The 101,163-nt window shown below is 47.6% G+C and overlaps 7 protein-coding genes across 7 annotated transcripts in view; 5 read left to right on the forward strand and 2 right to left on the reverse strand.

Annotated features, from left to right (window-relative positions):
• LOC116411042 (vomeronasal type-2 receptor 26-like) overlaps positions 1 to 5,302 on the forward strand; it is a 9,559-nt gene extending 4,257 nt beyond the window's left edge. The window contains exons 3-5 of the mRNA XM_031902815.1: positions 1,976 to 2,170; positions 3,428 to 3,551; positions 4,404 to 5,302. Coding sequence (XP_031758675.1) covers positions 1,976 to 2,170; positions 3,428 to 3,551; positions 4,404 to 5,302 — 1,218 coding nt within the window. The remainder of the gene's footprint in view (positions 1 to 1,975; positions 2,171 to 3,427; positions 3,552 to 4,403) is intronic.
• Positions 5,303 to 28,482: 23,180 nt separating this feature from the next.
• LOC100493400 (olfactory receptor 2D2-like) lies at positions 28,483 to 29,418 on the forward strand. Its single transcript, XM_002938170.5, has one exon. The coding sequence runs from the start codon at positions 28,483 to 28,485 to the stop codon at positions 29,416 to 29,418; it is 936 nt and encodes a 311-aa protein (XP_002938216.2).
• An 11,103-nt stretch (positions 29,419 to 40,521) lies between these two features.
• Positions 40,522 to 44,927, forward strand: LOC100493556 (zinc finger protein 135-like). Its single transcript, XM_002938171.5, has 4 exons — positions 40,522 to 40,673; positions 41,905 to 42,018; positions 42,154 to 42,254; positions 44,034 to 44,927. The coding sequence occupies exons 1-4, from the start codon at positions 40,537 to 40,539 to the stop codon at positions 44,561 to 44,563; spliced, it is 882 nt and encodes a 293-aa protein (XP_002938217.3). The 5' UTR covers positions 40,522 to 40,536; the 3' UTR covers positions 44,564 to 44,927.
• Positions 44,928 to 45,769: 842 nt separating this feature from the next.
• Positions 45,770 to 49,308, forward strand: LOC100493719 (fucolectin-4). The gene is made up of 4 exons (XM_002938172.5): positions 45,770 to 46,337; positions 46,715 to 46,786; positions 48,000 to 48,300; positions 48,840 to 49,308. Exons 2-4 carry the CDS (start codon positions 46,717 to 46,719, stop codon positions 49,009 to 49,011), a joined length of 543 nt encoding a protein of 180 aa, XP_002938218.3. The 5' UTR covers positions 45,770 to 46,337; positions 46,715 to 46,716; the 3' UTR covers positions 49,012 to 49,308.
• Positions 49,309 to 52,864: 3,556 nt separating this feature from the next.
• Positions 52,865 to 58,828, reverse strand: LOC100493885 (fucolectin). The gene is made up of 4 exons (XM_031901875.1): positions 58,725 to 58,828; positions 56,468 to 56,549; positions 54,921 to 55,221; positions 52,865 to 53,343 (listed from the first exon to the last, which is right to left on the reverse strand). Exons 2-4 carry the CDS (start codon positions 56,544 to 56,546, stop codon positions 53,181 to 53,183), a joined length of 543 nt encoding a protein of 180 aa, XP_031757735.1. The 5' UTR covers positions 56,547 to 56,549; positions 58,725 to 58,828; the 3' UTR covers positions 52,865 to 53,180.
• A 2,309-nt stretch (positions 58,829 to 61,137) lies between these two features.
• Positions 61,138 to 64,246, reverse strand: LOC116410804 (fucolectin-like). The gene is made up of 4 exons (XM_031901876.1): positions 64,022 to 64,246; positions 62,938 to 63,010; positions 62,529 to 62,829; positions 61,138 to 61,446 (listed from the first exon to the last, which is right to left on the reverse strand). The coding sequence occupies exons 2-4, from the start codon at positions 63,005 to 63,007 to the stop codon at positions 61,278 to 61,280; spliced, it is 540 nt and encodes a 179-aa protein (XP_031757736.1). The 5' UTR covers positions 63,008 to 63,010; positions 64,022 to 64,246; the 3' UTR covers positions 61,138 to 61,277.
• A 12,481-nt stretch (positions 64,247 to 76,727) lies between these two features.
• Positions 76,728 to 97,233, forward strand: selenoi (selenoprotein I). The gene is given in 10 exon segments (NM_001004832.3): positions 76,728 to 76,901; positions 88,708 to 88,776; positions 89,789 to 89,897; positions 90,216 to 90,290; positions 91,090 to 91,352; positions 91,433 to 91,541; positions 92,684 to 92,732; positions 93,307 to 93,487; positions 94,958 to 95,140; positions 95,220 to 97,233. Coding segments are annotated over 10 exon segments (1,203 nt in total). The 5' UTR covers positions 76,728 to 76,847; the 3' UTR covers positions 95,331 to 97,233.
• Positions 97,234 to 101,163: the final 3,930 nt, after the last annotated feature.

Here is a 101,163-nt window from a genome sequence, read left to right on the forward strand (position 1 = left end):
TGGCAGGTACGTTCCTTTGTACAGTCATTATACATTAATACCTTAAGACCTATAACCCAGCCTGTAAGGGTCACTTGTACCCAGATATAATGGTACCCACGTGTAGTACCTCGGCTCAACTACTTGTTTTAACACTTTCCCACTGGAGGTTAAAGATGTAGTTAAGAATGCTTATTTTTGTACTGATGGATTGAAATTACCAACTCAACCCCAATCACAATGGCAGGAAGAAGGTGGGTGTTCCTTGCACCCAAAAGTGTTGGGATCCTTATAGTTACTGGGACCAATTATAGGTAAGAAGAATTGAATGACAGAAGGGTGAGTAGGACAAGATGGTGCCAGAAATACTTTATATCAGTGCTCAACTTGTGATCTTTCAGTTTTTGTTGGAGTATCACCATCTAAGAACCAAAGAACTTGTTCTTAATTTTTTTCATAGCTTTGTAATTACACAACACTATTATGTTCTTTTGGCAAGTTTGTAGCCCCACTTTGCATTTGTCTATGTGTCTTTCAGTTTCTTTATCCAACACACCTGTAATATCTAAGCCACATGTTTCTTCCAGAACACTGGGGATTTTATGTAAATATATTACTGTATTTAAGCACCTATCCCTTGTAGGCAGGTCAGATGCCTTGTAATTTCTTGGGAAGATCCGACTTGTCCATTTATTTTTAGTGAATGACAATGATAGACCTTTAGATTAGGGAGGGAACAAGCAGGTGTTTAGTTTTCATCCCACACAAAATATAAAGGTGTTAAAGAGCATTTGCATCATTTTTAACGGGAATTAGTAGACATGGCAACCTCGGGGGTTGCTCGGGGGAGCATGTGGCTCGCCAACCCTTTGGATGTTGCTCTCAGTGGCCTCAAAGAAGGAACTTGTTTTTGAATTTCTGGTTAGGATGCAGGTTTGATTACATAAAAACATAAAAAGTTGCCAAACAGGGCCTTCTGTAGGCTTCCAAACAACATAGGGGCCATCAAACAGACAATTATAACTCTCATTGGCACCTCCAGGAACTTTTTCCATACTTGTGTTGCTCTCCAAAACTTTTTCCATTTAAATGTGGTATAAAAGTTTGGGGTCCCTTCTGTATAGGAATAATATAATATTTTTTACAGAAATGACATATGTATTTTTATATATTTTAAGCTAAATGCATTGATGCGGCATGTGGCATTCAGAACGTCTTCTGGGCACAAAATATACTTTAGAGACAATGGAGACCCACCAGCCAATTATGATATTCTGAAATGGTACTTCTTTGGAGAAGAAAATCTACAGAGCATAAAGGTTGGGAGCTTTGACACATCCAGATCTGATGGGAATCAATTATTTATCAATAACAGCGCCAATCTCTGGGGCCCGTACTTTTCAGAGGTAACATCTCAGATGAAGTCTGGTTCCTTTGTGTTTTGAGTTCATGGGATCCAACATGGGATCAGGAACCCTTTTTTTTTTCATTTGGTGGTTTGGCAACAAATTTGAAACAAAAGATTGCCAAGGACACAATACCCAAATATAGGTCTTACTCTATGAGTTTCTGGTTGCACCTAAATTGCTTGAACTTGTGCTTGGCTGCAATCACACACATGTTGTTAGCTCTGTGAGCAATGGCATCCTCAGTCGGAGCCTCCATAGAGCAGGGCTGTTTTAAGGTACCAGCAGGTCCAGAGCAAAGGTCTCAGCAGTCAGCCCCCTGCAACCGTACCAATAAATTTGTGATAGTACTACCCTTAAACAGGTGGTCCAAGTACACCATCCTGGACCTGGAATAAACCATAATAGGAAAGCAAAATTCAATAAAGAACCTAAAAATGATGTTGTGTTGTAGGGCTCTTCCAGTGCAATAAGTATTTCAGAGGGATGCTTCAGTTAAAAGTTATAGTAGATGCTTGTGATTGTGATTGTGGGCCTCTTGCCTTGGTGGGCCATGGGCAAAAGCCCATTTTACCCATTTATATATACAGCCTAATCCCTGTCAGGAGTGCCCACCACCGCTCCTGTCTTCTCTGGTACATAATCCAAAATGGTGTCACCCATGGCCACCACATGACCATGCCAGTACTGCATCCCACGTGGTGGCCGTGGGCACCACCATTTTGAATTCTGCACCAGAGAAGACAGGAGTGCCAGTGGACGATCCTGACAGGGACCCCCTTCTGGTATGTGCTGGCCAACCTGGAAGGTATTTCTGGATCACTGTTTGATCAGTCGAAGCTGAGCTGATCATTCTCTCCACCTTATCTGGTCTGGTCTTCTTGATAAGGGGATTTTTTAAATCTCCTCTTGTTCCTTCATGTCTGAGTATTATGTTAACCAGCCTGTTGTGGTCCCATCTTTATGTCCTAATCTGAAGAATGCCATGGAATCTAGGCTTCATTTATTGGATGTTGACAATGGTCTGAGGAGGACTTCTTTGTGTAGACAGCCTCAAGTCTCAATTTGCAATACATTTAGGCTCAATGAAAGAAGATTCTGCAACAAAAACAAAACTCTCTAGATGGATCAGAGAAACAATTCCTCAGGCATATATACTGTAGCTCTTGAAAGGGATCCCCAGGGCGATGTCAAACAGACATTTAATTGCTTCTTGGGCTAGGAGGAATAAGGTTTCTGCAGATTAGGTCTGTGTAGGTCTCCCACATGGTCTTCCATTCACACATTTGTTAAGTTTTAGAGATGTTCTTCTTAGAGAGCAGTTTTGGCAGGAAAGTTCCGCAATCAGTTGTATCTACAAGGAAGACTATGTCTTGTTTCTCCCTTTGCTTCCTATTTTACTTGATGGGACTGCTTTGCCCACCAAGGATGTTAAAGAAAGATTTTTTGTATAACTTAATATTAAATGTACTTTTCTCTAGTCACTCGGGGGGCACTGGACCACCCTCCCTGAAACATTGTCCCCCGAGTAATTGTGAGTTTTTTGTTATGGTTTGTGTGTGTTTCATTTGTTTTGGACTTACTATTCGAAACTGACTTAGGGCTTTAATCAGGAAGGATATACAGTAAAAGGAAGGAGGAGGAGTCCTTTCTATCTTTAGTGTCCTGCCTCCTATAAGGAGGAGCTCTAAGTGACTAGAGATTTAATGGTACGTAATACCAAAAACTTCTTGCTCCACATAAAGGAATCTCCAAGAACAGATTCTCTTGTTGTCCCAGAATTGTTAGTTTTCCATAAATCTTTTCCAAGAGATTGCTGGGGATAGGTCAATAGGTTCCACCATTAGTGATGGGGAGTAAAAAGAAGCCATTTGTACATGCGAGGGCCTCAACTGCAACGTTGCAATGTTAATACTATTGTTTTTTGCAACCGAGCCAATATGGATTCTGTCACTTGCTTGTACTCATAGCATAATATTGGATTTATTTATTTTAACATTTATTTTATATGCTATAAATTCATGTCTCTATTCTAACCCCAGTTTGCCCATTCTCGCTGTAGCGAGCCCTGTAAGCCTGGATTCAGGAAAGCTAAAGTAGAAGGGGCGCCAAGTTGCTGTTATACCTGTGTACTGTGTGCCGATGGGGAAATGTCTAACATAACAGGTACGTCTCATAATAATGGCAATGTGGGTCATCGTCAAATAACTCCGACAGAGAACTTCAATGCCACTCCAGTTGTTAAAAGGTTAATAGTAAGGCTACAGCATCCCTTTAGTCACTTAGGATTCCTTCTCCTCCTGTAACTCACTCGGCCCCCTCCCAGCTTTGGCTCTTTACTACTGAGCATGCTCAGTTCTTCTCAGGTTACCAAACACACCCTCTAGTCTAGCAGCCAATCGGGATATGGCACTTCTCCTAAGATCAGTTTAACAATTGCAGTACACAATCCAAGCAGGACTTTTTTTTAAGTAAGATCTGCCTGTGTAAGCCTGCATTCTTCATTGCATGAACTTTACAGAGCACATGTCCTTTAATGACTCTTAAACCATACACAATTTGAGGAGGTAACACAATATCAGAAGGATAAAGGGTACAATTGTCATTGTCTTGGACCTATGCTCTTCATAGTTATGTCTGTTTCATTATTTGAACTTAAATATATCCATGGCCACTTGTTTCCCATGATGTCAGTCTTAGTAATGAAATAACTCAATCACTGTTAATAACATTTCCCAGTTATTCATGTGTGTAACACTGGGGAGAGAAACCTTAATGTATTTGGTTCCTGAGTTACACTTGACCTTGTAGAGCAAAGGATTGGCTGTTGGGACAGTTGACCCGCCCTTGTTCTTCTGCTGCACAATGGAGAGTGAGATGTAAGGATGGATGAGAAAATAATTTCTGTGTGGAACAAGGTTCCTGTATTTCAGCTTTTTCTTTAGTTTAATAAGTTGGGCAACTGAGTTGTACCCCAGAATCTAACAACTTATTTTCCCTTTTTCAATGTTATTACAGATGCCCAGAGTTGTACAAAATGCTCTAAATATGAAAAGTCAAACAGTGGAAGAACCAGCTGCATCCCGAGGGATATAAATTACCTTTCCTATGATGACCATTTGGGTTCTACTTTATCCTCCATCTCTGTAACATTCTCCATCTCTTGTGCTGTAATCCTGGGAATCTTTATAAAGTACCGCGAGACTCCTATAGTGAGAGCCAACAACCGATATCTCAGCTGTCTCCTCCTCATCTCTCTCATGTTGTGTTTCCTCTGCACTTTATTATTCATTGGGCGCCCAACTCAGATATGTTGTCTCCTCCGACAAGTAACATTTGGGATTGTATTTACTATTTCTGTTTCTTCTGTGTTGGCTAAAACTCTCACAGTTATTATTGCCTTCAATGCCACAAAGCCTGGGAGCAAGCTGAAGAAGTATGTAGGAACCCAACTGGCTACCATATTAGTCATTGTATGTTCTTTGGGTGAGATTGTTGTCTCTGCTGTATGGATGGCCTCCAACCCCCCATTTCCAGAGGCTGATACTCTCTCTGACCCAGACTATATTATTCTCCTGTGCAATGAAGGGTCAGGCTTTTTCTTCTTCTGTATAATTGGATATATGGGAACGTTGGCCCTACTAAGTTTCATTGCTGCATTTCTAGCCAAGGATTTCCCTGACCGATTTAATGAGGCTAAAAACATCACTTTCAGTATGTTGGGGTTCTGTAGCGTGTGGGGGGCATTTGTCCCTGCATACCTGAGCAGTAAGGGCAGTAGAATGGTGGCAGTTGAGATATTTGCCATCTTATCCTCCAGTGCTGGGTTATTGGGCTGTATATTCATTCCCAAGTGCTATATTATTTTCCTATGGCCTGAGCTGAACACAAGAGTCACAGTTATCAGAACATATTAATGTAAGAGATACACCATAAACCAACATGGAGGAACGAGGGTAGATAGAGTGCGCACTGATGGGAAGATCTTTATTCCTTTAGGTTACAATAAGTGTAATAGTAGTAAATCTAAATCAGCTGGAATTTACACCCTTAAGGGTAAAACAATCATCATGAATACGGCCCTGTCAAACACATGGAATTCCCTTGAACAGAAGAAACCACAGATCCTTCAGCAAGTCCAGTTGCTTTAGTTTTCTAAATGTCACAAATATGTAATAAAACTTCCCCCTGCCTTTAATACCTCCATTGTGATATCGTTCATGAATATATTGTGCAACAAGGCATATCCCATTACTTGGCACTATTTGCTCGCAGAGGAGCCTCCATCACACTCCAGTATATACTGGGGGCCTACATGGTGGCAATCCGGCAACCTGGGAACCATGGTCATTACTAGAGACTGGTGAACCTGGTACTTAATTCATAGGTGCCTACGGGCTAAGGGCTACACCTCAGGGCTAAGGGCTACACCTCAGGGGGTTCCACTAGGGCAGGGGGTAAGTATAGGACCCCCTTGTGGCTCACACTCACTGCCACTCTCTAGCTTGCAGGTCTGAATGATGTGCAAGGGGCAGGAGACGATAGGTCTACACATCCCCCAATCCTTATGAATACAGTAGTGCTATATGCAGGCAGCACTGTATTCATGGGGCTAAAACAGTGGCCAGTGGTAATTCACTTAGGCAGGAAGGCTAACCTGCCCTTGTTCCTGCCCTTGCCCCAACCTCTCAATGATCATATGCACCCAATATGTGTGCCTTTATATGTCTAGTGTGAGGCAGTAACTAAGGTCTATTTCCTATAGAGACAGGGTAAACCATCAGGAGATCTAAAGGCAGTAGACATTCCTATATAGAGAAGTGCTCTGCTCCCTTAAAGGGAAACTACACCCCCAGAATGAATACGTAACCAACAGACAGTTTATATTATGTTAAGTGCCTATTAAAGAATCTCCCCAAACTGGAATATATATATCAGTAAATATTGCCCTTTTACATCCTTTCCCTTGAGCCGCCATTTAGTGATGGGCTGTGTGCTCCCTCAGAGATCAGCTGACAGGAAGTGATGCAGCTCTAACTGTAACAGGAAGTAGTGTGGGAGCAAAAGGCAGAGCTCTGTCCATTCATTGGCTGATGGGGCCTAGCATGTATGTGTGCCTTGGCTTGTTTGTGTGCACTGTGACTCCTATGATCCCAGGGGGCGGCCCTTAGTACATAAAATGGCAGTTTCCTATTTAGGATTACCCAATGGCACATACTGCTAAAAAAATATATTTATATGAAAATGGTTTATTTAGATGGAGCAGGGTTTTACATATGAGCTGTTAATGCAATATATTTGTATAGAGACCTACATTGTTTGGGGGGATAGTTTTCCTTTAAGAGAAAAAGAAAGGACTACAGAAGAGAGATGAGCGCCACCTACTGATGAAAGAAATACTAATATTTATTTGAGACATCCGTTCCCTGCATAAAAACACAAAATCCATAAACTCCATAGAAACCAACAATAGGACTTTGTGCAGCAAAGAAAAATAAGGGGAAAAGCCCAATAACAAATTGGTGGTTATGGTCTTACACTTATAGCAATAATTTCCTACACATATATGCACCTGTAGGGGACACAAGGGGTTAATTGCCCTACTAGCTCAGGAAGTCCCAGTAGCTGTTACCTATGCCCTGGTGGGGGAGGTGTCCCCATAGGCCCAGGGGTAGCGTCACTTGTTCCTGCTATAGTTTATTTATGGGGATGGAGCACAAGGGGCTTCCTATTTAGACTCCACCTGGGGCTGGGGGGGTGGGTTATGCATTGAGGAGTGTGGAGAGAAGTGGAGTTGGGAAAATGGACCCTATGAAGGAGATATAGACTATATATAGTGTATAGAACATCCTGTATAATGCCCTGTTAGCAGCGGAGAGACAGGGTTAATATAGAGAGCAGCAGGGGAGAAACAGGGTTAATATAAAGTGCAGCAGGGGAGAAACAGGGTTAATATAAAGTGCAGCAGGGGAGAGGCAGGGTTAATATAGAGAGCAGCAGGGGAGAGACAGGGTTAATATAGAGTGCAGCAGGGGAGAGGCAGGGTTAATATAGAGAGCAGCAGGGGAGAGGCAGGGTTAATATAGAGTGCAGCAGGGGAGAGACAGGGTTAATATAGAGTGCAGCAGGGGAGAGACAGGGTTAATATAAAGTGCAGCAGGGGAGAGACAGGGTTAATATAGAGTGCAGCAGGGGAGAGACAGGGTTAATATAAAGTGCAGCAGGGGAGAGACAGGGTTAATATAAAGTGCAGCAGGGGAGAGACAGGGTTAATATAAAGTGCAGCAGGGGAGAGACAGGGTTAATATAAAGTGCAGCAGGGGAGAGACAGGGTTAATATAGAGTGCAGCAGGGGAGAGACAGGGTTAATATAGAGTGCAGCAGGGGAGAGACAGGGTTAATATAAAGTGCAGCAGGGGAGAGACAGGGTTAATATAGAGTGCAGCAGGGGAGAGACAGGGTTAATATAGAGTGCAGCAGGGGAGAGACAGGGTTAATATAAAGTGCAGCAGGGGAGAGACAGGGTTAATATAGAGTGCAGCAGGGGAGAGACAGGGTTAATATAGAGTGCAGCAGGGGAGAAACAGGGTTAATATAAAGTGCAGCAGGGGAGAGACAGGGTTAATATAGAGTGCAGCAGGGGAGAGACAGGGTTAATATAGAGTGCAGCAGGGGAGAGACAGGGTTAATATAGAGTGCAGCAGGGGAGAGACAGGGTTAATATAGAGTGCAGCAGGGGAGAGACAGGGTTAATATAAAGTGCAGCAGGGGAGAGACAGGGTTAATATAGAGTGCAGCAGGGGAGAGACAGGGTTAATATAGAGTGCAGCAGGGGAGAAACAGGGTTAATATAAAGTGCAGCAGGGGAGAGACAGGGTTAATATAGAGTGCAGCAGGGGAGAGACAGGGTTAATATAGAGTGCAGCAGGGGAGAGACAGGGTTAATATAGAGTGCAGCAGGGGAGAGACAGGGTTAATATAGAGTGCAGCAGGGGAGAGACAGGGTTAATATAAAGTGCAGCAGGGGAGAGACAGGGTTAATATAGAGAGCAGCAGGGGAGAGACAGGGCTAATATAGAGAGAAGCAGGGGAGAGACAGGGTTAATATAGAGAGAAGCAGGGGAGAGACAGGGTTAATATAGAGTGCAGCAGGGGAGAGACAGGGCTAATATAGAGAGAAGCAGGGGAGAGACAGGGTTAATATAGAGTGCAGCAGGGGAGAGACAGGGTTAATATAGAGTGCAGCAGGGGAGAGACAGGGTTAATATAGAGTGCAGCAGGGGAGAGACAGGGCTAATATAGAGAGAAGCAGGGGAGAGACAGGGTTAATATAGAGAGCAGCAGGGGAGAGACAGGGCTAATATAGAGAGCAGCAGGGGAGAGACAGGGCTAATATAGAGAGAAGCAGGGGAGAGACAGGGCTAATATAGAGAGAAGCAGGGGAGAGACAGGGTTAATATAGAGTGCAGCAGGGGAGAGACAGGGCTAATATAGAGAGAAGCAGGGGAGAGACAGGGTTAATATAGAGAGCAGCAGGGGAGAGACAGGGTTAATATAGAGTGCAGCAGGGGAGAGACAGGGCTAATATAGAGAGAAGCAGGGGAGAGACAGGGCTAATATAGAGAGAAGCAGGGGAGAGACAGGGTTAATATAGAGTGCAGCAGGGGAGAGACAGGGCTAATATAGAGAGAAGCAGGGGAGAGACAGGGTTAATATAGAGAGCAGCAGGGGAGAGACAGGGCTAATATAGAGAGAAGCAGGGGAGAGACAGGGTTAATATAGAGAGCAGCAGGGGAGAGACAGGGCTAATATAGAGCAGCTTGTGCTCCTTCGGGGAGATCTGGTGTGGGGTATCTCCTCAGGTGGTACCAAGTGTAGGGAATCCAGTGGGTCGGGTCTCAGTGAATTCTGTGTGTGAGTGCACCCTTGAGACCGCTTGAGACACTAAGAGACCTACAATGTGAGTGAGCCCCAAGAGAAGTCCCTGTGAGCCCCTGTACCTGATTTATTGAATGGGTTGAGCTGCATCTGCTGCTGCCTGTAAATACATTTATATTTCATTCAAAAACCACTGGCACCCAGCATTGTTTCAAGCACTGTGTGTGTGTGGAGAGTTACAGTTCAGCCTCCTCTGAGCCCTTCCTCCACCTACTCCGAGGGTTTCTCTGAGAGAGACAGTCCCAAATATCCCAGTGTTCTGCCCGGGAGCCGCTGGATTTAGGCAATACCGCCAGGAAAGGGTTACACACCTTAGAGAGTATATCTGTGGGACTGATAACTTGGTAGTTGAATAAATAACTGAGTAAGGGGGTGCCCCCCCATACCAGCCCCCCCCCCTGCATTGTATCTCTCCTGCCTGGATACCATGTTACCCACTGACTCCATAGACTTTGTATGCAGAGGGCACACAGGGCGTTCTGACTGGCACTTTGCCCTGGGGGCAAATATCCACAGGCCCCTCTGCCTCTCACCATCATCCCATAGAGATACATGGCAGTGTGCTGCCCAAGGCAGGAAGATTGGTTGAGCAGTTGTGAGATTCAATAGCTATCTGGTTGCTAGAGCTTCATTATCCTAGCAACTGGGCAGCCCTGAAGAATATTTTTAATTCAAGGTTCTGGAGCTTTGCAATGAAATCCATTGAACTCATTAACAAGAAGTGATGCTGCCATCTAGTGGGAGATTTGGTAACTGCAGGTGCTTCATGAGCTTCAACTAAAAACCAAATACACTGCTGGTTTGTATCACGGACACAGAATAAAAGAAGTGAATAAGTGAAACCCTACATGGTACGATCCATAGCCCAGCGAGGATTATGGGCTTTATTCAAATGCCCCAGCGCATATATATATATACTGGCACAATGATAAAGCGACCCTTAGCAACACATATTAATACAATTATGGCCCAGGTCAGAGCACATTAAAGGGGGAGTTCACCTTTAAATTATCAGACAGACAGTGATATTCTGAGACAATTAGCAATTGGTCTTAATTTTTAATTTTTTTCGGTTATTTAGATTTTTGATCAGCAGCTCTCCATTTGGTATTTTAGCAGCTATCTGGTTGCTAGGGTCTTTTTTTACCCTAGCAACCAGGCAGTGGTTGAAATGAAAGATGGGCATAAGAATAGAGGGAGGGGCTGAATAGAAAGATAAGGAATAAAAAGTAACAATAACAATAAAACTGGAGCCTCACAGAGCAATAGGGTTTGGCTGCCGGGGTCAGTGACCCCCATTTGAAAGCTGCAAAGAGTCAGAAGGGAAAGACAAAAAAAAAAAATATATATAATAAGAATAAATAGTGAAGACCAATTGCAAAGTTGCTAGGAATTGGCCATTGTATCACGTACTAAACCCTTTGAATATGTGTGAATACTTTGTTACATATCAATATTTATATGCAGTTTAATGGATTTTACTAAATAGAAACGATTCCTTTAGCAGCGGGGAGTGGGCATTTATCCTCCTGTACGAGTCTCCCCCATTGGCCCCCGCCATGAACTGTCGCTATAATCCAGGTGCAAAAGAAAAGGGGGTTATTTCTGCAAAAGAAGTCCCTCCCCATTTCTGCCCCTCTGCTTCCCAGAGAATCTGAGCTCCCCCTAGGGTTGCCTCCTGTCCGGTTTTGTCCGGGGCAAAACTTCCAGCCCGGTTTTCTCAATTGGGATTCTCCAAGATTGACGTGGGGGTTGGCCTATCACTGATTAACATGTCATAGTCCCACCCATGTGATGGCAGCATTCCGTGCTCGGAGTTTCGCGCAGGAGAGGTTGCAATCATTGCCCCCCAACTATCCCATGGGGGACTACAAGTCCCAGAATCCATCACTTCATCCAGAATGGAACAAGGTGAGATTGTAGAGTGTAAGCTCTTTTGGGCAGGGCTCCCTTCCCCTCCTGTATCGGTTACTGATTGCTTTATATGTTACTCCTTGTAGATTGTAAGCTCTTTTGGGCAGGGCTCCCTTCCCCTCTTGTATCGGTTACTGATTGCTTTATATGTTACTCCTTGTAGAGTGTAAGTGTAAGCTCTTTTGGGCAGGGCTCTCTTCCCCTCCTGTATCGGTTACTGATTGCTTTATATGTTACTCCTTGTAGAGTGTAAGCTCTTTTGGGCAGGGCTCTCTTCCCCACCTGTATCGGTTACTGATTGCTTTATATGTTACTCCTTGTAGATTGTAAGCTCTTTTGGGCAGGGCTCCCTTCCCCTCCTGTATCGGTTATTGATTGCTTTATATGTTACTCCTTGTAGATTGTAAGCTCTTTTGGGCAGGGCTCCCTTCACCTCCTGTATCGGTTACTGATTGCTTTATATGTTACTCCTTGTAGAGTGTAAGCTCTTTTGGGCAGGGCTCCCTTCACCTCCTGTATCGGTTACTGATTGCTTTATATGTTACTCCTTGTAGATTGTAAGCTCTTTTGGGCAGGGCTCCCTTCACCTCCTGTATCGGTTACTGATTGCTTTATATGTTACTCCTTGTAGAGTGTAAGCTCTTTTGGGCAGGGCTCCCTTCACCTCCTGTATCGGTTACTGATTGCTTTATATGTTACTCCTTGTAGAGTGTAAGCTCTTTTGGGCAGGGCTCCCTTCACCTCCTGTATCGGTTACTGATTGCTTTATATGTTACTCCTTGTAGATTGTAAGCTCTTTTGGGCAGGGCTCCCTTCACCTCCTGTATCGGTTACTGATTGCTTTATATGTTACTCCTTGTAGAGTGTAAGCTCTTTTGGGCAGGGCTCCCTTCACCTCCTGTATCGGTTACTGATTGCTTTATATGTTACTCCTTGTAGAGTGTAAGCTCTTTTGGGCAGGGCTCCCTTCCCCTCCTGTATCGGTTACTGATTGCTTTATATGTTACTCCTTGTAGATTGTAAGCTCTTTTGGGCAGGGCTCCCTTCCCCTCCTGTATCAGTTACTGATTGCTTTATATGTTACTCCTTGTAGAGTGTAAGCTCTTTTGGGCAGGGCTCCCTTCACCTCCTGTATCGGTTACTGATTGCTTTATATGTTACTCCTTGTAGATTGTAAGCTCTTTTGGGCAGGGCTCCCTTCCCCTCTTGTATCGGTTACTGATTGCTTTATATGTTACTCCTTGTAGAGTGTAAGCTCTTTTGGGCAGGGCTCTCTTCCCCTCCTGTATCGGTTACTGATTGCTTTATATGTTACTCCTTGTAGATTGTAAGCTCTTTTGGGCAGGGCTCTCTTCCCCACCTGTATCGGTTACTGATTGCTTTATATGTTACTCCTTGTAGAGTGTAAGCTCTTTTGGGCAGGGCTCTCTTCCCCACCTGTATCGGTTACTGATTGCTTTATATGTTACTCCTTGTAGATTGTAAGCTCTTTTGGGCAGGGCTCCCTTCCCCTCCTGTATCGGTTATTGATTGCTTTATATGTTACTCCTTGTAGATTGTAAGCTCTTTTGGGCAGGGCTCCCTTCACCTCCTGTATCGGTTACTGATTGCTTTATATGTTACTCCTTGTAGAGTGTAAGCTCTTTTGGGCAGGGCTCCCTTCACCTCCTGTATCGGTTACTGATTGCTTTATATGTTACTCCTTGTAGATTGTAAGCTCTTTTGGGCAGGGCTCCCTTCTCCTCTTGTATCAGTTACTGATTGCTTTATATGTTACTCCTTGTAGATTGTAAGCTCTTTTGGGCAGGGCTCCCTTCCCCTCCTGTATCGGTTACTGATTGCTTTATATGTTACTCCTTGTAGATTGTAAGCTCTTTTGGGCAGGGCTCTCTTCTCCTCTTGTATCAGTTACTGATTGCTTTATATGTTACTCCTTGTAGATTGTAAGCTCTTTTGGGCAGGGCTCCCTTCCCCTCTTGTATCGGTTACTGATTGCTTTATATGTTACTCCTTGTAGATTGTAAGCTCTTTTGGGCAGGGCTCTCTTCCCCACCTGTATCGGTTACTGATTGCTTTATATGTTACTCCTTGTAGAGTGTAAGCTCTTTTGGGCAGGGCTCCCTTCCCCTCCTGTATCGGTTACTGATTGCTTTATATGTTACTCCTTGTAGAGTGTAAGCTCTTTGGGGCAGGGCTCTCTTCCCCACCTGTATCGGTTACTGATTGCTTTATATGTTACTCCTTGTAGAGTGTAAGCTCTTTTGGGCAGGGCTCCCTTCCCCTCCTGTATCGGTTACTGATTGCTTTATATGTTACTCCTTGTAGAGTGTAAGCTCTTTGGGGCAGGGCTCTCTTCCCCACCTGTATCGGTTACTGATTGCTTTATATGTTACTCCTTGTAGAGTGTAAGCTCTTTTGGGCAGGGCTCTCTTCCCCTCCTGTATCGGTTACTGATTGCTTTATATGTTACTCCTTGTAGAGTGTAAGCTCTTTTGGGCAGGGCTCCCTTCCCCTCCTGTATCGGTTACTGATTGCTTTATATGTTACTCCTTGTAGAGTGTAAGCTCTTTTGGGCAGGGCTCTCTTCCCCTCCTGTATCGGTTACTGATTGCTTTATATGTTACTCCTTGTAGAGTGTAAGCTCTTTTGGGCAGGGCTCTCTTCCCCCCCTGTATTGGTTACTGATTGCTTTATATGTTACTCCTTGTAGAGTGTAAGCTCTTTTGGGCAGGGCTCCCTTCCCCCCCTGTATTGGTTACTGATTGCTTTATATGTTACTCCTTGTAGAGTGTAAGCTCTTTTGGGCAGGGCCCTCTTCCCCTCTTGTATCGGTTATTGATTGCTTTATATGTTACTCCTTGTAGAGTGTAAGCTCTTTTGGGCAGGGCTCTCTTCCCCTCTTGTATCGGTTACTGATTGCTTTATATGTTACTCCTTGTAGAGTGTAAGCTCTTTTGGGCAGGGCTCCCTTCCCCTCCTGTATTGGTTACTGATTGCTTTATATGTTACTCCTTGTAGAGTGTAAGCTCTTTTGGGCAGGGCTCTCTTCCCCTCCTGTATCGGTTACTGATTGCTTTATATGTTACTCCTTGTAGATTGTAAGCTCTTTGGGGCAGGGCTCCCTTCCCCTCCTGTATCGGTTACTGATTGCTTTATATGTTACTCCTTGTAGAGTGTAAGCTCTTTTGGGCAGGGCTCCCTTCCCCTCTTGTATCGGTTACTGATTGCTTTATATGTTACTCCTTGTAGAGTGTAAGCTCTTTTGGGCAGGGCTCCCTTCCCCTCCTGTATCGGTTACTGATTGCTTTATATGTTACTCCTTGTAGAGTGTAAGCTCTTTTGGGCAGGGCTCCCTTCCCCTCCTGTATCGGTTACTGATTGCTTTATATGTTACTCCTTGTAGAGTGTAAGCTCTTTTGGGCAGGGCTCCCTTCCCCTCCTGTATCGGTTACTGATTGCTTTATATGTTACTCCTTGTAGAGTGTAAGCTCTTTTGGGCAGGGCTCTCTTCCCCTCTTGTATCGGTTATTGATTGCTTTATATGTTACTCCTTGTAGAGTGTAAGCTCTTTTGGGCAGGGCTCTCTTCCCCTCCTGTATCGGTTACTGATTGCTTTATATGTTACTCCTTGTAGAGTGTAAGCTCTTTTGGGCAGGGCTCCCTTCCCCTCCTGTATCAGTTACTGATTGCTTTATATGTTACTCCTTGTAGAGTGTAAGCTCTTTTGGGCAGGGCTCTCTTCCCCTCTTGTATCGGTTACTGATTGCTTTATATGTTACTCCTTGTAGAGTGTAAGCTCTTTTGGGCAGGGCTCTCTTCCCCACCTGTATCGGTTACTGATTGCTTTATATGTTACTCCTTGTAGAGTGTAAGCTCTTTTGGGCAGGGCTCCCTTCCCCTCTTGTATCGGTTACTGATTGCTTTATATGTTACTCCTTGTAGAGTGTAAGCTCTTTTGGGCAGGGCTCCCTTCCCCTCCTGTATCGGTTACTGATTGCTTTATATGTTACTCCTTGTAGAGTGTAAGCTCTTTTGGGCAGGGCTCTCTTCCCCTCTTGTATCGGTTATTGATTGCTTTATATGTTACTCCTTGTAGAGTGTAAGCTCTTTTGGGCAGGGCTCTCTTCCCCTCCTGTATCGGTTACTGATTGCTTTATATGTTACTCCTTGTAGAGTGTAAGCTCTTTTGGGCAGGGCTCCCTTCCCCTCTTGTATCGGTTACTGATTGCTTTATATGTTACTCCTTGTAGAGTGTAAGCTCTTTTGGGCAGGGCTCCCTTCCCCTCCTGTATCGGTTACTGATTGCTTTATATGTTACTCTGTATTCCCAATGTATGTAACCCACTTATTGTACAGCGCTGCGGGATATGTTGGCGCTTTATAAATAAATGTTAATAATAATAATAATAATAATAATAAAGGTGAGGGAGGGGTTGCATTGCACTGTGAGCCTAAGGAACATTAGGGCGGTGCCCAGTGGAGTGACTAGAACTTACTGGGTCCCATAGTCAGATCATCGTACAGCCCCCCCTAAACTTTGGGGAATATTTTCACTTTACTATTTATCGGTCTGTGCCTCACTTTGCCCCTGTCCCTTCTGGGCATTCACAGTCCCTACACCCTGAATACAAACACAAAGGCAGCGAGTGTTTTATTACCGCAACATATTTCACGCCAGGGGCCCTTTCTGGCAGAGGGAATGATTGGGCCAGTTGGGCGCTGGTACTGGTCGTTATTAACAGGAACCATGAGGTTGCAAATATATATACCCAGGCAGGGGTGGAGCAAGGGGCGTAACAGGACACACAGTAGGCGTGGCCAAAATCATCCAGATACAGTTCCCTGGGGGCTCTGAGAAGCATGTACTCATTGCCCTTGTATTGGCCCATTGTCTGTTTGCACCTTAACAGAACATTCCCATGTGATGGACCTTTGTGTTGTGCTAAATACCCTGCAATTGTGTATCATTAATCCCATCATATTTTTCTATTTCACACAGTTTCAAGGGGAAGTTAATCCCCTCATTGTTTTCTGTTTCACCCAGTTTCAAGGGGAAGTTAATCCCCTCATTGTTTTGTGTTTCACCCAGTTTCAAGGGGAAGTTAATCCCCTCATTGTTTTCTATTTCACCCAGTTTCAAGGGGAAGTTAATCCCATCATTGTTTTCTATTTTACCCAGTTTCAAGGGGAAGTTAATCCCCTCATTGTTTTCTATTTCACCCAGTTTCAAGGGGAAGTTAATCCCATCATTGTTTTCTATTTTACCCAGTTTCAAGGGGAAGTTAATCCCCTCATTGTTTTCTATTTCACCCAGTTTCAAGGGGAAGTTAATCCCCTCATTGTTTTCTGTTTCACCCAGTTTCAAGGGGAAGTTAATCCCCTCATTGTTTTCTATTTCACCCAGTTTCAAGGGGAAGTTAATCCCCTCATTGTTTTCTGTTTCACCCAGTTTCAAGGGGAAGTTAATACCCTCATTGTTTTCTATTTTACCCAGTTTCAAGGGGAAGTTAATCCCATCACTGTTTTCTATTTCACCCAGTTTCAAGGGGAAGTTAATACCCTCATTGTTTTCTATTTTACCCAGTTTCAAGGGGAAGTTAATCCCCTCATTGTTTTCTATTTCACCCAGTTTCAAGGGGAAGTTAATCCCCTCATTGTTTTCTATTTCACCCAGTTTCAAGGGGAAGTTAATACCCTCATTGTTTTCTATTTTACCCAGTTTCAAGGGGAAGTTAATCCCCTCATTGTTTTCTATTTCACCCAGTTTCAAGGGGAAGTTAATCCCCTCATTGTTTTCTATTTCACCCAGTTTCAAGGGGAAGTTAATCCCCTCATTGTTTTCTATTTCACCCAGTTTCAAGGGGAAGTTAATCCCCTCATTGTTTTCTATTTAACACAGTTTCAAGGGGAAGTTAATCCCCTCATTGTTTTCTATTTCACCCAGTTTCAAGGGGAAGTTAATCCCCTCATTGTTTTCTGTTTCACCCAGTTTCAAGGGGAAGTTAATCCCCTCATTGTTTTCTATTTTACCCAGTTTCAAGTGAAACCAAGAATGAGCCCCAATACTCGAATTTTTCAAGTTTTAATGATACTTTGGGCTCCAAAAATTCAGGATTTTCTAATGTAAACTCGAAATTCAAGCATTATCGTGTCATTTTATAAATACAACAATGATCGAGTTTAATTCGAATTTATATCATGTCGCGTTTATGCGACTTTCAAGCCCCTTAGACTGAGACCCCAACTAACTCCATGACATGGGGGGGGGGTGATGATGAAGTACTGGGCTTACTGAAACCTAAATACTCATAGTCCCCAAATAACACGGGGTTACCTGATATCTCTATATACATTAATGTATCAGGTCTAAGCTTTCTCAGCATCACTGGATACGGAACAGAAGGTTCCGGATAAAATTATAATGTAGAAATAAATAAACCCGCAGCTTCTTTGCCAGCGACTCCCCTATGGGGATTCTCCACCCAGTCTGTAATTAAATCTTCAGCTTTCTATGGGCTGAATAAACAACACCCCCCCCCCCCCCCGGTAATGACATCTGCAGAACATTATCCCATAAGGGCTGCGCTCCCTCTGGAAGCTTTTTTGAAAAAAGAAATGACTATTTATGTGATCTATATTCATGCTGACGAGAGGGAAAGGAATGATTTCTAGGGAGAAACCCAATAATGACATGTTCCCATTTGCCTCCTGCAGGGATTTGGGCAGAAAACAGACACAAATGGAACTTTCTGTGCAGCTAGAACTTCTACAAAAGTCTCCAACCATTGTTTCTAGTGGTGCAACTTCCCCCGGTCATCAAATCACTTGTTAGCAATGTAACCTATCACAGAGGGACCGTGATTTGATTTGATCTGCAACAAATAGAAACAGTACTGTCTATGCCCCCCTCCAGGTCATTAATAAACAAGTTAAAAAGCAAAGGCCCAAGGACTGACCCCTGCGGTACCCACTAACCACACTGGTCCAATTAGAAAATGTTCTATTTACAACCACTCTTTGTACTCTATCCTTCAGCCAGTTCTCTATCCAATTACAAATATTATGTTCTAGGCCAATATTCCTCAATTTGATCATTAACCTTCTGTGAGGTACTGTATCAAACGCTTTAGCAAAGTCCAAGTAGATCCCATCCACTGCCATTCCAGCATCGAGGTTCCTGCTCACCTCCTCATAATTGTTTAAAAAGAAAAAAATTGCGACGAAATAGTCGTGCAAAATAAGATAAAGTCGCGGCGGTGAAGAAAAAGTCGCGACAAATACGAAAAAAATCGTGCCGGCGATGAAAAAGTCGCGAGATTTTCGTTTCCAATCCGATTTTTTCCCTTTCGGGATTCGGATTCGTGGATAAGTAAATCTCCCCCTAAGCATCAACCACCCATCAGACCTAGGGGCTGATTTACTAACCCACGAACGGGTCGAAATGAGTCCGATTGCGTTTTTTTCGTAAAGATCGGTATTTTGCGATTTTTTCGTATTTTTTGCGATTTTTTCGGCGTCTTTACGAATTTTTCGTTACCAATACGATTTTTGTGTAAAAACGCGAGTTTTTCGTAGCCATTACGAAAGTTGCGTAAAATCTTGCGATTTTTCGTAGCGTTAAAACTTGCGCAAAAAGTTGCGCTTTTTTCGTAGCGTTAAAACTTACGCGAAACTTCGCACCTTTTAAGTTTTAACGCTACGAAAAAGGCGCAACTTTTCGCGTAAGTTTTAACGCTACGGAAAAATCGCCAGATTTGACGCAACTTTCGTAAAGGCTACGAAAAACTCGCGTTTTTACGCTAAAATCGTATTGGTAACGAAAAATTCGTAAAGACGCCGAAAAAATCGCAAAACATACGAAAAAGTCGCAAAATGTTCGTTTTCAAGTCGGAACTTTTCCAATTCGGGTCGGATTCGTGGGTTAGTAAATCAGCCCCCTAGTGATGAGCGACTCTGTCCCATTTTGCTTTGCTAAAAAAATTCTCAAAACGCCCAAAAATTTGCAAAACACAGGTTCCATGTGTGTGATCGCAGCTTTTTTGATGCAAGCTCAAATTTTTGGCAGCAAAATTTTGCGGAAATTTCACAAAACAATTCAAAATTTGGAATCCATGGCTGCCGAAAAAATTCTCACCACTACTCAGACCTTAAAAAACTGGGGGGCTACTTCTTACTTACTACAGAAGTGCAGTGAGTGCAATTGCATTTTAGCAATGCGGCCCGCCCCCTGGACCCCAACTGGCGCAGGAAAGGTAATTACTGGGAGGCAAAGGACAGCAATGGCAGCACAGGAGCCACTTCAGGTCAGGGTGAAAATCATCCTGTAGATGCCGTATAAAAGCTTAGATGTTTAGTGCAAAACGTGCCCAAATCTGCACCAATACAATGCCATACAGAAAGCACTTGTAAATGTTAACATTTATTATTAAAATAAATAAAAAATACAAAATACAAAAATAAAAACAAAGTATGAAATACATGAATGTATGAAATGTGGGGCTGATATGCTTTTAATGCGGCAACAGAATTTTATTAAATCTGCTTTGCTCTCAAAGGTTAATGTTGGCCTTTATAGTGAAGGTTAATGTCGGCCTTTATAGTGAAGGTTAATGTCGGCCTTTATAGTGAAGGTTAATGTCGGCCTTTATAGTGAAGGTTAATGTCGGCCTTTATAGTGAAGGTTAATGTCGGCCTTTATAGTAAAGGTTAATGTTGGCCTTTATAGTGAAGGTTAATGTTGGCCTTTATAGTAAAGGTTAATGTTGGCCTTTATAGTGAAGGTTAATGTCGGCCTTTATAGTGAAGGTTAATGTCGGCCTTTATAGTGAAGGTTAATGTTGGCCTTTATAGTGAAGGTTAATGTTGGCCTTTATAGTGAAGGTTAATGTTGGCCTTTATAGTGAAGGTTAATGTTGGCCTTTATAGTGAAGGTTAATGTTGGCCTTTATAGTGAAGGTTAATGTTGGCCTTTATAGTGAAGGTTAATGTTGGCCTTTATAGTGAAGGTTAATGTTGGCCTTTATAGTAAAGGTTAATGTTGGCCTTTATAGTGAAGGTTAATGTCGGCCTTTATAGTGAAGGTTAATGTCGGCCTTTATAGTGAAGGTTAATGTTGGCCTTTATAGTAAAGGTTAATGTTGGCCTTTATAGTGAAGGTTAATGTTGGCCTCTATAGTGAAGGTTAATGTTGGCCTTTATAGTAAAGGTTAATGCTGGCTTCTAAAGTGAAGGTTAATGTTGGCCTTTATTGTGAAGGTTAACGTTGGCCTCTATAGTGAAGGTTAACGTTGGCCTTTGTAGTGAAGGTTAATGTTGGCCTTTGTAGTGAAGGTTAATGTTGGCCTTTGTAGTGAAGGTTAATGTGGGCCTTTATAGTGAAGGTTAATGTGGGCCTTTATAGTGAAGGTTAATGTTGGCCTCTATAGTGAAGGTTAATGTTGGCTTCTAAAGTGAAGGTGAATGTTGGCTTCTAAAGTGAAGGTTAGTGTTGGCTTCTAAAGTGAAGGTTAGTGTTGGCTTCTAAAGTGAAGGTTAATGTTGGCCTTTATAGTGAAGGTTAATGTTGGCTTCTAAAGTGAATGTTAATGTTGGTCTCTATAGTGAAGGTTAATGTTGGCTTCTAAAGTGAATGTTAATGTTGGTCTCTATAGTGAAGGTTAATGTTGGCCTTTATAGTGAAGGTTAATGGTGGCTTCTAAAGTGAAGGTTAATATTGGCCTTTATAGTGACTCTGCAAGGTTTGACTGTGACACATTCTCTGTATCGCTCAGGCAGCCCCAGACCAGAACAGGTTAAAGAGCACAGAGATCACAATCTGGTGGCTCAACATAAAACTAGAATAAGCTGAGTTGTGCCGCGTTCCCTGCGGAATATTCCCCCGGCACAGATCTGTAATTAAATCCTCAGGCGGCAGAAAGTTCCGTGCCAAGTAAACAAATCACAGTTTCACAGTTGCGCGGTCTCTTTGGAGATGAAGTCATTTTTTTTTTTATATCAGTTTCTTATTTTTAATTATCGAATCTGCCAGGAGTTCCGTTCCTGTCTAGAATTGCGCCCTTGTGTTTTCTAACAAGAAACAGGATAATTGCAGGGTCCGTTCTCCCCGAGCGCTCAGCCGTGATTGGCCCCAAGCGCTAAAATCAATTTGTTCAACTTTCGCTAAGGCTGAAACTTTCCCAAATCAGGTTTCTATCACTGAGGGAAATATCTATTCAAATAATTCCCATGTTACGTCTCTAATTGCCGATTGTGTCAGCAGCTTCCGTAAAATAGCTTGGAAAATACATGAAAAAATGAAAATAAAATTCAACAATTAAAAGAAAATAGATTTCTGTTTGATATATTAAGTCTGTATGTGAACGATATGATAGTGAACCTACTGAGCGTAAATTCAAATAATGTTAATATTGTTTCTTCATAAAGATACATATTTTATATTGAAAAAATAAATACATAAAAATATAATATTACATGAAAATTAAGTATGAAATATATTAAAAATGAAATATTAATTTTTAATCTGCACAAAATAACCGAACTCTCTGAAAATAAATAAAATGAAATGGGAATTTAAAACAGAAAATATAATAATGGAGTAATGGAGATTTTGGATACTTTTGTCCACTTTTGAGTAAAAAACTAAATAATGTTAATATTTATTTAATAAAATAAATACAAATGAAAATATAAATAAAATGCAAATATTAAAATGAAATGAAGTATGAAATAAATTCATGTATGAAATTTTTATTTTGAATATGCCCAAAAAAATAGTAAACCCACTGAGTTTAAATTAAATAAAAATGAAAAAATAAATAAAAGGCAAATATTAAAATAAAAATGAAGTATTAAATATATTAATGTATGAAATTATTATTTTGAATGTGCCCAAAAAAATAGTAAACCCTCTGAGTTTAAATTAAATAAAAAAATAAATAAAATGCAAATATTAAAATGAAATAAAGTATGAAATAAATTAATCTATGAAAAGTTTATTTTGAATGTGCCCAAAAAAATAGTAAACCCTCTGAGTTTAAATGAAAAAAAAAGGGATTATCAGACAGAAATAACAATAATGCAACTAATGCGAAAAAGGTTTAAAAAGGAAAATGGGAATTTTGGAAATATTTCTCTCTTTTGAGTCTAAAACTAATTTTTTATATATATTTGCTTTTATGATCTTTTTTTAATTGTATGGAAATGTTAACATTTATTATTAATAATCATAAATATAATTAAGGGGTACATTTACCAAAATTCATTTTTTTGTGACCTTGAAAGTCGTATAAACTCAACATGGTATAAATTGGAATTAAGCTCGATCATTGTTGTATTTATAAAATGTCACGATAATGCTTAAATCGTTCGTATGAAAATTTTGAGTTTACATTTGGAAATCCCAAATTTTTGAGCTGAAAGTATTGTTAAAACTTGAAAAATTCAAGTTTAAACAGACATTCATTTCCATGAATCCTCTTTATTTTGTTCCAAACAGGAAGTGCTCCAGCAGCCATTTTAGGAGCATTATTGGAGAACAATAATGTGTTTAAGTTTCAATTGAAACTGGGTGAAATTGAAAACAATGAGGGGATTAATTTCCCCTTGAAAGGCGTGAAACTGAAAACAATGAGGGGTTTAACTTCTCCTCAAAACTGAATAAAACAGAAAACAATGAGGGGATTAACTTCACCTTGAAACTGGGTGAAACAGAAAACAATGAGGGGATTAACTTTCCCTTTTAAGTGTATCAAGGACAGGCTGTCACTGACTATTCTATTCCTCTACTATTCTAAGCCTCCGTAGGACACAATGGTACTCAACAGACCTGTCGAATTTTTATTTTACAATAAAAAGTTAACTAAACATTAATAAATCACAAATTATGGGAGATATTTCGAACAACTTGATTTTTTCTGGAAATAATAACGAAAAAACTGAGTTCTGGTGAAAACCCACTCGTAGATCTCAAAATTATCTAGAAGTAAGAAAAAATCTGATTTTCTCTCATAATTGATTAGTAAATGTGCCCCTTACTATTAAGTAAAATAAAAAAAATACAAACAGTAAAACAAAATAAATAATGAAATACATCAATGTATGAAATCTTCATTTTGAACATGCACAAAATAACATAAAATAAATGGATTCAATGTAAAATGAAATTGGAATATAAGGGAGAAATAATAATCATAATGGCATATTACAACTAATTAACAAAAAGTTAAAAAAATGAAAATGACAATTTTGAACACATTTTCTCTTCAGAATAGAAAAACAAAAAGATAAATCATTCTTAATATGTTTTTGTTATTTTTATTTTACTAACATTTATTATTAAAATACATATTAAAAAAACTTAATAATGAAGTGAGTTTTTGAATACAATTATTTAAATCAATAAATAATCATTTCGGACACATTTTCCTCTTTTGAATACAAAACAAATCATTCTTGATATGATTTTCTCATTTTTAATTTTATTAAACTAATGTTAACATGTATTATTTAATATAATAAATTTAAAAAACGAAATTATGAAGTGAGCTTAAATGAAATAATAATAAAATAAATACAATAGAACTAATAGAACTAATAATAATTACATAATGCAACATAAAATTCATTAAAAAAAATTTCAATAGGAGGCTAAAGTTTTGTCAAAAATCGGAGTCATATTTCCAACAAGCTATAAACAACAACACTGTTAACTAGTGATGGGCAAAAAAATTCGGCAGGCATGGATTCGCGGCAAATTTTTGCGTTTCGCCATTGGTGGATTTTTTTGGCAAAATGGGCAGCAAGATTCGCTATATGTCCAAAAATTGTTGCGAGCATCAAAAGAATAAAGAATTGTCATGCGTCAAAAAGAATTGTCTCACTTGTCCAAAGAATTGCTGCTCATCAAAAGAATTGTCTCACGCGGCAAAAAGAATGGTTTTGTGGCAATAAGGATTGTCTCAGTTGACGCGCAACATTTTCCCTGTTTCGCAAATTTTTCAGCAAAAGATTTGTGAATTTTTTGGGGAAGCGAAACAGGACAGAATCGCTCATCACTACTGTTAACATTAGGCTATTCCAGAGTATTCAGCAGTAGTGATGAGGGAATTTTTTGCCAGGCATGAATTTGCAGCGACTTTCCACATTTTGCCATTGGTGAATTGTTTCCCGAAACTTCTGTGAAAATTCACTGCAGAAAATTTTGTTGCACGTCATAAAAAGTCGTGGTTGCATCAAATTGGGCGCGGCCCTGTCAAAAAAAGACACGGGTGACAAAGAGACATGGGTAACAAAAAAGTCACGCAACAAGCGCATTTCGCTGTACGTCCAAAAATTGTTGTGAGCGACAAAAGAATAAAGGATTCCCGCGTGTCAAAAAGAATTGTCTTGCTCGTCAAAAGAATTGTCTCTCTCATCGAAAGAATTGTCTCGTGCAGCAAAAGTACTGTCAAAAAACTCGCATCAAAAAGAATTGTCTCTTGTGTCAAAAAGAATTATCTCGCATCAAAAGAATTGTCTTGTGCCAAAAAGAATTTTCTCGTGTCAAAAAGAATTGTCTCATACAAAATATTGTCTTTCATGTCAAACGTATTGTTGTTCGTGAATTTTTTGGTGAAGCGAAACAGGACAGATTCGCTCGTCGCTACTGTTAACATTAGGATATTCCAGAGTATCCAGCAGTAGTGATGAGGGAATTTTTTGCCAGGCATAAATTTTCAGCGACTTTCCGCATTTCGCCATTGGTGAATTGTTTCCCGAAACTTCTGCGAAAATTCGCCATCATAAAAAGTCATGGTTGCATCAAATTGGGTGCGGCCCTGTCAAAATAGTCGCTGTCACGTCAAAAAAAAAGATACAGGCGACAAAAAGAAAGACATGGGTAACAAAAAAGTCACACGACAAGCACATTTCGCTGTACGTCCAAAAATTTTGTGTGTCAAAAGAATAAAGAATTGTCAAAAAGAATTGTCTCGCGCGGCAAAAGTACTGTCTCTCTTATCAAAAGAACTCGTGTCAAAAAGAATTGTCTCTTGTGTCAAAAAGAATTGTCTCATCTAAAATATTGTCTCTATTGTCAAATGTATTTTTTTTTTAAAAATTGTTTATTTTTATAATTTTTTTTGACGTGCAACATTTTTGGGGAGGCGAAACAGGACAGATTCACTCATCACATTAGGCTATTCCAAAGTATTCAGTAGTAGTGATGAGGGAATTTTTTGCCAGGCATGAATTTGCAGCGACCTTCTGCATTTCGCCACGTAAAATTTTGTTGCACGTCATAAAAAGTCGTGGTTGAATCAAATTGGGCACAGTCCTGTCAAAATAGTCACGTCACAAAAAGACACGGGCAACAAAACGAAAGACATGGGTAACAAAAAAGTCACACAACAAGCGCATTTCGCGGATTTTTCCTCTGTTTCACTAATTCTCTTGTTGTTTCACTAATTTTCCGGCGAAACGAGACAGATTCGCTCATCACTATTCAGCAGTAATCAGAACGATGTAGATGCTAAAAACAGAGTCTATGGGAGATGGCCTTCTTATAATTTAGAGCTTTCTGGATATAAGGTTTCTGGATAATAAATCCCATACCTATAGTTGTGGGAGTTAAACTGAAGAATTAGGTGTACTGACAAACAGACGCTCTTGTAGGCTACTAGTCAACATAGGGGCTACCAAGTAGCCAATCACAGCCATTATTTGGCAACCCAAGAACTTTTTGAACACTTGTGTTGCTCCCCAACTCTTTTTACATTTAAATGTGGCTCATGGGTCAAAAAGATTGGGGCCCCCTGATCTATATTGTCTGGCAGTAATGCGGGAAGGTGTTGGTGACCAGTGATGATAAAGAGAAGGACGTTCAATTTCTGTATTTTAGTAAGAAAACCATCAAGGTAGAAAAATGTCCCCATCCTTTTATTTATAGATAACGTAGGGGATATTAGTAAAAACACTGAGTTTTGTCAGTTCGGATTACAGGCAGTCAAGTGAATGTAGGGCCACCTTTACACCAATCAGAACTGGAGAATAACCCACAGGAATCAATCAGTGAGCCTAAGAAACTAGAATTTTCATTGGTTGCTCCGGGAGATAAACTAGCAGCTGGTTGGTGCATCCCCCTAGGAATTAGGAGGGGCTAAAGTAATTATAAAAGCCCCGGCACCTTAGTCTTATCTGTACAATTGGACTCACTCATATCTGAGATTTCAGAACCCTCAGTCACTCTGCCCCAATGCCCGGCTGTAGGTAGGTCTGTGCTTTGCCATTGGCACCAGTAAGGGCAAGTTATACCATTTGCTGCAACAGAAAGGGAGAGACAAACGGACAGATGCTGTGTTTATCACAATAACATTTTCAGATTTCCTTCAAAACAGTGAGAATGAGGAATAAATGTAGATGGCAAAGTTGCTTAGAATGACATTCTCTTTTATTGGGCAAAATGTAATTTTATTAAATGTTTGGGTTGAGTTATCCTTTGCTGCAAGGGCTCTGCTTGAGCACCAGAGAAAATACAGAAATGTCCCGATGGCACCACTTGCCTCCTGTAATGCACAAAGCCAATGGTTATTGAGTGAGGAAACAGGCAAGCAATATGATGGGTACAGTCAGAGCATTAGCCACAATGGCAAGTAGGTGACTTTAAGCATGGGGGGGGGGCAAATAATGGAACCAGCCATTGTGTCCTGGAGGGAACCATCAGAGGGTTATTTTATGGGAAGCACATACTGATTGTACTGGTTCCATGGGTCCAACCTAAAGGTTCTGCTATAGAGTAGGTAGAGGGTAGGTATAGAGTAGGTGTAATGTAGCTATACAGTAGGTATAGAGTAGTTATAGGGTAGCTATAGTGTAGGTAAAGGGAAGCTATAGAGTAGGTGTAGGGTAGCTATAGAGTAGGTGTAGGGTAGCTATAGAGTAGGTATAGGGTAGCTATAGAGTAGATGTAGGGTAGCTATAGAGTAGGTGTAGGGTAGCTATAGAGTAGGTGTAGGGTAGCTATAGAGTAGGTATAGGGTAGCTATAGAGTAGATATAGGGTAGCTATAGAGTAGATATAGGGTAGCTATAGAGTAGATGTAGGGTAGCTATAGAGTAGGTGTAGGGTAGCTATAGAGTAGGTGTAGGGTAGCTATAGAGTAGGTATAGGGTAGCTATAGAGTAGATATAGGGTAGCTATAGAGTAGATATAGGGTAGCTATAGAGTAGATATAGGGTAGCTATAGAGTAGGTGTAGGGTAGCTATAGAGTAGGTATAGGGTTGCTATAGAGTAGATGTAGGGTAGCTATAGAGTAGGTGTAGGGTAGCTATAGAGTAGGTATAGGGTTGCTATAGAGTACATATAGGGTAGCTATAGAGTAGGTAAAGGATAGCTATAGAGTAGGTGTAGGGTAGCTATAGAGTAGGTAAAGGGTAGCTATAGAGTAGGTGTAGGGTAGCTATAGAGTAGGTGTAGGGTAGCTATAGAGTAGCTATTGATAGGGCTCATATAGCATTCCTTCACAGGCATAATTGCCCTTTTGGTTGTCCCCATATATTTACTGAGAAACTGCATGCCCCTCCCCCCAAAAACTGGAACACATCTGAAGCACTCCCCCGGATATATATATTTTTATATCTACGCCCATTTGTATGTGCCTCTTTCTTAATAGAAACCCACTTTTTCAAAGGGGCCCAATAAATGTGCAATATTTGCACCTCCCCTGTCCACATTCTATTTAGTAGAGCAATTATTTCTTTTCAGGGCCCCCAATGGTTGTGGTGCCTGTATCTCTGATAGCTGCCCCAGTAAGAGTACACCAGATAACCACGGGGATGACTCTTCATGGTGAGTTCTGATGTGAGGGGTAGATCTGTACCAACAGTAAGAACTGGTGTGAAGGCAAATAGTAGCCCAGCTCCCTAACCTTTTGTCCCAAGCCAATGAGCCTATAAAAATAAACCAGACTGGGGGTGTTGCTGGGGAGAGGGGCTCTGCCATGTTGCTTTTGCTCCCCGGTATTCCCTCTGAGGTCTTGCAGTACAATATGACTGAATTTCTATAGTCCAAGCCAACACTAGGAAAATACCCCAGAAAGGTTTATTTCTTCTTTATGTAAGAGGTGCCCAGCTAGGGGCAAATAGTAACACTCAATAAGTATGCACTTCCCAATGGTATTTTATTTCTGTATCCTTTATGAACCCCTGGTGACACTATCTCATCCTATATCTACAGTACGCCTTGGTGTTTTCATAGCTCTGATTGGTTAAAATGGAGATGGGGAATCGCAGTGAGCCTACGGAATTCATTCTCCTTGGACTTTCGAGCGACTCTTCTGTTCAAACTCTTCTTTTCTGCTTGTTCCTGACCCTCTGTGTGTCCTCATTGGTTGCCAATGGGCTCCTCATTGTGGCCGTGAAGAGAGATGGCCACCTACACAGCTCGATGTACTTCTTCCTGGCCAACCTGTCCATCATGGATATCTGCTACACCTCGGTTATTGTCCCAAAGGCTTTGGTGAATTTCCTTGGGGGGAAGAAAAGTATCAGCTATAACGGCTGTGTCCTCCAGATCTTCTTCTACCTCTTCATGGGCGAGAGTGAGTGCATTCTCCTGGCCTTCATGGCCTACGATCGCTACGTTGCCATCTGCAGCCCCCTGAGTTACAGCACCATTCTGAGTACAGCGGTCTGTGCCAGGATGATTAGTGCCTCGTGGGTGGCCGGCTGTCTCATATCTGCACTTGACGTTGGCTTTATATATAGGTTGACCTTCTGCGGAACGAACACAATTGACCATTTCTTTTGTGAGGTTCCATCCTTGATACAACTCACCTGCACCAACGTCACCATCAATGTCATCCTGATGTTTGCTGGAGGTGCCATACTGCTGCTCCTTCCGCTTCTACTCATTCTCTTTTCTTATATTCAGATTTTCATTGCCGCCAAGCGGATAAGCTGTGGGAGATATAAAGCCTTCTCCACCTGCGCCGCTCACTTGATTGTGGTGGTGCTGTTCTACGGTACAGCTACGTTCATGTATATGAGGCCCAGACATTCGGCTCAGCAAACAGATAAAATAGTATCAGTGTTTTATACAGTTGTCACCCCAATGCTGAACCCCCTGATTTACCGCCTACGCAATAGAGAGGTTCATGGAGCGCTCAGGGGGTTGAGAAGATCTTCTGCCTCCCCGTGTCACAGATAATGGGTTAATAAGTGGAGTTAGAAGGGCTAAGGCAAATGTCCCAATATACTGTATATATGACATGAAATAAAAGTCACAATATACTATATATATTACATGATATAAAAGTCGCAATATACTGTATATATCACATGATATAAAAGTCGCAATATACTGTATATATTACATGAAATAAAGGTCACAATATACTGTATATATCACATGATATAAAAGTCACAATATACTGTATATATTACATGATATAAAAGTCACAATATACTGTATATATTACCTGAATAGTCACAACTGAAGGTTGATAAGTTATTAAATCAGACTCACATGACCTGGCAGCCCAAAAACCAGTGTATTTTGCATAGTAATGTAATCCGCATAGGGTCGCCACTAGTGATGGGTAAAATGTTTCACCAGGCATGGATTCACAGCGAATTTCCGCGTTTCGCAATTGGTGGGTTGTTTCGCAAAACGGATGAAAAAAACCGCCGCAGAAAAATTCGCTGTGCGTCAAAAAAGAATAGTCACGGGAGACAAAAGAATAGCAGTGGGCGGCAAAAGAATAGCCGCAGCGACAAAAGAATAGCCTCGGCGACAAAAGAATAGCCGCGGCGACAAAAGAATAGCCGCGGCGACAAAAGAATAGCCGCGGCGACAAAAGAATAGCCGCGGCGACAAAAGAATAGCCGCGGCGACAAAAGAATAGCCGCGGCGACAAAAGAATAGCCGCGGCGACAAAAAAATAGCCTCACAACAAAAAAATAGCCATGGCGACAAAAGAATAGCCATGGCGACAAAAGAATAGCCATGGCGACAAAGGAAAAGCCATGGTGACAAAAGTATAGCCACGTGACAAAAGAATAGCCACGCGACAAAAGAATAGCCACGCGACAAAAGAATAGCCACGCGACAAAAGAATAGCCACGCGACAAAAGAATAGCCACGCGACAAAAGTATAGTCACACGACAAAAGAATAGCCTCGCGACAAAAAAAATAGCCGCAGCAACAAAAGAATAGCCGCGGCGACAAAAGTATAGCCACGCGACAAAAGAAAAGCCATGGTGACAAAAGTATAGCCACGCGACAAAAGAATAGCCACGGTGACAAAAGTATAGCCACGCGACAAAAGAATAGCCACGCGACAAAAGAATAGCCACGCGACAAAAGAATAGCCACGCGACAAAAGAATAGCCACGCGACAAAAGAATAGCCACGCGACAAAAGAATAGCCACGCGACAAAAGAATAGCCACGCGACAAAAAAAAAAAAATTGCCTCGTGACAAAAGAATAGCCACACGACAAAAGAATAGCCTCGCGACAAAAAAAAATAGCCGCAGCAACAAAAGAATAGCCGCGGCGACAAAAGTATAGCCACGCGACAAAAGAAAAGCCATGGTGACAAAAGTATAGCCACGCGACAAAAGAATAGCCACGGTGACAAAAGAATAGCCACGGTGACAAAAGTATAGCCACGCGACAAAAGAATAGCCGCGGCGACAAAAGAATAGCCGCGGCGACAAAAGAATAGCCGCGGCGACAAAAGAATAGCCGCGGCGACAAAAGAATAGCCGCGGCGACAAAAGAATAGCCGCGGCGACAAAAGAATAGCCACGGTGACAAAAGTATAGCCACGCGACAAAAGAATAGCCACGCGACAAAAGAATAGCCACGCGACAAAAGAATAGCCACGCGACAAAAGAATAGCCACGCGACAAAAAAAAAAAATTGCCTCGTGACAAAAGAATAGCCACACGACAAAAGAATAGCCTCGCGACAAAAAAAAATAGCCGCAGCAACAAAAGAATAGCCGCGGCGACAAAAGTATAGCCACGCGACAAAAGAATAGCCACGCGACAAAAGAATAGCCACGCGACAAAAGAATAGCCACGCGACAAAAGAATAGCCACGCGACAAAAGAATAGCCACGCGACAAAAAAAAAAAAATTGCCTCGTGACAAAAGAATAGCCACACGACAAAAGAATAGCCTCGCGACAAAAAAAAATAGCCGCAGCAACAAAAGAATAGCCGCGGCGACAAAAGTATAGCCACGCGACAAAAGAAAAGCCATGGTGACAAAAGTATAGCCACACGACAAAAGAATAGCCACGGTGACAAAAGAATAGCCACGGTGACAAAAGAATAGCTGTGGCGACAAAAGAATAGCTGCTTCGACAAAACAATAGCCACGCGACAAAACAATAGCCACGCGACAAAACAATTGTCAAAAGTCAATACTGTGGTGAGTGGGAGAAGGGAAGGTGAGTCCTTCAGGCAGGGGCTGTTACAGGAAAGAGGAGGCGTGGACAGGACAGGAGCAGACGTAGAGAAGATGGGACAGGACGAGACAGAGCGGGCGTAGACTAGACGAGACAGGACGGGACGGAGCGGGCGTAGACTAGACGAGACAGGACGGAGCGGGCGTAGACTAGACGAGACAGGACGGGACGGAGCGGGCGTAGACTAGACGAGACAGGACGGGACGGAGCGGGCGTAGACTAGACGAGACAGGACGGGACGGAGCGGGCGTAGACTAGACGAGACAGGACGGGACGGAGCGGGCGTAGACTAGACAAGACAGGACGGGACGGAGCGGGGGCGTAGACTAGACGAGACAGGACGGGACGGAGCGGGCGTAGACTAGACGAGACAGGACGGGACGGAGCGGGCGTAGACTAGACGAGACAGGACGGGACGGAGCGGGGGCGTAGACTAGACGAGACAGGACGGGACGGAGCGGGCGTAGATCAGATGGGAACAGCAAGGGATGGGACGAAGGCAAGATCAGGCAGGACCAGAGAGAACAGAACAGGCAAGGCTAGACAAGGCAAAAGTAAGGACTGAGGAGAGAGGAGCAAGGAGCGAAAACAGGAACAAGATAAAGGGAGTAGGGACAAGGAAGCAAGGCTAAGGAGCAGAGAAAAGAAGAAACAAGACAAAGGAGCCAAAACGGGAAACACCAGCTAGGGGCAGGCCACAGTGCTGAATGTAATCAATGTTCAGGCACTGAGTGTTAGGAGGGCTGGGCTTATATAGGGCAGAGTCAGCCCTGATTGGCTGACCCCACCTAGCCAATAAGGCTGCTGGGGTAATGTTTTGAAACCCAGGACACTGGTGAAAGGGATTACAAAGCAATCCCCTCTAATCGGCTGCTCTCCTGGCTCAACAGTCAGAGAGCAGCCAAGAACCAGTAGGTCCTGGGATCAAACCCCAGCAGAGCCTGACAAAAGAATAGCCACGCGACAAAAGGAAAGCCACGGTGAAAAAGGAAAGCCACGAGACAAAGAATAGCCACGCGACAAAAGAATAGCCACGGTGAAAAAGGAAAGCCACGCGACAAAAGAATAGCCACGGTGAAAAAGGAAAGCCACGCGACAAAAGAATAGCCACGGTGAAAAAGGAAAAGCTGCGGATGACAATTTTTTTTACACGCAACATTTTCGTTGTTTCGATTCGCAAATTTTTTGACGAAGTGAAACGGGACAGATTCGTTCATCACTAGTTGCCACCTTTTTCAAATTAACTTACCTCCCAGCGGTGGGGGCGGCAACAAAAGAGGAGGTCCGTCATGTGAAATGTGGGGCAATGACATCATGGACGCCCTGCAAAGTATCAGGGAAAGTTTGTGGTGCACTGTGGGCAGATTGGGGGGGGGCAGGGGCTGAATTTAAGGTTGTTACACATTTAATGGCAATTACATTGGCGCACACTGATCCACTGATGTCACTGGGAGAGAATTGAGGGGTGCGTAAAAGTAAAAAAAATTCCCAGAAAAATAGGGGGAGTTTACAGGTCTGTATTTGCCCTTTATACCCTCCCTTCCCAGCCATAAATATACTTACATTCCTGGTGCCCCCAACTTCCCTCACTCACTCCCACTGAGTCTCACTCACTAACCCACTCACTCCCCTGTCCCCCTGAGTGTCTCACTCACTATCCCACTCCCACACACACAGGAGCCTCTCACTCACTCCCCTGTCCCCCTGAGTGTCTCACTCACTATCCCACTCCCACACACACAGGTGCCCCCCACTAACTCCCCTGTGCCCCTGAGTGTCACTCACTATCCCACTCCCACACACACAGGTGCCTCTCACTAACTCCCCTGTCCCCCTGAGTGTCTCACTCACTATCCCACTCCCACACACACAGGTGCCCCCCACTAACTCCCCTGTGCCCCTGAGTGTCTCACTCACTATCCCACTCCCACACACACAGGTGCCCCCCACTAACTCCCCTGTGCCCCTGAGTGTCACTCACTATCCCACTCCCACACACACAGGTGCCTCTCACTAACTCCCCTGTCCCCCTGAGTGTCTCACTCACTATCCCACTCCCACACACACAGGTGCCCCCCACTAACTCCCCTGTGCCCCTGAGTGTCTCACTCACTATCCCACTCCCACACACACAGGTGCCCCCCACTAACTCCCCTGTGCCCCTGAGTGTCACTCACTATCCCACTCCCACACACACACGTGCCTCTCACTAACTCCCCTGTCCCCCTGAGTGTCTCACTCACTATCCCACTCCCACACACACAGGTGCCCCCCACTAACTCCCCTGTGCCCCTGAGTGTCTCACTCACTATCCCACTCCCACACACACAGGTGCCCCCCACTAACTCCCCTGTGCCCCTGAGTGTCTCACTCACTATCCCACTCCCACACACACAGGTGCCCCCCACTAACTCCCCTGTGCCCCTGAGTGTCACTCACTATCCCACTCCCACACACACAGGTGCCTCTCACTAACTCCCCTGTCCCCCTGAGTGTCTCACTCACTATCCCACTCCCACACACACAGGTGCCCCCCACTAACTCCCCTGTGCCCCTGAGTGTCTCACTCACTATCCCACTCCCACACACACAGGTGCCCCCCCACTAACTCCCCTGTGCCCCTGAGTGTCTCACTCACTATCCCACTCCCACACACACAGGTGCCCCCCACTAACTCCCCTGTGCCCCTGAGTCTCACTCACTATCCCACTCCCACACACACAGGTGCCCCCCACTAACTCCCCTGTGCCCCTGAGTCTCACTCACTATCCCACTCCCACACACACACAGGTGCCCCTCACTCACTCCCCTGTGCCCCTGAGTCTCACTCACTATCCCACTCCCACACACACAGGTGCCTCTCACTCACTCCCCTGTGCCCCTGAGTGTCACTCACTATCCCACTCCCACACACACAGGTGCCTCTCACTAACTCCCCTGTGCCCCTGAGTGTTACTCACTATCCCACTCCCACACACACAGGTGCCTCTCACTCACTCCCCTGTGCCCCTGAGTGTCACTCACTATCCCACTCCCACACACACACAGGTGCCTCTCACTCACTCCCCTGAGCCCCTGAGTGTCACTAACTATCCCACTCCCACACACACACAGGTGCCTCTCACTCACTCCCCTGTCCCCCTGAGTGTCACTCACTATCCCACTCCCACACACACAGGTGCCCCCCACTAACTCCCCTGTGCCCCTGAGTCTCACTCACTATCCCACTCCCACACACACAGGTGCCTCTCACTCACTCCCCTGTGCCCCTGAGTGTCACTCACTATCCCACTCCCACACACACAGGTGCCCCCCACTAACTCCCCTGTGCCCCTGAGTCTCACTCACTATCCCACTCCCACACACACAGGTGCCTCTCACTCACTCCCCTGTGCCCCTGAGTGTCACTCACTATCCCACTCCCACACACACAGGTGCCCCCCCACTCACTCCCCTGTCCCCCTGAGTGCCTCACTCACTATCCCACTCCCACACACACAGGTCCCCCCACTCACTCCCCTGTCCCCCTGAGTGCCTCACTCACTATCCCACTCCCACACACACAGGTGCCCCTCACTCACTCCCCTGTCCCCCTGAGTCTCACTCACTATCCCACTCCCACTCACTCCCCTGTCCCCCTGAGTGCCTCACTCACTATCCCACTCCCACACACACAGGTGCCTCTCACTCACTCCTCTGTCCCCCTGAGTGTCTCACTCACTATCCCACTCCCACTCACTCCCCTGTCCCCCTGAGTGCCTCACTCACTATCCCACTCCCACACACACAGGTGCCTCTCACTCCCCTGTCCCCCTGAGTGTCTCACTCACTATCCCACTCCCACTCACTCCCCTGTCCCCCTGAGTGCCTCACTCACTATCCCACTCCCACACACACAGGTGCCTCTCACTCACTCCCCTGTCCCCCTGAGTGTCTCACTCACTATCCCACTCCCACTCACTCCCCTGTCCCCCTGAGTGCCTCACTCACTATCCCACTCCCACACACACAGGTGCCTCTCACTCACTCCCCTGTCCCCCTGAGTGTCTCACTCACTATCCCACTCCCACACACACAGGTGCCTCTCACTCACTCCCCTGTCCCCCTGAGTGTCTCACTCACTATCCCACTCCCACACACACAGGTGCCTCTCACTCACTCCCCTGTCCCCCTGAGTGTCTCACTCACTATCCCACTCACTCCCCTGTCCCCCTGAGTGTCTCACTCACTATCCCACTCCCACACACACAGGTGCCTCTCACTCACTCCCCTGTCCCCCTGAGTGTCTCACTCACTATCCCACTCACTCCCCTGTCCCCCTGAGTGTCTCACTCACTATCCCACTCCCACTCACTCCCCTGTGCCCCTGAGTGCCTCACTCACTATCCCACTCTCACTCACTCTCCTGTGCCCCTGAGTGCCTCACTCACTATCCCACTCTCACTCACTCCCCTGTGCCCCTGAGTGCCTCACTCACTATCCCACTCCCACTCACTCCCCTGTGCCCCTGAGTGCCTCACTCACTACCCCACTCCCACTCACTCCCCTGTGCCCCTGAGTGCCTCACTCACTATCCCACTCTCACTCACTCCTCTGTGCCCCTGAGTGCCTCACTCACTATCCCACTCACTCCCCTGTGCCCCTGAGTGCCTCACTCACTATCCCACTCACTCCCCTGTGCCCCTGAGTGCCTCACTCACTATCCCACTCTCACTCACTCCCCTGTGCCCCTGAGTGCCTCACTCACTATCCCACTCTCACTCAATCCCCTGTGCCCCTGAGTGCCTCACTCACTACCCCACTCCCACTCACTCCCCTGTGCCCCTGAGTGCCTCACTCACTATCCCACTCTCACTCACTCCCCTGTGCCCCTGAGTGCCTCACTCACTATCCCACTCACTCCCCTGTGCCCCTGAGTGCCTCACTCACTATCCCACTCACTCCCCTGTGCCCCTGAGTGCCTCACTCACTATCCCACTCTCACTCACTCCCCTGTGCCCCTGAGTGCCTCACTCACTATCTCACTCTCACTCACTCCCCTGTGCCCCTGAGTGTCTCACTCACTATCCCACTCCCACACACACAGGTGCCCCCCACTAACTCCCCTGTGCCCCTGAGTCTCACTCACTATCCCACTCCCACACACACAGGTGCCCCCCACTAACTCCCCTGTGCCCCTGAGTCTCACTCACTATCCCACTCCCACACACACACAGGTGCCCCTCACTCACTCCCCTGTGCCCCTGAGTCTCACTCACTATCCCACTCCCACACACACAGGTGCCTCTCACTCACTCCCCTGTGCCCCTGAGTGTCACTCACTATCCCACTCCCACACACACAGGTGCCTCTCACTAACTCCCCTGTGCCCCTGAGTGTTACTCACTATCCCACTCCCACACACACAGGTGCCTCTCACTCACTCCCCTGTGCCCCTGAGTGTCACTCACTATCCCACTCCCACACACACACAGGTGCCTCTCACTCACTCCCCTGAGCCCCTGAGTGTCACTAACTATCCCACTCCCACACACACACAGGTGCCTCTCACTCACTCCCCTGTCCCCCTGAGTGTCACTCACTATCCCACTCCCACACACACAGGTGCCCCCCACTAACTCCCCTGTGCCCCTGAGTCTCACTCACTATCCCACTCCCACACACACAGGTGCCTCTCACTCACTCCCCTGTGCCCCTGAGTGTCACTCACTATCCCACTCCCACACACACAGGTGCCCCCCACTAACTCCCCTGTGCCCCTGAGTCTCACTCACTATCCCACTCCCACACACACAGGTGCCTCTCACTCACTCCCCTGTGCCCCTGAGTGTCACTCACTATCCCACTCCCACACACACAGGTGCCCCCCCACTCACTCCCCTGTCCCCCTGAGTGCCTCACTCACTATCCCACTCCCACACACACAGGTCCCCCCACTCACTCCCCTGTCCCCCTGAGTGCCTCACTCACTATCCCACTCCCACACACACAGGTGCCCCTCACTCACTCCCCTGTCCCCTGAGTCTCACTCACTATCCCACTCCCACTCACTCCCCTGTCCCCCTGAGTGCCTCACTCACTATCCCACTCCCACACACACAGGTGCCTCTCACTCACTCCTCTGTCCCCCTGAGTGTCTCACTCACTATCCCACTCCCACTCACTCCCCTGTCCCCCTGAGTGCCTCACTCACTATCCCACTCCCACACACACAGGTGCCTCTCACTCCCCTGTCCCCCTGAGTGTCTCACTCACTATCCCACTCCCACTCACTCCCCTGTCCCCCTGAGTGCCTCACTCACTATCCCACTCCCACACACACAGGTGCCTCTCACTCACTCCCCTGTCCCCCTGAGTGTCTCACTCACTATCCCACTCCCACTCACTCCCCTGTCCCCCTGAGTGCCTCACTCACTATCCCACTCCCACACACACAGGTGCCTCTCACTCACTCCCCTGTCCCCCTGAGTGTCTCACTCACTATCCCACTCCCACACACACAGGTGCCTCTCACTCACTCCCCTGTCCCCCTGAGTGTCTCACTCACTATCCCACTCCCACACACACAGGTGCCTCTCACTCACTCCCCTGTCCCCCTGAGTGTCTCACTCACTATCCCACTCACTCCCCTGTCCCCCTGAGTGTCTCACTCACTATCCCACTCCCACACACACAGGTGCCTCTCACTCACTCCCCTGTCCCCCTGAGTGTCTCACTCACTATCCCACTCACTCCCCTGTCCCCCTGAGTGTCTCACTCACTATCCCACTCCCACTCACTCCCCTGTGCCCCTGAGTGCCTCACTCACTATCCCACTCTCACTCACTCTCCTGTGCCCCTGAGTGCCTCACTCACTATCCCACTCTCACTCACTCCCCTGTGCCCCTGAGTGCCTCACTCACTATCCCACTCCCACTCACTCCCCTGTGCCCCTGAGTGCCTCACTCACTACCCCACTCCCACTCACTCCCCTGTGCCCCTGAGTGCCTCACTCACTATCCCACTCTCACTCACTCCTCTGTGCCCCTGAGTGCCTCACTCACTATCCCACTCACTCCCCTGTGCCCCTGAGTGCCTCACTCACTATCCCACTCACTCCCCTGTGCCCCTGAGTGCCTCACTCACTATCCCACTCTCACTCACTCCCCTGTGCCCCTGAGTGCCTCACTCACTATCCCACTCTCACTCAATCCCCTGTGCCCCTGAGTGCCTCACTCACTACCCCACTCCCACTCACTCCCCTGTGCCCCTGAGTGCCTCACTCACTATCCCACTCTCACTCACTCCCCTGTGCCCCTGAGTGCCTCACTCACTATCCCACTCACTCCCCTGTGCCCCTGAGTGCCTCACTCACTATCCCACTCACTCCCCTGTGCCCCTGAGTGCCTCACTCACTATCCCACTCTCACTCACTCCCCTGTGCCCCTGAGTGCCTCACTCACTATCTCACTCTCACTCACTCCCCTGTGCCCCTGATGCCTCACTCACTATCTCACTCTCACTCACTCCCTGTGCCCCTGAGTGCCTCACTCACTATCCCACTCTCACTCACTCCCCTGTGCCCCTGAGTGCCTCACTCACTATCCCACTCTCACTCACTCCCCTGTGCCCCTGAGTGCCTCACTCACTATCCCACTCTCACTCACTCCCCTGTGCCCCTGAGTGCCTCACTCACTATCCACTCTCACTCACTCCCCTGTGCCCTGAGTGCCTCACTCACTATCCCACTCTCACTCACTCCCCTGTGCCCCTGAGTGCCTCACTCACTATCCCACTCCCACTCACTCCCCTGTGCCCCTGAGTGCCTCACTCACTACCCCCACTTCTCACTCACTCCCCCCCTCCTGTGCCCCTGAGTGCCTCACTCACTATCCCACTCTAACTCACTCCCCTGTGCCCCTGAGTGCCTCACTCACTATCCCACTCTCACTCACTCCCCTGTCCCCCTGAGTGCCTCACTCACTATCCCACTCCCACTCACTCCCCTGTGCCCCTGAGTGCCTCACTCACTATCCCACTCCCACTCACTCCCCTGTGCCCCTGAGTGCCTCACTCACTATCCCACTCTCACTCACTCCCCTGTGCCCCTGAGTGCCTCACTCACTATCTCACTCTCACTCACTCCCCTGTGCCCCTGAGTGCCTCACTCACTATCCCACTCTCACTCACTCCCCTGTGCCCCTGAGTGCCTCACTCACTATCCCACTCTCACTCACTCCCCTGTGCCCCTGAGTGCCTCACTCACTATCCCACTCTCACTCACTCCCCTGTGCCCCTGAGTGCCTCACTCACTATCCCACTCACTCCCCTGTGCCCCTGAGTGCCTCACTCACTATCCCACTCTCACTCACTCCCCTGTGCCCCTGAGTGCCTCACTCACTATCCCACTCTCACTCACTCCCCTGTGCCCCTGAGTGCCTCACTCACTATCTCACTCTCACTCCCCTGTGCCCCTGAGTGCCTCACTCACTATCCCACTCTCACTCACTCCCCTGTGCCCCTGAGTGCCTCACTCACTATCTCACTCTCACTCACTCCCCTGTGCCCCTGAGTGCCTCACTCACTATCCCACTCTCACTCACTCCCCTGTGCCCCTGAGTGTCTCACTCACTATCCCACTCTCACTCACTCCCCTGTGCCCCTGAGTGCCTCACTCACTATCCCACTCTCACTCACTCCCCTGTGCCCCTGAGTGCCTCACTCACTATCCCACTCCCACTCACTCCCCTGTGCCCCTGAGTGCCTCACTCACTATCCCACTCTCACTCACTCCCCTGTGCCCCTGAGTGCCTCACTCACTATCCCACTTCCGGTTAGCTGCTGTGCAGAGGAGACTACATTTCCCAGGATGCCCCGGGAGGGGGGGAGGAGCCTTTGTTCTGGAAGTATTCCCGGCCGGTGCAGGTTGGGTTCCCACACACCATGTGCCATTCATTGGCTGCCGGACTCGCTCCCCGGCTCCCGGTGCTGCTGGACCTGCGGCCTGTGAGTCCCACACTGGGCTGGGGGGGGGTTTAACCCTGTGAGTCCCACACTGGGCTGGGGGGGGGGGGGTTTAACCCTGTGAGTCCCACACTGGGCTGGGGGGGGGTTTAACCCTGTGAGTCCCACACTGGGCTGGGGGGGGGGTTTAACCCTGTGAGTCCCACACTGGGCTGGGGGGGGGTTTAACCCTGTGAGTCCCACACTGGGCTGGGGGGGGGTTTAACCCTGTGAGTCCCACACTGGGCTGGGGGGGGGTTTAACCCTGTGAGTCCCACACTGGGCTGGGGGGGGGGGGTGTTTAACCCTGTGAGTCAGTCCCCCATACAGTACAGGCAGCAATTGGACTACAACTCCCAGCAGCCTTTCCCATTAAGCTCTGTGCTGTGGAGCTGCCTGTGATTGGGATGGGGGGGGGGGGGGGTGCATCTCAGGTGTTTCCCATGCATTAGGGGCAAAGGGAACCCATAGAAGCCCCCATAGGGGGTAATTACTGGCACACCTGCCCCTCTGTCCCTTATACAGCCCTACATCATTCAGGTTTAACTCTCAGGAGGGGGTTTGGGAATTGTAGTTTAACAACAGCTAAAGCCCTTTAGCAGTGCATTCTGGGAGTTGTAGTTCAGCCATCATTATATATATAGGATTAGCCATTTCCTTTTGCTCAAGCCTTTGCCCTCTCTCTTCCACTCAATAACCATCTTATTCTTAGCAACTTTTCAATTGGTCTTTATTTAAACGATTGGCTCTTTCAAGTGGGGGGTCACTGACCCTGGCAGCCAAAAAACACCCCCAATGTTATTGTTACTTGTAATTTCTTTCTGTTCAGGCCTCTCCTAATAATCTTCCAGTGCCTGGTTGCTAGGGTAAATTGAACCCTAGCAACCATGTAGCTGCTGAAACTTCAAGCTGTACTATGGCTAAATAATTACAAAATGAAGACCAATTGCAAACTCCCTTAGAATATTCCTGGCTGTTGGGAACAAGGGGGTGACACTGATTAAATCTGCCCCCCAGTCCCCGTATGACCCCTTCTTATACAATGGACAAAAAACACAGGTAGAGGGAGGGTTCATTAATAACCAGAGATTTTGCAGCAATGCCGTTAGCCAAGGATTTCCGCTGAGAGCTTCCACTACTGGTAGTTCTTGCTGGAAGCTCCCCTTAGTGGCAGAATGAGGAATTTTTTACATTGTTGTAATTTATACATTTATATAAATCCCACCCTTTCCAGATACTTGCGTGCGATTGGTCTGTGCCTTTGGAAGGGAACAGAAGCGTTTAGAATGTCTGACCCTGCCTGTAACGGAAACAATGCAGACGATTCGTCGGACTCGGATATCCCATGGTGAGTGGGCGGGACTATATACATGTCACATGGTTTTACATATGGACCAGCCCATGTGAAGCAGGGTCTATTGGCTGTGGGCGGGGCTTGGGGCGGTTCTTGCTGCAGGGGTTACTTACGGTCTCTCGTTTCCAGGTCGTACCAGAGAATCCAATCACATGCTGCCAGGGTTAAAAAGGAGCCAATGAGGAGCAGAAGCCCCGCGGCGAGGGATATGAATGGGAACTACACTACAGGTGGGTAATACTCGTCACTACTATAAAACACCTCTAATATACGGGGCTTTCTACTGGTCAGTAGCTGGGGGAGGGAGGGTGAGAGAGAGGTTGGGCCACAGACAGATCTTCCCGCCCCCTGTATTTCCTTCCTACATTAAAGGGTTAGTTCCCCTTTAACATTTAATATGTTGCAGACAGTGATATTCTGAGACAATTTGCAATTGGTCTTCATTTTTTAAATTTTTTATGGTTTTTCAGTTATTTAGCTTTGTGTTCAGCAGCTCTCCATTTGGTATTTTAGCAGCTGTCTGGTTGCTAGGGTCTCTTTTACCCTAGTAACCAGGCAGTGGTTTAAATACTCGAGGGTACATACATACAGCCACATAAGACAGACTTGCTTGGCCCTGGGTTTGGGGGCTTCTCCCTACTCTGAAGGGTGGGGGCACCTCCTGCCCTAACGGGGCACTTGGAATGTTACAGGGCTTTCTGCTTATCAGGGCAATACTCTTTATTTACTTACCCCCCCCTCAGCTGTGGGTAGGGAGGGGGCTATTATACCCTGTGCAGCTGGGGGTAGGGAGGGGGCTATTATACCCTGTGCAGCTGGGGGTAGGGAGGGGGCTATTATACCCTGTGCAGCTGGGGTAGGGAGGGGCTATTATACCCTGTGCAGCTGTGGGTAGGGAGGGGCTATTATACCCTGTGCAGCTGGGGGTAGGGAGGGGCTATTATACCCTGTGCAGCTGGGGGTAGGGAGGGGCTATTATACCCTGTGCAGCTGGGGGTAGGGAGGGGCTATTATACCCTGTGCAGCTGGGGGTAGGGAGGGGGCTATTATACCCTGTGCAGCTGGGGGTAGGGAGGGGCTATTATACCCTGTGCAGCTGGGGGTAGGGAGGGGCTATTATACCCTGTGCAGCTGGGGGTAGGGAGGGGCTATTATACCCTGTGCAGCTGGGGTAGGGAGGGGCTATTATACCCTGTGCAGCTGGGGGTAGGGAGGGGGCTATTATACCCTGTGCAGCTGGGGGTAGGGAGGGGCTATTATACCCTGTGCAGCTGGGGGTAGGGAGGGGGCTATTATACCCTGTGCAGCTGGGGGTAGGGAGGGGGCTATTATACCCTGTGCAGCTGGGGGTAGGGAGGGGGGGAGATTGGATTCACTTACCCAGGGGGAGGTTCCTGCCTGACCATGGGAAAGAGAGCAGCCCAGGAGCAATAAGAATAGTGAATCAGGGCTCTGTGCAGAGGGAGGGGGCTATTATACCCTGTGCAGCTGGGGGTAGGGAGGGGCTATTATACCCTGTGCAGCTGGGGGTAGGGAAAAGGGACCATGGGAAAGAGAGCAGCCCAGGAGCAATAAGAATAGTGAATCAGGGCTCTGTGCAGAGGGAGGGGGCTATTATACCCTGTGCAGCTGGGGGTAGGGAGGGGCTATTATACCCTGTGCAGCTGGGGGTAGGGAGGGGGCTATTATACCCTGTGCAGCTGGGGGTAGGGAGGGGCTATTATACCCTGTGCAGCTGGGGGTAGGGAGGGGGCTATTATACCCTGTGCAGCTGGGGGTAGGGAGGGGGCTATTATACCCTGTGCAGCTGGGGGTAGGGAGGGGGGGAGATTGGATTCACTTACCCAGGGGGAGGTTCCTGCCTGACCATGGGAAAGAGAGCAGCCCAGGAGCAATAAGAATAGTGAATCAGGGCTCTGTATGTGGGGGAGTACTGAGACCCCAGACTTAGATTACAGGGGGGACATGCCCCCCCCCACAATGTGACCCTCTGTATTTCTTTTGAGCAGATGAAGAAGATTTCGATGGAAAACTCTCGGAAGACTTTCCTCTCTCCGGTGCTCCGGGGACCCCCTTACAGTCCAAGGATCCGCTGCAGAGGCCACGCCCCCGGCGGCAGGATTCTTCCCGCGCGTCCCCGGAGAAGTCCGTCGCCCGAGAGAGGAGCACCGTGGACTCGTCGGGGAAGATCACGCTGATGACGGAGACGGTGTACAAGTGCAACCGCTGCCACAAGACTTTCTTCACTCGCTCCGGTTACCGGAAGCACCAGCGGAACCACGGGGAGGAGAGCAGCCACAGGTGCAGGGAGTGCGGGGAGTCCTTCCCTGACTGGGACACTTACACCCTGCACAGTGACACCCACACAGGCAGGGGGCGCTGCGCCCAACCCCTCCGGCTCCAGTCCCATCTGGCGAGGCACGAGCAGAGCCGCCCCGGGGAGGAGAGACTAAACCCATGCAGTGTGTGTGCCAAGTGCTTTGCCCACAGCTCTAGCCTGGCCGCCCATATGGCTGCCCACACTGGGGAGGGGCTATAGGGAGATGTGGGAGGGGGCTTGTACCCCAACGTGTACCTAACGGGTCCACGACCCCCCATCACCCACAGAGCAGAATCACTTTCATTTTTTTTTTATTAATGCGACTACTTGACTCCTCGGCCAATCAGGCCCTTTTCTTTTGAGTCGTTCCAACCGCCGCCTTGTTGCTAGGGGGAGTTCCGAAGGCAACCGGGGGAAAGGTGCCGGATACAAATACTGTTATTTTTGACTCTGAACCCCAAGAAGCTCCGACGGTTCCGTTCCGGCCGACGTGCAGTGTTTGTGTTGAAATTCACAATTTACTGGTTGATTTGTGCACATTGGGCTGAACAAAAAGGCCAATAAAATGGATTCTTGGCAAAAGTCATTTATTTTTATAGACTCCGCCCTCTCACGTGATCATTAGCCGCCGAGCCCCTGCGGGAAATGAACCTGCACATGGAAGGGTTAGTTACCCTTTACAGAACTGCTGGCTGGAGATGCCGGCGACTGAATAAGAAATCAGTTTGATGTTGAGAGTGATATTCCGAGACAATTTGCAATTGGTCTTCATTTTTTATTATTGGCCGTTTTCAAGTTATTTTACTTTTTGTTCTGCAGCTTTCTAGTTTGGAATTTTAGCCGTTATCCTGTTGCTAGGGTCTAATTTACCTTAGTAACCGGGGAGTGGTTTGAGAAAGGGACTGATATAGGAATAGGGGAGGGGCTAAATAGTTTTTGGCTGTGGGGTCAGTGACCCCCATTTGAAAGCTGGAAAGAGGCAGAAGAAGGAGGGAAATAATTCAAACACTATAATAAATAATGAAGACCAATTGAAAAGCTGCTCAGAATTGGCCATTCTGTAACATACTGTATATATCTCCCCAGGCTGCGGGGCAATAATTAGTGATTAAGGGGGTCCTATAATAAAAGGCACAGGAGCAGTAACCCATAGCAACCAATCAGCAGGTAGCATTTACTGTTCTTTTTGGTTGCTATGGGTTACTGCTCCTGGGCAACCATAGTGCCTTTTTATTACCCATGGGGGGTCCCTTTTTATCCATAAATAATACGCACAGGGGGCAACGAGACTTTGTTACGGGGACAATATAGAATATCGGCCTAATGCCCAAGTCAGAGATGGGAGAGAAAGGGTTAATTGAATCCATTTGCCTAGAAGTCTATAGGACATTGGGCTGGAAACCCCCCCCCCCCCCCCCCCCCCGGTGTCCGGCAACTCCACATTTGGTGAGGGCCCCCCTCAGCATATACTAAGGATATTGGTTACATACACAGTTTGGGAGCCACTGAGTAACCCCCCTATGATCAAGCAGGAGAGATGGGTGGGGCCACAAATGGGTTCCATTGATTCAGGGGTTAATGAGTCCAGCCTATTGGTCCCCAGAAGCCCCCGTCATCAACGTACCCCACTGCCCCCCCACAGATAGCGCTGCAGGCTCCATGGCCCCCCAAGTCTCCCCATTGCAGAGAATGGATATACTCCCTGCACCCCGAGAACAATGAGCTGTTGTTGGGCAGTGAGGGAGCTGGCAGTTAGGGAGAGGCAGATAAGCAGCGTCCGACAGTAAATATTGATTCAGTTTCATTAGAAAGATTGGGAATTCCTTAGGTTTTTATTGTTTCCTATCAATAGTGAGTAGCTATGAATGTTATCCCCCGGCAACCACCCTGGCGCCAACTGATCCAGGGGCCGATACAGGCGGCTCAGTCCTATAAAGTCAGCGCCCGACTCTCACTGTCACTTCCTGCATACGGGGAAACCGGGAACATTCAGGTACTCTGCACTGCTGGTTCTGACTCCTGATACAACTCCCCAATATCCATTCATTCCTCATTCTCACTGGGTTTATAGTTATGTGTAACTGTCACTGTGTCTGTCCCTTTCCCTTCCCTGCACTGCTGGTTCTGACTCCTGATACAACTCCCCAATATCCATTCATCCCTCATTCTCACTGGGTTTATAGTTATGTGTAACTGTCACTGTGTCTGTCCCTTTCCCTTCCCTGCACTGCTGGTTCTGACTCCTGATACAACTCCCCAATACCCATTCATTCCTCATTCTCACTGGGCTGGCAGTTGGTAGGTAGTAAGCCCACCTTTCTCCCATGGGTGCTGGAGGGTCAAGAAACACCCACATTTGCTCTTTTGCAGAAATGGGCTTTCTACTCACTGCTGCCCTCTTGTGCATCGTGTCTGGTACTGCAGCTCAGAACAATAATCAAGGTAAGTGGCACAAACAGCGACCTGGAATAGTCTAGGCCAGTGCTGTCCAACTTCTGTTGTACCGAGGGCCGGAATTTTTCCGACCTACGTGGTGGAGGGCCGATAATGGAAGCCAGTTTTGACCACTCCCCTTTTTAAAACCGCACCCACTTGAAACCACACCCATGTTATCACATGACCATACCCATATTAATGGTTGTAGTACAGCAAAAACCTGCCACACTCTGCCTTCCCTACCATGCCTGTGTGCCATACTCTGCCTTCCCTACCCTGCCTTTGTGTGTGCCATACTCTGCCTTCCCTACCCTGCCTGTGTGTGCCATACTCTGCCTGCCGTACCCTGCCTGCCATACTTTCACTGTGTGTGCCATTCTTGGCTGGTTTGTGCCATACTTGGCCTGTGTGTGCCATACTCTGCCTGCCCTACTCTGCCTTCCCTACCCTGCCTGCGTGTGCCATACTTTCACTGTGTGTGCCATTCTTGGCTGGTTTGTGCCAAACTTGGCCTGTGTGTGCCATACTCTGCCTGCCATACTCTGCCTGTGTGTGCCATACTCTGCCTTCCCTACCCTGCCTGTGTGTGCCATACTCTGCCTTCCCTACCCTGCCTGTGTGTACCATACTCTGCCTGCCCTACCCTGCCTGTGTGTACCATACTCTGCTTGCCCTATGCTGCCTGTGTATATGGCACACACAGGCAGCCTACAGTGACACAATGCTGGCACTGCTCCTACAGTCTGCACAATAACTATATATTAAAAAACGTTTTAATTGCAGTACCACCTCAGTATATGTTCTTTTTGTAGTGTGCAGGGTTTATTTGTGGGTTTCTACTGCTCCTGAGGTGTGAACAGGGGAACAATGGGGGTGATTACAGCCTGAGACTGAGGTGTGAACACTGCAGGGGATGAACAATGCAGGTATTAAAAGGTGTGAAAAACACAGGGGATTACATATTTAAACAATACAGCCTGATTACAGCCTGAATCTGAGGTGAGAACCATGCAGGGGGGGGCAGTTAATCACAGTACTGATACCATTTAAAGCTTACACAAGAGTAAGCCATCAAAGCAGCCAGGTGGGGGGCCACACAGAGGGGGGTCGCGGGCCGCATGCGGCCCGCGGGCCGCCAGTTGGACAGCACTGGTCTAGGCTACTGGCCAACAGTAGGTGCCAATGGCTTATCCTCCGTATCATTATCTTTCCTCTATAGGGCAGAACCTTGCCCTCCGGGGCCGCGCCACTCAGTCCTCTACTTACTACAATTACAACATTGGATATTTAGCCCTCGCTGCTAATTCTAATGATGGAAACTTGGATTCTAACTATTACCATGGCTCCTGTTCCCTCACCGGCAACGACATGTCCCCCTGGTGGCGAGTGGATTTACTGCAGCCCTATAAGATCTCTCAGGTTGTAGTGACCAATAGGGGCGACTGCTGCGGGGAAGCGATTAATGGGGCTCTGATTCTCATTGGCGACTCATTGGAAAATAATGGCAATAACAACCCAAGGTATATGTTTGCGTTATAGTTTTGTTATAGGGGTAACAGTCACCCTGCTATAGTTCCAGGGGTACCCAGGGCACAAATAAGCACTCACCCCAAATCCCCCCCTAACTGGCCTTCAGGCTGGGCCCCCTTAGCCCATAACAAGGTTACAGATATATAGAAACATTGGGGTAACAGTCACCCCGCTATAGTTCCAGGGGTACCCAGGGCACAAATAAGCACTCACCCCAAATCCCCCCCTAACTGGCCTTCAGGCTGGGCCCCCTTAGCCCATAACAAGGTTACAGATATATAGAAACATTGGGGTAACAGTCACCCCGCTATAGTTCCAGGGGTACCCAGGGCACAAGCACTCACCCCAAATCCCCCCCTAACTGGCCTTCAGGCTGGGCCCCCTTAGCCCATAACAAGGTTACAGATATATAGAAACATTGGGGTAACAGTCACCCCGCTATAGTTCCAGGGGTACCCAGGGCACAAATAAGCACTCACCCAAAATCCCCCCCATATAAACCTAACTGCCATATTTTCTGCCCCCCCAGCTGTGCGGAGATCACATACATAGGGAAAGGCGCCACTCAGGCCTTCGAGTGCAACGGGATGGTCGGGCGCTTCGTTACCATAGTGATCCCAGGGAGACAGACGTACCTGCAGATGTGTGAAGTTCAGGTGTATGGGGAGCCCCTCTCGGCTAATAAGTGCGCCCCAAATTAATAACAGAGTAATTAATGTTCTACAGCAACTTTTCTTTTTGGACCCCCCCTATCCTGCGCCTGCATCATGTCTGATGGAAACAGCCAATCAGATCTCGAATAAAAGTCAATCTGGCCCCCGGGGGTCTCACATTATAGGGGGGCTATTCTCAGTTTCTCTCGGTACCCAGGGTGCTTTAATATATGATTCTATGAACTGAATGTTGGTGATTATAAAGTTGGTTGCTATGGGTTACTGCCCAGGGTTGATAAATGAGCCAGTTGTGTTTGAAACTAAAATAAAATCTGGGGCCCCAGGAATGTTCCTGCTTTTGTCTCTTCTGTTATTTGGTATTTCCCGTATGTAGGATTTGGGTTGAACGGCAGTTCTGGAATGACCCAGTAGATGGTACCAGCCGCTAGAATTCATTGTTATTTCCCGCAGCCAGGGGGCAGCAGAAGGCGTAGGTGTAAGGCAAGTAGAGTGGGTCATGTTCCATGTATAATGATATCCCCAGGGTAATACAGGGAGCAGGGTGCCCATATATGATGATGCCAGGGGACCAGGGTGCCCATATATGATAATGCCAGGGGACCCGGGTGCCCATATATGATGATGCCAGGGGACCAGGGTGCCCATATATGATGATGCCAGGGGACCAGGGTGCCCATATATGATAATGCCAGGGGACCTGGGTGCCCATATATGATGATGCCAGGGGACCAGGGTGCCCATATATGATGATGCCAGGGGACCAGGGTGCCCATATATGATAATGCCAGGGGACCCAGGTGCCCATATATGATGATGCCAGGGGACCCGGGTGCCCATATATGATGATGCCAGGGGGCCAGGGTGCCCATATTTGATGATGCCAGGGGACCAGGGTGCCCATATATGATAATGCCAGGGGACCCGGGTGCCCATATATGATGATGCCAGGGGACCAGAGTGCCCATATATGATGATGCCAGGGGACCAGGGTGCCCATATATGATAATGCCAGGGGACCCGGGTGCCCATATATGATGATGCCAGGGGACCAGGGTGCCCATATATGATGATGCCAGGGGACCTGGGTGCCCATATATGATGATGCCAGGGGACCAGGGTGCCCATATATGATAATGCCAGGGGACCCGGGTGCCCATATATGATGATGCCAGGGGACCAGGGTGCCCATATATGATGATGCCAGGGGACCTGGGTGCCCATATATGATGATGCCAGGGGACCCGGGTGCCCATATATGATGATGCCAGGGGACCTGGGTGCCCATATATGATGATGCCAGGGGACCCGGGTGCCCATATATGATGATGCCAGGGGACCAGGGTGCCCATATATGATGATGCCAGGGGACCAGGGTGCCCATATATGATGATGCCAGGGGACCCAGGTGCCCATATATGATGATGCCAGGGGACCAGGGTGCCCATATATGATGATGCCAGGGGACCAGGGTGCCCATATATGATGATGCCAGGGGACCAGGGTGCCCATATATGATGATGCCAGGGGACCTGGGTGCCCATATATGATGATGCCAGGGGACCAGGGTGCCCATATATGATGATGCCAGGGGACCCAGGTGCCCATATATGATGATGCCAGGGGACCAGGGTGCCCATATATGATGATGCCAGGGGACCCAGGTGCCCATATATGATGATGCCAGGGGACCCAGGTGCCCATATATGATGATGCCAGGGGACCCAGGTGCCCATATATGATGATGACAGTGAGAACCCTAGAAATTGATGGTTTTTAGCTGGGAAGTTGCCCCCGGGTTCATGGGAGTAAGGAAGGTGGAAGGCTAAACCAGGGACCCTCTAATGGAGTAATGAGAGACCTGACTCATATACACTCAGTGCCTGGGCCTATGGGCTCCAAGCAACACACCTGGGGGGTCCCCCTAGCAAATAACATACAAATACACTTAGATAAATAAAACCTTTATATATAAAACACAGATAAAGAAGCATTGAATGCAGTGCAGTGTAACTATAACAGGGACTTTGTAACAGTCTGACCAATGAAATCAGTTCTTGTGCCCGCATAGTAGCGGCATATCCAACGGTGCCCTGATGTACCCCCAGTACTAGAGTATCTGCTTCCTGTTGCATTACCAGAGCTGACCACTAGATGGCTCTGTTTGTAATTCAGACTCATAGGGGGGAATTCACAAAAGTGGTGATATTCCGACACAATAAAAGTGGAGATAGATTTGTCGGATTTTCCACCTAATTCACAAACCTCTGTCTCCACTTTTGTGAAAAGCAATGTCAGTGAAGGGATTAAAGAGGGGGCACTGCTGCTAAAACTAAATATTTGCCTGGGAGGCTTTACTTTTCCTTTTAATAAAATTGTTTACAATATATTCACTCAGAATTTTTATTATTGCCTCACTGATTGAGCTAAAACTCCCATAATCCTGCAAATGGGAGGGGAAAACTTTTTATATATAAGATATAAATTAAACTTTTTTTAATCAGTGTTTTACTTGTTATGTTAATGGTGCCCTATTGTTCTAGGGTGAGACAGAAACTTGCCCCCCTAACAATAGGCTGCTAATCCCCATTAATATGTTACTGATCCCCCAATGGGGCCCCTACCAGAGGTTGCAAATGGAGACTGGGTGAAACAAAACATAAGAGCTTAAAATTGATCTGACAGTTACACTGAGCTTTACTCCATTTTGAAAATGAAGGGAAAAAATGTCGTTAAAACGTCGTATAAATGTCGTTTAAACGACAAATTCACAAAAGTGTCTGTAAACTGGCGGTTGAGTCGGAATTTCGGAATTGTGAATCTGGAGAAAGTGTTTTCCACCAGTTTTTCCACCACTTTTACTCCAAAAAAGGGCTCTCTCCACTTTTGTGAATTCCCCCCTCGGAGTTCTATAACTGCTAGAGAAGGGGTGCCCAGACCTTTTCCCCCGGCGATCGACCTTTGACTCCTGCCCGCGTATGTACACATACCCAATAAACGCACCGCACTTCCGCATCCCAAGGCTTAGACGCGGCCCACCAGAACTCCACGGGGGGATCGACTGGTGGACCGCGATCAACGTCTCGCCCACCCCTGTGCTAGAGTGTATATTTGTCAGCAACCAACACCTAAGAAGTATTTATTAGTGTAGAATTTCTTTCATTAAAGAGACACCAGCTGAAATTTCCGATTTTGGCGATGAACCTTCACAATACCCTTCCAGTGGGGGCTAGTATGGCTAGGCGTCTGGGTATCTAACAGGAACTTGGGTCACCTCCTGGGCCTTTGCAGGTTCATTATCTAGGATTTTCCTATTTTACCGTCGGTGTTCTCCTTCCCCTATTTTTCTGCCCCGTCAGAGCCCCATACAGGTCTACTGGATCCCCCTCTATGTACAGAACAATGGCGCCAGAGATGATCCACACCAACCCCCTGGGTCATGGTATCATCAGCCATAGAAATGTACAGAACAATGGCACCAGAGATGCTCCACACCAACCCCCTGGGTCAGGGTGCCATCAGCCATTGGAATGGCTGAGTACAAATTTGGGCATTTTTGACCCCCAGTCAACTCAACCACCATCTACTCACAACCCTACTTGCTTTCCAGTAACTCCAGACCCCAAAATATTCTGGATTTGTTTATTTTATATTTTTGAGGACATGGGGGTGTAAGTACTGATGGGAGGGCTCAGTAAATAAAAGGAGAAGCATAGATGTAATTTAGGGGGCGCCATGGCTCTTTGGAAGGCAGTATGACACTTCAGTAGGACTAGGGGGTGGTAGGGAAGTCTTTGGCGATCAGATACAGCGGCAGCATAGACAGGACGGAGGTTCTTAATTACCCCCAGGAAAAGCAAAGTAATGAATTATTCACCAATTATATGGAATAAAACAATTTTGACCTTTTTAATGTGCCGTGGTTCTCCACCATGAATAACAGATTCCAAAAACAATCACACATATCATTACACAGAGGAGGGATCTACATGAATTCTGGGAGTTGTAGTACAGCAAGACCTTGGGAGGAAGGCTGGAGAAGATAGAAGAACACCCGGTGTAGTGGTTCCATCCCTACGTTGTAGCCGTTCATCTTGGAATAAATGTTTTTGGGAATTTTAATTTTCTGATTTTTTCATCGATTTATATCAAATTTTATTATTATTGGTTTAATTTTTATTTTTCGTTCATGTTGATGTTTAAGAAGAACCCTTGGTCACCGGCTGCCCGTAGACCTGAACCTCGCACAGCGTCAGATACTGCTGTTGCCCCGGGAGAATGATGTTGACGAAGCGGCCGACCATCCCATTGCACTCGAAGGCTTGGGTCTCTCCGTTCTGCATGGAAAAGATTTCTGCGCAGCTGCAGAGAAATGGGAAGGAAGGTGTTAATTACAGTGCCCCTGGGGCAATAGTGATATAAAGTGGCGTAAGGGACATCTTGACATCTTTAGGTACATAGAAGAGGAGATCACAATTCATAGGTTAGACATGGCCTACCTGTAGGGTTGCCTTCATTTTCTAGAAACTTTACCAGCCAGATAGGGGGTGGGTTTACAAAGGGGTGTGGCAATGATGTCACAGGGGGTGGAGTTTAATCATGAAGGGAGCCACATCCACATGGAATGAAGTGGATTAGGTGAGTATGAAGGAGAGAAAGGGGCAGGTTGGGGTGAATCAGAGGTGGGCTGGGGCCAAGTTCATAGCTGGTATTTTACTGGCTATACCCATGAAATAATGGCCAGGTGGCAACCCTACCTGCCTGTTGTTCAGGGATATCAGGGGGTTCCCTAGTCCATAAAATCAAGGGGATCTCTGAGTTCATCCTCTTCAGACTCCACTTGCTGGAGGAGGAAGATGGTGCTGGAGGCAGAAGGCCCCAGTAGGAAAAGACCTCCATGTAGATAAGACTAACTAATGGAGGGACAAGCTCCTACATAACTCACTTTAGGAGTGACAGAGGAGCAAGAGGCTCCACCAAGGAAAGCAGATAGGGGGTGGGTGTAAAAAGGGGTGTGGCAATGATATCACAGGGGGTGGAGTTTAATCATCAAGGGAGCAGCATCCTGAGGCATGGAATTAAGTGGATTAGGTCAGTATGGAGGAGAAATACATTGCTGGTAAATTTGTAATACCACCCCCGGCCTTAGCTGGTATTCTATTGGCTATACCCGTGAAACAATGGCCAACCCTACCTGCCTGTTGTTCAGGGATATCAGGTAGGTTCCCTAGCCCATAAAATCATGGGGATCTCTGAGTTCATCCTCTTCAGACTCCACTTGCTGGAGGAGGAAGATGGTGCTGGAGACAGAAGGCCCCAGTAGGAGAAGACCTCCATGTAGATAAGACTAACTAATGGAGGGACAAGCTCCTTCATAACTCACTCTAGGAGTGACAGAGGAGCAAGAGGCTCCACCAAGGAAAGCGGAAGGGTCAGTTTCCATCCAGCAGCAAAGGGAATCAAGCGGATAGACTCTGGGATAGAAAGATTCCAAGAGAAGCACCTCTGAGTGGTCCTTGTGCTAAAAGCACTGATGGAGAAGGAAAAGTTAAAACTAAGTAGCTTTATCAAAAAAGGTCTATGTATATACAGCCATAAGCAGAAACGCTGAGTCCTCTATCAAAAGAAACACAGGATTTATTTTCTTCTTTTGTGTCACATGTTCTTCGGAATCAGACTTCCTTCTCTCAGAATTATCCTTCAGGGCACGGCACGAGTCTGCTCGGTTTGATCCTCTCTTCCCTTCTCCTCCTCCCCCTCCCATCAGCATTCACTCCCCCTCCCAACTGTGCAGAGTAATCTGAGCTACTGGGACATTTCACCCCCCAGGACAGGACATTACTTCGTCTTCTACCTGACACAAACCCCCACTGCACCTGTAGGTTCCTACTCATATCTAGAATCCTATCGTAGATTTGAAGGTATCATGGTTTGCTCACCTGGGATTGTTATTGCCATTGTTTTCCATCGAATCCCCAACGAGGATCTGAGCTCCGTTGATTAAATCTCCGCAGCAGTCGCCCCTGTTTGTCACCACCACCTGGGATATCTGATAGGAGTCCAGTAAATCCAGCCGCCACCAGGGGGACATTTCGTTGTTGGTGTAGGAACAGGATCCATGTTGGAAGTTGGGATCCATGTTTCCATCAATGGCGTTGATAGCCATCGCCAAATATCCATAAACATAATCGTAGTATACAGAAGACTGAGTGGCCCGGCCTTGGAGCGCCAAATTCTCACCTGTGGTCAGAAGATAAAGTCGGAAGTCAGGATTGTGGCTTATCCGTGGTCCCGTGAAAATCAGTTAAGACTTCTATTATTTATGATACTAAGCTCTAAATATTAACACATAAATCTCTTTCCAAACCCAATGGTCAAGTAAGACTTTCCTTATTCTGAACCCCAGGCAGGTTATATTTAATTTCTGCCATCTTGGAGCAAGAAAGGAATTTTTTCCCCATCTGTGGCAAATTAGAGAGGCTTCAGATGGGGTTTTTCACCTTCCTTTGGATCAGCTGGCAGTTAGGCAGGTTATATATAGGCATTATGGCTGAACTTGATGGACGTATGTCTTTTTTCAAACTAACTTACTATGTTACTATGTTCAGACAGGGTTTTTCGCTTTCCTCTGGATCAGCTGGCAGTTAGGCAGGTTATATATAGGCATTATGGTTGAACGTGATGGACGTGTGTCTTTTTTCAACCTAACTTACTATGTTACTATGTTCAGATGGGGTTTTCGCCTTCCTCGGGATCAGCTGGCAGTTAGGCAGGTTATATATAGGCATTATTGTTGAACGTGATGGACGTGCGTCTTTTTTCAACCTAACTTACTATGTTAATATGTTCAGATTGGGTTTTCGCCTTCCTCGGGATCAACTGGCAGTTAGGCAGGTTATATATAGGCATTATGGTTGAACGTGATGGACGTGTGTCTTTTTTCAACCTAACTTACTATGTTACTATGTTCAGATGGGGTTTTCGCCTTCCTCTGGATCAGCTGGCAGTTAGGCAGGTTATATATAGGCATTAGGGTTGAACATGATGGACGTACGTCTTTTTTCAACCTAACTTACTATGTTACTATGTTCAGATGGGGTTTTCGCCTTCCTCTGGATCAGCTGGCAGTTAGGCAGGTTATATATAGGCATTAGGGTTGAACGTGATGGACGTACATCTTTTTTCAACCTAACTTACTATGTTACTATGTTTAGATGGGGTTTTCGCCTTCCTCTGGATCAACTGGCAGTTAGGCAGGTTATATATAGGCATTATTGTTGAACGTGATGGACGGATGTCTTTTTTCAACCTAACTTACTATGTTACTATGTTACACTTACTTGGCACAACCCATTGGCTGTAAGCAAGCGTCCGTGCCTAATCAGCAGGCAGCACAGATAAGCACAGAATTGGAAATGAAGTGGGAGGGGTTCAGGGAAAGGGCAGCCAACTGGGAGGGCCGGGGAATACCGGTGGCACAACTTACCCTGCCCATTGTAGTTATTGCTCTGAGCCAGGACACCCGATGTGATGCACAAGAAGGCGACGGTGAGTAGAAACACCATGTTCTGTAAAAGAGAAAATGAGCAAAATGTGGATAATTCTCAGAGCACCAAATATGTGGCCTCTAACCTGTAACTTATTCTCACACCCATTCTGAATGGGCACTGGTACAGAACTGGAGGCAGAAGATCAAAGCTCTTCTTTGGAGGTGGTCTTTGGAAGCCCAATGTTCCTACAGGGTTCCTAGAGGTCATGAACAGGCCTGGGTAACGTTTTGTGGCCAAAGAATTAACTTGGGTTTGATGGACCTATTCTGATTATTTAGTGGGCAAAGGGATGACCCTATGTACTTAAAGATATTTTCCATCAGTGGAGTTGGCTACTGGTTTGGTGGAAAAGTCTGGAATTGATAGAGTTGCAGCTCTGTACAACTCATCTTTATCTGGTGAAGTGAAATGGATCAGGACAAGGTTAAAAATATCATGTATTTGCCAGGGCCACAAAGGCACATTTCTAAGCTGCAGGCAGAGGTTTCTCCTGTTGGATCTATCATGCTTTCCATATTAACAAAGAACTAATGAAACAGTGAGGAAACTTGTCCTTGAATCCTAGCATGCCCAAGATAAGTCTTCTTCTCTCACTGACCATTGTAGGGTTGGAGTCAAGTTCATACACCTGTAGGCTGCCTAGGGAATTTCCATGGGGCACATACCCACTGGCATTGGCACAGCAACGAGTAGCCTGACTGGTCTGGTTGGCTCTTTGGCTCTTTAGCCATGAAGGGCAAATAGGAATAACATAGGAAATAGTGGACCTATGTTGGTATCAGTCATTAAGACAAATAGGACCTCTAATTGGATCTACTGGCCAGGGCCATAAAGGCACAATTCTAAGCTGCAGGCAGAGGTTTCTCCTGTTGGATCTATCATGCTTTCCATATTAACTAATAAAACAGTGAGGGCCCCAGGGCTTTTTTTTTTAGAAATTAAAAGTGATTTGATACCTAGCATGCCCAAGATATGTCTTCTTCTCTCACTGACCATTGTAGGGTTGGAGTCAAGTTCATATGCCTGTAGGCTGCCTAGGGAATTTCCATGGGGCACATGCCCACTGGCATTGGGCAGCACTGAGTAGCCTAACTGGTCTGGTTCAGCTCTTTGGCTCTTTAGCCATGAAGGGCAAATAGGAATAACATGGGAAATAGTGGACCCATGTTGGTACCAGTCATTAAGACAAATAGGACCTCTAATTGGATCTACTGGCCAGGGCCACGAAGGCACAATTCTAAGCTACAGGCAGAGGTTTCTCCTGTTGGATCTATCATACTTTCCATATTAACAAAGAACTAATGAAACAATGAGGGCCCCAGGCTTTTTTTTTTTTTTTAGAAATTAAAAGTCATTTTTATGGAAACTTGTCCTTGAATCCTAGCATGCCCAAGATAAGTCTTCTTCTCTCACTGACCATTGTAGGGTTGGAGTCAAGTTCATATACCTGTAGGCTGCCTAGGGAATTTCCATGGGGCACATACCCACTGGCATTGGGCAGCACCGAGTAGCCTGACTGGTCTGGTTCGGCTCTTTGGCTCTTTAGCCATGAAGGGCAAATAGGAATAACATGGGAAATAGTGGACCTATGTTGGTATCAGTCATTAAGACAAATAGGACCTCTAATTGAATCTACTGGCCAGGGCCATAAAGGCACAATTCTAAGCTGCAGGCAGAGGTTTCTCCTGTTGGATCTATCGTGCTTTCCATATTAACAAAGAACTAATGAAACAATTGGATCTACTGGCCAGGGCCATGAAGGCACAATTCTAAGCTGCAAGCAGAGGTTTCTCCTGTTGGATCTATCATGCTTTCCATATTAACAAAGAACTAATGAAACAGTGAGGGCCCCAGGGCTTTGTTTTAGAAATTAAATCATTTGAAACCTAGCATGCCCAAGATAAGTCTTCTTCTCTCACTGACCATTGTAGGGTTGGAGTCAAATTCATATGCCTGTAGGCTGCCCAGGGAATCTCCATGGGGCACATACCCACTAGCGTTGGCACAGCAATGAGTAGCCTGACTGGTCTGGTTCGGCTCTTTGGCTCTTCAGCCATGAAGGGCAAATGGGAATAACATGGGAAATAGTGGACCTATGTCGGTACCAGTCACTAAGCCAAATAGGACCTCTAATTGGATCTACTGGTTTCCTGACCATTAAAGGGCAGAAGAGAGAGAGACCATAAAACTCACGGCACGGATTTCTTTCCAGACTTTGCTCCGGGTTCCCTGTATCGTCCCGACCTCAACTCCCTGCACCTCACCCAGGAAACCTGAACGGGGAAAGTGCAATCCAAGGCTTTATAGGATGGAGCGGTTCTGGAACTCCCTCACCCTAAACGTGACCATTTGTGGCATGGGTGGGACCTCCTGTGATACCATTCAGAGCCTTGTTTAGATATCCAACATAGGAGGGGGATTATTAAACCAATAGTGACTAATCAGCACAATGGGATCGGGCCAATATTTAATGTTGCCTTACCCAGGGCAGAACTTTTGTTTCTAAAGGGCAGGCAACTGTAAATGCCCCGTATCACTGATTATGGACTTAATGGGGAATTTCACCTTGAATGAACTCTCTTCCATTCTTCATTTTTCACCTTTTTCGTGTGTTTTTGGGTTATTTTTTGGGAACTCTCTCAGTCGTTCAGCCTGGTTTTTTTTGGTTGCCGGGGTCAGTGACTCCTAGCAACCAAACAGGATTTTTAGTGTCAGTCAACGGCAGAATAGAAAGGCAAATAGTTAAAAAAAACATAAATAGGAATACATGAGGGGGGAATTGAAAAGTTGGTTGGAATAGGTCCTTCTAGAATATAATGGGATATTAATGGTGAACTTTCCCTTTATTCTGCTAGAAATGTTCTATTTCTCATTGGTACAATTAAAAAATTGATAATAAAAAGTATAGCAGAAAATAAAGTTTAGTAACATGTAATGGTATAGTAGTGTATTTTGGGGGTAACGGTTAAACTGTAGGGTAACTGCAGGGGTCCCAGACGCAGCGATCTGAGATCCTGGGCCTCTGTTATTAATGCCCTGGGTGCAACTGGTAGAGGATTATGGGCCAATCAATAAGCAAATGGCTGATTGCGCCCACTGTAGCTGCTATCCCACAAGCCCCTGCTCTTCCCAGAAGCCCTTTCAGCGGGACACAAAGGCCTGGGCCTAAGGGGGTCTGGGTGGGAGATTTTGACCAAAAGGTCTGGAGATAGGGGGATCTGCGGGGAGAAAGTGAAGGTTGGGAAAGTGGGTGGGGCAAGTGGGTTGGGCAAGTGGGTGGGGGTGGGCGAGCCAGTGGGGGGGCTAAGAGAGGGAGGCGTGGGGGAAGTGGCCTAGAGTCGCCCCATCTTTCAATCTGGTGCTGTTTCCGTGGCTGGAGGTGCAATGTTTGCCCTTCACAACTGCCCCATGCCTATTCCCCCCAACAAGGATTTAGGACACAGGCAGGGGGTTAAGGAGGGCAGCTGAGTGTAAGGGTTAAAAGCAAATATTCAGAAAATGGAGGTCCAGGGATGGTCCTGTCAAGAGACAAATGGAACCCCCACTTTTTTTCTTGGGGTGCACTGCTAACCAATGGGGGGATCCCCCAGTGTTGCTGTACAGGGTGGCCATATCATTCTTCCTTTGGTGCTGATAGGTTGGTACACTGGACCCCCAGTTGCACACAGTATGGACATTTTATTGTCTAATGGTCAAAGTCACTTTGGGAGATTCTCAGTGGGGCCAATTATCTTTTAGAGATTTACCCTCCAGACAACAGAGGGGGCAGATCTTGGACCGTATGCCCTGGTCCTAAACTCCAAAGTCCCATATCTAATTAAAGGCATAATGTTTGCCCATGGGCAGTAACCCCTAGCAACCAATGAGACGTTTGCTTTCAAACCAGTAAATACTACTTGCTGATTGGTTGCTAAAGGTGATAAGAAAGGTGGCAAACTTTGCTCCTTACAGTACATAACCAGTTATATTCTTAACTTTGGGACTCCAATGAGACTATATATACGCCCTGGGGCCCCAGTGAATCATGGGAGCAGTCCGTTTGTGATCAATTCCCCAGTTCTGTTCAATTTTATATAAATGCATATTCCTGACCAGGTCTAGTATCCCATAGCAACCAACCAGCCTGTAGCATTTACGCCAGTGGTTGCTATGGGATACTAGACCTGGTCAGGATTATGTACCTGTTTGAAAACATCTAATTGGTTGCTATGGGATACTAGACCTGGTCAGGATTATGCACCTGTTTGAAAACATCTAATTGGTTGCTATGGGATACTAGGCCTGGTCAGGATTATGCGCCTGTTTGAAAACATCTAATTGGTTGCTATGGGATACTAGACCTGGTCAGGATTATGTACCTGTTTGAAAACATCTAATAGGTTGCTATGGGTTACTAGACCTGGACAGGATTATGTACCTGTTTGAAAACATCTAATTGGTTGCTATGGGTTACTAGATCTGGTGCAGCTTTTTATTACATTTTACCATAAAGGTCTCCGTATGTTTTTATATCTGACCATTGGTTTGAACCCCTCATCCCCCAAAAATCATCATGACACCCTGTTATTCACTGAGCAAATGATATAATAACAGCAATGAGACAGGATTTATTTATTGAACTTTATTGATCATTTTCTTTCTTTTCATTCTGGTTAATATGAATCACAGCATCAGTACAAGGCCGTCAGAATCAAGGGAGCTGCTAGGAATGCTGGGAGGTGTAGTTTAGTAACAGCTGGGGGAACGTTATGAACAGGGAGGCTTCTTGGATACCGGTACCCCGAAAACTTGCACCTCGCACAGAGTGAGATACGTCTCCTTCCCCGGGATAATAATGTTAACATAGCGGCCGGCCATCCCGTTGCACTCAAAGGTCTGGGTCCCTCCATTGGGCAAGTAATTGATCTCCGAGCAGCTGTAGGGAGAAAAAAAATGGGTAGGGGGTGCCATAGTGTTTCCCTTAGACAGTACAGTATGGGGGTACAGCTTATTGTGTGCCCAGAACATTCCTTCTCTGTATATTTGTATTTATACATATGGGTAGGGGGTGCCATAGTGTTTCCCTTAGACAGTACAGTATGGGGGTACAGCTTATTGTGTGCCCAGAACATTCCTTCTCTGTATATTTGTATTTATACATATGGGTAGGGGGTGCCATAGTGTTTCCCTTAGACAGTACAGTATGGGGGTACAGCTTATTGTGTGCCCAGAACATTCCCTCTCTGTATATTTGTATTTATACATATGGGTAGGGGGTGCCATAGTGTTTCCCTTAGACAGTACAGTATGGGGGTACAGCTTATTGTGTGCCCAGAACATTCCCTCTCTGTATATTTGTATTTATACATATGGGTAGGGGGTGCCATAGTGTTTCCCTTAGACAGTACAGTATGGGGGTACAGCTTATTGTGTGCCCAGAACATTCCCTCTCTGTATATTTGTATTTATACATATGGGTAGGAGGTGCCATAGTGTTTCCCTTAGACAGTACAGTATGGGGGTACAGCTTATTGTGTGCCCAGAACATTCCTTCTCTGTATATTTGTATTTATACATATGGGTAGGAGGTGCCATAGGGTTTCCCTTAGACAGTACAGTATGGGGGTACAGCTTATTGTGTGCCCAGAACATTCCTTCTCTGTATATTTGTATTTATACATATGGGTAGGGGGTGCCATAGTGTTTCCCTTAGACAGTACAGTATGGGGGTACAGCTTATTGTGTGCCCAGAACATTCCTTCTCTGTATATTTGTATTTATACATATGGGTAGGGGGTGCCATAGTGTTTCCCTTAGACAGTACAGTATGGGGGTACAGCTTATTGTGTGCCCAGAACATTCCTTCTCTGTATATTTGTATTTATACATATGGGTAGGAGGTGCCATAATGTTTCCCTTAGACAGTACAGTATGGGGTTACAGCTTATTGTGTGCCCAGAACATTCCTTGCCCTGAGTTATTAGATATAAAAGAGGCAAATCTGAGCCCATTCCTTACCTGGGGTTGTTATTGCCATTATTTTCCAGGGAATCCCCAACAAGAATCTGAGCCCCATCAATTAAATTTCCGCAGCAGTCGCCCCTGTTTGTCACCACAATCTGGGAGATCTTATGGGACTTCAGCAAATCCACCCGCCACCAGGGGGACATGTCGTTGTTGGTGAAGGAACAGGAACCGTGGTAGAAGTTGGAATCCATGTTTCCATCGATGGCGTTAATAGCCGACGCCAAATATCCAAAAACGTAGTTGTAGTAAGTGGAGGACTGAGTCGCCCGACCTCGAAGGGCCAAATTCTCCGCTGCAATGGAAAGGGAAAGAGATGGTCAGTAGGAGCTATTGAGCCAAAGGTAAAACCCAACGACCCTGGCCATTTGGCCGAAACCAAGGGATTATCGGTGCAACTTACTTGGATTGTTGTTCTGAGCTGCGGCACAGGCCAAGAGGCACGCAAGGGCAGTAGCGAGTAGGAGACCCATTTTCTGGGGGGAATTAAGTCAGATGAGAAGAAATCAGTTGGAGACTAGACAACAGGTTTAATAACTGTCCCCCAATATCTGTTCCCAGGGGCTTCATCTTTAGGAGGAGGAGGAAAGCTGAGCAACACCCATCAGTGGAAAGGCAGAGAGGTGCCCTTAGTAGGACTTCCCTTGGGGAACATGAGTTTCACCCCCCACCACAAGGAGGTCCAAGGATGGGAGACCTTTGCCTCCAACAGCTGAATATCCACTATGGAGCCAACAACTCAGTCTCAAGGAGATGTTGGTGGAACATCTCACCTAGGGGTCCTCACATCTCTCTGAAACTCACTAGACTCCATGGGTACTCATGAACAACTGGAAGACTCCCAAGAAGCCAAGATCCCTGGGGACTTCCCTTGGGGAACATGAGTTTCCCCCCCCCCCCCCCCACCACCACAAGGAGATCCAAGGATGCGAGACCTTTGCCTCCAACTGCTAAAGATCCACTATGGAGCCAACAACACAGGAACATATAATTTAGTTCTTCCCAAAGCTGGGACTTGGTGGAACATCTCACCTAGGGTTCTCCTCACATACATCTCTCTGAAACTCACTAGACTCCATGGGTACTCATGAACAACTGGAAGACTCCCAAGAGGGCAAGATCACTGGAGACTTCCCTTGGGGAACATGAGTTTCACCCTCCACCACAAGGAGGTCCAAGGATGGGAGACCTTTGCCTCTGACAGCTGATGGAGCCAACAACTCAGGAACATATCAGTCAGATCTTCCCAAAGCTGGGACTTGGTGGAACATCTCACCTAGGGTTCTCCTCTCATGAACAATTGGAAGACTCCCAAGGGGGCAAGATCCCTGGAAGTGTTGACCCTATATCCTAACTATCCTTTCATAAGGAGAGAGTTGGCACAACCCTTTGGGTCTAATGGGTCCCTGCTCCAGGCTGTCAATCAATAATCCAACATATTCATTACTTAGAACATGAAATATGAATATAGATATTCTGTAACTTACCTGCTCGTCTGATCCCTCGTCCCTGAACCTCGCAGAGAGAAGTGCCCCGGGGAGGGCAATACCAGCCTTTATATATATAGAGTGCCATTCATCTGCATGGGAACAAAGGGAAGGCTGGCGCTTATTACTGCGAGCCCTAGATACCCAGATCTGGGAGATACGGTGCAGATTATTAAGTCAATAATGACTAAACAGCGGGAAGGAATAAGATCAATATTTTATCCCCAAGAATTTGCTTCTAAATTTATCCCTGGTTTTATACGGAGTCATTTCAGCTTCTTATCAGCCGAACTCACCTGGAGCCTCCTTGTTCCCTAACAAAAACACCACATTCTACTCCCCATAATCCCTTATTTACTCCTGGGGTGATAAAGCAGGTCTGTGTGTGTATAGGGCAGCCAATATACTGACTTATAGCCCAGCCCCATCCTGTCGGCTCAGGGGGTCACTATGGGGTCCTATCCAGGTACAGGCAGGGGCAGCTGGGAAGGGCAGTCAGGTTATGGGGTTCCCTACCAAGAGAGGGGGAATGAGTGATTCATTGGGGGTGGGGAGGAAAGGGGATCTCACCATCAGCATAGGAAGGGGTTCCTTACTGTAAGGGCAGTCAGGTTATGGGGTTCCCTACCAAGAGAGGGGGAATGAGTGATACATTGGGGGTGGGGAGGAAAGGGGATCTCACCATCAGCATAGGAAGGGGTTCCTTACTGTAAGGGCAGTCAGGTTATGGGGTTCCCTACCAAGAGAGGGGGAATGAGTGATACATTGGGGGTGGGGGGAGGAAAGGGGATCTCACCATCAGCATAGGAAGGGGTTCCTTACTGTAAGGGCAGTCAGGTTATGGGTTCCCTACCAAGAGAGGGGGAATGAGTGATACATTGGGGGTGGGGAGGAAAGGGGATCTCACCATCAGCATAGGAAGGGGTTCCTTACTGTAAGGGCAGTCAGGTTATGGGGTTCCCTACCCAAGAGAGGGGGAATGAGTGATACATTGGGGGTGGGGGGAGGAAAGGGGATCTCACCATCAGCATAGGAAGGGGTTCCTTACTGTAAGGGCAGTCAGGTTATGGGGTTCCCTACCAAGAGAGGGGGAATGAGTGATACATTGGGGGTGGGGGGAGGAAAGGGGATCTCACCATCAGCATAGGAAGGGGCTCCTTACTGTAAGGGCAGTCAGGTTATGGGGTTCCCTACCAAGAGAGGGGGAATGAGTGATACATTGGGGGTGGGGGGAGGAAAGGGGATCTCACCATCAGCATAGGAAGGGGCTCCTTACTGTAAGGGCAGTCAGGTTATGGGGGTTCCCTACCAAGAGAGGGGGAATGAGTGATACATTGGGGGTGGGGGGAGGAAAGGGGATCTCACCATCAGCATAGGAAGGGGTTCCTTACTGTAAGGGCAGTCAGGTTATGGGGTTCCCTACCAAGAGAGGGGGAATGAGTGATACATTGGGGGTGGGGGGAGGAAAGGGGATCTCACCATCAGCATAGGAAGGGGCTCCTTACTGTATGGGCAGTCAGGTTATGTGATTCCCTACCAAGAGAGGGGGAATGAGTGATACATTGGGGGTGGGGGGAGGAAAGGGGATCTCACCATCAGCATAGGAAGGGGTTCCTTACTGTAAGGGCAGTCAGGTTATGTGATTCCCTACCAAGAGAGGGGGAATGAGTGATACATTGGGGGTGGGGAGGAAAGGGGATCTCACCATCAGCATAGGAAGGGGCTCCTTACTGTAAGGGCAGTCAGGTTATGGGGTTCCCTACCAAGAGAGGGGAATGAGTGATACATTGGGGGTGGGGGGAGGAAAGGGGATCTCACCATCAGCATAGGAAGGGGTTCCTTACTGTAAGGGCAGTCAGGTTATGGGGTTCCCTACCAAGAGAGGGGGAATGAGTGATACATTGGGGGTGGGGGGAGGAAAGGGGATCTCACCATCAGCATAGGAAGGGGTTCCTTACTGTAAGGGCAGTCAGGTTATGGGGTTCCTTACCAAGAGAGGGGGAATGAGTGATACATTGGGGGGGGAGGAAAGGAGATCTCACCATCAGCATAGGAAGGGGTTCCTTACTGTAAGGGCAGTCAGGTTATGGGGGTTCCCTACCAAGAGAGGAGGAATGAGTGATACATTGGGGGGGGGGCGAGGAAAGGGGATCTCACCATCAGCATAGGAAGGGGTTCCTTAATGTAAGGGCAGTCAGGTTATGGGGTTCCCTACCAAGAGAGGGGGAATGAGTGATACATTGGGGGTGGGGAGGAAAGGGGATCTCACCATCAGCATAGGAAGGGGTTCCTTACTGTAAGGGCAGTCAGGTTATGGGGTTCCCTACCCAGAGAGGGGGAATGAGTGATTCATTGGAGGTGGGGAGGGAAGGGGATCTCACCATCAGCATAGGAAGGGGTTCCTTACTGTAAGGGCAGTCAGGTTATGGGGTTCCCTACCAAGAGAGGGGGAATGAGTGATTCATTGGGGCTGGGGAGGAAAGGGGATCTCACCATCAGCATAGGAAGGGGTTCCTTACTGTAAGGGCAGTCAGAACATTTCAGTTCCTATTTCCAAGCCACGTTCCTCCCATAGATATATAATTTTATATAAGAGGGATATGTGCCAGGTGTCACGGAGTTAATCATTTGAGCAAATATATTTGGGTGTTTATTTAAACGGCTAATCTGATTGGAGGAGGTTCCAAGAAGGAAAATATTAGCAGAACTAATTAGTTTCCACCTCTTGGACCTGGAGATGAGGAGCGTGACACGCTAAGGTTCAGCCGAGGACCCAAGGGAACTGGGGCTCATTTATCAACGCTGGGCAGTAACCCATAGCAACCAATCCGTGACTGGCTTTTATCCAGACAGCGGCAGGTACAACAATCAACGCAACAGTTTGATTGGTTGCCATGGGTTACTGCTGGGGATGCACCAAATCCATCATGTTTGGTTTGGCCGAACCCCAAATCCTGTTTTTTTACAACTTTTCCTTCGCAACTTTTTCTTTAGTAAATATCAGACACTCGGGAGTTAAGTCAAATTTGACAATTAAAAAAAAATGAGAAATGATGGAGTTTTAATAAATCTGCCCCATACGGCTCGACTTTTCCCGGGGCAACACCCATTGGCTTCTATAGCAACTCGCAACCGATGGCGAAGTTCTACATTCGAGTTTTCCGATTAATAAATACCGGACGTTTGAACCATAACTCGAGTTTGAGTTGCAATTGGTCTTCGTGTTTTATTTTTTGCACTTTTGCAGTTATTTAGCTCTTTGTTCCGCAGCTCTCCACTTTGGAATTTCAGTTGCTATCTGGTTGCTAGGGTCTTTTTTACCTTAGCAACCATGCAGTGACCTGAACGAGAGACAGGTATATGAATAGAGGAGGGGCTGAATAGAAAGATAAGGAATAAAAAGTAACAATAACAACATTGGCAGCTCACAGAGCAATAAATCTTTGGTTGCCGGGGTCAGTGACCCCCATTTGAAAGCTAAAAATAAGGAGAAGAGAAATAATTCAACAACTATAATAAAATAAATAATGCAGACCAATTGCATTCAATAGTACATTCTAGAAGATTCTAAAAATTAACTTAAATTGCGGAGGTTGCGTAAATTGGGTAATTTATAGGTGCAATCAGCATAATCTTCCCCCTTCTAAATCAGAATTCACTGGGCCCCGCCCAACCGCATCCCCTCTTCCCCCTGGTGGCCCCGCCCTTCAGAGGTTTTACTTTGCCTTTAGTTCAGTGTTTAATGTTGCAAAGTTGCTTTACACTCAGGGTGAAGTTACAGCAAAGGCCACAAGAGGGCGCTCTGAAATAAAAAGTCCAATCTGGGCTCTTCCTACTCGCTGGATCCCTATTGGACGCCCTGAACAAATAGATTAAGTTACAAAGCTTTCAGGAACTTAACGACTTGCAGAGGTTTCGGCCAATCCCAGGAAACACAATTAGAACTAATTAGAAACACAAGTTTCCCGGGGAACTGAGACTTAAAGGGGAAGTTCACTCTCATTAGCAAAACTGTAATTACACATAAACATCGTCATTTATTCACATAGAAGGGTAGAGAGTAAGAGTAGGAGCAGAGGGACCTGCGCACAAGAGCTTACAGTCTAAAGGGTGACAGGGTCCAAAAACCCATAGAAATTTGTTCAAACTTTCCTTGACTGGTTCAGTAGAAGTCTTGAGTTGAGACTTATATTTAAGCTGATTGGCTGAAACGGCAATGGTCTCTATATCTGTAATCTGGTTATAACTATGAGGGGCCCTGGCCAAAAACTCAACCTCCAGTTGTGGCCTGTACTGCAAACATCTGCCAACCACTGATGGTGGGACTTCTCTCCCCATGTATAGGGTGTGCTCCCCACCCCCCCAGCTCTCAGATGGTACTTCTCTCCCCATGTATAGGGTGTGCTCCCCACCCCCCCAGCTCTCAGATGGTACTTCTCTCCCCATGTATAGGGTGTGCTCCCCACCCCCCCAGCTCTCAGATGGTACTTCTCTCCCCATGTATAGGGTGTGCTCCCCACCCCCCCAGCTCTCAGATGGTACTTCTCTCCCCATGTATAGGGTGTGCTCCCCACCCCCCCAGCTCTCAGATGGTACTTCTCTCCCCATGTATAGGGTGTGCTCCCCACCCCCCCAGCTCTCAGATGGTACTTCCCCCCCACCCAGCTCTCAGATGGTACTTCCCCCCCGCCCAGCTCTCAGATGGTACTTCCCCCCCCGCCCCAGCTCTCAGATGGTACTTCCCCCCCCGCCCAGCTCTCAGATGGTACTTCCCCCCCACCCAGCTCTCAGATGGTACTTCCCCCCCACCCAGCTCTCAGATGGTACTTCCCCCCCCGCCCAGCTCTCAGATGGTACTTCCCCCCCCCGCCCAGCTCTCAGATGGTACTTCCCCCCCCCGCCCAGCTCTCAGATGGTACTTCCCCCCCACCCAGCTCTCAGATGGTACTTCCCCCCCCGCCCAGCTCTCAGATGGTACTTCCCCCCCCACCCAGCTCTCAGATGGTACTTCTCTCCCCATGTATAGGTTGTCCTCCCCCCCCCCCAGCTCTCAGATGGTACTTCCCCCCCCCCGCCCAGCTCTCAGATGGTACTTCCCCCCGCCCGGCTCTCAGATGGTACTTCTCTCCCCATGTATAGGTTGTCCTCCCCCCCCAGCTCTCAGATGGTACTTCCCCCCTGCCCAGCTCTCAGAGGGTAATTCTCTCCCCATGTATAGGTTGTCCTCCCCAGCTCTTAGATGGTACTTCTCTCCCCAAGTATAGGTTGTCCTACCCCCCCCTCAGCTCTCAGATGGTACTTCTCTCCCCATGTATAGGTTGTCCTCCCCCCCCCAGCTCTCAGATGGTACTTCCCCCCTGCCCAGCTCTCAGAGGGTAATTCTCTCCCCATGTATAGGTTGTCCTCCCCAGCTCTTAGATGGTACTTCTCTCCCCAAGTATAGGTTGTCCTACCCCCCCCCCCCCCCAGCTCTCAGATGGTACTTCTCTCCCCATATATAGGTTGTTCAACACCCCTTCCCAGCTATCAGACAGTACTTCTCTCCTCATATAGATTGTCCATCTCCCCAGCTATCAGATGGTACTTCTCTCCTCATTTACAGGTTGTCCATCTCCCCAGCTATCAGATGATACTTCTCTCCTCATTTACTGGTTGTCCATCTCCCCAGTTATCAGATGGTATTCTCTCCTCATTTACAGATTGTCCATCTCCCCAGCTATCAGATGTTACTTCTCTCCTCATTTACAGGTTGTCCATCTCCCCAGCTATCAGATGGTACTTCTCTCCTCATATAGATTGTCCATCTCCCCAGCTATCAGATGGTACTTCTCTCCTCATTTACAGGTTGTCCATCTCCCCAGTTATCAGATGATACTTCTCTCCTCATTTACAGGTTGTCCATCTCCCCAGCTATCAGATGGTACTTCTCTCCTCATATAGATTGTCCATCTCCCCAGCTATCAGATGGTACTTCTCTCCTCATTTACAGGTTGTCCATCTCCCCAGCTATCAGATTGTACTTCTCTCCTCATTTACAGGTTGTCCATCTCCCCAGCTATCAGATGATACTTCTCTCCTCATTAACTGGTTGTCCATCTCCCCAGCTATCAGATGATACTTCTCTCCTCATTAACTGGTTGTCCATCTCCCCAGCTATCAGATGTTACTTCTCTCCTCATTAACTGGTTGTCCATCTCCCCAGCTATCAGATGGTACTTATCTCCTCATTAACTGGTTGTCCATCTCCCCAGCTATCAGATTGTACTTCTCTCCTCATTTACAGGTTGTCCATCTCCCCAGCTATCAGATTGTACTTCTCTCCTCATTTACAGGTTGTCCATCTCCCCAGCTATCAGATGGTACTTCTCTCCTCATTTACAGGTTGTCCATCTCCCCAGCTATCAGATGGTACTTCTCTCCTCATTTACAGGTTGCCCATCTCCCCAGCTATCAGATTGTACTTCTCTCCTCATTTACAGGTTGTCCATCTCCCCAGCTATCAGATGGTACTTCTCTCCTAATTTATTGGTTGCCCATCTCCCCAGCTATCAGATGGTACTTCTCTCCTCATTTACAGATTGTCCATCTCCCCAGCTATCAGATGATACTTCTCTCCTCAATTACAGGTTGTCCATCTCCCCAGCTATCAGATGGTACTTCTCTCCTCATTTACTGGTTGTCCATCTCCCCAGCTATCAGATGGTACTTCTCTCCTCATTTACAGGTTGTCCATCTCCCCAGCTATCAGATGGTACTTCTCTCCTCATTTACAGATTGTCCATCTCCCCAGCTATCAGATGATACTTCTCTCCTCAATTACAGGTTGTCCATCTCCCCAGCTATCAGATGGTACTTCTCTCCTCATTTACAGGTTGTCCATCTCCCCAGCTATCAGATGGTACTTCTCTCCTCATTTACAGGTTGTCCATCTCCCCAGCTATCAGATGGTACTTCTCTCCTCATTTACAGGTTGTCCATCTCCCCAGTAATCAGATGGTACTTCTCTCCTCATTTACAGGTTGTCCATCTCCCCAGTTATCAGATGGTACTTCTCTCCTCATTTACAGGTTGTCCATCTCCCCAGCTATCAGATGATACTTCTCTCCTCAATTACAGGTTGTCCATCACCCCAGCTATCAGATGGTACTTCTCTCCTCATTTACAGGTTGTCCATCACCCCAGCTATCAGATGGTACTTCTCTCCACATTAACAGGTTGTCCATCTCCCCAGCTATCAGATGGTACGTCTCTCCACATTAACAGGTTGTCCATCTCCCCAGCTATCAGATGGTACTTCTCTCCTCATTTACAGGTTGTCCATCTCCCCAGCTATCAGATGGTACTTCTCTGCCTTTTGCCCCTTGTGGCACTAACACATTACCCAGCAACCTACCCAGTGTGTCCATCATTCCCATCAGTCCCTGCCCCACTAGGGGTTGATTCGGGGACAAGAGGAAGAGAAACCAAGGCACATTTGTTCCACCACCACAATGAGAGGTGAATGTTCTGCACTAATCATTAACGAGCAATAGAATTTATGATCTTCAGCCCATGACTTGTACTTTCACCTCCCATAACCCAAGGTGCCAGCGGAACACACAGAGCATGAAATCTATGCAATGAGCTGGATCAGGACCGGACTCAGTACAAAGTCCCGGCCTATTACTGGCAGCTCTGGTACAACAATGGCACCTTGAGAGACTTCCAGCAACAGGATTTCATCTCCTGAAAGGAACAAAGTCTCTGAGATTCCATCAGAACCTGATCTGCTGCTCTTCCCATTGCAGTGGTTTCTGTTGGCCTTTGGATTCTGAGCTTTCTAGAGCTCTCATTGTTTATTGGCTGGTTCTTGCCCTTGTATTTGCCTTCCGCTGGGGTGTTACCCTCTCATGCATTCTCAGGCTTTTGGGCTACAAGTGGTCCAGCAGGAAGGAAGACCAGCCCTTGTGGCTACTGGTAAAATATCTGAAGAACCAGCATGGGCATCTTGGAATCCTGTGGCACAACCTTAAATCTTAAAACTTTTAGTATGATGTAGAGAGTAATATTCTGAAACAATTTGCAATTGGTCTTCATTTTTTATTATGGGCGTTTTTTGAATGATTTTGCTTTTTGTTCATTAGCTATCTGGTTGCTTGGGCCCAAATTACCTTAGCAACCAAGCCATGGTGTGAGTGAGACATTGGAATATGAATAGAGGGAGGGACTGAATAGAGAGATAAGGAATAAAAAGTAACAATAACAATAAAACTGGAGCCTCACAGAGCAATAAGTTGTTTTTTTATTGCCTGCCAGGGTCAGCGACCCCCATTTGAAAGCTAAAAGCGGTTGTTTTTTTTCTGGTCGGGTTATTAAATAAGCCCCTAAAAGGTGAACTACGTCTTTAAGAACAGACACAAGGGGTATATTTATCACGCTGTGTAAAAAGGGGAGTAAAACATATATTGTTCATAGCTGCCAATCAGATGCTTTGCTTTGGTTTTCTGTTGAAATCTAATTGCTGATTGGTTGCCCTGGGCAACATCACCGGTATTGCTTCTCTCTTCCTTTTTACACCGCATGATAAATATACTCCAAGTAACGGGCTAATGATTAACCCCCTGTGTGCCACAATGTACTACAGCGTTGCCCTGGTTACAAAGGGTAAGTTTGTTCTATTGCCCTTTATCTGCGCAGCCATAAAGCGCAGCCCGTGCCTCCGATAAGCCAGAGATAAGGACTTTCTCTTTCCTTTATGGATTGGGTGCAGGTGTGGCCCCTACAGCGGGGCCCGTAGGTGTGGGTGTCTGATAATCCCCTACTATTAAGCACCCCGAGCTGAGATAAGGGCTTATTATCTGTTAGGGACTCTCTCTATCTACTGTATATAACTGCCATAAATACATATATATACGCTATAACTACGATGTATGTGTCGCAGAGCGATCCCTGCTCCACAGAGCTTACAGTCTAATTCATCCATATAGTGTGACTTGTGTATCCACATATATCCCTATATGTTACAATAGGGGGCACTTTATTCACTATATATTATAAGGAACCCCTCGGGGGCTTATAATATCCCTATATGTTACAATAGGGGGCACTTTATTCACTATATATTATAAGGAACCCCTCGGGGGCTTATAATATCCCTATATGTCACAATAGGGGGAACTTCATTCACTATATATTATAAGGAACCCCTCGGGGGCTTATAATATCCCTATATGTTACAATAGGGGGCACTTTATTCACTATATATTATAAGGAACTCCTTGGGGGCTTATATTATCCCTAAATGTTACAATAGGGGGCACTTTATTCACTATATATTATAAGGAACTCCTCGGGGGCTTATAATATCCCTATATGTTACAATAGGGGGTACTTTATTCACTATATATTATAAGGAACTCCTTGGGGGCTTATATTATCCCTAAATGTTACAATAGGGGGCACTTTATTCACTATATATTATAAGGAACTCCTCGGGGGCTTATAATATCCCTATATGTTACAATAGGGGGCACTTTATTCACTATATATTATAAGGAACTCCTCGGGGGCTTATAATATCCCTATATGTTACAATAGGGGGTACTTTATTCACTATATATTATAAGGAACTCCTCGGGGACTTATAATATCCCTATATGTTACAATAGGGGGTACTTTATTCACTATATATTATAAGGAACTCCTCGGGGACTTATAATATCCCTATATGTTACAATAGGGGGCACTTTATTCACTATATATTATAAGGAACCCCTCGGGGGCTTATAATATCCCTATATGTTACAATAGGGGGTACTTTATTCACTATATATTATAAGGAACCCCTCGGGGACTTATAATATCCCTATATGTTACAATAGGGGGTACTTTATTCACTATATATTATAAGGAACTCCTTGGGGACTTATAATATCCCTATATGTTACAATAGGGGGTACTTTATTCACTATATATTATAAGGAACTCCTTGGGGACTTATAATATCCCTATATGTTACAATAGGGGGTACTTTATTCACTATATATTATAAGGAACCCCTTGGGGGCTTATAATATCCCTATATGTTACAATAGGGGGTACTTTATTCACTATATATTATAAGGAACCCCTCGGGGGCTTATAATATCCCTATATGTTACAATAGGGGGCACTTTATTCACTATATATTATAAGGAACCCCTCGGGGGCTTATAATATCCCTATATGTTACAATAGGGGGCACTTTATTCACTATATATTATAAGGAACCCCTCGGGGCTTATAATATCCCTATATGTTACAATAGGGGGCACTTTATTCACTATATATTATAAGGAACCCCTCGGGGACTTATAATATCCCTATATGTTACAATAGGGGGCACTTTATTCACTATATATTATAAGGAACTCCTCGGGGACTTATAATATCCCTATATGTTACAATAGGGGGTACTTTATTCACTATATATTATAAGGAACTCCTCGGGGGCTTATAATATCCCTATATGTTACAATAGGGGGCACTTTATTCACTATATATTATAAGGAACTCCTCGGGGGCTTATAATATCCCTATATGTTACAATAGGGGGCACTTTATTCATTATATATTATAAGGAACCCCTCGGGGCTTATAATATCCCTATATGTTACAATAGGGGGTACTTTATTCACTATATATTATAAGGAACTCCGCGGGGGCTTATAATATCCCTATATGTTACAATAGGGGGCACTTTATTCACTATATATTATAAGGAACTCCTCGGGGGCTTATAATATCCCTATATGTTACAATAGGGGGCACTTATTCACTATATATTATAAGGAACTCCTCGGGGGCTTATAATATCCCTATATGTTACAATAGGGGGCACTTTATTCACTATATATTATAAGGAACCCCTCGGGGGCTTATAATATCCCTATATGTTACAATAGGGGGTACTTTATTCACTATATATTATAAGGAACCCCTCGGGGGCTTATAATATCCCTATATGTTACAATAGGGGGCACTTTATTCACTATATATTATAAGGAACTCCTCTGTGCCTTATAATATCCCTATATGTTACAATAGGGGGCACTTTATTCACTATATATTATAAGGAACTCCTCTGTGCCTTATAATATCCCTATATGTTACAATAGGGGGCACTTTATTCACTATATATTATAAGGAACCCCTCGGGGGCTTATAATATCCCTATATGTTACAATAGGGGGCACTTTATTCACTATATATTATAAGGAACTCCTCGGGGCTTATAATATCCCTATATGTTACAATAGGGGGCACTTTATTCACTATATATTATAAGGAACCCCTCGGGGACTTATAATATCCCTATATGTTACAATAGGGGCACTTTATTCACTATATATTATAAGGAACCCCTCGGGGGCTTATAATATCCCTATATGTTACAATAGGGGGCACTTTATTCACTATATATTATAAGGAACCCCTCGGGGGCTTATAATATCCCTATATGTTACAATAGGGGGCACTTTATTCACTATATATTATAAGGAACCCCTCGGGGCTTATAATATCCCTATATGTTACAATAGGGGGCACTTTATTCACTATATATTATAAGGAACCCCTCGGGGGCTTATAATATCCCTATATGTTACAATAGGGGGCACTTTATTCACTATATATTATAAGGAACTCCTCGGGGGCTTATAATATCCCTATATGTTACAATAGGGGGCACTTTATTCACTATATATTATAAGGAACTCCTCGGGGGCTTATAATATCCCTATATGTTACAATAGGGGGCACTTTATTCACTATATATTATAAGGAACCCCTCGGGGGCTTATAATATCCCTATATGTTACAATAGGGGGTACTTTATTCACTATATATTATAAGGAACTCCTCGGGGCTTATAATATCCCTATATGTTACAATAGGGGGCACTTTATTCACTATATATTATAAGGAACTCCTCGGGGGCTTATAATATCCCTATATGTTACAATAGAGGGCACTTTATTCACTATATATTATAAGGAACTCCTCGGGGGCTTATAATATCCCTATATGTTACAATAGGGGGCACTTTATTCACTATATATTATAAGGAACCCCTCGGGGGCTTATAATATCCCTATATGTTACAATAGGGGGCACTTTATTCACTATATATTATATTATATTCCTGTCTCTCGTTTGACCCACTGCCTGGTTGCTAAAGGAAGAAAGACCATAGCAACCAGACAGTTGCTGGAATGCCAAGCTGGAGAGCTGCTGAACATAAAGCTAAATAACTGAAAAACCATAAAAAAAACAAAAAAATGATGACCAATTGCAAATCATCTCAGAAAATCAACGTCTACTTTATACTAAGAGTTAATTTAAAGGCAAAGTACCCCCTCAAGGGCATATTGCAGTGATACAACTCCCAGCAGTGATTCAGCTGTAGAGCAGCTGCACAGGGAATGCTGGGAGTTGTAGTCAGGAATAATATGATGTAATGCGCCGCGGTCTGTATAAAGCCCCGATAAGACCATGGAGGAGCCTACAGAGGGGAGAGGGGAGAAGGGAGCCGTGGGAGCTGTGGTACTGGGCCAAGTCCCCGGCTGAACCCCCATTCGCTTGGGACACGTCATGTGTAGCTGGGGGGGGGGGGGGAGGGGGGTGTGTCGGACATGTGACCCCAAGCCGGGGGAATCAGCCCATCTCTGCCCCGCCCACTCCGCCGGCCAGGACGTGACGTCACGGGAGCCAACCCCTCCCCCTTCCACACACGCCGGCTTCTCCCATTCAGCAACTGTCACCCAGCCCAACCGCCCGAACCGCCGCCCGTAACCCCTAACCCGCCGCCATGGCCTGGGAGTACGTCAGCCCGGAGCAGCTGGCCGGCTTCGATAAGTACAAGGTACCGCCGGGCTGTGTGTCCCCCCGGGGTGTGGGGCTTGGGAGGGGGTTAGCCGGCGTGGGGTTGGGGGGGTCTGTCCTGCTTTGTTACAGCACTGTGACCCCATGGGGGGGTATATGTATAGTGGGGCAGCTACCCCATGGGGTATAGGGATGTATGTGCCCCCTGTGGGGTAGAGAGGGGTGTATGTGCCCCCTGTGGGGTAGAGAGGGGTGTATGTGCCCCCTGTGGGGTATAGAGGGGTGTATGTGCCCCCTGTGGGGTAGAGAGGGGTGTATGTGCCCCCTGTGGGGTATAGAGGGGTGTATGTGCCCCCTGTGGGGTGGGGCAGTGACCCTGTGGGGTAGAGAGGGGTGTATGTGCCCCCTGTGGGGTGGGGCAGTGACCCTGTGGGGTATAGAGGGGTGTATGTGCCCCCTGTGGGGTGGGGCAGTGACCCTGTGGGGTAGAGAGGGGTGTATGTGCCCCCTGTGGGGTGGGGCAGTGACCCTGTGGGGTAGAGAGGGGTGTATGTGCCCCCTGTGGGGTGGGGCAGTGACCCTGTGGGGTAGAGAGGGGTGTATGTGCCCCCTGGGGGGGCAGTGACCCTGTGGGGTATAGAGAGGTGTATGTGCCCCCTGTGGGGTGGGCAGTGGAGGTGTATTGCCCCCTGTGGGGCAGTGACCCTGTGGGGTAGAGAGGGGTGTATGTGCCCCCTGTGGGGTATAGAGGGGTGTATGTGCCCCCTGTGGGTAGAGAGGGGTGTATGTGCCCCTGTGGGGTATAGAGGGGTGTATGTGCCCCTGTGGGGTGAGTGACCCTGTGGGGTAGAGAGGGGTGTATGTGCCCCCTGTGGGGTATAGAGGGGTGTATGTGCCCCTGTGGGGTATAGAGGGGTGTATGTGCCCCCTGTGGGGTAGAGAGGGTGTATGTGCCCCTGTGGGGTAGGGGTGTATGTGCCCCCTTGGGGAGGGTGTATGTGCCCCCTGTGGGGTAGAGAGGGGTGTATGTGCCCCCTGTGGGTTGTAGAGGGGTGTATGTGCCCCCTGTGGGGTAGAGAGGGGTGTATGTGCCCCTGTGGGGTAGAGAGGGGTGTATGTGCCCCCTGTGGGGTAGAGAGGGGTGTATGTGCCCCTGTGGGTAGAGAGGGGTGTATTGCCCCCTGTGGGGTATAGAGGGGTGTATGTGCCCCTGTGGGGTATAGAGGGGTGTATGTGCCCCCTGTGGGGTGGGGCAGTGACCCTGTGGGGTATAGAGGGGTGTATGTGCCCCCTGTGGGGTGGGGCAGTGACCCTGTGGGGTAGAGAGGGGTGTATGTGCCCCCTGTGGGGTAGAGAGGGGTGTATGTGCCCCCTGTGGGGTAGAGAGGGGTGTATGTGCCCCTGTGGGGTAGAGAGGGGTGTATGTGCCCCCTGTGGGGTAGAGAGGGGTGTATGTGCCCCCTGTGGGGTAGAGAGGGGTGTATGTGCCCCCTGTGGGGTAGAGAGGGGTGTATGTGCCCCCTGTGGGGGTATAGAGGGGTGTATGTGCCCCCTGTGGGGTATAGAGGGGTGTATGTGCCCCCTGTGGGGTATAGAGGGGTGTATGTGCCCCCTGTGGGGTATAGAGGGGTGTATGTGCCCCCTGTGGGGTGGGGCAGTGACCCTGTGGGGTAGAGAGGGGTGTATGTGCCCCTGTGGGATGGGGCAGTGACCCTGTGGGGTACAGAGGGGTGTATGTGCCCCCTGTGGGGTGGGGCAGTGACCCTGTGGGGTAGAGAGGGGTGTATGTGCCCCCTGTGGGGTGGGACAGTGACCCTGTGGGGTACAGAGGGGTGTATGTGGCCCCTGTGGGGTAAAACAGTGACCCTGTGGGGTACAGGGGGAGTGTGTGTGGCCCCTGTGGGGTAAAACAGTGACCCTGTGGGGTACAGGGGGAGTGTGTGTGCTCTCTATGGGGTGGGGCAGTGACCCTGTGGGGTACAGGGGGAGTGTGTGTGCTCTCTATGGGGTGGGACAGTGACCCTGTGGGGTACAGGGGGGGTATGTGTGCTCTCTATGGGGTGGGACAGTGACCCTGTGGGGTACAGGGGGAGTGTGTGTGCTCTCTATGGGGTGGGACAGTGACCCTGTGGGGTACAGGGGGGTATGTGTGCTCTCTATGGGGTGGGACAGTGACCCTGTGGGGTACAGGGGGAGTGTGTGTGCTCTCTATGGGGTGGGACAGTGACCCTGTGGGGTACAGGGGGGGTATGTGTGCTCTCTATGGGGTGGGACAGTGACCCTGTGGGGTACAGGGGGGGTATGTGTGCTCTCTATGGGGTGGGGCAGTGACCCTGTGGGTGTAACAGGGGTGCTAGCTGTGTCCCTGTATGTGTGGTTAGGGTGGCAGGGGGTATAATGTGGTGGATATTGGTGCAGGGTAGTTGTGGGGTGGCATGGAGCTCATTAGGGCACACCCCCAGCACTTCCTTATCAGCAGCACCAGGTTGTGATTCGCTGCCATGGGATGGTGCCCGGAGCTGTGCTAGTGCCAAGGCATGCCCACAGTTACTGGCCAATCGTATCCACCAAATCTGTCCGTGCATGGCCTCTATTGGAAATGTGTGCCGCTACGGTATCCGTACACGCGTGTGACATATCTGACAGATATCTGTTACGGTATCCGTACGTGTGTGACATATCTGACAGATATCTGTTACGGTATCCGTACGTGTGTGACATATCTGACAGATATCTGTTACGGTATCCGTACGTGTGTGACATATCTGACAGATATCTGTTACGGTATCCGTACGTGTGTGACATATCTGACAGATATCTGTTACGGTATCCGTACGTGTGTGACATATCTGACAGATATCTGTTACAGTATCACTACACGTGTGTGACATATCTGACAGATATCTGTTACAGTATCACTACACGTGTGTGACATATCTGACAGATATCTGTTACAGTATCACTACACGTGTGTGACATGTTTTGCTGGTTGGGGACATTGCTGCACTGTCGGACCCACCAAGGGATATATTTAGCTAATCCTTCCCTAGAGGATTTTCCCCTTGGTGCTGATTGGATGAGGTACTGCTGCTTTCCCTAGTGGTGCTGCTTTGTGATTGGCTGCTGCGCCTTCCAACCAAGATGGATGTGCTTTTTGGCTGACATGTGCCTCTCTCGGTGCCACTGGGCTATATTGCTGGAATCAGCCACCGTGGCAGGGCCAACATTGGCCAATGGGAGCTTGTTCCACCCTCTCCGGGATCAGGGGCCCCCTTGCCTATTTGCCCACAAGTGAAGTGCTGCCCCCTCCCAAACTCTTTAGCCCCCGGCTTTGATGCTGGCCTTCATTATCTGGGGTCAATTGGCCCTTGTGGGGCAGCTCTGAGGCAATGGCGTGTCATGTTGGCACAGGGGCCACTTCTCCTGAGGGCCCTTCATGCTCTAGTGCATTCCATGGGGGGGTTGTAATTAGAACCAGGCCTGGACTGGGACTGGACCACTACTAGCCCACTAAACAGTGCCAGTCTGGGCCTAATAAGCCCTAAACCCAATGGACTGATCCTTGTTGTTTCCCATTGCATTGGGAATGTTGCTCCTTTCACTGTGGCTCTTGGGGGTGTCTGTCGCCCCCCAGTTCCAGGGGGAATGTGTCTGGTTCTGAGACTGGGGTACCAATGGGTCGGCCTGTAGGATTACACAGGCTCCTCCCCAGCCCGGGAATGTGTTTCCGTGGGAAGGTTCTCTCGCTATAAGATGGGTCGGGGGCAGTACAGGGGCCGCCTCATTATAGACAAAGGGGTATTGTTCCCCCCCATGATGAAATATATTACAGGGACACTGCGGCCAACCGTTCTGGGTCTTAAAGACAATCCGGCATATGGGGTTCCTGGGTGGGTACTGCCATGGTGCTGCCCGTGCCAGGGATGCCAGCATTGGGCTTGTAATGAGGCTCCCTTGTTGTAATGAGCAATCAACATGGCAGCTCCCATGCACTGTATGTACATCTGTATCCATAGAAACTCGCTGTATGTACATCTGTATCCATAGAAACATGCTGTAGGTACATCTGTATCCCTATAAACGCCCTGTAGGTACATCTGTACCCCTATAAACGCGCTGTAGGTACATCTGTATCCCTATAAACGCGCTGTAGGTACATCTGTACCCCTATAAACGCACTGTAGGTACATCTGTACCCCTATAAACGCACTGTAGGTACATCTGTACCCCTATAAACGCACTGTAGGTACATCTGTACCCCTATAAACGCACTGTAGGTACATCTGTACCCCTATAAATGCACTGTAGGTACATCTGTATCCCTATAAACGCGCTGTAGGTACATCTGTACCCCTATAAACGCGCTGTAGGTACATCTGTACCCCTATAAACGCGCTGTAGGTACATCTGTATCCCTATAAACGCGCTGTAGGTACATCTGTACCCCTATAAATGCGCTGTAGGTACATCTGTACCCCTATAAACGCACTGTAGGTACATCTGTACCCCTATAAACGCACTGTAGGTACATCGGTACCCCTATAAACGCACTGTAGGTACATCGGTACCCCTATAAACGCACTGTAGGTACATCGGTACCCCTATAAACGCACTGTAGGTACATCTGTACCCCTATAAATGCACTGTAGGTACATCTGTACCCCTATAAATGCCTGATCGGGTTTCTGCAACAGATGTGACCCATATTCCATATCACCATGTGTTTCCCTTACCCCTTTGTCTTTAGTTTCCACATCCTTCCATACCCCCCTCATTCCCTTTTTCCCCCCCCACCCATGTCACTTGGGCTCTCCCTATTTTGGCCACTTCCTGTCCAGCTCTTTCATTTCCCATTGCATTTGCCCCTTTCTCCTTTGCTGTCACATTGTGTCTTGTTCTGCACTTCCTGTACCAGTAGGGAGGGATATATTATATATATATATATATATATATATATATAGTGAATAAATAACCCCCTATTGTAAAATATAAGGATATTTTAAATCACAGAGGAGTTTCGTGACCTGTATAATTTTACAGAGTGAACTTTATTTATTATAATATACAATTTCAGTGAGTCATGTGACAGAAATTACATCACTAAGCTCCAATTATAACTGATGACATCACTAAGCGCCGTTGCTCTCCGACCAATCACGTGAGCCCTAAGAAGATGATTGGGTATAGATCAGCTTGGGCAGGGAGTGGAATGTGTGAGGAGCCGGGTCACATTAAATATTAATTAATTTGTACTGACCCCTCCCAGCCTCATTATTCTTTCATACATACCACTTGTTCACTACAAGGGGCGGAGCCTGTGTGCGCTCAGCATTTCCTAATGCCTGGCACCCTGCTCACTGGCACCGCCCATCTCCACTTATAAACCCTGCACCGTACGGGTGATGTGGAACTAATACTCCCATATATATATATCCCATATATTGTGTCCCCTCTGTGAAACCATTACTGCGTAGTGGGCAGGGCTAGATCCAGCATGTAGCCAATCAGAGCACTCCCAAGCGGAACCCTGTAGTGATAGGGAGGTGCCATTAATTGAGAGACGCGGTGCAACTTGATTTATTCGTCCAAAACTCCCGGTGACCTTGGGTCTGTGACAGTAATGAGGCCACCACATGTCCCCGTATTTGTGCCAAAAGGGCAAAATCCAACGAAACTGGGACATTTGGCAACGGTAACAGCCCCATCAGTATGGCAGGGCCGGTCTAGCCAGGGGGGGCTCTAAGGTGCCACAGACAGTCACTATTTATTGGGCTGGGGGGGCTGTTTGTGCCTCTGGGTACTGGGAATGCCAGGGGGGCTGTAAGGTGCCACAGACAGTCACTATTTATTGGGCTGGGGGGGGGCTGTTTGTGCCTCTGGGTACTGGGAATGCCAGGGGGGCTGTAAGGTGCCACAGTCAGTCACTATTTATTGGGCTGGGGAGGCTGTTTGTGCCTCTGGGTACTGGGAATGCCAGGGGGGCTGTAAGGTGCCACAGACAGTCACTATTTATTGGGCTGGGGGGGGCTGTTTGTGCCTCTGGGTACTGGGAATGCCAGGGGGGCTGTAAGGTGCCACAGACAGTCACTATTTATTGGGCTGGGGGGGGGGGCTGTTTGTGCCTCTGGGTACTGGGAATGCCGGGGGGGCTGTAAGGTGCCACAGACAGTCACTATTTATTGGGCTGGGGGGGCTGTTTGTGCCTCTGGGTACTGGGAATGCCAGGGGGGCTGTAAGGTGCCACAGACAGTCACTATTTATTGGGCTGGGGGGGGGCTGTTTGTGCCTCTGGGTACTGGGAATGCCAGGGGGGCTGTAAGGTGCCACAGACAGTCACTATTTATTGGGCTGGGGGGGGCTGTTTGTGCCTCTGGGTACTGGGAATGCCGGGGGGGGGCTGTAAGGTGCCACAGTCAGTCACTATTTATTGGGCTGGGGGGCTGTTTGTGCCTCTGGGTACTGGGAATGCCGGGGGGGGCTGTAAGGTGCCACAGACAGTCACTATTTATTGGACTGGGGGGGGGGGGGGGGGCTGTTTGAGCCTCTGGGTACTGGGAATGCCAGGGGGGCTGTAAAGTGCCACAGACAGTCACTATTTATTGGGCTGGGGGGGCTGTTTGTGCCTCTGGGTACTGGGAATGCCAGGGGGGCTGTAAGGTGCCACAGACACTCACTATTTATTGGGCTGGGGGGGCTGTTTGTGCCTCTGGGTACTGGGAATGCCAGGGGGGCTGTAAGGTGCCACAGACAGTCACTATTTATTGGGCTGGGGGGGGGGCTGTTTGTGCCTCTGGGTACTGGGAATGCCAGGGGGGCTGTAAGGTGCCACAGACAGTCACTATTTATTGGGCTGGGGGGGCTGTTTGTGCCTCTGGGTACTGGGAATGCCAGGGGGGCTGTAAAGTGCCACAGACAGTCACTATTTATTGGGCTGGGGGGGCTGTTTGTGCCTCTGGGTACTGGGAATGCCAGGGGGGCTGTAAGGTGCCACAGACACTCACTATTTATTGGGCTGGGGGGGGCTGTTTGTGCCTCTGGGTACTGGGAATGCCGGGGGGGCTGTAAAGTGCCACAGTCACTATTTGTGTATCCCCCCCAACATTCCCCTGTATATAAGGACTTATGGGAAGTATAGAGTGTGGGTGCTGTAACCTGAATCCCTTGCCAGATGGATTTAGGTGAGATAAGCATATAAATGGGGCCCCCCAGGCACAGTATAACCAATAGGGTGTGAGATTGCAGGGAAGTCTCTAGACGCCCAGAACAGAACCGTCAGGTTGGACCAGTTGCAGGGGATTAGGCGCTCACACCCGTTACACAACTCCCCGCCGGCTTAGCCAAGACTTGCCCTCGGTGAAAGTACCTCCCTAATTAGGGGCAGTGATTGCCTCCAAGCAAGGCTGTCTGGGAGTAAATAAGTGTAGCGCATGCCCCACCCCTTTATATCCAGGCCCCACCCCTTTATATCCAGGCTGCATGGCTGCAGTTTATATACATAATAAATCACCAGATAGAATCCAGTGCAGCCTGCATTCTGCACTATCTGATCCCCTGATATAGCTGTGACGGGCAGACCCCTCCCCTGTTGGCACCGGCTCGGGGAAGGGATTTAGCCCCTGTTGGCGCTTATTCAGGGAGCCCTGGCACCGGCTCGGGGAAGGGATTCAGCCCCTGTTGGCGCTTATTCAGGGAGCCCTGGCACCGGCTCGGGGAAGGGATTTAGCCCCTGTTGGCGCTTATTCAGGGAGCCCTGGCACCGGCTCGGGGAAGGGATTTAGCCCCTGTTGGAGCTTATTCAGGGAGCCCTGGCACCGGCTCGGGGAAGGGATTTAGCCCCTGTTGGCGCTTATTCAGGGAGCCCTGGCACCGGCTCGGGGAAGGGATTTAGCCCCTGTTGGCGCTTATTCAGGGAGCCCTGGCACCGGCTCGGGGAAGGGATTTAGCCCCTGTTGGCGCTTATTCAGGGAGCGCTGGCTCGGGGAAGGGATTTAGCCCCTGTTGGCGCTTATTCAGGGAGCCCTGGCACCGGCTCGGGGAAGGGATTTAGCCCCTGTTGGCGCTTATTCAGGGAGCCCTGGCACCGGCTCGGGGAAGGGATTCAGCCCCTGTTGGAGCTTATTCAGGGAGCCCTGGCACCGGCTCGGGGAAGGGATTCAGCCCCTGTTGGCGCTTATTCAGGTAGCTCTGGCACCGGCTCGGGGAAGGGATTTAGCCCCTGTTGGCGCTTATTCAGGGAGCCCTGGCACCGGCTCGGGGAAGGGATTCAGCCCCTGTTGGCGCTTATTCAGGGAGCCCTGGCACCGGCTCGGGGAAGGGATTTAGCCCCTGTTGGCGCTTATTCAGGGAGCCCTGGCACCGGCTCGGGGAAGGGATTTAGCCCCTGTTGGAGCTTATTCAGGGAGCCCTGGCACCGGCTCGGGGAAGGGATTTAGCCCCTGTTGGAGCTTATTCAGGGAGCCCTGGCACCGGCTCGGGGAAGGGATTCAGCCCCTGTTGGCGCTTATTCAGGGAGCCCTGGCACCGGCTCGGGGAAGGGATTCAGCCCCTGTTGGCGCTTATTCAGGGAGCCCTGGCACCGGCTCGGGGAAGGGATTTAGCCCCTGTTGGCGCTTATTCAGGGAGCCCTGGCACCGGCTCGGGGAAGGGATTCAGCCCCTGTTGGCGCTTATTCAGGGAGCCCTGGCACCGGCTCGGGGAAGGGATTTAGCCCCTGTTGGAGCTTATTCAGGGAGCCCTGGCACCGGCTCGGGGAAGGGATTTAGCCCCTGTTGGCGCTTATTCAGGGAGCCCTGGCACCGGCTCGGGGAAGGGATTTAGCCCCTGTTGGCGCTTATTCAGGGAGCCCTGGCACCGGCTCGGGGAAGGGATTTAGCCCCTGTTGGCGCTTATTCAGGGAGCTCTGGCACCGGCTCGGGGAAGGGATTTAGCCCCTGTTGGCGCTTATTCAGGGAGCTCTGGCACCGGCTCGGGGAAGGGATTTAGCCCCTGTTGGCGCTTATTCAGGGAGCCCTGGCACCGGCTCGGGGAAGGGATTCAGCCCCTGTTGGCGCTTATTCAGGGAGCCCTGGCACCGGCTCGGGGAAGGGATTCAGCCCCTGTTGGCGCTTATTCAAGGAGCCCTGGCATCGGCTCGGGGAAGGGATTTAGCCCCTGTTGGCGCTTATTCAAGGAGCCCTGGCATCGGCTCGGGGAAGGGATTTAGCCCCTGTTGGCGCTTATTCAAGGAGCCCTGGCATCGGCTCGGGGAAGGGATTTGGCTCCGGGGGGATCAGGTTCCCAGACACAGGGGGATTGGGTTTCTGCCTGAGGGATCAGTAGAACGGGAGGAAACCCAAGAGCCGGTAATGAGCCCGGGCCCTTGTACAACTGCTCATTGTCTAACCTGTGAGCCGGATCCGTGTTCTGTACCAACGGGTCAGATGGGCCACGTGCCAGGGGGTATCAGTGGCTTCTGCTCCTGTTACTGCTCCAGCCCTGTCCCTCCCTATACACTGATCTGTGTACTGCCATATATACTGACTAAATCATATATACTGAATATATACTATATACTGTGACTATATACTGAATATATACTATATACTGCCAATATATACTTAATATATCATATATACGTTGAATAGATACCCTATACTGTATATAATATATACTGCAACTGCTCTATGCTTCAGTGTGATAGGGACCTTAGACTGTAAGCTCACTGGGGCAGGGACTGATGGGAATGTGATAGGAGCCTTAGATTGTAAGATCACTGGGGCAGGGGCTAATGGGAATGGGATAGGAACCTTAGATTGTAAGCTCACTGGGGCAGGGACTGATGGGAATGTGATAGGGACCTTAGATTGTAAGCTCACTGGGGCAGGGACTGATGGGAATGTGATAGGGACCTTAGATTGTAAGCTCACTGGGGCAGGGACTGATGGGAATGTGATAGGGACCTTAGATTGTAAGCTCACTGGGGCAGGGACTGATGGGAATGTGATAGGGACCTTAGATTGTAAGCTCACTGGGGCAGGGACTGATGGGAATGGGATAGGGACCTTAGATTGTAAGATCACTGGGGCAGGGGCTGATGGAAATGGGATAGGAACCTTAGATTGTAAGCTCACTGGGGCAGGGACTGATGGGAATGGGATAGGGACCTTAGATTGTAAGATCACTGGGGCAGGGGCTGATGGGAATGTGATAGGGACATTAGATTGTAAGCTCACTGGGGCAGGGGCTGATGGGAATGGGATAGGGACCTTAGATTGTAAGATCACTGGGGCAGGGGCTGATGGGAATGTGATAGGGACCTTAGATTGTAAGCTCACTGGGGCAGGGACTGATGGGAATGGGATAGGGACCTTAGATTGTAAGCTCACTGGGGCAGGGACTGATGGGAATGTGATAGGGACATTAGATTGTAAGCTCACTGGGGCAGGGGCTGATGGGAATGAGATAGGGACCTTAGATTGTAAGCTCACTGGGGCAGGGACTGATGGGAATGGGATAGGGACCTTAGATTGTAAGCTCACTGGGGCAGGGACTGATGGGAATGGGATAGGGACCTTAGATTGTAAGCTCACTGGGGCAGGGACTGATGGGAATGGGATAGGGACCTTAGATTGTAAGCTCACTGGGGCAGGGACTGATGGGAATGGGATAGGGACCTTAGACTGTAAGCTCACTGGGGCAGGGACTGATGGGAATGGGATAGGGACCTTAGATTGTAAGCTCACTGGGGCAGGGACTGATGGGAATGGGATAGGGACCTTAGATTGTAAGCTCACTGGGGCAGGGACTGATGGGAATGGGATAGGGACCTTAGATTGTAAGCTCACTGGGGCAGGGGCTGATGTATATAAATATAACCAGCCTCCCAGACTCCCACCTCTCTCCCCTGCAATCAATCTTAAACTCTGCTGCCAGGATCCTCCTGCTCTCTCCTAAGAGGGATCCTGCTCAGCCTCAATTAAGCTCTCTAGCATGGCTGCCTGTCAAGCAAAGGATAGCTTACAAAATCCTTCAAAGCCCTTCCCTCCTCTGCTCCTCAATACTTTCCCTCACTGGTCTCCCTGCTCCTCAATACTTTCCCTCACTGGTCTCCCTGCTCCTCACTACATTCCCTCACTGGTCTCCCTGCTCCTCACTACATTCCCTCACTGGTCTCCCTGCTCCTCACTACATTCCCTCACTGGTCTCCCTGCTCCTCACTACATTTCTTCACTGGTCTCCCTACATGTTCCTGGTCGTCTCCTCCGCTCCTCTCAGAGCCCCCGTCTCTTTACACCATCCACACCCACTGCGCTCTCTCATCTTAAACCTTTCTCGCTGCCCCTTCCCTCTGGAACTCTATCCCTGAATCCCTCCGTAGGGAAAACTCACCCACTCTCTTTAAGAAAAAACTCAGCTGTTACCTTCTGGGGCACTAAAACATTATTCTGCCCAGTCCTGTGCTTAAGGGCAAATGCCCATACCTGATGCCCTCTTACCTTCCAGTTTGTGCCTGTATGTTACCCAACCACTCAGATTGTAAGCTCTACGGGGCAGGGACCTCCTTCCTACTGTGTCTCATACCACATGGCACTTATATATATATATATATATATATGTATTTATTGTATTTATTTATTATATCACTCGTCCTCCCTGTGTGTAATTGTGTATTCTGTAAGACCGTACAGCGCTGCGTACCCTTGTGGCGCTTTATAAATAAAGTTATACATACATACATACATACATACAAATACAGGAAATAAATAAAATAACTCCCAGGAGTCACAGCACTAGTTGGGAGCCAATAAACTTACGGTTGGGGAGTGTGAGTGCAGTTTGTGTAATTCTGCTCTTGTCTTCTCTCCCAGTACAGCGCCGTCGATACCAACCCGCTCTCCCTCTATGTCATGCACCCCTTCTGGAACTCTATTGTGCGGGTAAGTGCCCCCTCCATATACCCCTATATCTAATAACTGCCCTGTGTGTATTATACATGTACTATCTGGGGCTGTTCCTGCTGAATTGTACTTAGTACAGGGGAATCCCTATGTGCCATAGTTTTATGGTATCTCTCTGTACAGGCTATGAGCAAACTTAGGGGGCTGTTCCTGCTGAATTGTGCTTAGTACAGGGGAATCCCTATGCTGCCATAGTTTTATGGTATCTCTCTGTACAGGCTATGAGCAAACTTAGGGGGCTGTTCCTGCTGAATTGTGCTTAGTACAGGGGAATCCCTATGCTGCCATAGTTTTATGGTATCTCTCTGTACAGGCTATGGGCAAACTTAGGGGGCTGTTCCTGCTGAATTGTGCTTAGTACAGGGGAATCCCTATGTGCCATAGTTTTATGGTATATCTCTGTACAGGCTATGAGCAAACTTAGGGGGCTGTTCCTGCTGAATTGTGCTTAGTACAGGGGAATCCCTATGTGCCATAGTTTTATGGTATCTCTCTGTACAGGCTATGAGCAAACTTAGGGGGCTGTTCCTGCTGAATTGTGCTTAGTACAGGGGAATCCCTATGTGCCATAGTTTTATGGTATCTCTCTGTACAGGCTATGAGCAAATTTAGGGGACTGTTCCTGCTGAATTGTGCTTAGTACAGGGGAATCCCTATGTGCCATAGTTTTATGGTATATCTCTGTACAGGCTATGAGCAAACTTAGGGGGCTGTTCCTGCTGAATTGTGCTTAGTACAGGGGAATCCCTATGTGCCATAGTTTTATGGTATATCTCTGTACAGGCTATGGGCAAACTTAGGGGGCTGTTCCTGCTGAATTGTGCTTAGTACAGGGGAATCCCTATGTGCCATAGTTTTATGATATCTCTCTGTACAGGCTATGGGCAAACTTAGGGGGCTGTTCCTGCTGAATTGTGCTTAGTACAGGGGAATCCCTATGTGCCATAGTGTTATGGTATCTCTCTGTACTTACCGATGTGTCTCGTTGCAGTTCTTCCCTACATGGCTGGCTCCGAATCTGATCACTTTTAGCGGTTTCCTACTTTTGGTTTTTACCTTTCTCTTGATGGCGTTTTTCGATCCAGACTTCTACGCCTCAGGTAAGCTTGGCACTGTGCCGGGGGTTGTGCTGCTCACTATATATATATATATATATATATATATATATATATATAGATATATATATATAGATATATATATATAGATATATATATATAGATATATAGAGAGATATATATAGATATATAGAGAGATAGATATAGATATATAGATACAGATAGATATAGATATATAGATACAGATAGATATAGATAGATATATATCTATAGATATATTTATACATATATATATATTATAGCTGTGCCCTAGGGAACATACAGGGGCATCTCCTTACTGTCTCCCCTCTGTGTATTCTGCAGCCCCGGGGCAGGAGCACGTGCCCAACTGGGTGTGGATAGTGGCCGGCCTGCTCAACTTCACAGCCTACACTCTAGGTAAGTGCCCCCCCCCCCCCAAGCCTTACACTAATCCCCCTCTTGCCTGACCCGGCAGAGCCACTTGGGGAGGGTCATGGGATCCCACTCCCTGCAACGTACTGCCTGGGGGTCACATACCCAGAAATCATGATTGATATATATCATATCCCCCCCCCCTACTGGTACAGGAAGAGGACAACAGGACACAAGGTGACAGCAAAGGAGAAAGGGGCAAATGCAATGGGAAATGAAAGAGCTGGACAGGAAGTGGCCAAAATAGGGAGAGCCCAAGTGACATGGGTGGGGGGGGAAAAAGGGAATGAGGGGGGTATGGAAGGATGTAGAAATTAAAGACAAAGGGGTAAGGCTATGTGCCTTTATATGGTCATGGAACTCCTCGGGGACTTAAAATATCCTTATATTCTACAGTAGGGGGTACTTCATTCACTATATATATCTACACTATGGAATTAGACCAGCGCTTTATACTCCCCTAAATATAGAAGGATTGTGCTTATAAAAGTTGGGTTTCAGACTGATTTATTGAGAAATCCCCCCCAAAACCCTACTAGCCCCGCCCATCTATTCCACTTCCTGCTGCCTGCACTGTAGGATAGGAGCCAATCAGCAGCCAGGCTGACCCGATAGGAAACTGAAGCCTGTCTGTGCTTGTGTGAGTGCAGGGCTGTGCTTGGCTATGCCCCTCCTACTGTGCTTCTGGCAGAGTTAGGACACGCCCACCCCTCATTCAAAACCCAGGCAGGGACCTGAGAGGATCTATAGGGAGCCATTTTTACAGATAGGGTTAATGTTTCAGACGGAGTTGACGGCAAGCAGGCTCGGAGGACCAACTCCAGTACGCCACTGGGGGAGCTGTTCGACCACGGGCTGGACAGCTGGGCCTGCATCTTCTTTGTGGTGACGGTGTACTCCATCTTTGGGCGGGGCGAGACCGGGGTCAGCGCCGTGGTGCTTTACTTCCTGCTGTGGGTGGTTCTGTTCTCCTTCATCCTGTCCCACTGGGAGAAGTACAACACCGGGATCCTCTTTCTGCCCTGGGGCTACGACTTGAGCCAAGTGGTAAGTACCCCCTGCGGGCAGGGAAGGCTCGGGGGCCATTGCTGCTACTGATCCGCCATTACTTACTCGCTGTATTACAGACCATCTCCTGTGTGTATCTGGTCACCGCCGTGGTGGGAGCAGAGACCTGGTACCAACCCGTTGTTTTTAACATCTTATACCGGGACCTCTTCACTACAATGATAGTCGGTAAGCTGCCTACACAGTGGTTACTATCTCTGCCTACACAGTGGTTACTATCTCTGTCTACACAGTGGTTACTGTCCCTGCCTACACAGTGGTTACTATCCCTGCCTACACAGTGGTTACTATCTCTGCCTACACAGTGGTTACTATCTCTGCCTACACAGTGGTTACTGTCCCTGCCTACACAGTGGTTACTATCCCTGCCTACACAGTGGTTACTATCTCTGCCTACACAGTGGTTACTATCTCTGCCTACACAGTGGTTACTGTCCCGGCCTACACAGTGGTTACTGTCCCGGCCTACACAGTGGTTACTGTCCCGGCCTACACAGTGGTTACTGTCCCGGCCTACACAGTGGTTACTGTCCCGGCCTACACATTGGTTACTGTCCCGGCCTACACAGTGGTTACTGTCCCGGCCTACACGGTGGTTACTGTCCCTGCCTACACGGTGGTTACTGTCCCTGCCTACACGGTGGTTACTACCCTTGCCTGCCTGCTAGCTCTGCTCCAGCACTATTTACTCACAAGGCCTCTGTATCTGAAAGGGAACAGGCATATTTATACCCACAGCTGGCACACTCCTACTACTCGTACTCACTGGCCTGCTCCTATTACTTGTACTCACTGGCCTGCTCCTACTACTCGTACTCAATGGCCTGCTCCTACTACTCGTACTCACTGGCCTGCTCCTACTACTCATACTCACTGGCCTGCTCCTATTACTCGTACTCACTGGCCTGCTCCTACTACTCGTACTCACTGGCCTGCTCCTATTACTTGTACTCACTGGCCTGCTCCTACTACTCGTACTCACTGGCCTGCTCCTACTACTCGTACTCACTGGCCTGCTCCTATTACTTGTACTCACTGGCCTGCTCCTACTACTCGTACTCACTGGCTGTCCTGGCTGCCCAGGTATAGATATAAAATATAAGTGGACCTACCCCACAGGGGTAACTGGGCCCCCAGGGAGCTGTGGGTGAAAGGGGTACAGCGCTGCCCCACAGAATGAGTTTGGGGGTGCATTGTTACAGTATTAGGGGTTATCCCCCAGTCCATCCCTAGAGGAGCATTATCTTATAGTTCAATAAAGGCAGCAGTGTTACACGGAATGTTCCATGACGTTCTCTCCTTCCTTCCAGGCTGTGCCGTGTGTGTGACGCTGCCAATGAGCCTCTACAATGTGTTCAAGTAAGTTTGCCCCCTGCCCTGTTTTACCTGCCCCCCCCCCCCCCCCCCCCCCCATTGCTTTGGTATGATCCGCCGGCTGCCCAATCGTGGGTGGGGGACAGGTGTCGGCCTACAAACTGGAGCGCTCCATATCTTGCTTGTTGGCTCAACCAAACGTTACTGTTGCCGGACTACAAATCCCAGAATAATGTAACATATAATGAAGGGTGAGGCATGCTGGGAGCTGTAGTCCAGCAACATCAGGGCTGTATTCTTAAAGCAATATTGCCCAATAAAACTTCCCCCCAAATCCCCAGGGCCAGCGGCTGCATTAAAATGCAAACAAATCCTCCAATGAGGATCCCAAAACCAGGGGGCGCCGTGGGGCAGTGTTGGGTTTACATCCCCTTTAATTCCTAGCATACTAGAAACTATATCCATGGGTAAAGCATGCTGGGAGCTGCAGTCCAGCAACATCAGTGATGGATTCTTAAAGCTACAGTGTCTCAAGAGCTAGTGGCCCACTAAATGCAGATGGCTGCCCCCCTGCTCTTTGTCACTTTTGTATATAACCCGCCTGTTTCCCCCCCACCAGGGGCTACCGCAATAACACGCTGAAGCACACGTCGCTGTACGAGGCCATGCTGCCCATTATATCCCCCGTGCTGCTTTTCATCCTCTCCACCCTCTGGATTTTAGCCTCTCCTTCCAAAATCCTGGAGCACCACCCCCGCCTCTTCTACTTCATGGTGGGAACCACCTTTGCCAACATCACCGTAAGTTCCCATCCAATCGGAATCCTAGTACGTGCTTTTAAGTATACGGGGGCTGCATGTGTCAGCACTGCTGTAACCCCACCTCCTGGCACAAACGAAAGCATCATTTGATGTATTCAGCGGGGGCCCTGTATTCAGCGGGGGCCCTGTATTCAGCGGGGGCCCTGTATTCACGCTGCTGCTGTTTGTTCCAGTGCCCGATGCAGGCCTCTGAGCTGGCTGCTGATCCCCCTCACTGGCTCTGTAGCCACGGAGGCTCTGTATTCACGGGGGGGGGCTCTGTATTCACACTGCTGCTGTTTGTTCCAGTCCCAGCTGATAGTGTGCCAGATGAGCAACACCCGATGCAGGCCTCTGAGCTAGCTGCTTATCCCCCTCACTGTCTCTGTATTCACGGGGGGGGCTCTGTATTCACGGGGGGGCCTCTGTATTCACGCTGCTGCTGTTTGTTTCAGTGCCAGCTGATAGTGTGCCAGATGAGCAACACCCGATGCAGGCCTCTGAGCTAGCTGCTTATCCCCCTCACTGGCTCTGTATTCACGGGGGGCTCTGTATTCATGCTGCTGCTGTTTGTTTCAGTGCCAGCTGATAGTGTGCCAGATGAGCAACACCCGATGCAGGCCTCTGAGCTGGCTGCTGATCCCCCTCACTGGCTCTGTATTCACGGGGGGCTCTGTATTCATGCTGCTGCTGTTTGTTTCAGTGCCAGCTGATAGTGTGCCAGATGAGCAACACCCGATGCAGGCCTCTGAGCTGGCTGCTGATCCCCCTCACTGGCTCTGTATTCACGGGGGGCTCTGTATTCATGCTGCTGCTGTTTGTTTCAGTGCCAGCTGATAGTGTGCCAGATGAGCAACACCCGATGCAGGCCTCTGAGCTAGCTGCTTATCCCCCTCACTGGCTCTGTATTCACGGGGGGGGGCTCTGTATTCACGGGGGGGCCTCTGTATTCACGCTGCTGCTGTTTGTTTCAGTGCCAGCTGATAGTGTGCCAGATGAGCAACACCCGATGCAGGCCTCTGAGCTGGCTGCTGATCCCCCTCACTGGCTCTGTATTCACGGGGGGCTCTGTATTCATGCTGCTGCTGTTTGTTTCAGTGCCAGCTGATAGTGTGCCAGATGAGCAACACCCGATGCAGGCCTCTGAGCTAGCTGCTTATCCCCCTCACTGGCTCTGTATTCACGGGGGGCTCTGTATTCATGCTGCTGCTGTTTGTTTCAGTGCCAGCTGATAGTGTGCCAGATGAGCAACACCCGATGCAGGCCTCTGAGCTGGCTGCTTATCCCCCTCGCTGGCTCTGTATTCACGGGGGGCTCTGTATTCATGCTGCTGCTGTTTGTTTCAGTGCCAGCTGATAGTGTGCCAGATGAGCAACACCCGATGCAGGCCTCTGAGCTAGCTGCTGATCCCCCTCACTGGCTCTGTATTCACGGGGGGCTCTGTATTCATGCTGCTGCTGTTTGTTTCAGTGCCAGCTGATAGTGTGCCAGATGAGCAACACCCGATGCAGGCCTCTGAGCTGGCTGCTGATCCCCCTCACGTTGGCCGTGGTTGTGTCGCTCTCCACCGTTACCCCACGAGACGAGACCTTGGCGCTGGTTCTCCTGACGGTGCTCGTCACCCTGGCGCATATTCATTACGGCGTGAATGTGGTAAGTACGGCGGCTGTATCAGCCTCCCATAGCTACGTCCCATGTACCTACTCACTCCTATTTACCCCCCCCCCGCCAGGTCAACCAGCTGAGCAAACACTTCAACATCCTCCCCTTCTCGCTGAGGAAGCCCAGTACGGACTGACTAGAGGAGGAGAAAATCGGCCTGCAGTCTGCGCAAGTACTGTAACCCCGCCCCCGCAGCCCGGAGGGACACGCCTCTGGGCGGGCACTGGAACCAACCACTGGAACCCTTTATAAGGGGCCGCTACAAACATCTCCTTTGGTAACTGACAAACTGACTATAAAAAAAAAAAGACCAACTGAATGTTTCTGGTGCCGTTTGATTTCCGACCCCCCCCCCCCCTTTCTTTTATTTGTGCTCCCCCCCGACTGATCACGTGATCTGGATCCGGCGCCATCGACGGTACCTACGGCTCCTCGCCGGCCAAGTGCCAATCAGGATAAAGCAGCGGAGCCGCCACGGTTGCGTAAAGCACACAGATCTCTCACAGGCCTCAGGTCCGAATGGGTTCTCCCTTCAGAACTCTTTTATTTTGGTCTTGTTTTTGTTTTTTTTAATCACGGGATTCATCGGATCGTTTGAATGTTTTTATTTCCGAAAGCATCATGTGACGTAACCTCATGTCGTGGAAGGAAGCCAGCCAATGGGACGGTTATCTCGCAGGCCCCGCCTACCTCTGCGGCCAGTCTCTGTTCTCTATTCCAGCCTTGCTCTGTCATTTATTTATATTCTTGTTGGTGGTCTGAATATTGCTGCTGAATTGGGGGGGCCTGGGGGGGCGGGACTGCGGCATTGGGGGCGGGGTTCTTCTGTATATTGAAAAGAATGAGTTTGGATCTGATCAATGCCCCCCCCCCCGCTCCCTAGAAATGTGATTGACAAGGTTAATTTGCTGCAGATCCTGGTACAGGTGTAGGACCCATTATCCACAATGCTCAGGGTTTTCCGGATAAGGGGTCTTTGCATAATTTGGATCTCCCTCTATATTATCATGCTGTGTAAGAAGTGGAGTAAAACCATTACCGGCCATAGCAGCCAATCAGATGCGTCGCTTTGGGTTCCTAACTGTTAAAAATCTAATTGCTGATTGGTTGCCCCGGGCAACATCACCAGTAATGCTTGACTCCACTTGATAAATATACCCCTGAATAAACCCATTAGGTCACGTAAACATGGAAGTTGAACGTTTTCCGCCTAGCAACCGCTTACCCTTTCCGGATTTAGGATTCGGGGTTCGAATCCGAAAAAGTTAGATTGGGTCCCTAATCCCTAATTATATCCTAATAAGGATTAATTATATCCTAATAAACTACTGTTTTATATTTATAGAGAAAAAGAAAATTAATTTGAAAAAAAAATTCCAATTATTTCATTAAAATAGGGTCTCCCGTAACCTGGATCTGTCTGGATAAGGGATCCTACACCTGTGCATCATGTCCCCCATGTTCAGCCGAATGGGTTTCTGGGAATTCAGTTACGAGGCTGGCAGTGCCATACGGCTTCCCTGGCATGGACCCCCGATTATAAGCCCCGCCCCCTTCCCTTTCAGTCTTACCTCTGAGACCGCCTCTGTCTGGTGCTACTTTCGGTTGCTTTTTTTTACATTTCTGTTGGTTCCTGACCCCGCCCCCCAGTTTGGCGGTGGGACGTATTCGCATGCCGATTTTATTTTTTTTGTAGAGTTTTTCGTTTTTGTTGTTGTTTTTAATAGAAATGGCGCCCCCCTCCGTGCTTGAATGAAGGGTGTATCTAAAGCCCCCCGTTACGTCGGGACAGGGTACACCTGGAGGGAACAAGCACGGCAGGCGCTATTATTAATGATAGTATTGATATGTATCATCATGTGGGGGGGGTCTGCCCCCCCGGGGGGGAGGGGCTAGTATTCAGCCCATGAGAAATGGATTCTCACCAATCAAAAGGTGACAGTGATTTCAATGACTGGCGTCCAATCTGTAACCCCACCCCCTGGTTACTATGCAGGCCATATTTAATTTAAAGGGAAACTATACCCCCAAACAATGTAGGTCTCTATAGTAGTAATGCTATTGGGTAATCCTAAATAGGAAACGGCCATTTTAAGTACTAAGGGCCGCCCCCTGGGATCATAGGATTCACAGTGCACACAAACAAGCCAAGGCACACATACATGCTAGGCCCCATCAGCCAATGAATGGGCAGAGTTCTGCCTTTTGCTTCCACGCTACTTCCTGTTAAAGTTAGAGCTGCATCACTTCCTGTCAGCTGATCAAACAGCTAATCACAAAATGGCGGCTCAAGGGAAAGGATGTAAAAGGGCAATATTTACTGATATATATATTCCAGTTTGGGGAGATTCTTTAATAGGTCCCTCAACATAATATAAACTGTTGGTTAAGTATTCATCTGGGGGTTTAGTTTCCCTTTAATCCATATCAATAAAGTATCACAAACTCACAGAAAATAGGTTGTATTTAAACATCCATATTAAAAAAATGTTGTTTTTAATATGGAATTTTGAATAAAACCTATTTTTCTAATTTTCCATGATATTGATATGGAGGGTCGATATGCCCTTTAAAGGGGAACCTGTCACCCTAAGAAATGATTCCAAATCCTTTTCTATCGTGTTTGTAGAGCAAAATAAACTTTATTTACACTGTATAAATGATTTAAATCTTGCTAGCTTTAGTTTTGGAATTCACAATCACAGCCAGCAGGTCGGCGCCATTTTGTGTACAGTGTTATTAAGGCGGAGCTTTGTATCAGCCCAAAATCATATACATTTGTCATCTGGGAAGTGCTGAATGGAAAGTTTAAGTAATTGTAATTAAAAATCTGAGCTGTCAATCATATATGGCTTGCTCCGCCTCTATGCCTTCGGCATAGAGGCGGGGCAAGCAATATATGATTGACAGCTCAGATTTTTAAATACATTTATAACAGGAATGGGTGATTTATTTAAAAAAAAAAATGTGGGTTTCATGTTTAATTTGTAAAGTACTTTTTATTCTGCAGCTTTGTATGTGTGGGTGACAGGTCCCTTTAATTAGGGGGCGGTACCCCCTTTTTGACAGGCCATTTATGACCTCTATTATGGTGAACGTATTTAATTTAACCTGTGCTATGCCTTTGCGCCACCCCCCCCCCCGTGTTCCTATGTAAGTATTCACGCTGTTACGCCATTCTCATCTAATGTGAACCCCCCGAGCTTTGTGTTAGCGCCCCCTTTATTCCCTAGGATGGAGCCCGCGTGTGTGCCAGCCATTATATACACAGTATATAGCGAATGTCATGTATTTATTGATCCCCCCCCACTGTGCTGGGAAAAGACCAATCATACAGTGGCTCATTGATCAACACTGGGCAGATTTGCCCGTGGGTAGTAACCCATAGCAACCAATCAGAAATTGGCTTTTTTTTTTAGCCAGCTGTTTTCATTGCAACAATTTGATTGGTTGCCATGGGTTGCCGCCCATAGGCGAATCTGCCCAGTGTTGATAACTGACCCCCTAAGGTGTTTCTGTGCCTATGGGATGTGTATTAATTCCACCGAACGCACAGCGCCCCACTGTTATTGGCCAGTGTGTGTGTGTGTGCAGTCTGACCCATGTACCCATTAAATTTCTACCTGTATATACCAACGGCTCCGTTGTTATTGCCTCTCTATAGCAACCGAAGGACTGGATTCCTAGCCACAGGGGCAGCCATTCAAAGGAGAAAAGGCACAGTTTACCTAGCAGATAACATAAAACACCATTGTATTCTACAGAGCTTATCTGCTGTGTAACCTCATTTTTTTGGTGTTACCAGGGTCGGACTGGGCTGCCGTGATACCAGGAAAAATCCCGGTGGGCCCCGGCGGCCCAGACCCGACTCTTGTGGCTCCCCCTGCCCGACCGCTCCTCCCCTGATGCGTTAAATTTAAGTGCTCGGGGTCGGACGTCGGGTGGGGGGTTAGGGGGAGACACCTGCGGGGGGGGGGGGTTAGGGGGAGACACCTGCGGGGGGGGGGGGGGGGTTAGGGGGAGACACCTGCGGGGGGGGTTAGGGGGAGACACCTGCGGGGGGGGGTTAGGGGGAGACACCTGCGGGGGGGGGGGTTAGGGGGAGACACCTGCGGGGGGGGGGGTTAGGGGGAGACACCTGCGGGGGGATTGGGGGGGGATACCTGGGGGGGGGTTGGGTGACACCTGCAGGGCCCCTGGGTTGCAGCCCCGTGAGCCCTTCACCCCCGTGAGCCCTTCACCCCCCAGTATGACCCTGGGTGTTACTGTTCCTTTAATTTTCTCTTTTTAGTGGTTGCTGAGATATTTGCTGTTTTAGACTGCTAATAAGCTCTCTCTCAGAAGTCCGTGTGTCAGTGACCAACTATGTTAACCCTCTGGGGCTCATTTACCCACAGAGAGCACTATGGGAAATCCGATTGGCGCCGTGGGTGCATTGATAGATAGCTAAGCATTGATAAATAAGCCCCTCTGATTGGGAGAGGGAACTGCTGAGTTGGCATTAGCAGTCTAAAACGATTTTTAGTAAGTTTACGTGCATTACTTCCCCTTTAAAGCCCAGAGCTAGGAACATTTGTGGTTTTCACCTATTCCTAGCAACGTTGCAATTGGTCCCCATTATTTATTTGTTTGTAGTATTTGAATGATTTGCTCCTGTACAGCTTTCAAATGGGGGTCACTGACCCCAGCAACCAGGAAACTTTTTCGTTCTGATCTTTACAATTTTATTGTTATTGTTACATTATATACCTTGTATTTATATTCAGTTCCTCTCCTAATTATATTCCAGTCTCCCGTTCAATCCACAGCATGGTTGCTAAGGTAAACAAGACCCTAGCAACCAGATAGCTGCTGAAATTCCAAACTGGAGAGCTGCTGAATAAAAAGCTGAATAATTGAAAAAAACACAAAAAATAAAGACCAATTGCAAATTGTCGGATTGAGGACCAATGAGGGAACCTTATGGTGTCGCCACCTTACCCTGATACTGTCGGCCACTCCGCTTCCTTCTTGGTTTATTTACCGCCGCTGCCCCCTGCTGGCTGCTCCTTTAATTGGATTTATTGTTATCGGCACTTCCCTGGATACAGAGGCTGGATTGGTATTAATTAAAGGGGAACTTAATATGAGGCCCCTCCCCAGCTACATCAGCTGGAGTCACAACCAGCAGTGCAGGGAAGGGAGAGGGACAGACACAGTGACAGTTACACATAACTATAAACCCAGTGAGAATGAGGGATGAATGGATATTGGGGAGTTGTATCAGGAGTCAGAACCAGCAGTGCAGGGAAGGGAAAGGGACAGACACAGTGACAGTTACACATAACTATAAACCCAGTGAGAATGAGGAATGAATGGATATTGGGGAGTTGTATCAGGAGTCAGAACCAGCAGTGCAGGGAAGGGAAAGGGACAGACACAGTGACAGTTACACATAACTATAAACCCAGTGAGAATGAGGGATGAATGGATATTGGGGAGTTGTATCAGGAGTCAGAACCAGCAGTGCAGGGAAGGGAAAGGGACAGACACAGTGACAGTTACACATAACTATAAACCCAGTGAGAATGAGGAATGAATGGATATTGGGGAGTTGTATCAGGAGTCAGAACCAGCAGTGCAGGGAAGGGAAAGGGACAGACACAGTGACAGTTACACATAACTATAAACCCAGTGAGAATGAGGGATGAATGGATATTGGGGAGTTGTATCAGGAGTCAGAACCAGCAGTGCAGGGAAGGGAAAGGGACAGACACAGTGACAGTTACACATAACTATAAACCCAGTGAGAATGAGGAATGAATGGATATTGGGGAGTTGTATCAGGAGTCAGAACCAGCAGTGCAGGGAAGGGAGAGGGACAGACACAGTGACAGTTACACATAACTATAAACCCAGTGAGAATGAGGGATGAATGGATATTGGGGAGTTGTATCAGGAGTCAGAACCAGCAGTGCAGGGAAGGGAAAGGGACAGACACAGTGACAGTTACACATAACTATAAACCCAGTGAG

This window comes from Xenopus tropicalis, chromosome 5, assembly GCF_000004195.4.
Source record: "Xenopus tropicalis strain Nigerian chromosome 5, UCB_Xtro_10.0, whole genome shotgun sequence".
Taxonomy (NCBI): domain Eukaryota; kingdom Metazoa; phylum Chordata; class Amphibia; order Anura; family Pipidae; genus Xenopus; species Xenopus tropicalis.

Coding starts and splice junctions, on each gene's coding strand:
- LOC100493400 (XM_002938170.5), top strand. CDS start 28,483: ATGGAGATGGGGAATCGCAGTGAGCCTACGGAATTCATTCTCCTTGGA.
- LOC100493556 (XM_002938171.5), top strand. CDS start 40,537: ATGCCCCGGGAGGGGGGGAGGAGCCTTTGTTCTGGAAGTATTCCCGGC. Junction 40,674..41,904: donor TGCTGCTGGACCTGCGGCCT/GTGAGTCCCACA, acceptor CACCCTTTCCAG/ATACTTGCGTGCGATTGGTC. Junction 42,019..42,153: donor TCGGACTCGGATATCCCATG/GTGAGTGGGCGG, acceptor TCTCGTTTCCAG/GTCGTACCAGAGAATCCAAT.
- LOC100493719 (XM_002938172.5), top strand. CDS start 46,717: ATGGGCTTTCTACTCACTGCTGCCCTCTTGTGCATCGTGTCTGGTACT. Junction 46,787..47,999: donor AGCTCAGAACAATAATCAAG/GTAAGTGGCACA, acceptor TTTCCTCTATAG/GGCAGAACCTTGCCCTCCGG. Junction 48,301..48,839: donor AATGGCAATAACAACCCAAG/GTATATGTTTGC, acceptor CTGCCCCCCCAG/CTGTGCGGAGATCACATACA.
- LOC100493885 (XM_031901875.1), bottom strand. CDS start 56,546: ATGGTGTTTCTACTCACCGTCGCCTTCTTGTGCATCACATCGGGTGTC. Junction 55,222..56,467: donor CAATAACTACAATGGGCAGG/GTAAGTTGTGCC, acceptor TTCTGACCACAG/GTGAGAATTTGGCGCTCCAA. Junction 53,344..54,920: donor AATGGCAATAACAATCCCAG/GTGAGCAAACCA, acceptor ATTTCTCTGCAG/CTGCGCAGAAATCTTTTCCA.
- LOC116410804 (XM_031901876.1), bottom strand. CDS start 63,007: ATGGGTCTCCTACTCGCTACTGCCCTTGCGTGCCTCTTGGCCTGTGCC. Junction 62,830..62,937: donor AGCTCAGAACAACAATCCAA/GTAAGTTGCACC, acceptor TTTCCATTGCAG/CGGAGAATTTGGCCCTTCGA. Junction 61,447..62,528: donor AATGGCAATAACAACCCCAG/GTAAGGAATGGG, acceptor TTCTCCCTACAG/CTGCTCGGAGATCAATTACT.